The 132,381-nt window shown below is 46.1% G+C and overlaps 2 protein-coding genes and 1 pseudogene across 8 annotated transcripts; 1 reads left to right on the plus strand and 2 right to left on the minus strand.

Moving 5' to 3' along the window:
* The first annotated feature begins 738 nt into the window (after window positions 1-738).
* Window positions 739-20,250, plus strand: PLEKHB1 (pleckstrin homology domain containing B1). Of its 6 annotated transcripts, none has more exons than XM_062196692.1 (8): window positions 739-1,024; window positions 3,141-3,216; window positions 4,074-4,226; window positions 4,778-4,880; window positions 5,804-5,843; window positions 8,167-8,271; window positions 11,360-11,459; window positions 19,239-20,250. In XM_062196692.1, exons 1-8 carry the CDS (start codon window positions 1,007-1,009, stop codon window positions 19,343-19,345), a joined length of 702 nt encoding a protein of 233 aa, XP_062052676.1. In that variant the 5' UTR covers window positions 739-1,006; the 3' UTR covers window positions 19,346-20,250. The 6 variants fall into 6 exon arrangements, with proteins under 6 accessions (XP_062052676.1, XP_062052675.1, XP_062052677.1 ...); XM_062196691.1 differs by lacking the exon at window positions 19,239-20,250 and adding an exon at window positions 11,956-13,743; XM_062196693.1 differs by lacking the exons at window positions 8,167-8,271; window positions 19,239-20,250 and adding an exon at window positions 11,956-13,741.
* Window positions 20,251-30,875: 10,625 nt separating this feature from the next.
* RAB6A (RAB6A, member RAS oncogene family) lies at window positions 30,876-104,829 on the minus strand. 2 transcript variants are annotated; one of them, XM_062196695.1, is made up of 8 exons: window positions 104,338-104,829; window positions 63,644-63,702; window positions 54,215-54,268; window positions 52,719-52,824; window positions 50,728-50,839; window positions 37,966-38,059; window positions 33,697-33,763; window positions 30,876-32,869 (listed from the first exon to the last, which is right to left on the minus strand). In XM_062196695.1, the coding sequence occupies exons 1-8, from the start codon at window positions 104,405-104,407 to the stop codon at window positions 32,805-32,807; spliced, it is 627 nt and encodes a 208-aa protein (XP_062052679.1). In that variant the 5' UTR covers window positions 104,408-104,829; the 3' UTR covers window positions 30,876-32,804. The 2 variants fall into 2 exon arrangements, with proteins under 2 accessions (XP_062052679.1, XP_062052678.1); XM_062196694.1 differs by lacking the exon at window positions 52,719-52,824 and adding an exon at window positions 52,547-52,652 and having other exon boundaries at window positions 104,338-104,828.
* A 16,073-nt stretch (window positions 104,830-120,902) lies between these two features.
* LOC133764571 (small ribosomal subunit protein eS12-like) lies at window positions 120,903-121,379 on the minus strand (annotated as a pseudogene).
* Window positions 121,380-132,381: the final 11,002 nt, after the last annotated feature.

A 132,381-nucleotide genomic window follows, 5' to 3' on the forward strand; every position in this document is an offset into this window, starting at 1 on the left:
AGAAGTGGAGCAGCCGGGACTGGAACCAGCGCCTGTATAGGCTGTCCAGCGGGACTTTAGCGGCCGCTGTGGCCCGGACTCTGGGATCCTAACCGCCAGACCAATCGCCCGCCAGCTCTCCTCCTGTTCTTTGCGTGATGCCACTCTGTGGGACGATGCGGGCTGAGTCTTGTCCCCGAGTTTGCACTGCTGCTGGAGAACGTTCCCTCTGCGGCCGGTGGCGAAATCGGACGTGTAATCTAGGAACCGTCTGCCGGTTCCCCCTCGCCCGGACTCGGGCACTGGCGCTACTCCCGAGGCAGCCGCCTCGCCCTGGCCTTGCGCCGGGGCAGGAAATCCAGGCTGGCGGAGGCAGCGGTGGCACGCTGCAGGCACCAGACAGAGGGTTAAAGGCACAGAGATGAAAAACAGCGTGGTCCAGGAGAGCCGGTTCCTGAACCGGCTAAGAGGGGATGAGCTCAGGGGCTAATAGGATCGGCCATGGCGAACCCCCCAGCAGGGCACGCACAGCACGAAGGGCTGAGGCGCCGGGGTGCCTCGAGGTCAGGATTACAGGCACTCGGGGGCGAGCGAGGGAGGCTTAAGGCGCCAGGCTGCGCAGCCGGCCCTGGGGTGATGGGCGCCGTCCAGCGGGGCCGCAGGAGGAAGGCTTAGCCTCGCCCCCGCCCGAGAGAGGAGGCTGGCTCCGCCCCCTGACCGCCCGGCGACCCCAACCGCGACGCCCCCAGCCCCGCGATCGTCTGAGATGCCAGACCGAGACCCCAGCCGAGTCGCGGACGGCTGGGTCAGCGAGCTGAGGGTCGGCGCCAGCAGACCAGCGGGGAAGGTTGGGGAGGGGTCTGGAGAGAGAGCCCGGCGTCCCCCCAGGATCTGCGAGGCCCTCGCGCCTCCCCCCTCGGGCTCGCACTTGGTAGCACCTCCCTGATCCCCTTATCTCTAAGGCGCTCAGGGGACTGGCCCCGTGCCGCAGCCTTCTCGGAAATGCTGCCCTGGCCACCCGGGAACCATGAGCCCTGCGACCCCGGTAAGGCAGCGCGGGGCCGGGGGGCCGGGCGGGTGCCCTTGCCGGGCAGGGATCGGCGGGAGCCTTGGCGGCCCCGTCTGCCTGAGGTGGGGTCGGTGGGGCCGGGAGCGGTCCCGGAGGGGGAACCGAGGAGGTGGACGCACGAAAGCTCCGTTCCCGGCTGGGCGCCTCACAGAGACGTCTCCAGCCCCGCCGTGGCGCCGCCCGCCTCCTCCCCAAGCTCCGGCCACTACCGTGGCCGTCCGAGCTCCCGGCCCGCCTTCCACCGTCCGTGCGGACCCCGGCCTCCCGCCCCTGCGCTCTGCTTCCCAGACGCTCCCTGGGCACTGTTGAACTTCCCGATCCGCGGGAGTCGGGGCGCCCGGTGTACCTGGGGAAACCGCTGCTATCCTCCGGGCAGCCGGAACCCCTGGGCAGAGGCAGAGCCTCTTGGCCCGTAGCTGAGCCACAGCGTGTGCCCCGATTGTGCGCCAACGGGTCGTGTCCCCCGCCAAGACTGGAAACTGGGGAGTGGACGGGGCACGCCGCATCCGATCCGCCCTAAAGCCTGGCGCGGCGTCTGCCACCAAGCTGAGCGTCAAAAAGCTTGTAACTTTACTTTCTCCTGGAAAATGAGTTCACAGACTCTGAAGAAATAGCGTTTTAGGATAACCGGAGTGGACAAATGTCTTAATCGAAAAATAAAAACAAAATCGCGGACCGGTGCGCCGGGTCAGCGGGGCTGCCCCCCTGGAGACTGCCTCTGCACAGCTGTAGAGGTGTAGACTACAAGTCCCAGCATGCCTCAGCGCCACGGCTCTCCTCGCCACGCCCCCTCCCTGGGGTGGGCGGGGCCCAGGCGAAGGAAGGTTCCCCCCACTACCCTGGCACAGCTTGGGGAGTGAAACGCCCCAGGCTCTCTGGGGCGCGCAAAGCGCAGGCGCAGCGGGTTGGGTGGCAGCAGCGTCGAATAGCCGCCGGCCGTTTTGGCAGCAGCATCTGCAACAGGTGTAGACAGGTGGGTGCATCAAGGGGAAATGAAGAAGGAGTTTGCAAAAAACCTGGCCTGGCCCTTTTGTCAGACCTGTGTCAGAGCTCGGAAAGGGGAGGGAGCTGCAGGAGAAACAGAGACAGGCAGGGCCTTGTCTGGCAGCTGTGCCAGCTCCTGTTACGCAGCAACAGGTGTGAGCCGGTGGGGGAGGGGGAGGGACATCTGCTCACAAGCAAGTTGCCCTCAGAAACAGGGCATCTGGGTTCCAACCGAAGCACTGTCGCATACCTGGATGAGTCCTTTGCTGTCCCTCAGAGGCTCCTTGTTACCATGGGGACAAGGGGAGGTAGTCTAGACTGTGCAGGGGCTCCCAACCTGTGTAGCACCTTGGACTCACCCGAGGATCTCTATAGACTGGCAGTGCTCGCTAGGATGTGATCAGGAGTGCCTGGGACCGGCTGCTGTGATGGTTCGAAGCCGGCACTGCTGGCTGCCGGCCCCGGCTCCACTGCTTGCTAACCCATGATGAGGCCCCGGATTCCTCATCACTCACATGGGATGAAAAACATTGTCTACGTGAGGTGACAGAGTTTGCAAGCGCTGAGCAGCGCACCTGGCCGTCGCTGCTGATCCTCTGTTATTTTCCACACTGTAAGCGGCCTCCCCAGGGCCCCAGTGTGAGGTCCCAGTGTGCTTTTCTCACGAAGTCCCTGGTTCACTGCTGTGATTCTAATGTTCCATGCTGCTAGCATTGCAAAATTCCAGGGTTCCTAACATTTAAAGAGTTCTCTCCAGCCTTGACCTGTCTCATAGACACACTTTAAAAAAAAAAAAAAAAAAAAAAAGAAAAACTTTTAAAAACAAAAGTTTTGTTCCAAGCAGGAATAAAAACACACTGTCAGAGACCTAGAAACTGAGGGCAAGCAGAAGGGACTGGACCAAGGCTGTGCAGCTGAGACTGGAATGTGGGAGCGCCACCCCCACCCCATCACAAGGGTGGCTCCCCCTCCCCCCCCAGGACAGCGCTCCCTTTCTCTGCCTGGAGCAGAGGATGGGGAGGAGGCCAAGCCGGGCCCTTGGCGGCCCCCACCCTGGGAGCTGCTCCGGAGTGGCCGTTGAGGGCTGTTTCCTGGGCTCCTCTGACAGGTCCCGCCCGACTCCACCCTGGAAAATCGTTTGGAAGAAATGGCCCTGGTGAGGGGCGGCTGGCTGTGGAGACAGAGTGAGTGACCCTGGGGGGGGGGGGGATGGGACTTGTCAGGCGTGGAGCAGAGGCGAGGGAGCAGAGGCGAGGGAGCGGCTGCGGGGGTCCGCCCTGGTGAATCCTCCCAAGAGGCCAGGGCCCTTTGGTCCCCCCTGCCCCGCCTGCCTGGTAAACTACTCCTTCTGCGAGACCCAGCTCAGGGGGCCCTTCCTCCTGTAACCCCACCTGGGCACCGTACCCGTGGTCCCCTGCCTCCCCTACCCAACCCAGGCCCCAGACTGGGAACTCCTCCAGGGCAGGCACTGGGTGTGACCCACCGTGAGTCCACGGCAGCCCGGCACAGAGCACATGAAAAATGGCCCCATGCTTTGGAACCCATACAGCTCGGAGACGTTCTCTTCTCTCTCTGCCCCGTCCTCTTCCGATTGCCAGTTGCAGGGCATCTGAAGCTAGGTGTGAGGCTTCTAGACCCTTCTCTGGCAGGGGGTATGAGCTGAACAGGAGCACAAACACCAAGCACAGGTCTTCTGAATGCCAGCAGCTGGGTGGATGGGGGTGCACGCGAGGCAGGCACCACACACCTGTCACACGAGTCAGCGTTAGCAGTGAGGCGGAGGCCTGGGGTAGGGACAGGTCTTCGTCCTCAAAGAGACCTGGGACTTGGCCTTGGAAGCTCCCAAGCCACAGGCCTGGGCACTCATTCACCACGCTGAGCTCCTATGTGCCAGGCCCCAGGGGCAGACAGGACAGGAGAGGCCCCACCCTTGAGACAGGGGCTGGATGGGGGAGGGGACAACCCTGGGGCCTGGGGCTGAGGGGACCCTGGGAGCCTCGCCCTGGGGTCAGCCTGCCTGCCGGCCTGCAATGTGACACAGGCTCCATCCTCCGCCGCTGGAAGCGGAACTGGTTTGCCTTGTGGCTGGATGGGACCCTGGGCTACTACCACGATGAGACGGCGCAGGATGAAGAGGACCGCGTGTTCATCCACGCCAACGTCCGCGACATAAAGGTCGGCCAGGAGTGCCACGGTGAGCAGAAGCCCCGTCCTCCACCGGGGGCGGGGGGAGGGGTGGGGAGTTGTCCCACTGCATTTGGGGACACCTGGGATCGGAAGGTTCTCTTAGGCTTCCGCAAACATCGCTTCTGTGCCTTTGCCAACTCCAGGTTCATTAGGTGTGAGTTAAGAAATCCATCCTGTCTGGGGTTTCTCTCCGGGGCTGGGCCTGGACCTTATGCTGGGTCCAGGGGTGAATCAGACACAGTTCCTGCTCCCGAGGCACTACAGACTGGACAAACGGGAAATGAACCAAAGCGGCTCAGAGAAGTCAAGGGGCTGGCCCAGACCACACAGCAAAAATGCAAATTCCTGCCCCAAGGCCGTAGTTATGACAGGGCGACTGGGAGAAGCACAGGGAAGCCAGCAAGTGGAGAGGCTGAGCGTCTGAGGCTCAAGGAAGTGTGTGGGGTGATAAGAGGCTGTTGGCAGCCAGTAGGCAGGACCCTGAGAAGGCAGCCCCTCCCCGTGTTGCTGCTTTCCTGAGGGGACCCGGAAACCCAACAGAGGTGCGTCTGCTTCCAGATGTGCAGCCCCCAGAGGGCCGGAGCAGAGACGGGCTGCTGACCGTGAGCCTGCGGGAGGGCGGGCGCCTGCACCTGTGTGCTGAGACCCGGGACGATGCCATGTGAGTCGCTCCAGGACAGGGGCACGGTGGGATCCCGGGGGGTGAACCCAGACCCCTCTCACTGACCACGGGAAGAGGAAGAGGCCTATGAGCAGGCAGCCAGGCTGGCCCACCAAAGGCGGGGCAGAGTGGCTGGTGGTGGGCTCCTCGGACAGTGAGGGAGAGCTCTGTGCACCTGCCCCACCTGAGGGGCCCCTGGCTGTCAGAATCAACTACTTAGCAAACTTTGGGGTGAGCCCCCACCTGGGGGTGACCCACAGGAGCAGACAAACCCAGGGGCGCCCCCAAGAACCCTTCCTTCTCTCCCTTCTGCCTCGTGGAAGCTCTGGTCTGAAGGGTAGACCAGGACCTGTCTGTCGGAGGCAGCCCGCGGGCACCAGTGTCCGAGGCGGAGCTGTGCTGGGAGCTGGTGTGCCTACCTTGGGGGCTCGCCCTCTGCTCCCTCACATTCCTTCCCTTCCCACCCTCGGGCTGAGGGCCGTGTCCTTGGCCTGGAGGAGAGAGAGATGGGTGTGTGGGAGTGGGGGAAGCTGAGCTCGCTGGTGGCAGCACAGAGCAGCCTTGTCCACCCCAGCCGGGCTCCATGACAACCTACAAAGGCCCGATTGTGTGGTGTCCCTGGGCCCTGTCCTGGGCCCTGGGGTCAGAGGCTTTGGGTACTATGTCTGCAGGTGTTGGTTGTGGAGGGGCTGCAGCCGGGGCACGCCCAGGACCCCCCACAACACAGTGGTACACTGACTAGATGGGGAGGCCAGGAACTAAGGAGGAAGGAGCCTGGCCTGGGGCTCTACCCACACCAGGCAGGGAGGGGCCGCTTCTATCAAGAGGATCTCCCCCTTGTGGGGAGACTGGGGCTGGCGGCTGTGCTGGGTGGGGGGCAGTGTAGACTCCTTCCTCACGGTCTGACGAGGTTTGCTTTGCAGAGCCTGGAAGACGGCGCTGATGGAGGCAAACGCCACCCCGGTGAGCCCCCGCCCCTCCCCCGCCTCCCAGCCCGGTGTGCCATGGAATCAGCGGGCGCAGACTCGGTCTCCACCTGCCAGGAGTTCTCAGTCTAGTGTGGGCTCAGAGGTCCTGAGTGACACGTGGGAAAGGACAGGGGACGGCTCAGAGGAGGGGCAGGAAGAGGCTGGGGAGGGGGTAGGGAGTGAGCTAGGGAAAAGGAACCGCCTTTTATTGAGCAACTATTATGTGTCAGCGTGGTGTGGGGCTAATCCCACCTCCGCCTCACAGCAGTCCCGAGAGGTGGCGATTATTGCTGCCTGCCTGCAGGTGACAAGGCTGAGGTTCAGTCACCCACGCGACATTGACCACGTTCCCACCATGCACCAGGCACCAGCCAGGTGTCAAGATCAGAGGTGAACCAAGGAGACGTGGCCCTGCCCTTAGGGAGCCAAACACAAAGAGCTGATGACCTAGTTACTGACGTCAGGTCGCCGGTGTAACTGCTCTGCCAGACACGGGCAGCCTGTGCCCCATCTGTGGCCTGACCCAGCGGGGAGTCCAGTGGAGGCTTACACGGAGACCTGAAGGGTGGAAGGTATGAGGACTGAGAGAGACGAAGATGCCGGCATCGGGGGGACAGAAGGAAGGCTGGGCTGGCCGGAGCTGAGGGAGGCAGGGGGCGGGGCAGGAGGGTCGGCAACTCAAAGCAGAAAGACAGTGTGTTCAGATCAGGTTTACATTGTTGTTTTAGAGAGAGAGAGATTGGGGGAAGAGAGAGACCCTCTCTTCCATCTGCTTGCTGGTTCAAATGGCCTCAATGACCAGGGCTGGGCCAGGCTGAAGCCAGGAGCCAGCAGCTGTATCCAGGTCTCCCATGTGGGTGCAGGGGCCCAAACACTTGGGCCATCTTCCACTGCTTTCCCAGGTGCATTAGCAAGGAGCTGGATCAGAAGTGGAGTAGCCGGGGCTTGAACCGGTGTCCACATAGGATGCCAGCACTGCAGATGGCGGCTTAATCCGCTGTAGCACAGTGCCGACCCCAGGTGTGTTTTTAAGGACAGTATGGCTGGTAGGGAAGAAGCAGGTTGTAGGGGTAAGAGTGGATCCCGAGGTGGTGAGGAGGCTGGAGGCCGAGGCCAGAGACAGGCGATGAGGACACAGACTTGACAGAGCTGTGGGCTTGCAGGCGTGCCCTCGGCCCCGCCTGACCTTGACCCCAGCATCCTGGCTGCACAACCTGCATCTGCTCCTTTTGCTTGTGGCAATGGTGCCTTGTCTTCCCCAGGCGGAAAGTCCACTGGGAGGTGACGGGGAGCCTGCGGCGCAGTTGGAAACCCACTTGGGCAGCTCCCTGCTGAGTACCTGGCATTGGTTACATCATTTCGGCTCCTAACAACCCTGGCAGGTGGATGGGTGAAGGTGTTGGCATTTAATCCCATTTTACAGATAGGGAAGCTGAGGTACAGGGAAGAGGAGGGGCTTGTCCAAAGTCTCACATCTCAAGTCAGTAAAGGAACTTGGACCAGAACCTCTGCCAGTGAGATCCGGAGAGGGGGGTGTTACTTGCAGAAGTAACGTGTGCATGTGTGTGTGGGTCTAGCTGTCTGGAGGAGACGCACGGAGGGAATGAAAGGGAGAGATGACCCCTCAGGTCATCTGGGCCGGGTCACGAGGGGCCTCGAAGTCCAGTAGGGAGAGCGTGACTTCTCATGCTGGCCGTTGGCGCAGTGCGGGCATTAAGTGGGGCCAGACTCAGGCTCCCGGAGGAGCGCGGATGAAAGGGAGCTGGCAGCAAGGGGGCAGGGGCCTGGTCAGCAGGGCAGAGGGACCCAGGCTGGCCTAACCTGGCCGGCCCTGACTCCAAAGCGCTCGTTGTAAGCAGGGTGAAGCAAGAGGGAGGGAGGGCTGACCGCTCTGTGCTCCGTGACTCTATGAAGCCGCCTTGTCCCCCCTCCGCCCGCCGGCCACTCCCACGTCTGCCTGTCTGTGGGCCCCTCTCTGTCGCTGTGCCTGTGCCGGAGTGACCCCAGGTGCTGCAGGTTCCTCCCTCACTCAGCCCCTGATTCCAGCCAAGCTGGGCCAGGGGCGGGGGCACGGCCAGGGGCGAGGCTGGGGTGGGCTGCCCTGTGCCCACTGGGAGGAGCAGCCGTGTGGAACAGACGGGGGTGGGGCTGGTTCTGGAGAGACTGCCGCCCCTCTGTGTAACCGTGCCAGATACCACCCTGCTCCGAGCCCGTCCCCTGTGCCTGTGGGCAGAGGGAGCTCTGCTAGGAGCTCTAGGGCTCTCGGGGCACAGAGAGCCTCTGACATACCCCTCCTTGGGTTTCTGCGGCCTGAGCAGGCCCCGGCTGGAGCCACTGTCCTTCCCAGGAGCCGCCGGGTCTGCCCCAAGGTCAGGTGTGTGACCCGTTCGTGGAGCCCCTGTCAGGTTGAGAGGCGGATCTGGGTAAGTGCTGGCTCAACCCTCCCCCCTGCCTCCAGTCTGACCATCAGAACCAGCTTCCAGAACTTTCCCAGCCTCATGCCCTTCCCTGCTCACAACACGCTGGCCCGGCTCAGTCTCGGCTGCCACGTGCCCTCAGCCCTGGGCTCCAGCGCTCTGCTGCTCTCTCTGCCCCAGCCACACGACCCTTCCCTCCCTGCAGCCGCTGCCAATCTGGTGGCTGGGTGCCACGGCTGTAGATGTCCCCATTGCCAGGACAAAGGGGCGCTCGTCCTGGCAGGCCCGGTCCCAAGGCCGCCACTGCTCCGTGAGGCCCCCCCAGGCCCGCAATGCTGAATCCTGCCTGGCTTCAGCGGCACTAGATTCTGTCTAGCTCGTCCCCCTCGCCGGGCACCGAGGCAGGGAGCAGGTGTGGCTAGCGCTGCTCCCGTGGAGCCTGGCACGGAGCTGGATATACAGCAGGTGCTCAATGAGTGCTCAGTGAAGGGGCCAGTCTATCTAACTTTCCTGATGACTGGTGTGTGAGGATCCGGCACAAGCCGGCTTCGGGGGCTGCTCCTGAATGAGTGAAGGAAGGAGTGGGTGAGCGCTAAGCCTCTGTGTCCTGATTACTGCACACGCTGTCACTTAGTCTGGGTCTCTCCCGCCCGGAATGTTCCTTGAGAGCAGGGTTTGGGCCTGAGTCCTTTCTTCATCCCCAGTGCCCAGCACAGGGCCCACAGGGCTGGGGGGCAGCGGGGCTGGGTCAGCTCAAGATCTGCTTGCAGGGTGGTGTGTGGTGTGGCTGTACATTAGCACTCGTTAGGGACTTAAAAAAAAAAAACCAACCACAGATATTCACATCCTACTTCCTGATGCTCCAGTTCCATAGGTTTGGGGGTGGAGCCTAGGACATCTGGAGTTAGAAAATCGCACTGGGTGATTCTGATGTGCAGCCCGGGAGTGCCTGGCCTGGGACTCCCAGCATGCCCGAGGTTGCAGGTCTGTTTAAATGGGCAATGCCTGTAAACCTGAGCATGCTAGAGCTAGCCTGAGGGGAGTCATTTGCATGTGACGCCCTGATTGGCCAACATCCTCTGCACCTGCAGAAGGGGCTGGGCCTCCAGAGAGGGAGAGGATTGGAGATGCACCCTCAAGGTTCTGGCCTCTTGTCCCTGGGTGACACTGCCTGTTGCTGGGGGACCTATGTGAGTTTACTTCGGGAAGGTAGAAACAGGTGACCCAGAGGGACATGAGCTGGTGTTTTCCACTCTCTCCTGGGCCTCCCAAAGCCCTGGGCTCACTGTACAGCTGCCGCGCCGGTGACGGCTGTGGCCTTTAACTTCCTCACCAGTAGATTCAGACCTGTGTGCTTAGTTCCCTCCAGCCCGCTTTGGGCATGGAGCTCAGACGCTGGCCACCCCCATCAGAAGTCCTACTGGATCACCCCCAAGAGAGGCAGCAGCGGGGGAGAGCTCCTGGCCACGGAGGACCCCACAGCCGTGCTTGTCTGAGCCTTTGCCAATCCCCGGATTATATGTCCTCCTAACTTGAAACTGAACTTGGAGTTGGGCGACATCAGTCCCAGTCTGGCCCTGTTTGTGATTCACTTGTGGTTAGCTCCATCAACATTCGTCAGACTCTTGTCAGGTTCCAGTCACAGGGGCCTGTGAGTCTTCTGTGGCAGGGGAGCCCAGGACACCTGCTGTGGGGGGTGAGGGATGCTGAGCCTTAGGTGGTGAGTGGGGAAAGCTGCGAGGGGCATCCCTCCTGAGGGGAGATGGCCTGGGGACTTGAAGTCACAATGAGCTTGGGGGACACCCCCCCACACCGCGCAGCCCACTTCTTGAATGAGAGGCTGGGACGTGTTGGCCCCATCGCTCAGCGCTCACCTGCTCTGCAGCCCTCCCCCATCTGGCTTCTTCCCCCGCTGCACCTGCTCCTTTGAGAAGTGTTTTCTCAGGGTCACCCACAACTTCCCAGTTGCTGCAGCCAATGGCTGGTTCTCTCAGCACTGGCCAAGAGGATGGACAGAGAGAATATTTAGAAGATAAAATCATTCTAATCACCTGGCAGCTGAGGTGACGTGGAAAGCAGTGTGTGAAGGGGTGCCAACCTGACTCCAGCATGGGGGTGCAGAGGGAAACACCCACGGAACAGGAGGAGGTCTTGGGACAGAGATGTCGCAGTCCCCTTGGGATGAGTGGCACCTGAGGTACCTGGACGGTCGGGTGTGTCGGCCGGTCAGAAAGGGGGTGGGGTGCAAGGGGCTGGGAGGAAGGGGCCAGAAGAGAAGGAACCCTGCCGCCTCTCCCTGTCTGCTCCCCAGTAGGGAGGACGAGGGGTTTGGACCCGGAGCCCCTAACTCAGCCCACATCTATTGGTTCCTGCTCTGCACCAGCCCCTGCTGGTGACACCGGTGAACCAGGACCCCCGCCTGTAGGTGGCTCACCCAGGAGAAGGCTATCAACAAGAGGCACAAGCAGAGTCCACAGAGAATTTGAGAAACTTCTGAGACCAGGAGGGCTTCCTGGAGTCAGTGACATTTGCACAAGGCTGTGCAGGGCCTGTAAGAATCCCTGAGAAAACACGGAGCATTCTCTGAACCTCAGTCCTCAGCTGTGTAAGGTGGAGGAACTAGCGCCCGCCTCCAGGATTGAGGCAGTTCACCTGTGAACGTCTCTCTCGGGACCTGTACATAGTAGCTGCTCAATAACCGTGACCTGGTTTCTTCCCACCCGACCTTGCCTGTCCTACTTCTTCCCCGTTCCCTGTTTATGTCCTGGGCCTGGGGCTTGGCCATGTACCCTTCCCCGTGAGTAGAGAAACCACTGGGCTTCTCCAAGTTGGGCCACGGAGCAGTGCTAGCAGGAGGTGGGCTATGAGGAGAAGCAGGGAGCCAGGGAGAACTTGTGGAGCTGGGGTGAAGCCGAGGCAGAGGCATGGGGGCCACTGAGGGCTGGACAGCTCAGCTGTGGGGAGGCAGGGCCATCTCCAGGAGCTTGCTGGCGCCTGGGGGCCCGTTTCTAAACTTGGGGAGGAGGTGTGAGAGGAAAGGGACCAAAACCCGGCCCGGGAGCTCACGGACAGCTGACCAGGCCGGACTCCCCAGGTGCGTGTATACAGCCCATACCAGGACTACTACGAGGTGGTGCCCCCCAATGCGCACGAGGCCACCTACATCCGCAGCTACTACGGCCCGCCCTATGCAGGTAAGTCCCCGTGCGCGTGCATCAGTCAGGGCCAGGCCCCACCCTTCCCGTGGCAGGACCCTCCCAACACTTCCCTCCCGGAGGCTCAGCACGGCCCTGGGACCAGCCTCCCTCCCGGTTCCAGAGCTCACCTCACCTCTCCAGGTGCCCGGCAATGCCCGTCCCTGGGCTGGTGGCGACCTCTGGTGGCAAACGTGGGAATGGCTGCCTCATTCCCGCTCCGTGGCTTGGCGGCCGGGCCCGTCCTCTCTCAGGTGTAGGTGCTTAGAGATCCCGAGTTTCGCTCGCCGCTCTGCCCCAGCGCCACGGTCCCAGAACTCAGTGGCAAATCCAAGTCTTGGGAACGGAAGGGGGCGTGGGCAAGGCCGCAGTCGCCCCTACTGGAGGAGCTGGGAAGCGGCCTCAGCGCCGGGTTGGACTGGGGTCCCGCAGAAAAGGACCGGTGTCACCTTGCTGCCTCCTCGACGTCGCCCACCCTCCCGGGCTCTCTCCGCAGGCCCCGGCGTGACGCACGTGATAGTGCGGGAGGATCCGTGCTACAGCTCGGGCGCGCCGCTGGCCATGGGCATGCTCGCGGGCGCCGCCACGGGAGCCGCGCTCGGCTCGCTCATGTGGTCCCCTTGCTGGTTCTGAGCCCTGGGCTTTGCAGCGCCGGACCCTGCGCCTAGACTACCGGCCTCTCTTCCTCCTGGACCCCGCCCTGCGCCACCCGCTTTGGCCCTCTGCTCTCTGTCACTAGCTCCTTCTGGGCTTGGACCAACCCTCCTCTCCCTCTTCGCAAGTTACCATCCCAGGCGCAAAGAGCCCTGGGTACCCTCCCCTCTATTGCCAGACCCCCCATAAGCCCCCTCGTAGTCGCAGGTGCGTGGACTCCCTCCCAACACACCAGGGCCACAACAAACTCAACTGCCTTGGGCTCCTCGTGGCCCAGGCGCTGGAGGCGCGGCGCGAGGTCGGTGGGCTCTCTGCCTTCTCCTTGAGCTCCAGGCCTGATGGGGGCAGTGGGAGGACAGGCGTCGACAGACATTGAGAAAGCTGTGGAGTTATCAGCCCTTTGGCAAGGACGGGAGCCAGGCAGGTAGGCTGGGAGCCCTGCCCGGCTATGGTGCAGAGCCGCGAGCAGCCCCGCATGTCCCAGGAGGTCAGGGCAAGTTCGCTGGGGCTGGAAGGAGGCAGGGGCAGTGCAGCGCGGTGGATGAAGGGAGAGGTGCGCTTGCAGCCGAGGGGAGCTGAGTGACCTAGCTGCCGTGGACCTAGGGCCCATTTGTTCATACTGACTCACACACACCCACGCCCCAAACACTCCCTGAGTTTAGCCCCTTCCTTCCCACGAGCAGCCTCCTGGGTTCCCTGTGCCCTGGGATGACAACTGAGCTGACCCTAGGGACTCCTGGTTCGGGGGACAAGGTGAGCTCTGCTCGGGACCTCCAGCCCTAGGAAATTATCTCCATCAGGAAATGCCTTTGTGGTCCCAGGAGCTCAGCTGTCGGTCCGCAGCTGCGGCTGTCGCCATCTCAGGCTTTGTCTCTTCCTTTACTCCGGGGCCTGATCCACCTTTGTACCGGCCTGGGAAGCCCCACGTGTGCCTGCCTGCAGGTGGCCCAGCAGTCTCCACCCCCACCTTGGCCGCCTTCAGCCTCCCCCCTCTCCTGTCCCCATCACCGATAGAAGTGCTAACCTTTCTGCCCAGAGACTAATAAAGGCGTGGCTGGCTCTCGCCCTGGCTCCAGCTTGCTCTGTTCCCCAGAAGGTCCTGTGTCCTCGGGACATCTCCATGACCCAGCATCTGCTGGTGCCTCCTCTGGACCAGTAAGACCAGGAGGAACAGGTGTCGGCGCCTTAGCTGAGCAGCAGGGGGCAGGCCTTGCTTTCCCCAGCCATAGAAGGTTGTCCCTGAGGGTTGAGGCTGTGTCAGGGTCTCTTGTCATCTGATAGACAGACAATACAGCCCCGGCCATGCCTGTTTCCTGAGAGTCCCGTGGTGTAGGGGGCTTTTCCAGAAGGTTCCCCTCCAAGAGGCGAATCAGCGAATTGTTCTCACAGAGACCAGAGGCCTGGTGAGGAAACAATGGTCCTTCCAGGCTTCTGGAAGCTGCAATGACTCCCTGCTCAGACTGACTTAAGGCCACCCGACTGACAAGGCCAGAGTGTGGTGCAGGGATCCAGTGTCACTTAGACTTTGCTTTCTTTCTTTCTTTTTTTTTTTTTTTTAAGATTTATTTATTTGAAAGGCAGAATTTACAGAGAGAGAGAGAGAGAGAGAAGGAAAAACACAGAGAGAAAGAGAGAGGTCTTCCATTGGCTGGCTCACTCCCCCAGTGACTGCAATGGCAGGTGCTGGACCAGTCTGGAGCCAGGAGCTTCCTCCAGGTCTCCCAGTTGAGTGACTGGGCACTCTCTCTGTCCCTTCTGTTCTGGTGGATGCTCTATCCCCAATAAAACCTTATCACTTTGCAAAAAAAGGAGCAGCCAGGTCTCAAGCTGGCACCCTTATAGGATGCTGGCCCCACAGGTGGCAGCTTTACCTGCTACACGACAGCCCTGGCCCCTGCTTCCGTCTTTGCAGCCACTGCGTTGGCTCATTTGGATCTGCAGTGATGTTCTGCAGAGCCAGACTAACGCTCTCCCGGGTTCGAGTCCAGCCGGGATCTCTTCCCCTAAGAGGAAATGAAATTCCTGGACCTGAGGGACATCAGCCATCCCGGAATCAACCGGGGGTTATGGAAGAGGAGGGTCTCAGTGACAGAGCTCCCGGCAAGGCAGACAAGCAGGTGGCTGTACCCAGCAGTCTGATGAACAGAGAGCTGATGAGGAACCCACGCCGAGGCCAGACACATTCAGCAGTGGTGCGGGGAGGGAAGAGGGAGCATGGGACTGGGAGCTCATTGGAGGAGGCACCTGTCCCTGTCCGGCACTGCTTGTGCACTGTGGCCCCTGCATGGCTCAGCACCAGCAGGGAGGTCAGCCCAGCCGCACAGCACCTGCAGCTCTTGCCCGTCCTTTCCATGTTCGATTTCTGTGGACAGCCAGGGTTAGGTACTGGGCACTGGGACATGAACGAGTCTGGAGACTTACAAGGAGCTGGGGTGGGGGGGCTGGCACTGTGGCACAGTGGGTTAAGCTGTGGCTCGTGACATTGGCACCCCATGCGGGAGTGCCAGTTCCAGTCCTGGCTACTCTGCTGCTGACCCAGCTGTCTGCTAACGCACCTGGAAGGGCAGCTAAAGATGACCCCGGGACTTGGGCCTCTACATGTGAGACCACGTGGGCAACCAGGATGGAGTTCCTGGCTCCCGGCTTCGGCCTGGCTCAGACCTGGCCATTTGGGGAGTGGCCCAGCAGACAGAAAAATCTTTCTTAAAAAACAACAACAAGCTCTGTGTGTGTGTGTGTCTGTTTCAGACATGAACCCAGGCTCTAACAACCTGGTTTGAGGGCTGTGGCAAAGGCAAGCCCGAGGCCTTAGGGTGCAGAGCGAGCAGCCCTTCACCCAGCTGTGGGAGTAAGTGAAGCACAGAGGGCCGAGGGAGCGACAGTCTGAATCTGGTTTGCAAGGTCAGCACTCTTCCGGCCGTGGTCTGTAGGGTCGGTGACTTACGGGAGGAGAAAGGAGAACCAAAGGAGCACTCACGGAGCACCTGAGTGCCCGGGGAGGCCGGGGCTGCAGGGAGCTCAGGGTGGCAGAAGCGGTCGGCAGCCCGAGGCCACCACGGGCCTTGAACGCCCGGGAGCTTGAACTCCAGACACCCAGGGCCACGGGCAGCCTCGGAAAGATTGGAAGCCAAGGAAGGACACATAAACTCGGAAGTTGGAGTGACGACGACACGGTCTGAACTCAGGTGGAACAGCCTCTGCAAACCGTCTGGGTGCCGAGGTGCTGGCCGGCTGTGCTGCGCTCCAGGGCCGTTCCTGAGGCCACCCCGCCTCCAGCAGCCCCCTACTGTGGGGATTCTGTGCACACCGAGCCCTGTTGGGGTCTCACCCTCCTGTGGAGGGCACCTCAGCAAAACCGAGTAAGACCCCAGTCTCAGAGCCCCAGCCCCACATCCAGAACGCTGGACTACCAAGGACCCTGGGGGCCCTTCGAGACTGAGGCCGCCTGTGCAGATAGGGACCGGTCTGCCACCCGCAGGACCCAGGGGCTGGCTCACTTCTTCCCTTTCCTTCCCTGTGGGGAGAGCTCCTTCCTGGGCTGTGGCCGAGGGCTGCCTCCTGAGAGCTCCGAGGAATCGAGCACCAGCATTGGTTCTGGAACTCAGAACACAGTGACCCACTGTAGCCTGCAGACAGCTCCAGGCGTCCCCGGGGGGACCACTCTGTCAGAACCACATGCTCACGGGTCCATCTCTGAAGCTGAAGCATGGGGCCTTGAAGTCTGATCCTTTCTGGGCTGGTCACCAGCCTTGAGGGGCAGAGCAGGAGAGGTCTCCATTGAGGTCAGGGTGCACGAAGCCAGGGGAAGTGTGTTAAATGTAGCAAGAGTTCCAACCACAGAGCCACACTGCCAGCCTGTGTTCCTTGAGACATCACCTTGAAGGATGGAGCCCTGTCCCCTGGGCTGCCTGGACCCAGCGGTCACCACGGGGAACTCTTGGCAAGATCCTCTTAACTGGATGCCTGCTCTTGGGCACTGGGCACCAGAAAAGGATCGATGTAGGATGCTATTCCCTTACTGCCCCAGCTTCTCATTCCACACCACCGCCAGCCCTGCCTCTGAGACGGGTATGTGCCAGACTCTACAGAAATGGTGGGGTAACCAAAGGACAAAGGAGGAAATGACAAGACCACACTAAATGACTCCTCACGCCCCCTCAGGGAAAAGGTTTCCGGTCCACGGCAGAAGTCCCTGCTTCCTCCTCGTCCCCTGCCTGGTTTTCCCCCCAGAACATCTCTCCACACTTTTGCCAGGGTGCTTTCCGCTCGGTCCACCGAACAGAGCCGCGAGTGTGCAGACGGACACTCCAGCGGCAGTCTGCTCCCAAACTGCACCACTGGTAGGATTGCAACACGAATGCTTTGTTCTTCCAGCCGCCCAGCAGTTTTTAAATTATTCACCCACATGTGTGAGACAAACACAAGACCCCTTAGATCACACAATCTGAGGTGGGCTATGAACCACACATCTGGCCTACATCTCATTTCGCTTGGTCAGCACAGTATTTTTAGGTTTTGAATTAAAATGTTACAGCACTTACAGACCTACCTAAATGGCCAAAGGTAAAAAAAGACAACATCATCAATTACTGCTGTGAAACAACTGGAAATCTCAATTTTGCTGAGATAAGTGTAGCTTGGACATCTGCTTTGGAAACTAATTGGTAAAACCCAACATACACATGCCTTACAACCAATCCCATGCCATGGTACACCCAACAGAAATGTGTGCTAATGATCACCAAAAATTGGGGGGTGGTGGTGGTACTGTGGTGTAGCAGGTAAAGCTGCCACCTGCAGCACCAACAACCCATGTGGGCACCAGTTCAAGTCCCAGCTGTTCTACTTCCAATCCAGTTCCCTGTTAATGCGTCTGGGAAAGCAGTGGAAGATGGTCCCTGGAAAAGGCTCCTGGCCCAGCCCTTGCTGTTGTGGCCACTGGAGGAGTGACCCAGTAGATGAAAGATTCTCTCTCTTTCTCTCTCTCTCTCTCTCTGTAACTCTGCCTTTCAAGTAAATACGTGAATCCTTTAAAAAAAATTAGGCATGAAAGTGTTCACAAGTTGCACTAGAAACTCAAATCCTAGAGGGATGGATGATGTATTCATGAAATGGAATAAGATGCAACAATGAGAATTAATCATCCATAGGTATATGCAAATTGTGGATGGATCACAAAAAATAGGACAGGGAGGGGTGTGGGAACTAGAATCACAGTGCATTTTCAGAAGCAATATATATGATAAATCAAAGATGCACATTTGAAAAGTTACAGCAATCAATGAAAATACAATGGAAGAGATTAAGCTAAAAGGAAAAAAAAAAAAGGAGTTTAAAGCAGAGAAAACAAATATAAAACAAATGCCAAAAAGTCAGGCCTAATTTCAAACCTATTAATAATTATGTGTATATGGACTAAAAGCGCAGACTGAGACAGAGATGGGGCAGCTGTTTGTCCTAGCAGTTAGGATGCCCCTGTCCTATGTCAGCGTACCGGGGTCTGAGTCCTGGCTCCGGCGTCTGACTCCTTTCTGCTAATGTGGATGCTGGGAGGCAATGGAGTAGCTGGGTTCCTGCCACTCCCATGGGAGGTCTGGATTAAGTTCCCAGCCTCTGCTGTTGCAGGCTTTGGAGGGAGCTCTCTCCATCTCTCTCTGATTCCACCTCTCAAGTAAATAAGTTTTTAAAATGAGATTTTCAGAATGAACACAAGAGCAAGACTCAACAATATGTCGTGTACAAAAGACATACTTGTAAAAGTAATTCCTTTTTAGGCCGGCGCCGTGGCTTAACAGGCTAATCCTCCACCTTGCGGTGCCGGCACACCAGGTTCTAGTCCCGGTTGGGGCGCCGGATTCTATCCCGGTTGCCCCTCTTCCAGGCCAGCTCTCTGCTATGGTCCGGGAAGGCAGTGGAGGATGGCCCAAGTCCTTGGGCCCTGCACCCGCATGGGAGACCAGGAGAAGCACCTGGCTCCTGGCTTCGGATCAGCACAATGCGCCGGCCGCAGCGGCCATTGGAGGGTGAACCAACGGCAAAAAGGAAGACCTTTCTCTCTGTCTCTCTCTCTCACTATCCACTCTACCTGTCAAAAATAAAAATAAATAAATAAAAATAATTCCTTTTTAAAAATGTTTATTTTCATCTACTTGAAAGGCAGAGTGACAGAGGCAGAGAGAGAAGCAGCTTTCTTCTTCCAAATGCCCTCAGCAGACAGGCTAAAGCCAGGAGCCAGGAACTCCATCCAGTCTCCCACGTGGGTGGCAGGGGCCCAAAAACTTGAGCTATCATCTAATCCTTACTGTTAAGTATCAATTTAAACAACAACAAAAGGACACAGGGAAACTTAGGGAAGGGTAATGCTATTACTTGATTGTGACGGTGGTTTCACAGGTATACATGTATGTCAAAAGCTGTCAAGTTGGGGGCAAGCATCTGGCAGAGTGCTTGGGTACAACTCCCCACTGTGCCCCGGCAGCCCCACTTCCAATCCAGTTCCCTGCTGGTGCACCTGGGAAAGCAGCAGAGGATAGCCCAGGTGCTTGGGCCCCTGCACCTATGTGAGAGACCCGGGGGGAGGCTCCTGACTTCTGGTTTTGGACCGGCCTGGCTCTAGCCATTGCAGCCATTTGGGGAGTGAACCAGTGGATGGAAGACCTTGCTCTGTCTCCCCCTCTGTAACTCTGCCTTTCAAATAAACAAATCTTAAAAAAAAAAAAAAAAAACCACAAAACTTATTTATGTATTTGAGCAGAAAAAGAGAAGGGAAGAGAAAGACACAGACACACACATACACACACACACAGAAATGGGGCGGCGGGGGGGGGGGGGGGAGAATAAGATCTTCCATCTGCTGGTTCACTCCCTAAATGGTACAACAGCCAGGACTGGGCCAGGCCAAAGCCAGGAGCCTGGAATTCTATCTGGTCTCTCACTTGAATGGCAGGGGCCCAAGCACTTAGGCCATCTTCTGCTACCTTCCTGGTACATTAACAAGGAAGCTAGATCACAAGTGGAGCAGCCAGGACTCCAATACAGGAAGCTGGTGTCACAAGCAGCAACTTAACAACCACTGTGCCACTTTAACTGGCACCTACAAATTTATTTTATGTATTTATTTTAAAGGCAAAGCAACAGGGAGAGATCTTCTATCCCCTGGTTCATTCCTCAGATGCCCACAACAGCTGGGGCTGGGCCAGGCCAAAGCAGGAGCCAGGAACTCCATAGAGTGACGGTGGTCCAAGTACTTGGGTCATTATCTGCTGCCTCCTGGAGGGCCTATTAGCAGGAAGCTGCATCTGAAGTGGAGGCGAGACTTGAGGCCAAGCACTCTGACATGGAATGTGGATACCACAGCGCCCACCCCCTTCATGCACCTTTTCAAATTTTTTCCCTAAGTATTTTATCTTTTTCTTATGCTGATTTAAGGAACTGTTGTTCTTGTTTTTAATTTCAATTTCCATTTGTTTGTTGCTGGTATAGATATTCAATTAACTGAACTTGCTTAACTCATTGGTTAGAGTGGGGTCTTTAATTTCTTGGTATTTTTCACTTAAAACCATCATTTCCAAACCTTATGCTTCTTAGTTTTTTTTCTTGCCTCACTTTACCTCCAGTACAATGCTGAACAGAAGTGATGAAAGCACATATCCCTGCCATATTCTGTCTTAGGGAGAAACACCATTTTATCAGCAATCATGTATGAACTGTTTTTTCTCCTAACAGACTGAGATATAATTTATATAGCATATAATTCATACATCTAAAGTGTACAGTTTAATGATTTTTTACAATATGCATAGGGATATGCAACTATCACAATGTTAGGACGTTTTCATCAGCCCAAAAAGAAACCCTGTACCCATTAGCAGTCATTCCACATTTTTTTTCCATCCCATGCCAGTCTTACCCCTGGCCTTGGGCAATCACTTTCTGTCATAAATGAAGTCAAGTAAAAAATGCTGTTTTGTGATGGGCTTTCATTTAGGATAATGCTTTCAAGGTTCATTTTGCAGCATGCATAGTATTTCACTCCTTTTCAAGCTTACTTTCATTTTTGTTAATTATTTATTTGAAAGGCAAGACAGAGACAGAGATTTCCCATCTACTAGTTCACTTCCCAAAACCTGCCACAGCCAGAGCTGGACCAGGCAAAAGCCTGGATTGAGTTCCCACACGGGCAGCAAGGACCCAGGTCCTTGAGCTACTACCTCCTGCCTCCCAGAGTGTGTATCAGCAGGAAGCTGGAATGGGAGCAGAGCTGGGACAATACATACGGAACACAGACCTCCTACAGGTCGTCTGCGCAGTGTGCCACAGCCGGGCCCTCTCCATGTCCTTTTATGATACTTCTTTCCCCACTCTTCTTAGCGTCTCCCGCAACCCCAACAACCAGCAACTTGCTGTCATTTATGTGTACATATCCTAGAATTTTATTCGGATAGAAACATAAAACATGTCCTTTCTTTGGTCCAACATTTTCCACTGATAGTTATTTTGAGGTTTATCAATGTTGTGGGTCTTAACAGCTCAATCTGTTTTATTGCAGAGTAGTGTTCCACAGTGATTATAGTATGGCTTACTGGGCATTTGGGTAGTTCCAATTCTTGGCTAATCCAAGTAAAGCTGCTTCAGTGTACATCTCTCTATGGACACGCAGACATTATTTCTCGTGGGTACTTAGGCATGGAATGGCTGGGTTATGGATAAATGCTCATATAGCATTTAAGAAACTGCCACACTGTTTTTTCCAAAATTTCCTATCAGCAGTGTATGACAGTTCCAGTTACCATTTGGTTTAATCTTTTTAATTTTAGCTTTTCTAATGTGTGTGGTGGTATCTCATTGTGTGTGAGAGAGCGAAGAGTCTGCTTCTGTCTGCTGGTTCTCTCCCCAGATGCCCACCAATGCTTCAGAGCACAGCACTGGGAACTCAATCCAAGTCCCTTTGTAGGTGGCAGGGACCCTACTACTTGAGCCATCACTGCTGCCTCTCAGGGTCTGCACTGGCAGGAAGCCGGAATGGGCACCTGGAGCTGGGAACCAAACCCACATGCTCCAATATGGGTGGGCATTAATGGCACCGCAGAACACCTGCCCTCGTTGTGGTTTAATTTGCATTTCTCACTAATAAATATTGAACATCTTTTCAAGCCTTTTTTATTTTTTGCCATTTGTCTAGTTTGATGACTAAGTGTCTGGCCAAATCTCTGGTTTTTTTTCTTAACTGTTTTCTTAACAAACTTTATTGTAGAGTTCACACATTTTGACATTTGGCAAGTACTTTATTTTCTGCCTAGGGCTTTTCTGTTTCTTGTGAGCTGTTTTAGTAAAGTCCTCAGTTCTTCAATAGCTGCTGGCTGAAGGCTGCCCTCAGCTCCCTGCTACATGGATGTCTTCAAAAATAATTCACATGACAGGTTGTTTTAATAGAGAGGCAGAAGAGTTAGAAACGATGTGACTGCAGAAGTCACAGACTTTTATAATCTAACCTTTGAGTGACATTATCACTTTTGCTATACTCTATTTCTTTTATTTATTTATTGGCAGAGTAGACAGTGAGAGAGACAGAGAGAAAGGTCTTCCTTTTTGCCATTGGTTCACCCTCCAATGGCCGCTGCGGCCGGCGCATCTCGCTGATCCGAAGCCAGGAGCCAGGTGCTTCTCCTGGTCTCCCATGCGGGTGCAGGGCCCAAGCACTTGGGCCATCCTCCATTGCACTCCCGGGCCATAGCAGAGAGCTGGCCTGGAAGAGGGGCAACCGGGACAGAATCCGGTGCCCCGACCGGGACTAGAACCTGGTGTGCTGGCGCCGCAAGGCGGAGGATTAGCCTATTGAGCCGCGGCGCCGGCCACTATACTCTATTTCTTATAAGCAAGTCACTAGGTGCATCATCTAAGCAGGGAAGGGGATGAGAAGCCATTTCACAAGCCGCATTCAGAAGATAGGCAGATGTCTACCATATACACCATGTACAAAAGTTTTGGTTGGGGGCCAGTGCTATGGCAGTGGGTTAAAGCCCTGCCCTGAAGCACCAGCATCCCATATGGGCACCGGTTCTGGTCCCAGCTGCTCCTCTTCCAATCCAGCTCTCTGCTATGGCCTGGGAAAGCAGTGGAAGATGGCCCAAGTCCTTGGGCCCCTGCACCTGTGTGGGAGACCCAGAAGCTCCTGGCTCCTGGCTTTGGATCAGCGCAGCTCATGCTGTTGCAGCCATCTGGGGAGTGTACCATCAGATGGAAGACCGCTCTGTCTCTACCTCTTTCAAATGAAAAAATAAATCTTAAAAAAAAAAAAAGTTTCGTTTTCCATTAATGTTTCTCGAATTGATACTGATTGTTGCCACTGATGCTGTTACCCTCTTTTATCTTCTCTATTTCTCTGCTTTCTAGTGAATGAGTTACTCAACTTAAGGTTCCAACTCATTTAGTCAACTGTAGTGGAATGAGAAGGCCATGCCAAGGTGGCCATTGGCAAGCGAGCGTCAGTTAGTCAGGAATGGTTTTGAAACTGCCTAGCAACAGGCTGTGATTGGATGGATTTGAAACTGCCTGGCGACAGGCTGTGATTGGATGGCTCTGGAAACTGCCTGGCAACAGGCTGTGATTGGTTGGGGTATAGACCGCCCCTTGACCAGATTGGCTGGTCTTGGCTATATAAGCTGTTGTACCAACTGTAATAAACGAGTCTGCAGGCTGCTCAAGCCTGCTCTCACCCGACTCCCGGGGTCTGTGTGTTGACTCCGCGCCTCTTGCCCTCACCACGCTGCTCTTCTCAGAAACGAACCCACTGCAACATTGTAGAGAATTCAATGGCAACATCTGGCGCCCAACGTGGGGCCCACGACCCTGAGATTAAGAGTCTCATGCTCTACCGACTGAGCTAGCCGGGCGAACCGAAAGTAAAAGGAGGAGCCGAGAAGCGACGTACGCTTCAGGGCGGTGTGTGCTAACCTGGGGTCACTTAGACCGAGGACAAGGACAAGGAAAGGGGCGTAGGAGGGGGTTCTGTGCTCACCCTCACAGAACCGAACAGCACACAAAACACCGAGGGGCCTACTTGCCGAAATCCAGGGGGGACCTCGCCGAGTCCGACACGCTGTTTCTTTCTCAGTCACGTTGGCGCGCCAGATGTTGTTGTTGATTTCTCCACAATATAGGCTTCTACAGGATTTGAGAGCTATTAACAAAAATATAAAAAAGATGGGAACATTCCAGGCCGGCATTCCCCATCCAGGGGCCATTCCTAACGGATACCACATAGTTACCATTGATATCAAAGATTGCTTCTTTTCCATCCCCATTGCAGAGCAGGATAAGGCTTACTTTGCCTTTACAGTATGGGAGCCCAATTTCCAGCTCCCTGCAAAAAGATTCCAGTGGACAGTACTCCCACAAGGCATGAAAAATAGCCCTGCCATTTGTCAAAGATACGTTTCTCATGCGACCAGTACACTTAAAGATCAGTGCTTGGTCATACATTATATGGATGATATCTTACTTGCTCACAAGAATGCAGCAATTCTGAATGCCTGTCTAAGTGAGACAGTAAGAAATTTACAATTCCTGGGTTTGTCTATTGCCACAGAAAAAGTACAACATTTTCCTCCCTTTCAATTCTTGGGTTATCAAATCTCCTCCCATATATCTCCACTGGGCCCAAACCTGAAAGTCAAGCATAAATACTCACTTAATGAACTTCAGCAACTATGTGGCCAAATCAATTGGCTGAAGCCCTTCCTTCCCCTAACACCTGCAGAACTTAGACCGCTATACGATTTACTGACTAAAGGAAACAGCCCCTCCTCAAAAATCACATTGACACCAGCAGCCAAATCCACTATAGAAAAGATTAACATCCAGTTGTCAAATTTAAAAACCTGTAGATATGACCCTCAGGTGCCTCTATTTGCCATAACCATATCTACCTTCAAGGCCCCCTTAGGAGTTATTTGGCAACGACATGGACCACTTTTTTGGGTGCACATAGCCTGGAGCGATTGTCGTAAAATAGTAAACAAAGTAGATGCCATCCTTATGATGGGACTTAAATTAAGATATTATACCAATAAGATATTTAACGCAGAACCAGACATAATAGTCCTACCACTATCACAATTGGAACTGTCAACATTGATGCAGAACAGCATGCTCTTTCAAACTTTAATGATAAATTTTCCAGGACAGATTGACAATCACCTGCCAGCAGACAGGCTACTCCAGACACTAAAAACCTTAGAGATAGACTATCCAAAACATGCTTTCCCTGCTAATCAACCTATACCCATGGCACCATGTGCGTTTACGGATGCCAACAAGTCACTCTTTGGAATAGTGATCAAATCTTTAACTGAAAAAGATAAGATCCATGTAGAACCCCATGGGGGATCAGTACAGTTGGGAGAAATAAGAGCAATAGTCAAGGTTCTACTCCTTAGCCAAGATGGACCAGTAAATATATTTTCGGACAGCAAATACTCAGTACAGGTAGCAAAGACGATCCCTTTTGCAATCTTTAACCCGACCAGTAAACCAATTGACCAGATGTTCACAACACTTAAAGAGCTAACTGAGAACAGAAAATACCCATGGTATATCTCACACGTAAGATCACATACTGGGTTACCTGGCTTTATTTTCCAAGGCAACAGAAAGGTTGATCGTCTTATCTCCTGCAACACGGCTTCCATTGGACACTTAGAACAAGCCCGTATTTTACACCAAAAATTTCATATGTCAGCAAGCAACATAAAATTGCTTTTCCCAGAGCTAACAATGAGCCAATGCAAACACCTAGTGCACTCTTGCAAGAAATGTGCACCCCTCGCCCCATTAGGCCCACTGCAACAAGCAGGAGTGAACCCACGAGGCCTTGCTCCTAATAAACTATGGCAAGTGGACATCACCCACATTAATTCCTTTGGTAAACTTAAGTTTGTTCATGTGGTGGTAGATACTTATTCAAAGGCTGTATTTGCAACTGCCCAATCCGGAGAAAAGGCTAGTAATGTGATAAAGGCAGTTAAATCAGCCATGCTGGTCCTTGGTGTCCCCTGGACCATAAAGACTGATAATGGGCCAGCGTATACATCACAGGAATTTACTTCCTTCCTGAAATCTTGGAACATACAGTCTGCTACAGGTATCCCATACAACCCACAGGGACAGGCAATTATTGAAAGAACTCATAGGACGATTAAAGATCTCTTACAAAGGCAAAAAAATAATCATATACCCTCAGACCCACAGCTTGCTTTGACTGAGGTCCTTTTCACTATCAATTTTCTTACTTTTGATTCCCAAGGGATCAGCCCAGCTTATAAACACTGGGGATCCTTTCCATCCCAGACCCCAGCCCCTATGGTTAGATGGAAAGACCCCCTGACAGGAGAATGGAAAGGACCACACCCCCTGCTAACCAAAGGTCGAGGATATGCTTGTGTCTTTCCAGAGAATGCAGAACAGCCCATTTGGGTACCAGCCAGAAACATCAAGCCTGCAACTGACAGCCAACCAGAACCAGCTGAACAAGACCAAGACTCCACCTTGTTAGCAGACGCTCCTGCCCTATCATCCTACCCTGAGAAACTGCCCAAAGCCACATCTGTTACCATTGTGTACCCCACTAGCTCTGCTCAGCCACTCAAATGGCCCACAGCCTGTGTGTGGTCATGCCATTCCTGATAACCATTATTCCTCATTCCTACCCCTATCTGAGCAAGCAATCCTGTGGTCTCTCGATTTGAGCGCTGATTAGTCAATGACGGGTAAGATCCCCTGGGGGACAACCTAAGACAGGCACAGCTGCGTACGGAGACCACATGGAAACAGGGTCAACAATGGTATGGCCAAGAATCATGCCTCCCGTTGCTCAAAAATAAACGAAAAGGGGGAAATGTAGTGGAATGAGAAGGCCATGCCAAGGTGGCCACTGGCAAGCGAGCCTCAGTTAGTCAGGAATGGTTTTGAAACTGCCTAGCAACAGGCTGTGATTGGATGGCTCTGGAAACTGCCTGGCGACAGGCTGTGATTGGATGGATTTGAAACTGCCTGGCGACAGGCTGTGATTGGATGGCTCTGGAAACTGCCTGGCAACAGGCTGTGATTGGTTGGGGTATAGACCGCCCCTTGACCAGATTGGCTGGTCTTGGCTATATAAGCTGTTGTACCAACTGTAATAAACGAGTCTGCAGGCTGCTCGCCTCAAGCCTGCTCTCACCTGACTCCCGGGGTCTGTGTGTTGACTCCGCGCCTCTTGCCCCCACCACGCTGCTCTTCTCAGAAACGAACCCACTGCAACATTGTAGAGAATTCAATGGCAACAGTCAACGGAACCAATTCTGTCATTTATTCTAAGTGTTCCTTAATTCAGCTCAATTTTTAAAAAAGATTTATTTATAAATCAGAATTAGAGAGAGAGGGAAAGACAGAGATTATTGGTTGCCTCTCTGAAAGTCCTACTCAGAAAATATTTTTCCTTTTGAGGCAGTTTGCAGGTATACCACTACGTTGGCTTGTGAGTTCAAATCCCCTTGGGGGTACAGGTCATTAGTTTGGGGAGGAATACAGAGTAAGGGTCACTGACCACTGTCAAGTTAAGGAGCAGAGCAGACAAACCTTGGGGTGAAGAATTCCAGGAGCCAGAAGACTATGGAATTGCTCCCAGTGTTGTCTCCACAAGCCACATCTTATTTAAGAGTCTTACCTTCATTTTCACCAATTTCTCACATCAGTTCATTTTTTAGGATTTATATATTTGAAAGTCAGAATTACAAAGAAAGAAAATATCTTCCATCTGCTGGTTCACTCTTCAAATGGCTGCAACAGCCAGGGTTGGGCCGGGCTGAAGCCAGGAGCTTCATACAGGTCTCTTACATGGATTCAGGGGCCCAAGCACTGGGCCATCTCCTGCTGCTTCCCGAGGCACATTAGCAGGGAGCTGGGTTGGAAGTGGAGCAGCATCCTGGTACCCATATGGGATGCGGTGCTGCAGACCCAGGCTTAACCTGCTACACCACAGTGCTGGCCCAACTTATCAGGGTTTTTTCACTGGTCAAGAGTACTCAGTGGATTTACCCCTCACCAGTATTCTGGCTGTGGCCTTCATTTCTACAGTAAGGGAATGCTATGGCTTGGATATTGCTTTGGGTGTTTCCCAAAGATTCATGATCAATTAAGGGCTTGGTTCACAAGGTGGAACAACTAGCAGGTCAGGTGGAAATTCTGCACAGTGGAGCTTGGTGGAAGGCCTTAAAAGCATCAGGGGCATGCCCCCAGGAGGGACTGTGGGGCTTCTGTCTCTGGTTTCCTGTTTAGTGATAAAAATTCTTCCACACACCTGCTCCAGCCATGAAGTGCCGCCATCCGCTGCCATCATCAGAGGCCAAACCAATGCACCGTGGACTTTAAACCTCCAAACAAACAAAGCAACTTTTTCTAAAGTGAGCTGCCTCGTCTTATTTCTTTAGGGGGATAAAAAGCTAATAGAGGGGTGTCAGCAATGGTTTGACCCAAGGTGCGTTTTCCTTTTATTTTGCAAAGGCCCAGATAGTAAACTTTTTAGCTTTTCAGGACATAGATCTGTTGTAACTACTAAACTCTGCCTTTGTAATATGAAAACATAATTTTCATATTACAAATATGAAAAAAGTTTTCATATTACAAAAATTAATAAAACTTAATTTAAAAAATAGGAAGCAGCAAGCAGGCTGGATTTGGTGGGTCATAGTCTGCAGACCTCAACCCAAAGCAAAACTGTGATTAGGTAGAAATGAGGCAAAAGAACTTAAATTACTGTTCTTAGTAGCCACTCACCACTTAGTAATGGGGACAGATTTTCTCATTGTGGAACCATCATAGAGTGTACTTACACAAACCTAGAGGTATAGTCCACTACTACATTCTTACTATTCTTGGGACCATGCTGATTAAAACAGAAGCTTAAATCAAGCACAAAAGGGGCTGGTGCTGTGGCAAAGTGGGTAAAGCTTCTGCCTGTGGCGCCAGCATTCCATAGGGGCGTTGGTTCAAGTCTCAGCTGCTCCACTTCCAACCTAGCTCCCTGCTTATGTGCTGGGGAAAGCAGCTGAAGATGCTCAAGTCTTTGAGCCCCTGCACCCACATGGGAGACCCGGAAGCAGTTCCTGGTTCCTGGCTTCGGATTGGCCCAACTCTGGCCGTTACAGCCATTTGGGGTATGAACCAGTGAATGGAAGATCCCTCTCTGCCTCTTCCTCTCTCTGTTACTCTGCCTTTCAAATAAATAAATAAATCTTAAAAGAAATTCTATGTGCTCCTGAGTACTCCTTCCTATAAAAAAAAATCAGGCACAAGAGAAAATCAGATGGTAAGAAATGAGACGGATGAGGGTGCTGCTGGTGATACAACATACTGTTTTTGCAATAGACATTTTATTTTTAAGTAAAATAAAGATAAAAGTATAGGGGTGGGAGCTTGTTACAGCAGTTACAACTTATGGGGCACCTGCATCCTAAGAGTGCCTGGGTTTGAATCCTGGCTCTGCTCTGCTCCTGTTTCCAGCTGCCTGCTAATAAAATTTTGAGACACAGGCCGGCGCCATGGCTTAACAGGCTAATCCTCTGTCTTGTGGCGACGGCACACCGGGTTCTAGTCCCGGTTGGGGCACCGGATTCTATCCCGGTTGCCCCTCTTCCAGGCCAGCTCTCTGCTATGGCCTGGGAAGGCAGTGGAGGATGGCCCAAGTCCTTGGGCCCTGCGCCTGCACGGGAGACCAGGAGAAGCACCTGGCTCCTGATCAGCGAGATGTGCCGGCCGCAGCGGCCATTGGAGGGTGAACCAACGGCAAAAAGGAAGACCTTTCTCTCTGTCTATCTACTCTGCCTGTCAAAAAAAAAAAAAAAATTTGACACACAGTAGCAATAGATTTTTAAAAATTTATTTGAAAGGCATAGTTACAGAGAGATCGATTTTCCATCCACTGGCTCACTCCCCAAATGGCTTAAGCAGCTGGAGTTGGGTCGACATGAAGCCAGGAGCTTCTTTTGGTCTCCCATGAGGGTGCAGGGACCTAAGGACTTGGGCAATCTTCTATTGCTTTCCCAGGCCATAGCACAGAGTTGGATCGGATGTGGAACAGCTGGGTCTTGAACTGGCACCCACATGGGATGCTGGTACTGCAGGCGGCAGCTTTACTTGCTAGGCCACAGAGCCAGCCCCAGGCGACAGCTTTTGTATTTGGATCATTGACACACACATAGGAAGTCTGTAATGAGTTCTTAGATCCTGGGCATTTGGGGAGTTAACCAGTAACTGAGAGTTCTGTCTGAAAATCTTGCTTTCTGCCTCTCGAATGAATTTTAAAAATTTGGGGGGCTGGGATGTGGCATAATGGGCAAAGCTGCTGCCTGCAATGCCAGCATCCCATATGGGTCCTGGTTCATGACCCAGCTGCTCCACTTCTGATCAGCTCCTTGCTCATGTTCTGGGAGGGCAGCAGGGAATGGCCCAAGTGCTTGGGCCCCTGCACCCACACAGGAGACCTGGAAGAAGCTCCTGGCTCCTGGGTTCAGTCTGGCCCAGTCCTGGCCATTTCAGACCATTTGGGAAGTGAACCAGCAGAAGGAAGATCTCTCTGCAACTCTGACTATAAAAAACAAAAACAAAAACAACTTTTAAACTTTCTTTTTTGGTGAAGATTTTATTTATTTAAGAGGAAGAGTTACAGAGAGAAAGTCTTCCTTCTGCTGGTTCACTCCCCAAGTGGCCCCAACAGCTGAAGCTGGGCTGATCTGAAGCCAGGAGCCAGGAACTTCTTCTAGGTCTCCCATGCAGGTGCAGGGGAACAAGCACTCGGGTCATCTTCCATTGCTCTCCCAGGCCACAGCAGAGAGATGAATCAGAAGAAAAGCAGCCAGACTAGAACTGGTGCCCATATGGGATGCTGGTGCCACATGTAGAGTGCTGGCCCCAAAAAACTTTTTAAAAAGAATAGTAAATAAAGAATAAAACAGTAAGACAATTATTATAACTATGTATTAAGTATTATGTACTGACACAATTTTTTTGTGCTGTCAAAAAAATAAAACAAAACAGTGCAATGTTGTTTTATACCAACACCACTACAAACAAACGAGTGATACACTGAGTCATTTTACAATGTCTACAACATTACTAGGTAATAGGAAATTAGTGACTCACTATAATCACAGGGGGCCACCATCATACATGCAGCCCAGCTTTAACTAGAATGCTATTATATAATGCATACCTGCATATCCCATTAGTGCCTCTACCAGGGAGGGCCATGTCTCCCAAGCTTCAGTCACTCTGCCTCACCCCCAACGATAGAAAACAGTCTTCTGACTTCTCAGGGGTTTTTCACATTTGTTCTTATTTTGCTAAATTTTTCAGGCTTTACATTCCCTAGGCAGGGAATACTGTGTTCTACAGAAGAATCAAGAAGCATGTGCTAATTTACCACCTTGGCAGGAATGGGAAACCAAGTCAATTAGTGTTTTCTTTTGTGTTTTCTTTATATTATTTTTGGCAGCAAAATTGTGTTTATTAAAAAAAATCTAAACTATGAACACACTTTACTGTTTCAGTTGAAGAACCTCAAGCCAAATAAAAAGACCAATATTAAAAGTAGTATAACTGGTTACTTTCTTAGAGTTACATTAAAAAAAAAAAAAAAAAAAAACCCCAAATGCAACAGCATAGGAAGATAATTACCTCCTTGACAGAAATCACAACTTTTCCCAAATAAAGAATATGACCCATCTGCCATATTGAATTGATATTTATTTCAGGACATGCCATGTCAAAATAAAACAGAAGAGTCAATCCTTGCCTTTAACAATAATATTGTATTATAAAAGCACTTTACAACTCCATCCCATCTTTGAGTATAAGTTACGGGTAGGTGGGCTAATGATTATCTGAAAGCATTTCTCTGTTCAGATCCATAATCCAAGTGCTCTTTGAATATTACAAGGTGACAAGAAGTGAGGAGTGGAGGAGAAAGAGGAAAAAACAGGGAAATAAGGTTTCCCTGTTAAGGGTTTTGTTGCAATGAGGAGAGAAGGAATTATGAAGATATTCTTGTTGTCTTTTCATCTTTATACTGTGTTAAGTAATGCTTACAACATAAATTCAGCAGGCTTTTTCTGAGTTATAACTCAGAAATTTTCTTCCTGCAAACAATGTATTTACAAATATGTTTATTAACTTACACAGCAATCTCACAATAACTAGTAAAGATTAAAAGGGTGCACTCCTAATATATTTGTTTGCAGTGTTTTAAGGGAAATACATATTGCCATGGTGATGAAGCTCCAAACAGATCGAACAAAACATCTAAAATTGAAGGTTTAAAAAAAAGGCAAAGAAATAAATATCACCAAAGAAAAAGGATTAATTATAGCTTAAATATAAAACTAAATCACTAGTTAATTAATCAAACTATACAGATCTAATAAAAAGCAAACCAGCCTGAAAGACCCAACATTTAAAAAATGCTAAAAAATAAGGCATAAATCTGCATAATATTAAGTTTTATTTGCATTCTCTCCTTTCCCTCTTCAATCCTGTTTTCATCTTTAACTTGACCTCAAATGTCCTGAGCAAAATATTTGCTATTCGGTGAGGGTTCTTTTGTTGATACCGTTATTTCTACTTGTTATAGTAGTTTTGGTCACAGTGCCAATTTTAAATTCTTCCACTAGTTCTTCCAAAAGGAATTTGACTTTTACAGTACCTTGCCTGCATAGCATTTTTAAGAAAGAAAGAAATCCATGCAAAGTCTATTGCTCAAATATGTTGTCTTTTTTTTTTTTACCAGAGTAATACTACCTTGAGAATTTTAAAATCTTGAGAGAAATATTCATTAAATTTTATGATTTACTGTTTAGAATTAAATATTAAAAATCTGTTCTGAAGCACTTTGTTACTTTTCTCACCCAAAGTCTAAGAAAACACATGTGAGAGGGTTATTTGATTTTGGTAGGAAATATATTTTATGTTCTTCTACTTGTAAGTACTCAGTATGTTCATTAGGACTCATTTTGAAGATGCACCAGAACCTTCTCATATTCAAGCACTGCCTACTATGACAGATGAGTTGACTTTAAAGAAAGTCCAAGTAATTCGTATCAGTGCTTAAGAGTAATTTTGGACGTCTTGGCCCTTTGCCGAAAGCAAATGGTGTCTATAATTCCAATGAGCCTGATCAAGCTGCTGCTTTGCTACCTCCTGTCTGTTCTGAGGGAGGGGAGGAGTAAGACTCGGGAGTGAGGGTTAGGTGAAGGTGAGGAAAGCATGGAGAGATCAAGTAGGTTGGCCAAGTGCTGCGGTGAGCATATTGCTCCTTAACCAAGCCTCATTCACATTGCTGTTGAGATTTCCATCATTTTGAAGTACATTATCATAACATTAAAAAAGGAAAAAATGTTAAGAAAATGTTTCTAATTTTTAAAGTTATCAATGGAATATGCTGAATCTTTTGGCTTTCTGTAAAATATAAATAATGAAGACACTGACTTTTTTTGTGCTTGTGAAGCTAATAGATCATCTCCACGAGACAGGCAGCAATGATGAGTTGCAATACGTTATTACTGATGGGAAAAGGTTCAAGCCAATATTCACACTGCAGTCAATGAAAGAGTAACAGGGCCAAAGCAGTGAGCTTCTGAGGGCTGAAGATGTCATGGGGGATTAGCAGGAACAGCCTCCTTCACTGACTGGTTGCTCTTGAGGCTTTTCCAGTTTTATGTCAATCACTGAAACAAAAGTTAAGGAGGCATAAGTGGGAACGTACAATTCTAACACTGACACTTCTGGCAAGTTCCTATATTTTCCAAATAGATACTTCACCATACTATCCTAAAGAAATTACTCTACAGCAGCAAGAAACCGTATGAAGGTGATTTTCTTTATAGATTCATCTGTAACAAAAACCTGAAAATAGCCCACAAAAGTTACAACAATAGGGAAAAATGTAATAAATAATAGGACTTGAACTTAGAAGAACATATTATGTCATTATTAGGAATAAAGGCTTGGAAAACAGAAAACATTTGGAAGTGGGAAGAGCTGACTACAAAGGGCCTATGAACTCTAATACTTAATAAAAATGTATGTATGTGGAAAAACACAAGAAGGTAACATATAAAAGAGCAAATTCAAAATCCTTGGAAATAACCGGTATTACAGGTACTTCATTATGTCCTGTTTCTGGAAGGAACGACTGCAATAAAGCTCATCCTGAGTTATTTCTTTCTTGTGTCAAGTAGCTTAAATGTTAGGAAAAAAACAGGAACTAAGATATGCTACAGGGAAGAAGCAGGAGACTGGGACTCTATAGTTTCCTGCTCAGGCAAAGGCAAATAAAAACCCTTGCACTAATGAATTAGCATCAGCAGGAGGCTGCAAAGTGTGCACTTGGATCACCAGGCCCAGCGTGAGATAGAAAACCTGAGTTCCTGTGCTCCTAAACCATCAATTCGTGGCTGTAAAAGGCAATGGCACAATATTCTTTAGTCAACCAAGTGGAGCTGTAAAAGGCCAGTGTTAACAATTAAGGTTTCTGATGAAACAAAAAGGATACTGTCTTCTCTGCTTCTGTCCTGTGTGCTTTCCATTCCAGGCAAAGCTGCTGCTACACGTCGAAAGAGCTGTGGGAAAGAGAAATTTGACAACTGGAGGAAAAATTTAGCGAACAGTGATGGATTTCTGCTGGAAGATGACTAAAAGTATACATCTTTTGGGTTATTCCTCATGTAGTCTTTACTGCCAAGAAAGCATATTACAATGTCCATTCAATTCTATAAATCAATATATAAAAAGCTGTATACTAAATACAATGAGTGAATAAACACAGGATCTCTGCTTTCCAACTGAATAGCTTCAAAATAAACAGCAAAAATATCATCTGAGTCATAAAAATAAAGTTCTACAGAAAATCTGAACAAACAAACCACTCCTTTAATAGAACTGCATAGTGGCATTTCTATCTTTCATAAAGGGTTAGGTTCTAAATTAGTTTGTGAAAATCAGTCTATTCAAAACTATCCTCAATAATTCTTTGAGAAAGCACTAATATTAGAGACCAACACAAGACCTCTCAAATCCAACACAGCTGACTTTCCCTTCATGACTGGAATGAGTGCCAGAAAAAGTGGCTGGACCGTGTTTGAAGCACAATGCCATGCAAAGCATCTTCAACAGGAGATACACTAAAGTATATGGGAACAGACATGGACAGAACAACAACAGATTCTTCTTAAAAAATAGAGAATTACTTATTTGAAAGGCAGAGACATACAGGAAAAAGAGACAGAGAGGAAACAGAGACAGAAAGAGATCAACCACCTGCTGGTTTCACCTCCAAATGCCCACAACAGCAGGGCTTGGCCAGGCTGAAGCCAAGAGCCAGGAACTCAATCCACGTCTTTGGTGTGGGTACGAGAGAACAAATTACTTGAGCCCATCACTTGATGCCTCCCAGAGACTACATTAGCAGGAAGCAGAATCAGTGGAGCCAGGACTTAAACCCTGTTACTTCAACAGGGAATGCAAGCATCCCAAGGAGTCTTTACTGCTATGTCAAATGCCTGTCCCTTTACTTGGATATGTATGTAACCTGCTTACCTTGACATAATTTCTGATATGACAAAATTGTGCATGATCAGAGATATGAATTAGCAACATATCAAATCCATGTAACATTAATTGTATAAGGTAGGTCCACTTCCATTTACATATAGTACTCAGTTTCAAATATAGATAAACACTCAGGTAAGACTAAGTGCTGAAATACTTAATGTCTGTGAAAGGTAAGAAATGGATCAGAAGCAGATCAGCCGGAACTTGAACCGGTACCCATATGGAATGCTGGCACTGCCGGCAGCTGCTTTATCCTCTATGCCATAGTGTGGGCTCCACATGGGGCATCTTCAACCTGCTGCGACACAATGCTGGCTCTAAGATGGATAATTTCCTTTTTATTCATTTATTTATTTATTTGAAAGTCAGAGTTGCACAGACAGAGGAGAGGCAGGGAGAGAGGTCCTCCATCCGATGGTTCACTCCCCAGGTGTCGCAATGGCCGGAGCTGCGCCACTCTGAAGCCAGGAGCCAGGAGCCTTCCATGTGGGGGCAGGGGCCTAAGGGCCTGGGTCATTCTCTACTGCTCTCCCAGGCCACAGCAGAGAGCAGGATCAGAAGAGGAGCAGCCGGGACCAGAACTGGTGCCCATATGGGATGCCGGCACCCCAAGCCAGGGCGTTAACCCGCTGAGCCACAGCGCTAGCCCCAGGATAATTTCAATGTACTATATGCTACATTCAGTAACTAGATTCACAGAAGTGCAAGTCTGTGAAAACACAGGAAAGGCACTAATCACAGCCATGAAGCAGAATGGGAAATACTAGAAAAAGTGTTGCTGAAGAGCTGATTTCTACATTGGAGTTTAAAAAAAGGAGCTGGAATTAGCAAAGAAAAAAATGAGTAGTCTAAGCAAAGGGAACAATAGTACAAGCACAGATATAGAGCCATAAAATGTTACCAAGAAGGGGGCTGGCTCTGTGGCATTGATGGGTTAAGCTGCTGCCATGCAGCTCTGGCATCCCATATGAGCACCAGTTCAAGTCCCGGCTGCTTTGCCAATACACCTAGGAAAGCAGCAGAAGATGGCCCAAGTGGTGGGGCCCCTGCCACCATGTCAGAGACCTAGATGAAGCTCCTGGTTCCGGATTGGTCCAGCTCCTGCCGCTGTGGCCATCTGGGGAGTGAACCAGTGGATGGAAGACCTCTCCAGGTCTCTCCTTGTCTCTCTGTAACTGCCTTTCAAATAAATAAAACTTAAAAAAAGAAAAAAAAAAAAAAAAACTATGAGGAAGGAATTAGTAATTCAGTATTACACAATAGTGTAAGGCAAGATGGGAAATAAAGTGGCAAAAAGTGAATACAGGGTTTTCAGAAAATTCTGCTTATTTAAAGGGTTTTATTGGGGCCAGTGCTGTGGCGCAGTGGATTAACGCCCTGGCCTGAAATGCCAGCATCCCATATGGGCGCTGGTTCAAGACCCAGCTGCTCCATTTCCAATCCAGCTCTCTGCTGTGGGCCTGGGAAAGCAATGGAAGATGGCCCAAGCTCTTGGGCCCCTGCACCCGCGTTAGAGACCCGGAGGAAACTCCTGGCTTCAGATTGGCGCAGCTCCAGCTGTTGCATCCAATTGGGGAGTGAACCACTGGATGGAAGACCTCTCTCTCTCTCTCTCTCTGTGCCTCTCTTCTCTGTGTAACTCTGACTTTCAATAAATAAACTAAATCCTTAAAAAAAAAATAGAGGGTTTTGTTTTAACCCCCTGTTCATCATCTTCAATTTAAAAAAATAAATGTATTAGTGCATGCATTTGGTGCAATAGTTAAGAGGCCACTTGGGTTGCCCTCACCCATAGTGCAGCATCCTGGAACCACTTCCAATTCCAGCTTCCTGCTAATATGCACTCCGGTGGCAGCAGGTGATGGCTATGGCTCAAACACTGAGAGACCCGGATGAAATTCTAGGCTGTGGGCTTCGGACTGGCCCAGCCCCTGGCGTTGTAGCTATTTGAAGGGAGTGAACTAGTGGATGGGATCTCTCTCCATCTTTCCATTTCTCTCCTATCACTCTGCCTCTCAAATAAGTAAAACAAGGGCCAGCACTGTTGTACAGTAGGCTGGGCCTCTGCCTGCAGTGCTGCCATTGCATATAGGTGCCAGTTCATGTCCCACCTAATCTACTTCCGATTCACCTCTCTGCTATGTCCTGGGAAAGCAGCAGAAGATGGCCCAAATGCTTGGGTCCCTGCACCCACATAGGAGACCCAGAAGGTGCTCCTGGCTCCTGGGCTTCGGACTGGCTTAGCACTGGCTGTTGCAGCCATTTGGGGAGTTAATCAGTGGACGGAAGACCTTCCTCTCTTTTTCTCTCTACTTGTCTCTCTCTGTAAGTACCTCTCAAATAAATAAATCTTAACACAGTAAAATACATCTTTTTATAAAATACACATAAAGGACAGCCAACAGAGTAAGGATTATTATTTTGAAATCTACTGCCTGGTCCATGGTGTGTGTTCACCAAATGGCAGTTCCCATGGTGTAAGACCTAAGACAGACCTAGGACAGATCTTTTAACTTTTTAACCCATGCCTTTTTCAAATAATAATAATAAAATTATATCTCTATAAATCCTGTAAATCTGGGACCACTGCCCTATATTATGTAGCACTGAAGAATTAAGCAAATGGGGCTGGCATTGTGGCATAGCAGGTTAAGCCTCCACCTGCGATGCCGGCATCCCAACCTGCTGTGCTACAGCACTGGCCCCAGCAGGTGAGGTTCTAAGCTGTCCAATTTTGTAGAAAACAGCTTGATATAAAGTCTCCCTACACTCACATTTCCCTGAGCTATTAAACATTCCTGTTGTAAACACTGTTCAAATACCAGCAATTTATTAAGGATAAAGTAAACCAAGTATAATTCCACAACAAGCAAACACTATTATATCAGTCTTGCTACTAGATGCTGAAATAAGGAAAATTTACCTTAAAAATGTAGTAAGGGAAGTTTACAATTTGCCAATCATGAATTTTGCAACCATAATGAAATAGATGTCCTGTGCCCAATCTAAAAAATTTGGCAAATCTTTTCTCTTTTTCTAAAAACCATGCCCACTTGTATTTTTTCAATATTAGAAAATATGTTACTACTTCATGAGGCCTGCTATTGCTAACCAGAAGAAAGCCTTACACAAAAGAACTGAATATTCCCACAGTTATTCCATACGATTTTTTCAATCTGACAATCTCCACTAATACTCAAAGAACATTTACCTGTTTTACATTGTATCCTGCTTTTGCACTGGTTTCAATAAACATGACATTCAGCTCTTTGGCTTTCCTCTCTCCCTCCTCAATTGACACTTGCCTGTAGAAAAATAAAGAGATAAACAAATATTTACTTTGAAAGATGATATACAATTATAAACAAAGTTCTGAAAATAAGTTTTCTAGATATAGGTACTGATTGCATAGGTGAGACTAGTTTAAAAATTCATCCATCTGTAGCTCACTTAAAATTTGTATACTTTTTATGTATATGTTATACGCTTAATGTTTCTTTAAAGATTTATTTACTTATCTGAAAGGCAGAGTTAGAGAGAGATAGAGGCAGAGAGAGAGGTCTCCCATCCGCTTGCTCAATACCAAGATGGCCACAACAGTCCAAGCTGCTCCACTTCTGATCCAGCTCTCTGTTATGGCCTGGGAAAGCAGAAGATGGGCCCCAGCACCCACTTGGGACACCCAGAAGAAGCTCCTGGCTTCTGGCTTCGTGTCGGCACAGCTTCAGCTTTTGCAACCAACTGGGGTGTGAACCAAAGGATAGAAGACCTTTCTCTCTGTCTCTCTGCCTCTGCCTCTCTGTAATTCTGTCTTTCAAATAAAATAAAATAAAATCTTAAGCACTTTCCCATCCAGTTCTCTGCTAAGGGCCTGGGAAAAGCAGTGGAAGATAACTCAAGTCTTTGGTCCCCTGCACCCACACGGAGTAATTAAAGAAGCTCCTGGCAATGGCTTGGCCCAGCCCTGGCTGGAGTGAACCAGCAGGTGGAAGGAAGCTCTAACTCTCTGTCTCCTCTGTGTAACTCTTTTAAATAAATAAATAAATCCTAAAAAAAAAAAAAAAAAAAAACTTAACAGCTTCTTCCTTCCCTTAATAGTACATCATAAATATTTAGCCTCATAATTCTAAACTTCATATAACATAATTTTTTGGTTGTATAATTTGTCAATTTGCCACAATTTATGTAACCATTTTCAAATTGTTAGAAATGCTCATTGTTTCTAAAACTTATATTATAAAAATGCTATTCTTAATATCTTTGAGCTTAATATTTTGTAGATTTCTATAAGTGGAATAAGTAAGACAGGGCATGTACGGTAAAGCCTCTTGATATAAAATAAAATATCAAAACATTAACATTACTTTTACAAGATATTTTGCAATACATTAAAATTAGCAGTGGTCTCAAACAGTCCTTCTAATGTAAGATTATTTCATTTATCTTGGCATTTTTAGCATCCAGCTGATATATAAAAAATAAATATACAAATGTTCCAGTTAAATATATCTCAAATATCAGCCAACAAACCACGATTCTTAAATACAGAAAACGGAGCAATGGAAAGGTATTCCAACAAGCTGTCATCACATCTTTTATTAATCTGCCTATATGTATGTTCTTAAATTTGCCCTCTAGTCCTAATACTATAAACTCTCCTTACTAGAGTCCATTCCCTCCCTGTCTACAAGATACCCCTAATTTTTCACTAAGTACATGGACATCCTGTTATACAATACTCCAACAATTAGCATTTTTACTACACTTAGTTGTTTTCTCATCTTGTTCTTTCTCTGTACAAGGGTGCTTCAAAGAGTTTGTGAAGGCCGGCACTGTGGTGTAACCTGTAAAGCTGCTGCTTGTGGCGCTGGTATCCCATATGGGTACTGGTTCGAGTCCTTGCTGCTCCACTTCAGACCCAACTCCCTGCTAATGTGCCTGGAAAAGCAGTGGAAGATGGCCCAAGTGCTTGGGCCCCTGCACTCACATGGGAGACCCAGAGAAAGCTCCTGGCTTTGGAGTGGCACAGGTCTGGCCATTGCGGCCATTTGGGGAATGAACCAGTGGATGAAGATCTCTCTCTCTCTCTCTAGCCCTGCCTTTGAAATAAATCTTCCCCCCCCCCCCCAAAAAAAAAAAAAGTGGTGAAAATGAAATTAAAAGAAAGGTTTATTTTGGGGTGAAAATATTTAAGATCCAAGCACAGATTTTTCTTAATATGCATTTTCTATGAACTTTTTGGAAGATCCTTTGTATATACATGTGTATTAATTTTTTAAAGTATACATTTTTTCATAATAGCTCAAGAGTAAACTGCCAATCTACAGGCATTTAGGCCTTAATACTTCACTGCACTGAGTTTCCTAAAAACAAGAACACTGCCTTTATATAATTACAGTATACTTAACCTACAGACTTCATTCAAGTTTTGCCAATTATCCTAATGTTTCTTATAGCAAATAGAAAATTTAATTATTTATTTGAGAGGCAGAGAAACAGCAGGTGTGCACTCCCATCTGCTGGTTTGCTCTCCAAATAGTGTGATGACTGGGGCTTGGCCATGGCTGTAGCAGGAGTCAGGAACTCAATCGAGATCTCCCATGTGGCTGGCAGGAAGCCAAGCACTTGAGTCCTATCACTGTCTTCCATGTCCACAATAGTGGGAAGCTAAGAGTCAGGAACTAGAGGTAGGCATTGAACCTTGGCACTCTAACATGAGACATGAGAGTCTTAACTGCTGGGTCAAATGCCTGCTCCAGAACACTGCTTTAAAGAGAAACTTTCTCAACCATTCAGTTATCCTTAGAGAAGTGGGTGAGGAAGAGGGGTGGGAGGATAAATCCTCAAGTCAGTCTCTAGCATCTTCCAAACATGATCAATGAGTTTTATCGTAAATGTATCTTTATGATTCATAAATTTAAAAATTTTATAGTAATCATTCACTCTCAGATTTTCCTATCTTTGATCAGTGGAGTTTCTTTGAGTTGGCGTATAAGTCTGACATGACCCCAACAGTCTTTACAGTTCTCTTGGGAAGATATTGTCTGTCCATTTTTTCCTATATATTCTGCCCCAATCTTTTTATTTCTACAAGTAATCCTGATTCCTTTAAAGAGAAATGGTAATTAAGTTTGAGTCTGGGCTCATTTCTCCTGCTTCAGGTCTTTTTAGTAGATTGAAGTAGAAAATACTACAATTTTTTTCTTTTTGGACAGGCTGAGTGGACAGAGAGAGAGAGAGAGAGAGAGAGAGAAAGGTCTTCCTTTTCCATTGGTTCACCCCCAAAATGGCCGCTGCGGCCGGCGCACCGTGCTGATCCAAAGCCAAGAGCCAGGTACTTCTCCTGGTCTCCCATGCGGGTGCAGGGCCCTAAGCACTTGGGCCATCCTCCACTGCACTCCCGGGCCACAGCAGAGAGCTGGAATGGAAGAGGGGCAACCGGGATAGAATCCGGCGCCCCAACCGGGACTAGAACCTGGCGTGCCGGTGCCGCAAGGCGGAGGATTAGCCTGTTGAGGCACGGCACCAGCCTGAAAATACTACAATTTTTAAGGATTAAAAAAAGTCATGAATTCACATGGTTGCTATTTATACTCAGAACTACAAATTTTATTGATATTATATATATATATGTTTTAAAGATTTTATTTATTTATTTGAGAGGTAGAGTTACAGACAGAGAGGGAGAGACAGAGAGAAAGATCTTCCATCTGTTGGTTCATTCCCCAATGACCAGAGCTGAGCCGATCCAAAGCCAGGAGCCAGGAGCTTCTGGGTCTCCCAGAAGCTCTTCTGGGTCTCCCAGAAGCTCTTCTGGGTGCAGGGGCACTTGGGCCATGCTTTCCCAGGCCACAAGCAGAGAGCTAGATGGGAAGAGGAGTGGCTGGGACATGAACTATTGCCCATATGGGATGGTGGCACTGCAGACGAAGCCTGGCCCACTATGCCACAGTGCTGGCCCCTTTATATTATATTTCTCACATTCATTTTTTATGCAGAATACACACAATAGTTTTGAAATACCAAAACCTTACACTATCACCAACAATGTATTTACTGAAAACAGTTAGCATTTTTTTCAGTTTTTATTTTTAATCCTAGGATCTATTTCATCTTTGGACGTACAGTCAGGACACTGTGCTTTTAGGTTACTTTGAATAGTTATATTTTTAGGAATTGTTTTTAATGAAATATATATTTTTATTATATAATTCCAAAGTTATATCTACAAATTATTGTCAAAGAAGTCTAGTGTCTGCCATTCTTTCTTAATTCTTCTCTCACCAGAAATAACCACTCTCCAAACCTATTTGTGCTTCCATTTTGTTTTTAATAATATATATATTTCTCTTTTCCTTAAATAAACTGCAGCATATGTTACATACTACTTCAGTTTGCCTTTTCACTTAAGTCATATACGAATTCTTTACTTTTTAAAAAAATATTTATTTATTTATTAGAAAGGAAGAGTTGCAGAAAGGGAGAGAGAGTGGGAGAAGGGGAGAGAGAGAGAAAGAGTGTCAGTTTTCCAGGGGGCTGGTGCTGTGGTTTAGTGGGTAAAGCCACCACCTGCAGTGCCAGGATCCCATATGGGTGCCAGTTCGAGTCCTGGCTGCTCTACTACTGATCCAGCTCTCTGCTATGGCCTAGGAAAGCAGTAGAAGATGGCCCAGTTCCTTGGGCCCCTGCACCTGTGTGGGAGACCCAGAAAAAGCTCCTGGCTCCTGGCTTCGCATTGGCACAGCTCTGGCCATTGTGGCCAATTGGGGAGTGAACCAGAGGATGGAAGCGTGTGTGGGGACACACTCTCTCTCTCTGACTTTCAAATAAACAAACAAATCTTAAAAAAAAAAAAAAAAAAGAGTCTTCCATCTGCTAGTTCTGTCTCCTTCTGTCTATCGTTCTATCGGTCAGAGCTGGGACAATCTGAATCCAGGAGCCTGGAGCTTCTTCTGGGTCTCCCACATGGGTTCAGGGGCCCAAAGACTTGGGATATCTTCTATTGCTTTCTCAGGCCATAGCAGAGAGCTGTATGGGAAGTAGAGTAGCAGGGACTCGAACCAGTGCCCATATAGGATGCCAGCACTGTAGGGAGCGGCTTTACCTGCTTCGCCATAGCACCAGTCCCCCTTCATTTCTTTCCATATCTGCCTAGTACCCCTTTACAAAGATAGATGTAAGTTTATCAAATCACTTCCCTGCTGTGAACATTTGGGTGTTCATAGTCTTTAGACATTACAAATAGTGCTATTGTATGTAGCTTATAGAATTGAAATTGCTATGATAAAGGATAAATGTATAATTAGGTTTTTGCTAAAAATCAACCTTCTCTGGCCCATGGTGCTTATACCATTCCACATTGTCCAACAACTTATGAGGTTATCTGTTTTCCCAGGAGTCTTGCCAGTAGAGGAGTTAAAAAAAAATTTGGATTTTGGCAATCTGATACAGTCTTAATTTATATTTGTGTCAGGTAAGAGCAAGGCTGAGCTTCTTTTTAGATAGTTAAGACTGACATTACTTTCTCAACGAGCTGTCCACACCTCTAGTCAATTTCTCTATGTTTTTTTTCCCTCTCTGTTTTTGGAAGCTCTTTATTCATTGGGGATATTAATCATTTCTTTCTTTCTTTTTTTTTTTTGACAGGCAGAGTGGACAGTGAGAGAGAGACAGAGAAAGGTCTTCCTTTTGCCGTTGGTTCACCCTAAAATGGCCACCGCGGAAGCGCGCTGCGGCCGGCGCACCGCGCTGATCCGAAGCCAGAAGCCAGGTGCTTCTCCTGGTCTCCCATCCGGGTGCAGGGCCCAAGCACTTGGGCCATCCTCCACTGCACTCCCGGGCCATAGCAGAGCAGAAAGCTGGCCTGGAAGAGGGGCAACCGGGACAGAATCCGGCGCCTCGACCGGGACCAGAACCCGGTGTGCTGGCGCCGCAGGCGGAGGATTAGCCTATTGAGCCGCGGCGCCGGCCACCATACTGGTTTTTAATATTGTTGTTTTTAATTTATTTTCGAGGCAGAGAAACAGACCCTACCCCATCCTCTGGCCCACTCTTGAATGCCCACAATGGAATGGGCTGTGTCAAAGCCAGAAGCTGGGTACACATTCTTCTCATTAAAATGTTGAATATTTTCAAGAATTGACCATATATTGTCAGTAAACTTGCACAAACTGAAATCATAGCATGTATTTCTACAAAGGAATAAAACCAGAAATTAACAAGAACAATAGAAAATTTATAACTACATGGAAATTGAATATGTTCCCAAATGGGTTGAAGAAATTAGAAAGGAAACCAATGAAAATGAAAACGTATCAAGGGGACAGCACTGCACCGTAGGAGGATACGCCTCTGCCTGCAGCACCGGCATCCCATATAGGCACTGGTTAGAGTCGTGGCTGCTCTACCTCCAATCTAGCTCCCTGCTGATGGTCTGGGAAAACAGTGGAAGACGGTCCATCTGCTTGGGCTCGTATTTCCACATGAGAGACCTGGAAGAAGTTCCTGGCTCCGGATTGGCCCAGCTCTGGCTGTTGCAGCCATTTGAGGAGTGAGCCAGTAGATGAAGACCTTTCTCTCTGTTTCTCCTTCTGTCTATCATTCTATCGCTCAAATAAATAAATAAAATCTTTAAGAAAAAAAAAAGGTAAATTTTAGGGGCTGGCATTGTGGCAGTACAGGTTAAGCAATGCTGGCATCCCATTTTGTAGTGCTGGTTTGAGTCCCAGCTGCTCCGCTTCTGATCCAGTTCCCTGCTAACGTGCCTGGGAAGCCAGAGGAAAATGGCCATATGGGAAACCCAGATGGAGCTCCAGGATTCTGGCTTTGGCCTTGCCCATCCCTGGACTGGACCCTGCTGTTATCAGCCATTTGGGGAGTGAACCAGCTAGTAGCACATTTCTCTCTTTTTCAAATAAATAAATTTTTAGAAAAAAGCAGGAGGGTGCAGTAGTGTTTATAGCAGTAAGTGCTTACATTAAAAAAGTAGAAATATCTCAAATAAGCAATCTAATAATATATCTCAAAGACTTGGAAAAACAAGAACAAGCCAAAATTACCAAGAGGTGAGAAATAATAATCAGAGCAGAAATAAAGGAAATTCAAATAAATGAAATTAAATATAAAAAAGGAAACATTACAATTGATGCATCAGAAATACAAAGGATTGTAAGAAACTACGAAGAAAACCTGTATGTTAACATACTGGAAAATCATGAAGAAATGGATAAATTCTTAGATGCATATAACCTACCAAGATTATAAATCAAGGAGAAATAGAAAATCTAAGCAGACCCATAATAAGTAATAACACTAAGGCAATAATTAAGTCTCTCAACAGAGAAAAATCTTGGACATGATGGCTTTACAAGTGAATTCTACAAAACATTTAAAGAGGAACTAACTCAAATACTTCTCAAACCATTCCAAAACATTGAAAAGAATGAAGCTCTGGCAAACTCTTTTTATGAGGTCAGCATTATTCTGATACCAAAATCAAAGACAACAACACAAAAAGAAAACTACAAACCAATATCCATGATGAACATGGATGCAAAAATTTTCGATAAAATATTAGCAAACTGAATACAACGTTAAATCAAAAATATCACACACATCATGATCAAGTGGGATTTATCCCAGAGAATCAAGGGTGATTTAACATTTGTAAATGAGTAAATGTCACAAATCACACTAACAGAATGAAGACCAAAAATCATCTCAATGAATGCAGAGAAAGCATTTGGTAAGATTCAACATCCCATCATAATAAAAACTGAACAAATTAGGTATGGAAGGAACACACCTCAAAATGATAAAGGCTATGTATGATAAGCAATAGCCAATATCACACAGAAGCATTTCCCCTCAGATCTAGACCAAGATAATCATGGCCACTTTCACTTTTTTTAAATATAGTATTAGAAGTATGAGCAAGAACAATTAGGAAAGAGAAATAACGGGAACCAATACTGGAAAAGAGGAAATTAAAATATGCTTGCAGATGATGTGGTTTTATACATGGAAAAAAACCTAAATACTTAACCAAAAAGCTGTTGGAACTGAAAAATCAATTCAATAAAGTCACAGGAAATAAAATCAACATACAAAATTAGAATTTGTTTACATTAATAAAGATCTTGCTGAAAGAGAAATTAAGAAACAAATCTTATTGATGACAACTATCAAACAAATCAAATATTTAGAGATAAATTCAGCCAAAAAAGTGAAAAATCTCTAGAATGAAAATTATGAAACACTGATGAAAAAGCTCATTAAGGACACACACAAAAAAATGGAAAGATATTCCTTGCTTGTGGATTAGAATAATATGAAAATGTCCTCACTACCTAAAGCAATCTAAAGATTCAGTGTAATCCCTATCAAAATACCAAAGACATTCTTTACAGAATTAGGAAAAATAACCCCAGAATTCACATAGAACCACGAAAGACCCAGAATAGCCAAAGAGATCCTAAGCAAAAACAAACAAACAAATACACAAAAAACAAGCTGGAGGTATCACAACACCTGATTTAAAAGTATACTACAGGGGTCGCCAGTGATGCCAAAATCACCTTTGTGTGCTACTTTGTGTCCTGGACTGATCCACTTAGATCCAGCTCCCTGCTAATGGCTTGGGAAAACCAGAGAAAGATGGCCCAAGTACTGGGGCACCTGCTACCCACATAGGAGACCCAGATGAAGCTCCTGGCTCTTGGCTTCAGCCTGACCCAGTGCTGGCCATTGCAGCCATCAGGAGTGAACCAGCGGACGGAAGAGCCCTTTCTCTGTAATTCTTTGTTAAAATAAAGAAAAAAGGCCGGCGCCGCGGCTCAATAGGCTAATCCTCCGCCTTGTGGCACCGGCACACCGGGTTCTAGTCCCGGTTGCCCCTCTTCCAGGCCAGCTCTCTGCTGTGGCCAGGGAGTGCAGTGGAGGATGGCCCAAGTGCTTGGGCCCTGCACCCCATGGGAGACCAGGAGAAGCACCTGGCTCCTGCCATCGGATCAGCGCGGTGCGCCAGCTGCAGCGCGCCTACCGCGGCAGCCATTGGAGGGTAAACCAACGGCAAAAAGGAAGACCTTTCTATCTCTCTCTCTCTCACTGTCCACTCTGCCTGTCAAAAATTAAAAAAATTAAAATAAAATAAAATAAAGAAAAAAAGTATACTACAAAGCTACTGAAATTAAAACACAGATCAATGGGACAGAATAGAGCCCAGAAATTAATCCACATATATAAGCCAACTAGCTTTAGGCAAAGTTATTGAGCACACACACTGGATAAAGGACAGTCTTCAATAAGTGATGTTGGCAAAACTGTACATATATTATGTAAAAGAATGAAAACAGATTCCTACCTCTGGCTGAAAATGTCTATAATGTCAAGACTGAAAAATCCTGTTTTAAATACTGGGTGTGCCACAATGTTTGGACCTCTTTTCTTTCTGCTTCAATCACTTCTTTGGTGATCCCATGCAGTCTTATGGTTTAACATATGATCAAATGCTGATGACTCTCAAACTTATTCTAGCCTGGACTATTGCTCTGAACTCTAGATTCAGATTCACAAACTGTCTACCTCACATCTTCACTTATATCTAACAGCCATTCTAAACTTAACATGACCAAAACCAAAATCAGGTTGTTCCCTTCCAAATCAGCTTTTCTAGGCATTCTTCCCTCATCTCAGTGAATGAGTTACTCAGAAAAAAATCCAGGTATCATCCTCTTGATTGCTCCTTCTCTGATATATCACATTCCACCCATCAGCGTGTGTTCCATCCATTGCAGCAATATGTCAAGACAGCTCTACTCATATTTTCAAAATGTATCTAAATTTAACCACTTATCATATAAACTACTACTGTGCTAGTCTAAGTCATCATTTCTTGCTTAGAGTATAGCCTAGATTAGCCTCCTCACATGTACCCTTATACCACTTTGTTTTAAAAAAATTTATTTATTTGAAAAAGAGAGAGAGAGAGAAGGAGAGACAGAGACAGATCTTTTCCCTTTTGTTCACTCCCCAAATGGCTGCAATGTCAGGGGCTGGACCAGACCAAAGCCAGGAACCAGGAGCTTCATCTGGGTCTCCTATGTAGGTGGGTAGAGCCCAAGGATTTGGGCTATCTTCCACTGCGTTTCCCAGGCACATAAGCAGGGACCTGGATCCAAAGTGGAGTAACCAGGACTCGAATCTGCGCACATCTGGGATGATGGTGCTGCAGGTGGCAGCTTAACCTTCTGTGCCACAGCACCAGCTGTACTTTATTTTTATAGAACAAGCAATGATCCATGAAAAGTTACTCCTTTATTCAGATTGTCTATTTTCATTTAGAAAGAATGCTTACTTTCCCCTACATTATCTAGCCTTCATCATCCTTAAAACAAACACACACCTGATTGCCTACTGCTCTTTCCATCACATTCTTTACTCAGCTACACAGTCTCTTTGCTGTGGCTCAAATAAGCTAAATATATTCCTGACAGGGATTTTTGCATTTCCTCAGTCCTTTGCATAGAACCTTTTCCCTCAAGTCAGTTGTAAGAGTACGGTTAACTTCCCCCTCCACAAAGTTAACTCCCTTACTTCCTTACCTTAGTATTTTCATTCAGTCCCCTTCATAGATCTTCTGCCAACCTATTTAAAATGTCAAGCCTACCCTTGACATTTCATATTCTCTATACCTTTTTTATTTTTTTCCTCTTAGCAAGTACCTCTATTTAGGGGCTGGGGCTGTGGGGTAGCAGGTTAAGCTCCTGCATTCCATATGGGTGCTGGTTCCAGTCCTGGCTGCTCTACTTCCGATTCAGCTCCCTGCTGATGGCCTGGGAAACCTGGAAGTGCCCATCTGGGAGACCCAGAAGAAGCTCCTGGCTCCTGATTGGCCCAGCCCAGGCCGATGCAGACTGATGCAGACTTTGGGAGGCACTGTGATGACTCCAATGACTGAGTTCCTGCCACCCACACTGGAGACCTGGAATTGAGTTCTTGGCTCCATTTGCAGGCTTTTGGGGTGTGAACCAACGGATGTAATCTCTCTCCTCCTGCCCCCTTCTCTCAAAATTACTGTTTTAAACATTAAAAAACATAGATTCAGATGTGAGCGTTTAGGCTAGTGGTTAAGATTCCTGCATTTCACATCAGAATACAAGGGTTCAATATTCAGCTCTGGTTCCTGAGTCCAGCTTCCAATATGATTCTCAAATTCTTACACTGAAGGGCTGGAGCTGCGGCATAGTGGGTAAAGCCACATTGTGTGAGTGCCAGTTCGAGTCTTGGCTGCTCCATTTCCGATCCAGCTCCCTGCTTATTGCCTGGGAAAGCAGTAGATGGCCCAAATGCTTTGGCCTGTATACCTGCATGGGAGACCTGTTAGAAGCTCCTGGCTCTGGACTTCAGATTGGCCCAGCTCTAGATGTTGTGGCCATTTGGGGAATGAATAAGCAGAAGAAAGATCTCTGTCTCTCAAATAAATAAATCACACACAAAAATTGAGAGGTAGAGAGAGAGAGAAACAGAGACAGAGAGCAAGCTCTCATAGACTAGTTCACTCTCCAAATGCCCACATAGCTGGGGTTAGGCCAAGCTGAAGCCAGCAGCCAGATCTCAGTACGAGTCTCCCATGACGTTAGTAGGAACCGAATTACTTGAGCCATTACTGATATTTCCCAGGGTCTGCATTAGCAAGAAGTTGGAATCAGGAGCTGGAGCTGGGAAATGAACCCAGGTATTCCAATGTGGGAAGTGGGCATCTTAACCAATAAACATCTGAATTTACTTTTATTTTTTTTTTTCCAACTGTGCTACCAATTCTAATCCAGGTGTCATAGGCGCAAATTTAACAGTTCCACAACTCTTTGAAATGGATTTCAATGTAACACTTTAATTAACATAACAAGTTCCATTACCTGAATTTCAATATCTAACTCATGAATAAACAAACTATAAATAGTAAAAGCTCGAATTATTAAGTAGTTTGGTCAAGACTACTTAGAGAAGAAAGAATATGCAATAGATGGCTTAAGAATGCTGAAAGCATATATTCAAGCCATGGGTTCTACAGTGAATGTTAATACATTTTGCATCCTGTGACCTGAATATGGCTTTGCTCATTTGATTAAGGTGTCACAATCAAGCTATTCAGTTCAACTACACAGTCTGGCTCAACCATACAATTAAAAAAAAGCCCCCAAGAACAAAAAATGCACACCACTGAATTACAATGAATGTTTATAAGATTACTAAGAAAAGAGTATGCATTAACTATGAATTTTTAAAGATAAGACATTTCTGGCCGGCGCCACGGCTCAATAGGCTAATCCTCCGCCTTGCGGCGCTGGCATACGGGGTTCTAGTCCCAGTAGGGGCACCGGATTTTGTCCTGGTTGCCCCTCTTCCAGGCCAGCTCTCTGCTGTGGCCAGGGAGTGCAGTGGAGGATGGCCCAAGTGCTTGGGCCCTGCACCCCATGGGAGACCAGGAGAAGCATGTGGCTCCTGCCTTCGGATCAGTGCGGTGCGCCGGCCGCAGCACGCCAGCCGCGGCGGCCATTGGAGGGTGAACCAACGGCAAAGGAAGACCTTTCTCTCTGTCTCTCTCTCTCACTGCCCACTCTGCCTGTCAAAAAATAAAAATAAAAATAAAATAAAAAAAGATAAGACATTTCTGAAAATGGTTTGCTCTTTAACAAAACACTACCTTGTTTGTAAGGCCTTAAAAATGCAAAATGCTTACTGGCTTCACATGATTAAGAGTTACTTACACACAGGCTTAAACAAAACAAAACTTATTTTCCTTTACAGACTGGGTTTAATGCTTACATTTATATTTCAAATTCCTAAATAAAGAATGGAAGGTTATAAGCTTAAGGATTAGGTAATCTCTTCTCAAAATAAGTTTTCAGTGAGCAATATTATCAGGCTGCTTAACAGACACCAAGCATTCTGTATATACAAAATCACTTCATACCTCTTGTCAGCAAGATCTGTTTTATTTCCTACTAACATGATGATAACATCACTTCCTCTTTCTGTTCTGACATCATCAATCCATTTTGTAGTTTGCTGGAATGAGTTAACATCTGGTATAGGAGAATGGACAAAGAAATTAGTGTTAACTGAAAATACCTCTCCAACTGATGGATACCCACGTGCCCCCAAAAGCCCTGGAGGTTGGAAGGGGGCGGGCACATTAAGAACCCACTTCTAATGTGCCTGCAACATAACTCCATTTTATCTGATTACAACTGTCAGTGATTTAAGCAAATCTGAGGAATAAAATTCTCAGGACTGTTTTCAGAGTAGCTTAAAAGTTTTTGACAATAACCAAATGAATGTGATCTATATGCAATTAAAAAAAAACTTTCTGAAATGTAAAGACAGCCAAGGCAGATAATATGGTGTCATATTGCCACAGTGCTTTTCTGATCACTTACACATACCAAACATGACAAAGAAAGCATTTCCCAAAGTACATCAGCAAGTACCAACACATCCAGAAAATTTGTAAAGCCTTTACATAGCTTTCAATATCTGTTTTGCATTGCTTATTCAGTTTTTGTTCACTTTAACCTTTAAGTTTATTAATTTAATGCACCAGAATCACTTATTAAAAATTATCTTTTCTAGTATTGAATTCTGAGTACTTCAATACATTTACAGTAACTAAAGAAAACAATTTATTAATAATTTAACCACACTTGTGAAATTTTAAAAGAAAATATACCAGGTTTCACTTGCTTTGGTTAAAGTGAGCACAAACATTTTCAAGCTACAAAACTTGTCAATGCACAATAACCAACATACATCTATTTAAAACAAGTAGCAACCCAAAATAAAGCTGCAAGAGAAGGACTGCATACAGCCCCTAGCCATAAGAAGTCCCTGATGGAATCATAATTTCTAGTTTCGTCATTATAATTATTACTCAGTAGATATGACTTCTGACTAAGCAGATAGGAAAAGATGTTTACTAACATTATTACTGGTTCAAATCAAGTTTCTTTGTTTATATGTTTTTAAAGAAGTCCAAGATACTGTTTAACCCTATAAATTATAAACTACTATATGCAATGATGTTTAATATTGCCTTAATGTATGTCATAAACCAATTTACAAAGACAATTTCAAGCAGAGAACATTTTCCTTCCATCACCAATGCCCCAAGGAACATTCACAGTCACTTAAAAGGCCAAGGGCATTATTCACTTTTGGGGGAAAAGAAAAAACCATCACTTGTTTTATCTCCTACTGTAACTTATCAATTAAGTAAAGTCCATCATAGAATGTAGATATGATCCAAATAAAAATGATAAACAGAAAGTTGTATATTACATTTTCTCTGTCTTCCTCTATAGAGAATGGCTGGAAGGGGAAAGCAGAGAAAAGCTGGCCAACAGAAGTTTTAACAGCCTTAACAGAAACCTTGGAGGATTTGGAAAAGGCTTTAATGTAGATTATTCCATTTTAGAGAAATCTGAGATTAATTTTAATGAAAAGAGAGAGATTCTTTCAACTATAATTATGGTATGGCTTAGGGATAAGAGGATAGTAAGAAAGTTTTGAGGAGTATAATTGGACAAGAAAGAAAATTTCTGGGGTGAACAACCTAGGACTGTAAAAATAAAGCATACTGGTACAAACACCAAAGCAAATATTTCTGACCTGGTCAGTCTGTGATAAAACTTATTTTTACATGCCAATAGGAAAACAAGCACAAGACAAGAACATGCATGCAGCTAAGCTAAAGGTTGAAAGAAGATTAGAAATGCATAATTCCCCCCACTCACTTGTGATATCATAAACAACAACTGCCACAGTGGAGTCACGAATGTAGCTAGGAATCAAGCTCCTGAACCGCTCTTGACCTGCTGTGTCCCATAATTGCAATCGTACCTAACAACAAAATCAGTCAAACAAGCAAGAAAAATAAGAAAGGTCAACCCATTGCAATATACCTACTTGTAATATCGTAAACTACTACGGCTGCAGCAGAATCACGGATGTAACTGGGAATGAGGCTACGGAAACGTTCCTGACCCGCAGTATCCCACAGCTGCAGCCTGATCTGTGGGATGGGAAAAAATAAATAAAAACAAAACAAAAAAGAAAAACAAAAAAAACCCTAATACTAAAAAGAAAACTTTTTTTAAGGGGAAAGAAGAGTGAGAAGGGAACAGAAAGGAGATTCATGCAAGAGGTTGCAGAAGAATGAGAAATGAAATGACAAAACTCCTTCAGAAGGCACTAACACTAAATACTTGCTTGCTTTGAAGGTATGCAGACTGAAAAATGCCACTGTGAAAGATTTATATAATCAGAAATATGGCTTCGCACTTTGCCCTTCCTAAAACTTCTTTGAATACCTCTGCCTTTCAGTTTACAAAAAGTAGGCTGTTAACATTTAAACTGAACATAAAAAAGACAAAAACTAGGTAAATACCAATGAGTGGCCCCAGTCCATCAGAGTAAAAGAATTAATGCTTCTTTGAAAGCCTCTCTGAAGCTAAAATGTCTCTCTCTTTTTACTGGGTCCAATGAAGTTGTTTGAAATTGGATCTTTAACACTGTGCTCATATTTCTCCCATACATTTCTCCCCAGAACACTGCACATGACACAATAAAAAGGAAAAATGTCTTTTAGCAATCTTACATAAGATTTTTACTTACTTTCTCACATTTACATTGTAGGAAGAAAAGCCTGAAAACAAGCATTAAGTTTTCTTACCATTATAAAGTAGTTCCAGGCTTTCAAATTTTAAGAAATAGCATGCTATATATGAAAATATAAAAGAGGAAATCCCAAAGAAAAAACTCACACACTTACAAGAAATAACATTAGAGATAAATTAATATTTTGGGGTGCAGGTCCCACAATATTGCATTTCAGATATTCACTGTTTAGGTGACAGGAATCTCTTTAATGTAGTAGGCTAGAATATACTATTTACATTGTATTTAAAGAGAACACTCCAAAGAATGGTCTATAAAAATAGAACAAATAAATGACTATTACTTCTTTCCATTTGGTCACTTTGGTACATGTTCTGTTCTGACAAAGAAAACCTTAATATTCACAAATTGTGTGATACTCAAATGAAATCTTCCTGAATGCCTTAGGAATGGCACTCAAAATGTCTTTAGCAGTTCTAATTTTTTTCCAGCAAATTCTTTTAATTCTTTCTTAAAGCTATGTTATTTTTCCAAAGTAAAAAACAAACAAACTTTGTTTAACAAACCAAAGACTTCAGAATTTTTAGCTTTCTCTCTTCCTTTGGATCAGAAGTCAGAATACTAACTATCATTCACTCAGTGATATAGTTTATCTTAAGGCCTATACACAAACTTTAGTAACTTTGTTGAGTATTTCCTACGTTGTCAATAATTGATTATACACTTGATCATAGTATTCCAACCTGCAGTGTTGCAAAAAACTGCACACTGAAAAAATTACTCACTGTTCGATCCTCCAAGTACATTGTTTTAGATAAAAAGTCAATGCCAATTGTTGCCTGAAAAACAAACAAAAAACAAAGACATTAACAAATAACAATAGTTTAAAGGTGGCCAGGAGTTTAGGATTCAAATGGGACGTATGACTGCAGAAGAAATAATGAACAAACACATCAGTCAAGTAACAAACACAATTTCAGTGATGGCTTTCACATATTAAGCACTTGCTTTGAATAATGGATTATTTTAGGTTTTTTACATGATCATCTCTAACTCCCATGCATTCTTGCACGTAGCTTATTCTCAACTATCTTTTTATTTTATTGATAACAAAACTAGGAGAACTTCATTTTGACTACCTGTATTTGAACCTAGATTTGAGTATCTGAATAACCGACATAGGACGGCACTAGTTGATCCAACAGCAATTTTATTAAATACTGCTGCTGTAAAGTTCGTGACTACCTACTTAGTGGCTTGTCAACTATGCCAGAGACCCAAACATGATTTTCCAAAAGGGATTTATTTCCAGTGTAAAAGAACAGTAATTAGGTAATGGAAACAGGTTTCCTTCTGTATCAAGCAAGGAAAATAAGCTTGAATTTGAAGACCAAACCTACGTAAAGTTCCATTGCCTATCATTTACCAAAAAAATGCAGAAATAATGAGCGGAAAAAAAGGCAAAGGCTTGAATAAAGAAAAAAGTGACTAAATTAAATTAAATATGAAATAAAGAATGAGAAAAAGCAAAACACATCAGAAAGAAGATATTCTGGTATAGAAGATTAATCATCTCATAAATAAATGTTTATATGTTCATGTGTATTTGTATACACACACGTATGTTTTCCTCACAAACATCTTTTGTTTATCTCATTCAGCACAGAAATTAGGTAAAACTTGTAGATTCTTAAAAATGAGTTACTAAGAATTAAAGAATAAAAACTAGGAAATTGGAGCTGGTGTTGTACAACAGAGGTGAGCTGCTGCCTACAAGGCCCGCATCCCAGAAGGGTGATAAGTTCGAGTCCTGGCTGCTTCTACTCCACTTTCTAACAAGCTCCTGGCGCCTGGGAAACCAGTAGATAATGTCTCAGGAGCTAGGGCCTGTCACCTACTTGGGGAGAGAGATGGAGTTCTAGGTTTCTAGCTTCTGCCTGGCCAGGCCCGGCTACTGGGGCCATTTGGAGAGTTAAGTAACATATGGAAGATCTCTCTCTCTCCCTCCCACCCTTTCTATATATAATGCTGCCTTTGAAATAAATTAAAAAAAAAAAAAAATCAAACACTGGATCAGAAAATGGTCCATCCAGTTGAAGATTCCTATTGGCAGAAAACTAGAACTTTAGGTAGAACAATCTATAGTTTTAATGTGGGTGCAGGGGCCCAAGCACTTGGGCCATCCTCCACTTCCCTCCCGGGCCACAGCAGAGAGCTGGACTGGAAGAAGAGCAACCGGGACTAGAACCCGGCGACCATATGGGATGCCGGCACTGCAGGCAAAGGATTAGCCAGGTGAGCCATGGCGCCAGCCCCATTAATTAATCTTAAAAAAAGAAAGAAAGAAAATCACAGATTTCTTAAAAAAAAAAAAAAAAAAGCCTCTTGTGGAATGAAACCTCACTTACCTATATATCACACATATATTGCACATAACACACATACGCACATATATTACATATACATAAACACAGACATATATATTATACATGGCTCATGCAAGCGCACAAATAAATTTCCAGGAATGAGATGAGCACTCTATTTACACATTTCTGAAGTTCCTGTGTTGTGTGTGCGGTGGGGGTGGAGGTAGGGAAACTTCAGATAATTTGCTGAAGAATTTTTTTTGCCCGATTATATACGTTGGCAGCTAATCACACAGTTGATTCTTCACAAAAACAACACTTGATATGCTTTCAAGCCAATTTTCTTAAGTAAGGTTGTAGGGTGCATTTTTGGCTAGGACTAACTAAACTTAAATGTTTACAAAATGTGTTAAGTCACACTAGAAACCAGCCTCTACTACTGATGCCAAGATTTTGGGGCTGCAGTTGTGGTGCAATGGGTTAAGCCACTACCTGTGAAGCCAGCATCCCATATTGGAGAAATGATGAGTCCTGGGTGCTCTTCTTAGGACCCAGCTTCCTAATATACCTAGGAAACCAGCAGAAGATGGCCCAAGTACTTGGGCCTGGCCAGCCACATAAGATACGGGGATGAAGCTCCTGCTCCTGATTCCCGGCTTCTGTCTGGCCCAGACCTGGCTATTGCAGACATTTGCAGAGTGAACCATATACGGAAGATCCTTTCTCTGTCTCACCCTCTCTCTGTAACTCTGCCTTTCAAGTATATAAATACATTTGTTAAAAAATGTTAGGTTTTGGAGTCTAAGTCTCCCTTTAAGTCCTTTAATGTTGTCTTTGTTCAACTACCAACTTTGTTATTTTTAATAAAACAAGATCCACAAATTGTAGTTATCTATTTTTCAATTAGAATCTTTTAATTGTGAACTATATACTGACCTACTTTTCCCCATGTAAATGACTTGAACAGATAGGTCAACTGTTCTATACAGTGATCCACATTCTGAAATTGTCTTCTTTTTGTTATTTTTAAAGATTTATTTATTTATTTGAAAGGCAAAGAGGAAGAGAGGCAGAGAGAGAAAGAAAGAGAGAAAGGGAGAGAGAAAGTGTGTGAGTGAATGAGTCAGTCTTCCATCTACTGCTTTACTCCCCAGATGGCTGCAATGGCCAGAGCTGCGCCAGTCCAAAGCCAGGAGCCAGCAGTTTCCCCAGGGTCTCCAACGTGGGTGCAAATGTCTGCAACAGCCAGGTCTGGGCCAGACAGACTTGGGCCATCTTTCACTACTTTCCCAGGCCATAGCAGACAGGAGGATCGCAATGGAGCAGCAGGACTCGAACTGGCACCCATATTAGATACTGGCACTGCAGGTGGTGGCTCTACCCATTATGCCACCGTGCTGACCCCTGAAACTGTCTTCTTACTTCCTTGTGGTGTCTGTTTTTTCTTCAAGAATGTGTATTTTTTTAAAAAAGATTTATGTATTTATTTGAAAGGCAGAGAAAGAGAGAGAGAGGTGTTCCATCTGCTGATCCATTCCCCAAATAGCTGCACCAGCGGGAGCTGGGCGGATCTGAAGCCAGGAGAGAGGAACTTCTTCCAGGTCTTCCATGTGGGTGCGGGGACCCAAGGACTTGGGCCATTTTCTACTGCTTTCCTAGGCCATTGCAGAGAGGTGGATCAGAAGTGGAGCAGCTGGGACTCAAATTGGCACCCATATGGGATGCCAGCACTGGAGGTGGTGGCTTTACCCACTAACCCACAGCCCCGGACCCTCATTTGTATTTTTTATAGTTACTTATAAGGCTTGGTAAGATTTAGACTGAACATACTCTAGGTTTAGAGGTAGTGCTGGGTATTTCATACTGTATCACGTTAATAGCCAACCAACTTCCACTATTAGTGTGACCTACACTCATCAGTGAGTTTGGTCAATGATAGTATGATTCTTCTATTGTAATGTTCTGTTTTTCACTGATTATCTAAGGGAAAATTAATGCCTTGGGATCCAGCAAATTCCCAATTTCTCATTCACTTTTCATCTGATTGGCTTAACATGCACTGATAATAGTTATCTGAATTATTTCATTACAGTTACAAAACGGTAATTTTCTATCTCTATCATTCTTGCTGCAATTACTAGATGGCATTCTTCTATACAGAAAATACTAAACAAAGTTCTTTGTTACCCTAAAGTACAATTTGCACAGGAATAGGCAGGATAGATACTTCTTTTATTTCCCCAATTTTAGGGTAAGGAGTTGATAATACTAGCAATCATCAATAGTGAAAATGAGTTTCTCATTTGTGGCCTTCTCTTTTTGATGATTTTTCAAAATTCATATACTGTTTTTATTTTCATAAGAGTCCTTTAAAAGTACTCAAATTTTATTAAATTTGTAATTTTAATTTTCTTTTACGAAACTTATGTTGTGATGGGAGAGAAATTTTTCCTAACGCAAGATCATGAAGACTGTTTCCTAAAAGCTTTCTAAACATTCACAGCTTTAACGCTGACATTCAGGATTACCTACTTTGAGTTAATATATAGCACAAGGTAAAGATAAAATTAATATGTTCACATGTGGGTGTGAATTGTTCTAGCATCATTTGTGGAAAGCACTATCCTTTCCTGATTGAATCGCCTTGGTGCTTCTGTCCAAACTAGTTGTACATAATTATTAAGATTTTATTTTAGGGCTGGCGCCGCAGCTCACTTGGCTAATCCTCCACCTGCGGCGCTGGCACCCCGGGTTCTAGTCCCGGTTGGGGCGCCGGATTCTGTCCTGGTTGCTCCTCTTCCAGTCCAGCTCTCTCTCTGCTGTGGCCCGGGAAGGCAGTGGAGGATGGCCCAAGCAAGTGCTTGGGTCCTGCACCTACATGGGAGACCTGGGGGAAGCACCTGGCTCCTGGCTTCGGATCAGTGAAATGCGCTGGCCGTAGCAGCCATTTGGGGGGTGAACCAATGGAAAGGAAGACCTTTCTCTCTGTCTCTCTCTCTCTCACTGTCCACTCTGCCTGTCCAAAAAAAAAAGAAAGAAAGAAAGGAAAGAAAAGGAAAAATATTCACAGCATGATAATGTTTGTTGCGCTACAGTATTGACAGGTCATAATTTGTTTTTGTTTTTGTTTTAGAGATTTATTTATTTGAGAGGCAGCATTACAGAGAGAGGGAGACAGGGAGAGAGAGAGGTTTTCCATCCACTGGTTCACTTCCCCAAATGGCTGTAATGGATGGAGCTGTACTGATCCAAAGGCGGGATCAATATCCCACGCAGGTGCAAGGGTCCAAACACTTGGGCCCTTCTCTGCTCCTTTCCCAGGTGCATTAGCAAGGAGCTAGAATGGAAGTGGAGGAACTAGGACTTGAACTGGCACCCATATGGGATGCAGGCACTGCAAGCAGGCAGCAGTTTTACCTGCTACACTACAACACTGGCCTCAGTAGTTTGCTCTTTTTAAAGGAAGAAAAGGGAGAAGTTACTCTCCTTCACTATCAGGTATCATAAAGTTTACTTTAGTAAACTCTCTCTCTCTCTCTCTTCCCCCCCGCCTCTCTGTGTAACTCTGCCTTTCAAAATAAAAGGCAGAGTTACACAGAGAGGTGGGAGGCAGAGAGAGAGAGGTCTTCCATCCAATGGTTCATTCCCCAATTGACCGCACCAGCCGGCTGGAACTGTGCTGAAAAAACTCTGCCAGGAGCCAGGAGCTTCCTCAGGGTCTCCCACGTAGGTGCAGGGGCCCGAGGACTTGGGCCATCTTCCACTGTTTTCTCAGGCCACAGCAGAGACCTGGATCAGAAGTGGAGTAGCCGGGTCTCGAACCGGCGCCCATATGGGATGCCAGCGTTTCAGGCCAGGGCATTAACTCCCTGTGCCACAGCACTGGCCCTAATAGGTAAATCTTTAAAAATAAAAAGTTAGTAAAGGAGGCTAGTTGATCTTCTTTGTGAATATTACAGTTGCCTGAAGTGCTTTAGATTAGAATAAAGAGGAATATTATGAAACCACACTATGAAACAGTGGTAAAATCTTCAAAGAAAAAAATCAGTTTTAATAAATGGTAAATAATGATAATAATCAAAGGAATAGATCTCTTTTTCCAGAAGGTCAGGAGTCACTATACATAGGGATTATAGTTTTTACTTCACAGATATAAAAATATAGGCTGGGGGCTAGTGCTGTGGTGTACTGGCTAAGCCTCTGACTACAGTTCTGGCATCCTATACAGGTGCATGCTCAACTCCCGGCTGCTCCACTTCCAATCCAGCTCCCTGCTAACAGCCTGGGAAAGCAATGGAAGATGGCCCAAGTGCTTGGGCCTCTGTACCTGAGTGGAAGACCTGGAAGAAGCTGCTGGCTCCTGGCTTCAGATCAGCTCAGCTCTGACAGTTGTAGCCATTTGGTGAGTGAACCAGCAAATGCAAGACTTCTGTCTCTCTCCCTCTCTAAGTCTGCCTCTTCAACAAATAAATAAAACCTTTATTAAAAACATAGGCTGAAGGCCGGCGCCGTGGCTCAATAGGCTAATCCTCCGCCTTGTGGCGCCGGCACACCGGATTCTAGTCCCGGTCAGGGCGCCAGATTCTGTCCCGGTTGCCCCTCTTTCAGTCAAGCTCTCTGCTGTGGCCCGGGAGTGCAGAGGAGGATGGCCCAAATCCTTGGGCCCTGCACCCGCATGCGAGACCAGGAAAAGCACTTGGCTCCTGCCTTTGGATCAGCGCGGTGCGCTGGCAGCAGCACGCCGGTCGCAGTGGCCACTGGGGGGTGAACCAACAGAAGGAAGACCTTTCTCTCTGTCTCTCTCTCTCACTGTCCACTCTGCCTGTCAAAAATAAAAGGCTGAAAAGATAACTGGTCAAACTACCCAATTACTAAAGGGTATAACTAAGATGTAAATAAGGGTCTTTTCAACTCTCATTATACAAATGTTCTAGAGAGGCCGGCGCTGTGGCATAGCAGGTAAAGCTGCCGCCTGTGGCACCGGCATCCCATATGGGCGCCGGTTCTAGTCCCAGCTGCTCCTCTTCCAATCCAGCTCTCTGCTATGGCCTGGGAAAGCAGTAGAAGATAGCCAAAGTCTTGGGCCCCTGCGACCATGTGGGAGACCCGAAGAAGCTCCTGGCTTCTGATCTCAGCACACCTCTGGCCACTGCGGCCAACTGGAGAGTGAACCAGCAAATGGAAGACCTCTCTCTCTCTCTCCTCTTTCTGTACAACTCTGACTTCCAAATAAACAAATCTTAAAAAAAAAAAAGTCTAAAAAAAAAAAAAAAAAAAAACAAAAAACAAGTGTCCTAGAAAGGAAATCCACAAATTTTTAGTTTTTCAAGCAGAAAAATTCCATTCAAAAGGCATATTCCTAGGGTGAACATTTATTTGACTAGGGTGATCAAGATGCCGCTGGGGAATCTCCTCATCTCATACAGAAGCACAAATCTTGCTCTACTCCCAATCCCAGCTTCCTGCGAATGCCCACCCTGGAAGGTAGCAGGTGACAATACTTCTGTCTCTGCTATCTACACTGAAGACCTGGATTGAGTTCTGGGTACCTGGCTTCGGTCTGACCTAGCCCCATTTGTTGTTGGAATTTGGGGAATGGAACTTGTGGATAGAAGCGGATTTGTGCACTGTGTGCTTGCCTTTCAAATAAGAGAGAAGAGAAAAAAAAAAAGAAAAGGAGAGGGGAGGAGAGGGGAGCGGAGGGGAGGGGAAGGAAGTTATATTCTTTAAATAAAACACATTTCCAAACATGGAAAAATACATACTTAATAAGTGATTCACGGGGCCGGCGCTGTGGCGTAGTGGGTAAAGCCACTGCCTTGGGTGCCAGCATCCCATATGGGTGCCAGTTCAAGACCCAGCTGCTCCACTTCCTATCCAGCTCTCTACTTTGTCCTGGGAGGCTAGTGGAAGATGGCCCAAGCCCTTGTGCTCCTGCACCCACATGGGAAGACCTGGGGGAGGCTCTCAGTTTCTGGCTTTGGAATGGCTCAGCTCCAGCCATTGCAGCCAATTTGGGGAGTGAACCAGCGTGGAAGACCTCTCTCTCCTATCTCTCCCTCTCTCTCGGCCTCTCCTTCTCTCCCTGTGTAACTCTGACTTTCAAATAAATACATAATTTTTTTTTAAAAAAAGTGATTCAGGGGGCTGGTGCTGCGGCATAGCGCAGTAAAGCTACCACCTGCAACACTGGCATCCCATATGAGCACCAGTTCGAGTCCCGGCTGCTCCACTTCTGATCCCGCTCTCTGTTATGGCCTGGGAAAGCAGTAGAAGATGGTCCAAGTCCTTGGGCTCCTGTGCCTGAATGGAAGATCCAGACGAAGCTCCTGGCTTCAGATTGGCCCAGCTCCAGCCGTATGGCCTTTTGGGGAGTGAATCAGTGGGCGGAAGACCTCTCTCTCTCACACTCTGCCTTTCAAATAAATAAGTCTTTTTAAAAAATACATTATTAAAAAAAAAGTGATTCAGGGCTGGCACCGTGGTATATCAGGTAAAGCTGCCGCCGGCAACACTGGAATCCCACGTGGGCACTGCTTTGTTTCCTGGCTGTTCCACTTCCTATTCAGATCCCTGCTAATGCTCCTGAGGAAGCAACAGAGGATACGGCCCAAATACTTGAGATCCTGCATCTATGTGGGAGCCTGGAAGAAGCTCCTCACTTCTGACTTCAGTCTGGTCCAGCCCTGACCACTGCAGCCATTTGGGGAATGATCCAGCAAATAGAAGACTCTCTCTCTGCCTCTGCCTCTAATTTTTTTTAAAAAGGTATTTCTCTGTCTGTCTCTCTCTCTCTCAGTAATTCCGCCTTTTTTTTTTTTTTTTTTTTTTTTTTTTTTTTTTTTGACAGGCAGAGTGGACAGTGAGAGAGAGACAGAGAGAAAGGTCTTCCTTTTGCCGTTGGTTCACCCTCCAATGGCTGCCGTGGTAGCACGCTGCGGCCAGCGCACCGTGCTGTTCCGATGGCAGGAGCCAGGTGCTTCTCCTGGTCTCCCATGGGGTGCAGAGCCCAAGCACTTGGGCCATCCTCCACTGCACTCCCTGGCCACAGCAGAGAGCTGGCCTGGAAGAGGGGCAACCGGGACAGGATCGGTGCCCCGACCGGGACTAGAACCCAGTGTGCCGGCGCCGCAAGGCGGAGGATTAGCCTGTTGTGCCACAGCGCCAGCCCCACATCAGCTTTTAATTCAGCTACCTACTAATGTACCTGGGAGGGAATAGCTGAAGGCCCAAGTACTTGGATTCCAAGTCCCACATCAGCTTTTAATTCAGCTACCTACTAATGTACCTGGGAGGGAATAGCTGAAGGCCCAAGTACTTGGGTTCCTGCCACCCATGTGGGAGACCCAGATGGAATTCTTGGCTCCTGGCTTTGTCCTATCCCAGCCCTGACTGTTGCAGGCATCTGGAGAGTGAACTAGCAGGTACATCCCACCCCCAGCCCCAACCCCTACCTCTCTCCTCCCTTCCTCCCTCCCTCCCTCTCTCTTCTGCCTTTCAAATAAAATAGTTTTTTTTAGCAATTGGTCATACAGATTCAATTAAAAAAATTCCTACCAGCCCATTAATGACCCTCTCTGAATACTCCCATGAACAACCTTCCAATTATAATCACGCACATTTGGCATCAAATGTATTACACAGTCATTTCTAATGCCTAGGCTGTATGATCTTGAGCCTGAAATAATGTCACTTCCATCTACTGGTTTGTTTATATATCATTTTAAAAATTATAAAAAGTACTTTTTATATCATGACTGCATATAAATGAATGAATTTTTTAAAAATACCTTCAATATTACTTGTAATACAAAATAGGTAACTAATATATTGACAAAAACAAAATACCTGATAGGTGTTGTCAAAACTGTCATACATGAATCTGGTGATCAAGGATGTCTTTCCAACTGAAATGAAAAAAAAAAATTTGTTCAGTGAACACATTATATAGGGTTCTCAGAAAATTCTACAAAGAATGGAAAATATCTGTAACAGTTCTACTACTAATAATTAAAAACCATATAGCCCCAAAGTTTGTCAATATGACCTCCTATGACAACAGACAACTTCTCCAAACTAAAAAATAAAAACAAAAAAACAACAAACAGCTAAAGAGCATGAAAAGTTGAGAAAAAGAAGAAAAGAGGATGAAGGACAATGACCTTAACATTCCTAATTGGGCCAGCACTGTGGCATAGCAGATAAAGCTGCAGCCTGCAATGCCAGCATCCTATATGGGCGCCGGCTGTTCCACTTCCAATCCAGCTCTCTGCTATGGCCTGGGAAAGCAGTAGAAGATGGCCAAAGTACCCATGTGGGAGACCTGGAAGAAGCTCCTGGCTCCTGGCTTCGGATCGGCACAGCTCCAGCCATTGTGGCCAATCAGAGAGTGAACCAGCAGATTAAAGACCTCTCTCTCTCTCTCTCTCTGCCTCTCCTCTCTCTGTGTAACTCTGACTTTCAAGTAAATAATAATTTTTTTTAATTTCATAATTTACAACAGGCCAAGCAGGTATATACTTGCACCCTAACAAAAAGAACTGGAGGTTCAAGTCCACTTCATTTAATGAATCAACATACTAACACTGAAAGTAGACAGACAAAAGAGTCCCAAGACAAATATGAGTGCTCAAGAGCGAGAAAGAGGGGACGGCGCTGTGGCACAGCGGGTTAACGCCCTGGCCTGAAGCGCCGGCATCCCACATGGGCGCCAGTTCGAGATCAGGCTGCTCCACTTCTGATCCAGCTCTCTGCTATGGCCTGGGAAAGCAGTAGAAGATGGCCCAAGTCCTTAGGCCCCTGCACCCGCGTGGGAGACCTGGAAGAAGCTCCTGGCTCCTGATCAGCGCATCTCTGGCCATTGAGGCCAATTGGGGAGTGAACCAGTGGATGGAAGACCTCTCTCTCTCTCTCTTCTCTCTGCCTCTCCTCTCTGTGTAACTCTGACTTTCAAATAAATAAATAAACCTTTAAAAACAAAAAGAGAAAGATGTGACATGAAAAGCTGTTTTGAAACTTGGAGAGGGAGAAGGAGAACGTTCCATCTACTGGTTCACTTCCTAAATGGCCACAACAGCAGGAGCTGAGCCAGTCCAAAGCCATGTGGGTGGCAGGGGCCCAAGGACTTGGGCCATCCTCTGCTGCTTTCCCACGTGCATTAGCAGAGAGCTGGATCAGAAGTGGAACAGCCAGGGCTCATAAACCATATAGGATCCCAAGTGCTTTTGCATCCACATGGGAGATCCAGAAGAAACTCCTGGCTCCGAGCTTCGGATAGACCCAGCTCCAGCCACTGCAACCATTTGGGGAGTGAACCAATAGATCTCTCTCTCTCACTCATTCTCTCTCTCTCTCACATCACCATCTGTAACTCTGCCTTTCAAATAAGTATTTTTTAAAAAAGAAAAAAGGGGGGGAGATGCCAGCACTGATGGCTGAAGGCCATGACTTAACCTCTTAACCTGCTGTGTCACAGCACTGACCCCTTAAAATTCTTTTAAAGACATTTATTTCAAAGTCAGAGTTAATATACAGAGGGAAAAAGAGATCTTCCATCTGCTGGGTTCACCCACCAAATAGCAGCAACAGTCAGGATTGGGTTAAGCCAAAGCCAGGATCTCCTATGTGGTGGCAAGGTCCAGGCATTTGGGCAGTGGTCTGCTGCATTCCAGATTTTTTCTTTTTCTTTTAGGCAGAGAGAAGCCAGGAGGGGCTAGCCTTGGGGCAAAGCAGGTTAAGCCAAAGCCTGCACTCACAAATAGGAGGGTGGGTTCAGGTCCCAGCTGCTCTGCTTTCAAACCAGCTCCCTGCTAATGAGCCTGGAAAAGCAGCAGCAGAAGACGGCCTAGTACTTGGGTCCCAGACAGCCATGTGGGAAACTGATGGAGTCCCTGGCTCCTGGCTTCAGCATGGCCCAGCCCCAACCCTGCTGGCCAGTTGGAGAATGAACCAAAAGGCACCATAAGCAATGTCTTAACTGCTGTGCCAAACACCTGCCCCTGGATTAACATTTTTAATGACATTTCTCAGAATAAAGAAGCTTTTTAATCCCAAAATACTTTCTCCCATGAAATTATCTTTCAAAAGTAAAGGTTAAATAAAAATTCTTGCAGTTAAACAAAAATGAGAATTCCTTGTCAGGAGACTATACTACACAAAAACTTAAAGTCCTTCTTATGGCTAAGGCAACCGACATCATATAGTGACCATAAATGGTAAATAAAGATCATATTTCTTCTAATTTAAGACACACAACTGTGTTGAAGTAAAACAGTAATGTTACGAAGTTTATAATACAGATGTAATAAATCACAACTATAATACAAAGGATAGGGAGAGATGTATATAACTACACTAGGTCAAGGTTTCTATAATTCATATGAATAGAACAGTAGGAATTTGAGGTTAATGAGGCATATTGTAAGCCCTAGTATAATCATTAAAAAATGCAAAAAAAAAAATCTTAAAAGTCAACAAAGGGGAGTAGGTGTTACATACAGTGATTCAAAAGAGGAACAGCTGGGACTCTAACAGGTGCCCATATGGGATGCCAACATTGTAGGCAGCATCACTATGCCACGATGCTGGCCTCAGAGCCACGGTGGTTAAGATCTGCTTGAGACAGGGGACGCTGTAGCTGGTAAAGCTGCTGCCTGCAGTGCCAGCATCCCATAGGGATGCCAGTTAGAGTCCTGGCTGCTCCACTTCCAATCCCGCTCCCTGCTCATTGCCTGGGAAAGCAACAGAAGAAAGCCCAAGTCCTTGGGCACCTGCACCCACATGGGAAACCCAAAAGAAGCTCCTGGCTCCGTTTCGGCCAACTGGGGAGTGAACCAGTGGATGGAAGACACCTCTCTCTCTCTGCCTCTCCTTCTCTCTTTGTGACTCTGACTTCCAAATAAATAAATAAGTCTTTAAAAAAAAAAGACATCCATATCCCGTATCAGAGTGCCTGGGTTTGAGTTCCCACTCCACTCTGAATCCAGCTTTCTGCTAATGCATATTAGCTAAGGCAGCAGGTGATGCCTCAAGCAGTTGGGTCCCTATCACCTATGCGTGAAATTCATTTCAAATTCCCAGTTTTTGGCTTTGGCCTGGAACAGCCCTGGCTATTTTAGGCATTTGTGGAGTGAACTAATCAATGGAAAACCTCTCTCTGCCTCTCTCCCTCTTCTCTTGTTACTCTGCCTTTCAAATAAATTTAGAATTATTAATTTATCTTAAAAAGTCAATAGAGGAATCAAAATGAAGAACAAAAACTAAATGAGACAAAACTAATTGACAAAATGAGATACTAAAACCTGCCATATTAATTTGTGGAAATACATAAAAAAGAGGACTTAAAATCCCAATTAAATGATCGAGATGGACTGAATGAAGAAATAAGACACAATTATTTGCTGTCTTAAGAACACACTTTAAGCCAGCGCCGCGGCTCAATAGGCTAATCCTCCGCCTTGCGGCGCCGGCACACCGGGTTCTAGTCCCAGTCGGGGCACCGGATTCTGTCCCGGTTGCCCCTCTTCCAAGCCAGCTCTCTGCTGTGGCCTGGCAGTGCAGTGGAGGATGGCCCAAGTACTTGGGCCCTGCACCCCATGGGAGACCAGGAGAAGCACCTGGCTCCTGCCATTGGATCAGCGCGGTGCGCCGGCCGCGGCAGCCATTGGAGGGTGAACCAACGGCAAAGGAAGACCTTTCTCTCTCTCTCTCTCTCTCACTGTCCACTCTGCCTGTAAAAAAAAAAAAAAAAAGAACACACTTTAAGGGCCAGCATTGTGGCGTACCAGGTAAAGCAGCCGCCTGCAATGCCAGCGTCCCATGAGCACCGGTTCAAGTCCCAGCCACTCCACTTTTGATCCAGCTCCCTGCTAATGGCCTGGGAAAAGCAGTGGAAGATGATGGACCAAGTGCCTGGACCCCTGCTACCCATATGGGAGACTTGGAAGAAGCTCCTGGCTTTGGCCTGACCCAGGCCTGCCCATTGTGGCCATCTGGGAAGTGAACCAGAGGATGAAAGATTCTGTCTCTCCTTCTCTCTATAACTCTTTCAAATAAATAAGTAAATCTTAAAAAAAAAAAAAAAAAAAAAAAAATTTTAAAAACCCCACACTCTAGGGTTGGCACTGTGGCACAGCAGGTTAAGCTGCTCATCAGCATCCCATATGAGCACTGGTTCAAGTCCCTGCTGCTGCATTCCAATTAAAATCCCTGCTACTACACCTGTGAAAAGCAGCAGCAAACAGTTCAAGTACTTGCGCCTCTGTTATCCATCTGAGAGTCCCAGATGGAGTTCCAGGCTCCTGGCTTCAGCCTGGCCCAAAATCAACCATTGCAACCATTTGGAGAGTGAACCAGCAGATTAAAAACCTCTCTCTCTGGGTATGGTGGGTAAGGCCGCTTCCTGCAGTGCCAGCATCCCATATGGAGTCCCAGCTGCTCCACTTCTGATCCAGCTCTCTGCTATGGCCCAGGAAAGCAGAAGATGGCCCAAGTCCTTGGGCCCCTGTGCTTGTGTGAGAGACCTGGAAAAAGCTCCTGGCTCCTGGCTTTGGATCAGCCCAGCTCCAGCTGTTGTGGCCATTTTGGGGAGTGAATCAGCAGATGGACAACCTCTCCCTACCTCTGCTTGTCTGTAACTCTGCCTTTCAAATAAATAAATCTTTAAAAAATTTAAAAAAGATGAGAATGGCCTAATTCAAAATCATTTAATATACGTAATCTACTAAACATCATAGATTAGCAATATCAGTTGTTCACTGCCTGGGAGTTGTGGCCTGCTGCTGCCCAGCACAGTGAGAGTATGTTACCACCTATCATTAGCCCAGGAAAAGATTAAAAGTCAAAATTCAAAATATGGCTTCTACAGAGTACTATCACATCCATACCAGTGTAATGTCAAAAAACCAGTACATAGAACCACTGTAAATTGTTGATTATCAGAGGGATAAAAGGCTAGTTTAACCATATAAAAATCAAGCAATTGACATAATCCAGATAACTATTTAGCAAAATTCAACATAAAATCATGATGAAAATTCTGAGCTAACTAGCAGGCCAAAACAGAAGAAAACTTGATCAATTTGGTAAAGGGTATCTACTTTGAACCTACAGCTAACATCAAACCCTTAGAGTGAAACACCAAACGCTTTTTTCCTAAGGGAAAAAGGCAAGGATGGTCAATATTGCCACTTCTATTCAGCATTGTTGTCTCAGCACAATGTTGATAAGAGAAAAAAAAAAAAAAAGGCACACAAAATGACACTGTTTTCACTTATAGATGACACACTTGCTTATGTAAAAGAAACCTAAGAAAATTAAAAATCTACTAGAACCTATTATTCGTGTTTTAGTATACAAGGTCGATATACAAAAATCAATGAAATTTCTAAATACTTAAAGCAATACTAAATACAAGAAAAAAATCTTTTGAATTATTTATTTATTTGAAAGGCAGAGCGACAAACAAAGGAGAAACAAATAAAAAGAAATCTTCTATCTACTGGTTCATTCCCCAAATGGCTAAAACAGCCAGCTACAGGACAGGTTTTGGCCTGGAACCAGGAACTCCCTCCCAGTCTCCCCCATGTGGGTGGCAGGGGCCCAAGTATTTTGATCCATCTTCCAATGCTTTCCCTGGCAAATTAACAGGATGCTGGATGGGAAACAGAGCAGCAGGGACTTGAACCAGCACACCAACAGGCCTGGCATCAAAACAAGCAGATTAACCAGCTGAAACCATACCAGTTCCAATAAAAAAACAAATTTAAACTCTGTAAGAATATTAAAATACATAAAATATGGGATGCAAGCATCTTAGTTACTCAGATAAATGCCTGTTCCTCAGTAACTTTTCTTAAAATAAGAGATTGAAATGGCTGGTGTTGTGATGTAGTGGTTAAGCCACCACCTGCCATGCTGGAATCTTATCTGGGTACCGGTTCAAGTCCTGGTTGTTCAACTTCCAATCTGGCTCCCTGCTAATGTGCCTGGGAAAGCAGCGCAGGATGGCCCAAGTGCGTGGATCCTTCCCACCCACATGAGAGACCCAGAAAAAGCTCTTGGTTCCTGGCTTCAGCCTGGTCCAGACCCAACCAGTTGCAGTTGGGGAGTGAACTAGTGGATGGAAGCTCTCGTGTACGCTCGCTCTCACTCAATTTCTCTCGCTGTAACTCTGACTTCCAAATAAATAAAGAAATCTAAAAAAAATAAATAAATGAAACAAGAGATTGACAAACTGAGTCCAAAGTTTATATGGAGGAAGACCCCTGTCAAAGTCCCAGTTCTAGTCACTGCTGCTCCACTTCATTCCAATTCCCTGTTAACACACCTGGGGAAAGCAGAAGATGGCTGAAGTGTTTGGGCCCCTATCACCCACATGGAAGACCCAGAAGTTGTTCAAATTCCTGATTTCAGCCTGAACTAGCTAAAGGCCATTGCAGCCATTTAGGGAACAAATATGGATAGAAGATCATTTCTCTCTCTTTCTAATACTCTACTTTTCATATAAATAAATAAATAAATCTTATTTTAAAGATTTATTCCAGGGGCTTGCGCTATGGTGTAGCAGGTGAGCCAGCATCCCATATGGGTGCCAGTCTGAGTTCCAGCTACTCAACTTCCGATCCAGCTGTCTGGATTTTTTTTTTTTTTTTTTTTTTTGTAGTGGAAAGTAAAATAGCAAGGTTTATTAGAGTAGGGACATCCATAAGAACAGATGGGCACCTCTCCAGACAGAACCTCAGAGGAAGTGCCCAGTCGCTCAGACTGGGGGAGAGTGAGGTTACATGGTAGAGTGGAGAATACACCTGACCAGGCCAGGCAGGCAGCTCAGCACAGAGGCAGAGGGCTGAGCGTGCAGTCCGGTTGAGGCTGGGGGTTTTTAAGGGGATGGGCCTTGCCCTCCCGCCTCTGCTCCTCTTGGAACAAAGGACTTTTTGGGTGTAAATAGAAAAACTCCTGAGTTTAATCCCTGAAGTTATCAGACTGAGAAGTCTGGCTGGCACCACCCCCCAAGTCCCCCATTAGAGGAAGGGCAGGGAGGGCATTTGAAATGCAGATACTGGGCTGCAGCTGGGAGGTTATCAGGCAGAAGGGGCGGGGACCCCCACCTGGCAGGTTATCAGGTAGGAGGGGGCAGGGCAGGATGCAAACACTGGGCTGCCCCTGAAATGTTATCGGGATGACTTTGAGATGCATATGCTGGACATAGATGTCTTTTCTTTAGGCTTTTGTCACACACACATAAGCTCATATCTGACTTCCTCCGTAACATTCCCCCCTCAAGAGGGAATACCCAAAATTCTTCTTTGGGATTATAGATGGAGTTCTGTTTTCTGTAGCTTCTTCTAAGCTGGCATATGGGCATCAAGGAGGATCTGGGTATTTCCTCTTGCTATCTGTCTTATGGTGTGCAACAGTGGCCTTGGAAAGACTGTCCTGCTTGGTCCAAAGGGCTGCTCAGGTCATCCAACAGAATGGACTGGGAAAGCAGTAGAGGATGGCCCATGTCCTTGGGTCTCTGCACCTGCATGGGAGACCAGGAAGAGGCTCCTGGCTCCAGATCAGCACAGCGCTGGCCATAGTGGCCATTTGGGAAGTGAACCAACGGAAGTAAGACCTTTCTCTCTGTCTCTCTCTCTCTCTCACTGTAACTCTACCTGTCAAATAAATAAATAAATGAAAATCTTTAAAGGAAAAAAAAAAAAAAAAGGAAGTGGAATAGCCATGATATAGAACCAGCACCAATATGGGATGCTGGTGCTGTACGTGGCAGCTTAACGCAGTGCACCACAGAACCAGCCCCAATAAAGAAATCTTTAAAAAAAAAAAAAAAAAAAGTTTATGGCTGGCGCCGTGGCTTAACAGGCTAATCCTCTGCCTTGCGGCGCCGGCACACCAGGTTCTAGTCCTGGTTGGGGCGCTGGATTCTATCCTGGTTGCTCCTCTTCCAGGTCAGCTCTCTGCTATGGCCCGGGAAGGCAGTGGAGGATGGCCCAAGTCCTTGGGTCCTGCACCTGCATGGGAGACCAGGAGAAGCACCTGGCTCCTGGCTTCGGATCAGCGAGATGCGCCATCTGCAGCGGCCATTGGAGGGTGAACCAACGGCAAAAAGGAAGACTTTTCTCTCTGTCTCTCTCTCTCACTATCCACTCTGCCTGTCAAAAAAAAAAAAAAAAAAAGTTTATATGGAATGCAAAGAACCTACAAGTCAAATATATTTGAAAATAACAAACAAATCTTCAAAACCTCAAAACTGATCATAAACTACGGGAATACAGACAGTGAGGCCACTGGCTTATAGACAGATCAGTGAAACAGAATGGAGCCCAGAAATAGATAAAAATCACTAGGTCTATCCCTCTGAGATAGATAAAAATCTCTATCCCTGAAACCAGAATTCAATTTCCTTACCTCATCCCCTTCCAAAAGGGACAGAGAACAGTTTTATTTTCTTCCACATTAGCACCTCAAGGATATTGTAAGAAAATTTTAAAACATTTGTAGCTAAATAATTTTGTCAAAATGAGATTATGACAGTTTATTCCTAAACATCTCTGAATACTGTGGTAAATACAGAAGTTTTTGGCAATATATACTTCCATACTAATCCTTAACCTTTCCAAAAACTGGTGAGGTAGAAATTTGGGGCCAGCACAATGGTACAATAGCTTAATCCTCCACCTGCGGCACCAGCATCCCATATGGGCATCGGTTCTGGTCCCAGCTGCTCCTCTTCCCATCCACCTCACTGCTATGGCCTGGGAAAACAGAATATGACCCAAGTTCTTGGGCTCCTGCACCTGCGTGGGAGACCCAGAAGAAGTTCCTGGCTCCTGGCTTCAGATTGGCGTAGCTCCAGCCATTGCAGCCATTTGTGGAGTAAACCAACAGATGGAAGACCTTTCTCTCTGTCTCCCTCTCACTGTCCAACTCCACCTCTCAAATAAATAAATAAAATCTTTGAAGAAATCTTATTCTTCTCTGTTTAGGAAGTACTTTTACTTTGGTAGGGAAAAAAAAAGTATCACCAGGATGAGTTTCATGCTTCACATTTAATCTGAACAATGGCAATTTTCTCACTGATATCATAGGAAAAGATGATTTCAGAGAAATCTATCAGCTCTATTTTCTTATTGCCCCAACATTTCTTTTTTTATTTTTAAAAAGATTTTATTTATCTATTTGAGAGGTAGATTTACAGACAGTGAGAGGGAGAGGCAGACAGAAGGGTCTTCCACCTACTGGTTCACTACCCAAATAGCTACAACAGCCGGAGCTGTGCAGATCCAAAGCCAGGTGCTTCTTCCAGGTCTCCCACACAGGTGCAGGGGCCCAAGCATCTTTTACTGCTTTCCCAGGCTACAGCAAAGAGGTGGATTGGAAGAGGAGCCGCCGGGACTAGAACCGGTGCCCATATGGGATGCCAGCACCGCATCTGGAGGATTAACCTACTATGCCACAGTGCCCAAACCTACTGCCTTGCCCCAACCTTTTAAAATATGCTCTTCACTGATCAAAGAAAATCTAAAATTATAGGTCATACCCTCCTTAACTGTAGGAGTTTGTCACTAAGATCCAAGACCCATGTTAATGTATTTTATGGAAATACTTAAAAACAGCTTACTAAGGCGTACTGTGGCACAATGTGTAAAGTCTGAACCCAGGAGCCTCTGGATCTCCCAAGTGGGTATAGACTTGGGCTATCTTCTGCTGCTTTCCCAGGAGGGCTGGATCAGAAGAGGAGCAGCCAGGACATGAATCTCTGGCAGTGGAAGATGGCCCAAGTGGGAAGATTTCTACCTCTGTCTCTCCCTCTTTTAACTGTCGTTCAAATAAATCAATCTTAAAAAAAAAAAGTTACAGATCCACTGACAATATTTTACTTATTTTTAATTTTGAAAAAGTTTATTTTTATTTGAAAGGCAGAGAGACGGATAGAAATCCCCCATCTATTGGTTACTCAACAAATGCTTACAATAGCCAAGGCTGCAGGAATTCTATCTGTACTCCCATGTGGGATCAGTGACCCAAATACCTGGGCTCTCACCTGCTGCTTCCCAGAGTACACATTTAGCAGGAAGGAAAGCAGAGGCGGGACTCAACACCAGTCACCCCAATATAGGATGCAGGCATCCCAAGTAATGGTTTAATCTGTTGCACCACGATGCCTGCCCTGGTGTACTGTTTACCAGGCTCATTTCCTTTGTGATATATATCAGTGCTTCATTCCTTTTCATTGCTAAATAATATTCCATCACATGGATTTATCACATTTTATTGGATGGAATTCTGGGTTCCTGGCTTCAGCCTGGCCCAGCGCTGGTTGTTGCAGGCATTTGGGGAGTACACAATCAGGGAAGATCTCTCTTGCTTTGTCTGTCTCTCTGTTGCTTTGCCTTTCAAATAAATAAAAACAAAGTTTAAAAAAAGTTTAAAAAGAAAACACCAAGTCAAAGTAGTCACAAAGACCACATGTTATACAATCCTAGTTATATGATATGTCCAACATAGAGAAATACACAGAACAAAAAGAGGAGTGGTTACATAGGCCTGGAGGAGAATGAGGCAATTGGGGGATGATGATTGAAGGACTTGGATTCTTTTGGAGGCTAAAGAACTCTGAATATTAAAAATCACTGAATTACTGACTTTATGGGTAAACTGGATGGTATATAAATTATATCTCAATAAAGCTTTATAGAAACATATGAAACGGATGGCAATGTGGCATAGCCAGTTAAGACCACTGTTGGCATCACTGGCATCCCATATGTGTGCCGGTTTAAGTCCCAGATGTTCCACTTCAGATCTGCTAATTATTTAGCTCCCTGCTAATACTCCTGGGAAACTAGCAGGTGATGGCCCAAGTGCTTGGACCCATGAACTCACCCAAGAGGCATGGAAGAAGATTCTGGCTGCAGTCTGGCCAGGTCTGATCTAGTGCTGGTCACTGCAACCATTTGGGGAATGAACCAGTGGATCAAAGATCTCTATCTCTCTCACCCTGTCCCTCCCTTTCTCTGTAAAACTATGACTTTCAAATTAATACTTGAGAGGCAGAGTTACAGATAAAGAGAAAGGTCTTCCATCAGCTAGTTCACTTTCCAAATGGCCACAACGGTCAGGGCTGGGCCGAACTGAAGCCCTCTGGGTCTCCTACATGGGTGCAGTGGCCCAAATACTCAGGCTATCTTCTATTGCTTTCCCAGGCCACAAGTAGGGACTAGATTGGAAGGGCAACAGCTGGAACTCAAACTGGTGCCTATACGAGATGCCAGCACTGCAAATGGATGCTTAACCTACTATGCCATAGTGCCGGCCCATAAAATAAATCTTTAAAAAAACATATATGGGAGTGATGAATATTTTAACAATCCAAGATTTCACTGGAAGAGTAAAGATAATTCTAGATGAAGGTAGTTGTACAACAAAAATATACTTAATGCCACAGAAGCATACACTCAGAATGCCTAAAATGGTAAATTCTGTATAGTTTATAATTTTATTTTTATAATTAAAAATAAAAAAACTTTTTTGTTTTTATTTTCCTTTTATTTAAAAGACACAGAAAGACAGAAAGAGATAGAGAAAGATCTTGCATTTGCTGGTCCCCTCTCCAAATGTCCACAATAGCCATACCAAGCTAAGCTGAGGAGCCAGGAACTCAATTTGGGTCTCCCTTGTGGGTGGCAGGGACTGAAGTACTTGAGCACTTGGGCCATCTTCTGCTGCTTTCCCAGGTGCATTAACAGCGAATTGGAACAGGGAACAGAAGTGGAGTATCTGGGACTCAAACCAGTGTCCCAGGTAGGGCTTAACCCCTAACATTCCCTCCCCTGCAGGCCCAAATCTAATATGGGAACAAAAGGTAATTAATTAAATGAAAAACTTTTTTAAAGAAGTGTTTATTACAAGTTAGAAAAATTAATTTTGGGGATGCTAGAAAATGGAAGGATATTAATTTAGGAGATTAATTTCTACAAGTGATAAAGTAATTCTTAATTAGTATCTCTTCAAGAATACTTACATTCAAATAATGTAAGATTAGTGACTTGCAAAAAAGGAAAAGCCTCGGAGTAGGCAGATGGTGTAGCAGGTTAAGCTGCCTCTTGGAATGCCTGCATCCCACATTGGAGGGCCTGGTCAGAGTATAGGCTGCTCTGCTTCTGATCCAGCCTCCTGCTAGTACATCTGGGAGGCAGCAAGTACTTGGGTACCTAACACCCATGTGGGAAACCAGAATAGAGTTCTTGGTTCCTGGCTTCAAAGTGGTCCAGCCCTGATTGTTGGAGACATTTGTGGAATGAAACACTGGATGTTTTTTGACAGGCAGAGTGGATAGTGAGAGAGAGACAGAGAGAAAGGTCTTCCTTTTTGCCGTTGGTTCACCCTCCAATGGCCGCTGCGGCCAGCGCATCTGGCTGACCCGAAGCCAGGAGCCAGGTGCTTCTCCTGGTCTCCCATGCGGGTGCAGGGCCCAAACACTTGGGCCATCCTCCACTGCCTTCCCGGGCCATAGCAGAGAACTGGCCTGGAAGAGAGGCCACCGGGATAGAATCCAGTGCCCCAACCAGGACTAGAACCTGGTGTGCATTCCCGGGCCATAGCAGAGAGCTGGCCTGGAAGAGGGGCAACTGGGATAGAATCCGGTGGCCCAACCGGAACTAGAACCCGGTGTGCCGGCGCTGCAAGGTAGAGGATTAGCCTATTAAGCCACGGCGCCGGCCACCTTTCAAATAAATAAAATGAATCTTACACAGTTGCTTTATTCATAATTGCCAAAACTCAGAAGTAATCAATATGTCCTTCAATGGGGACTAGCTAAATAAACCAGATCAATGATATATTGGGATAATGAAATGTTATTCAGCACTAAATATGAGTAAGTTATCAAACCATGGAAGACGTGCAGGAAGACTTAAACGCACACTATAAAATAGGTCAGCCTGAAAAGTCTATACCCCACATATTATATGATTCCAACTACAGAACATTCTGGAAAAGGCAAAACTAAGAAGATAGTTAAAAAAGAAAATAGTTGCCAGAGACTGACACAGAGGATGTTTAGGGCAGTGACAATATTCTATATGATACTATAGTGGACACACAAAACTATACAACTGTCCAAATCCATATAACGTACAATACCAAAAATTAGGCCCTAATATAAAGGATGGACTCAGGGTAATATATCAATGGCTCACCAACTGTAATAAATGTACCATTCTAATGGCAAGTGTCACTATGCAAAATCTCTTTCCCTTTAATTGTGCTGTGAACCTAAAGCAGACCTTAAAAAAATTTAAATTTAAAAAACAATTTACCTACATAAAAGTTGAAAATAAGAAAGATACTTGTCTAAAAGATCTACTGACTAATCTTCTCAAAGCTATATAAAATGGGGGCTGGCGCTGAGGTGCAGCGGGTTAAAGCCCTGGTCTGAAGTGCCAGCATCCCTTGTGGGCGCCAGTTCTAGTCCCGGCTGCTCCTCTTCCAATCCAGCTCTCTGCTATGGCCTGGGATAGCAGTGGAAGATGGTCCAAGTCCTTGGGACCCTGCACCCACGTGGGAGACCCGGAAGAGGCTCCTGGCTCCTGATCAGCACAGCCCCAACCAATGTAGCCATCTGGAGAGTGAACCAGCAGTTGGAAGACCTCTCTACCTCTACCTCTCTTTGTAACTCTTTCAAATAAAATAAAATAAATCTTTTAAAAAAAAGATACATAAAATGTAAAGAAACATTTTAATGCTTATTTCCTTCCCACTTCATTCTAAAACTATGACATGCCAGCGAATAGAGTGGTTTGAGGAATGAGAATGTATTATTATAATCAAGTATGTGTAAAGTCCTGACCTAAAAGGAGTTTACAATCCACTGAGAGGAACAATCATGTATATGTACAGGAAAGTGATCTAGAGAATGAAGTGTGTAGGTGTTTAGCCTCATCACTGGGACACTCATACCACACTGGAACACCTGGGTTCAATATCCAGCACTGCTTCACTCCTCCAGCTTTCTGTGGCTAGAAACACTGGAAGGCAGGAGTGATGGCTACGGTAGCTGGGTTCCTAGGGACCGACACTTTGGCATAGTGGATTAAGTGGCCACCTGGGATGCCAGCATCCCAAACTGTAGTGGTGAGTCCTGGTTGCTCCACTTCTAGTGGAGCTTCCTAAGGAACCTGGCAAAGCAGCGGATGATGATGGTCCAAGTGCTTAGCTGCCTGCCACTTACATGAGAGACCCAGATCAAGTTCTGGGCTCCTGGCTTCAGACCAGTGTGGCCATTTGGCAGGTAAACCAGCTGGAACATCTCTGTCTCTTTTGTCCTCTGTTTCCATCACTCTGCCTTTCAAATAAATAAATAAGCAATTCTTTTTTTTTTTTTTTTTTGACAGGCAGAGTGGATAGTGAGAGAGAGAGAGACAGAGAGGAAGGTCTTCCTTTTGCCGTTGGTTCACCCTCCAATGGCCGCTGCGGCCGGCGCATCTTGCTGATCCGAAAGCAGGAGCCAGGTGCTTCTCCTGGTCTCCCATGCAGGTACAGGGCCCAAGGACTTGGTCCATCCTCCACTGCACTCCCTGGCCATAGCAGAGAGCTGGCCTGGAAGAGGGGCAACTGGGACAGAATCCGGCACCCCAACCGGGACTAGAGCCCGGTGTGCCGGTGCCACAAGGCGGAGGATTAGCCTGTTAAGCCACAGCGCCGGCTAAATAAGCAATTCTTAAAAAAAAAAAAAGTTGGGATTCTGCCACTCGTATGGGAGACCTGGATTAAGTTCCCAATTCATGGCACCTAGTCTGGGGGCAATATGAGACTAGGTCCACAGATAGCTATATCTGTTTCTGCCTCTCAAATCAATGAACAGGAAAAAAAAATGCTGGAGCCGGTGCTTTGGCATAGTGGGTAAAGCTGTCGCCTATAGTGCCAGCATCACATATGGGCACCAGTTTGAGTTCTGGCTGCTCCACTTCTGATCCAATTCTCTGCTACAGCCTGGAAAAGCAGTAGAAGATGGCCCAAAGTCCTTTGGCCTCTGTACCCATATGGGAGACTCAGGAGCTCCTGCCTCCTGGTTTCACATCGGTGCAGTTCCAGCTGTTGCAGCCATTTGAGGAGTGAACCAGTGGATGGAAGACCTCTCTCTCTCTCTCTCTCTGTATGTATGTATCTACCTCTGCATTTCAAATAATCTTTAAAAAAAAAAAATGCTTTAAAAAGGAAGAGAAAAAAAAAGCAGCAGCAACACATACTATCCACCCTCCACACTGCCAGAGGTATCTTCCTCGATTAATAAAATATACTAGGGCTCCACAGCATAAATAAAGTTAGGAATCACTAGCAGGTACTCAAGGACCTTTATAATCAAGTGTGAGCCTAGCCTCTAGTCTTATCTCCCACCCTTAACAAACTTTGTCTGCCAATCACAGAAGCCTATTACTTATTCTCCAAGCATATCATGTACTTTGGAGACTTTGAGCTTTTGTTCATGTAACCCAATTTTGTGGAATTTTTCTTTCCTGGTTATATTATGAGCTTACGACCTGGGTACCAGATATGGTTCTGCCTGAAGGAAAGAAAAACTAAATTACCTTTCAAAATTACATCCAGCCTAAGACTGTATCTCTGTAAGAATTTTAGATGGCAGCAGGGCTTTTCTTTTATTCATTCAACAAAGCCAACATTTTTATGAATGTATGATAAGGATAAAAAGATTCAAAATAATCTGCATCCAAAGAGAATAGCTCAATGCAAAGCTCAAAACTAGTACTAAGACTGATTTGAGCAGCATTACTTTATTTAAAAACTTCCATGCATAAATGCAGAATTACAAAGCAAAGCATGACCCACTTTTTCTTACCGAGAAAAAAAGAAAAACTGGCAATAAAAGAAATACTTAACACTATTTCAAATTATCTTTTTTTTTGGACAGGCAGAGTGGATAGTGAGAGAGACAGAGAGAAAGGTCTTCCTTTTTGCCACTGGTTCACCCTCCAATGGCCGCTGCGGCCGGCACATCTCGCTGATCCGAAGGCAGGAGCCAGGTGCTTCTCCTGGTCTCCCACGCGGGTGCAGGGCCCAAGGACTTGGGCCATCCTCCACTGCCTTCCCGGGCCATAGCAGAGAGCTGGCCTGGAAGAGGGGCAACCGGGATAGAATCCGGCGCCACAACCGGGACTAGAACCTGGTGTGCCGGCGCCGCAAGGCGGAGGATTAGCCTGTTAAGCCACAGCGCCGGCCTCAAATTATCTTGTTCATACATTTAATTACTAGTTTATCTCTACTGAATATAAACAGTAAGATTAAAAAAAAAAAGAAACTATTTATCTTGTTCACATCTGTAATTATATCCAATCCATCCATGCAGATAGCATTTACTACCTCAGGCAGTTAGCATGGCACACAGCCTAGCCTACATCAGGCTGGTATGCTTAGAAAAGTGGAAATGGATATGGTACACAGGAACATACTTACAAAATTAAGCTCAAGAAACTAAAGTGTTGGGGTGGGCATTGTGGCACAATGGATTATGTCACTCAGGACATCTTTATTTCATATCAGTAGGAGTCCTGGCTCCTCTACTTCTGATCCAACTGCCTGCTAGTGCAGCTGGGAAGAAGCACATAATGAACAAAGTGCTTGGGTTTCTACCACCTATGGGGGAGACCTGGATGGAGTTCCTGCTCCTGGCTTCTGTCTAGCCCAGCCCCAGTTGTTGCAGGCACTGGGGAGTGAAACAGCAGACAGAATATCCTTCAAAAACCTGAGTCCCACCACCTATATGAGAAATGCAGACTGAGTTCCAAGCTCCTAGCTTTGGCCTGCTCCAAGCCTGGCTGTCACAAGCATTTGGGGAGAGAATCAGTGAATGGAAGATCTCTCTCTGTCACTCCACCACCTTTAAAGCAAAAAAATAATCTCTTTTAAAAACTGAAGACTAGTACATTTATATTTAATACAGCTACTCATTTGTAAAATCTGTAACCTGCTGTACCACAACACCCGCCCTATTACTCTAATTTTTTTAAAAAGATTTATTTATTTGAAAGTCAGAGTTACAGAAAGAGAGAGATGGTCCATCCACTGGCTCACTCCCCACATGACTGCAATGGCCAGGGCAAGGCCAAAGCAAGGGGCCTTGAATTCTATTCAGGTCTCCCACTTACGTGGCAGAGGCCCAGGTATTTGGGCCATCTTCTGCTGCTTTCCCAGGCACGTTAGCAGGCAGGTGGATCAGAAGTAGAACAGCTGGGACTTGAACCAGTGCCCATAAAGGATGGCACCATACCACAACACTAGAACCCTGATGCTCAAATTTTTAGATTTATCACACTGGACTAACATAAAGCCTAATTAGATGCTGTTTACTAAATCATATCCAAAACTTAAGAATTAAATTAAAAGGTTCAAACTAGGGGCCGATGCTGTGGCACAGCAGGTTAAAGTCCTGGCCTGCAGCGCTGGCATCCTATTTGGGTGTTGTTTTGAGTCCCAGCTGCTCCATTTCTGATCCATTTCTCTCTTTCAAATAAATAAAATAAATCTTTAAAAAAAAAAAAAGTTGAAACTAAAAAGACAGAAAAACAGGAGGCAGGGAGGGAAAGGAATATCATTATGTTCTCAGAATGGTATCTACAAACCATATTAAATCTGTTTAAAACTAAAAATTGTTTAAAAATAATTTTTAATTTAAAAATCTGCTATGAAAACATTAGCCAAAAGAAAGATGATATACCTACATTATATGAAAGCAAACTTTAGGGCAACAACATTGCCAAAAATAAAGAGTACCACCTGATGAAAAAAAAGATTCAATTCCTCAAGAACTTCTAAGAATTTTAAACTTCTATATACTTAATGGTAAAGTCTCAAAGCACATAAATTGAAAATAGCAAAAATAGGATAAACATACACAGTGGGACATTTTAACATACTCTCCTAGTAACAAAGACTCAATAAGGACACAAAAGATTTGAACCAAATGATTAACAAAACGTAGTGATCCTAGGCAGAATTCTACACCTAACAGCTGCAAAATATACATTCTTTTCCGACAAATATGAAATATTTTAATATGGGCCATAAAGTCTGAAGAACACTAACACTGAAATACTGTTTAACTACATACAGTACAACTGATGTAGAAATCAGAAATGAAAGCCGGCGCCGCGGCTCAATGGGCTAATCCTCCGCCTTGCGGCGCTAGCACACCGGGTTCTAATCCCGGTCGGGGCACCGATCCTGTCCCGGTTGCCCCTCTTCGAGGCCAGCTCTCTGCTGTGGCCAGGGAGTGCAGTGGAGGATGGCCCAAGTGCTTGAGCCCTGCACCCCATGGGAGACCAGGAGAAGCACCTGGCTCCTGCCATCGGATCAGTGCGGTGCGCCGGCAGCAGCACCCCTACCGCGGCGGCCATTGGAGGGTGAACCAACGGCAAAAAGGAAGACCTTTCTCTCTGTCTCTCTCTCTCTCACTGTCCACTCTGCCTGTCAAAAAAAAAAAAAAATTTTTAAAGAAATCAGAAATGAAAAAAAAAATCTAAAAATTCCCAAGTGTTTGGTTTAAAAAAATCATCTAAACCAGCCAGCGCTGTGGCTTAACAGGCTAATCCTCTGCCTTTTGGCGTCGGCACACCGGGTTCTAGTCCCGGTTGGGGCGCCGGATTCTATCCCGGTTGCCCCTCTTCCAGGCCAGCTCTCTGCTATGGCCCCGGAGTGCAGTGGAGGATGGCCCCAGTCCTTGGGCCCTGCACCCGCATGGGAGACCAGGAGAAGCACCTGGCTCCTGGCTTTGGATCAGCACGATGCGCCGGCCGCAGCGGCCATTGGAGGGTGAACCAACGGCAAAAGGAAGACCTTCCTCTCTGTCTCTCTCTCTCACTATCCACTCTGCCTGTCAAAAAAAAAAAAAAAAAAATTCATCTAAACCACCAAGGAGCTAAAGGGAAAAACACAACAGAAATCAGAAAGCATTTTGAACTAAATATTAAAAATACAGCATAGCAAATTTCCAAAATACAACTATGACAATACTTGAAATATATACAATTATATATACTTCTACATAGCATACATTCATTTTGGGGGAGAAAAGTTACAAAACTAATGAGCTACCTCTTTCAAGAAGTTGGAGGGGCTGGCACTGTGGCGCAGTAGGCTAAGCCTCTGCTTGTGGAACCAGCATCTCATACAAGTACCTGTTCCTATTCCAGCTGCTCCACTTCCAATCCAGCTCTCTGCTTATGGCCTGGCAAAGTAGTGGAGGTTGGCTCACATGCTTATACCCCTTGTACCCACGTGGGAGACCCAGAAGCTCCTGGCTCCAGATTGGCTCAGCTCCAGCCCTTGTGGCCATTTGGGGAGTAAACCAGCAGATGGTTCACTGCCTCTGCCTTTCAAATAAATAATATTAAAAAAAAAAAAAAAAAAAAAAGAATGTCTGAACAACAGCTGTTAAAACATCTAATCTGGGGGCCAGCGCTGTGGCATAGCACAGCACAGCAGGTGAAGCTGCTGCCTGCAGTGCTGGCATCCCATATGGGTGCCGGTTCAAGTACTGGCTGCTCCACTTCTGATCCATCTCTCTGCTATGGCCTAAGTGCTTGGACCCCTGCACGTGTGTGGGAGACTCAGAAGCAGCTCCTGGTTCCTGGCTCCGGATGGGTGCAGCTCTGGCCATTGTGGCTAATTGTGGAGTAAAACAGCAGAAGGAAAACCTCTCTCTCTGCCTCTCTTTTTCTCTCTGTGTAACTCTGGCTTTGAAATAAATAAATATTAAAAAAAAAAAAATCTAATCTGGGGGCCAGCACTGCAGCATAGTAGGCTAAGCCTTCGCCTGTGGCACCGGCATCACATATATTTGTGTCCTGGCTGCTCTACTTCCAATCCAGCTCTCTGCTTATGGCCTGGGAAAGTAGTGAAGGATGGCCCAAGTGCTTGGTCCCCTGTACCCACATGGGAAACCCGGAAGAAGCTTCTGGCTCCTGGCTCCAGATCGGATCAGCTCCAACTGCTGCTGCCATTTGGGGAGTAAACCAACAGATGAAGACCTCTCTCTACCTCTCAAATAAACAAAATCTTTTAAAAAGAGAAAAAAAAGAAAAGAAAAGTTGGAAAAGACCAGCAAACCCAAACCCAAAGAAAGATAGGAATCTGGCGTGCCTGTTTGATGCCTCTGGGGACATTCAATGTCAATATCAATCAGAGTGCCTGGATTCAAGTTTTGATTCTGCTTCCAATTCCAGCTTCCTAATAATATACACCTTGGGAGACAGGGGTGATGATTCAACAGGTTCCTGCCTCCCACAGGGAGACCTGGGTTGATTTCTGGGCTCCTGGCTTTGGCCTGGCAGAGCTCAAGCTATTGTAGGCATTTGGGGAGTAAACAAGGAGGTACAAGTTCTGTCTCTATCTCTCTGCCTTTTGAATAAATGAAATTTTTAAAAATAAATAAACCCGGCCGGTGCCACAACTCACTAGGCTAATCCTCCACCTGCAGCGCTGGCACCCCGGATTCTAGTCCCGGTTGCTCCTCTTGCGAGGGTGAACCAACGGAAGGAAGACCTTTCTCTCTCTCTCTCTAACTCTGTCCTGTCAAAAAAACAAACAAACAAACAAACCCGGACGCCAGGTTCTAGTCCCAGTTGCTCCTCTTCCAGTCCAGCTCTGCTGTGGCCCGGGATAGCAGTGGAGGATGGCCCAAGTGTTTGGACGCCTGCACCCGCATGGAAGACCAGGAAGAAGCTCCTGGCTTTGGACAGGCACAGCGCTGGCCATAGCGGCCATTTGGGGAGTGAACCAATGGAAAGAAGACCTTTCTCCCCCTCTCTCTCACTGTCTATAACTCTATCTGTCAAATAAAAATAAACAAATAAATAAATAAACCCAAAGAAACAAGAAAATAAAGAATAAAAATTAATGAAGATCGGCCAGCGCCGTGGCTCAAGAGGCTAATCCTCTGCCTAGCAGCGCTAGCACAATGGGTTCTAGTCCCGGTTGGGGTGCCGGATTCTGTCCCGGTTGCCCCTCTTCCAGGCCAGCTCTCTGCTGTGGCCCTGGAGTGCAGTGGAGGATGGCCCAAGTGCTGGGGCCCTGCACCCCATGGGAGACCAGGAGAAGCACCTGGCTCCTGCCTTCGGATCAGCGCGGTGCACCGGCCAGAGCGCGCCGGCCGCGGCGGCCATTGGAGGGTGAACCAACTGCAAAGGAAGACCTTTCTTTTTTTTTTTTTTTTTTTGACAGGCAGAGTGGATAGTGAGAGAGAGAGAGAGAGAAAGGTCTTCCTTTTTGCCGTTGGTTCACCCTCCAATGGCTGCTGCGGCTGGCGTATCATGCTGATCCGAAGCCAGGAGCCAGGCGCTTCTCCTGGTCTCCCATGCGGGTGCAGGGCCCAAGCACTTGGGCCATCCTCCACTGCCTTCCCGGGCCATAGCAGAGAGCTGGCCTGGAAGAGGGGCAACCGGGATAGAATCCGGCGCCCCAACCGGGACTAGAACCCGGTGTGCCGGCGCCGCAAGGCGGAGGATTAGCCTGTTAAGCCACGGCGCCGGCCAGGAAGACCTTTCTCTCTGTCTCTCTCTCTCTCACTGTCCACTCTGCCTGTCAAAAAAAAAAAAAAAAATTAATGAAGATCAAGAAAGCAAATCAACAGTTCCTAGAAAAAGCATTAAATTGATAAACCTCTAGAAAATCTGATCAAGAAGAAAAAAGAATTCACAAGTGACCAGTATTTCAAATTAATGGGAGAATGATCACAGATTCTGCAGCATAAGAACAAAAACTGAGGGGCAGGTGTTTGGTCCACCTACATCCCATATTAGACAGAGTTTTTGGGTTCTACTGCCAGCTTTGGTTCCCAACTCCAGTTTTTTGCCAGTGCAGACTCTGGGAGGCAGCATGTGATGGCTCAAGTGGTTGGGTTCTTATCATCCATACTGAGTTCCCAGTCCCTGGCTTTGCCCTAGTCCAGTTCTGGAAGTTGTAGGCATTTGGGAAATGAACCAACAGATGGGAGCATTCTCACTTGTTTTCTTTCTTTTTTTTTTCTTTTTTTTTTTTTTTAAGGGGAAGAGTTTATTAGGGGAAACCCAACAGACTGGAGAGAAGGGACAAAGAAGAAAAACAGGCAGAAGGAGAGTATAAAAGAGAGACAGAGTCAGGAGATGGAGAGGAAGAGAGAGAGCGAGCAAGAGGAGTGGAGAGGGAATGAGCGAGAGAGCGCCACTTGTTCAGGAACAAGTCCTTTTAAAACTTTCCCAGGGGGCAGGCAGTGAAGTAGGAGCAGTGAATCCCATTAGGATGGCTTCCAGCAATGACAGCAGCGGAGGCTAGAGCCTAGGATGGTGTCAGGATGTAGATCACACCATAGATAAGAATGCGCCATTTTCCTAACATTCCCCACTTTTGTTTTTTTTTATAAAGCAGAAGTTGTAAGGGATTACATTAGCCCCAAAAGTTCAGGAGGGGTAGAAGGACAATGATCTGTCTTTAGAGCTACTTCTTGCTGACATGGGGTGATGAGGTACTCTTCGCTGGCATGGGGCAATGTCTCAAGCTGCTGTCTTCTGGGTGGGGAGCCAAGTACATCCCTGTAGCAGCATTTGGATGACCACCTGGTTGCTGAAGGCCTTGGTTTGTTCTATTATAACCTCCTGTAAACACTCAGAATTTGGAAGGCTGATGTGTGGATGAAGATCACAGAGCATTCGGTGGTGTGGAAGCAGTTCCGGGGGTATGTTTTGTGACTGGCAGAAATCCAGGACCTCAGAGCAGCTCAGAGATCCCCAAAGGGAGAGCAAAGTCACTGGGGGAGCCTGGATCTGAGTCACGGCACCAATGTAAGGCCGCCACAAAACACACCAAACACCGGAGTAGAGGAAAAGAGTTTACTGGGGAAAACCCGACAGACTGGAGGGAAGGGGCGAAGAAGGAAAAGAGGCAGAAGGAGAGTGTGTGAGAGAGACAGAGAAAGAGAGAAAAAGAAAGAAATAGAGAGAGAGAGAGAGAGGGAGGGAGGTCAGGAGATGGAGAGGAAAAGAGAGACAGAAAGAAAGAGAGAGAGAGAGAGGGAAGGAGGGAGGGAGGAATGGAGGGAGAGGGAAGGAGAGGGAGGGAGGGGAGAGAAGAGCAAGAGAGCTCACTTGTTTTCTTTGCTTCTTGAATCCCCCATGGTTTCAAAAGGTCAAGGACTGGGAGACCAGGATGAAATTCCTGGCTCCTGGCTTTGGCTCGGCCCAGATCAGGCTATTGCAGCCAACTAGGGGGTGAACCAGCAGATGGATGAATCTTGAAATCTATGTATCTATCTCTATCTTTCTAACTCCCTCCCTCCCCCTCCTCCCTTTCTCTCTGTTGTGTCCTTTGATGAATACAAAAAAAAAAAGCCAAGGACTTTCAAGGCCTCCTGAATAGAAATACAGTGGCAGGTTTTGCTCTCTGGGAAATCAGCAATTTTTATACAAAGTTATAGTGAGTAAGGCAGTCTGTTCTTGTTTTAAGGGTAGACAAACTAATTAGCAGAATAGAAATCTCAGTAACAGAACAATGAATTTACATACAGTTGATTATTACTAAGCTGACATGTTAGAGCAGTGAAGAAATGCATCACCATTTAAATACATGATATGGGGATAATTACATCTCCATACTGGAAAAAACAAAACAAAACAAAACCTGACATCACACACATTAAAATCAACTTCAGGTACACTGTAAATTAATGTGAAAGGTAAAGCAAAACGAAAATTAAATGAACCCTCTAAAGTATATATATACTACAGGAGATTATCTTCACTAAGGTTATAGAAGAGCTTATTAAAATAGAACATACAAGTCACTAACCAAAGAGAAAAGACTAATTTATTTACATTCAATTTCAACATTTTCTGCTAGTTAAAAATTTGCCACTGACAGTGAAAAAGTTAAACAAGCTTAGGCTGCTCTGTTCAGGAAAAAAGCCTTCACACTTCACACAAATTCTGGAGCAGGATGAAGCAACAGTGTATAGGACTCAACCACACAGTGCCTGCATCAAGACTAAAACTGCAATCTCTTACGTGTACATTCACTTTTCTCCTCATGGTACACTTGAATCAAGTAATTTTTTACTGTGAAAAACACTACTTAATATTTCAATAATGAAGTGATCAAAATCTAAAACCCAAGAAAAAAAAAGTTTGACAATATTACCCATCCAACAACAAATTTTATAGCATACCAACTTTTTTAAGAAAAAAGATTTATTGGGGCCAGCACTGTGGCAAAGCAGTAAAACTGCTGCCAGCATCCAACATGAGCGCAGGTTCGGGTCCTGGCTGCTCCACTTCCGATCCAGCTCTCTGCTATGGCCTGGTAAAGCAACAGAAGATGGCTCAAGTCCTTGGGCCCCTGCATCCACGTTGTAAGACCTGAAGGAAGCTCCTGGCTCCTGACTTCGATTCGGCACAGCTCCGGCCACTGCGGCCAATTGGGGAGTGAACCAGCGGATGCCTCTCATCTCTCTGTGTAACTCTTTCAAATAAATAAATAAATCTTTAAAAAAGAAAAAGATTTATTTATTTATTTATTTGAAAGGCAGAGTTATAGAGAGGCAGAGGCAAAGAGAGATCTTCTTGCAGCCATTTGGTTCACTCCCCAAATGGCTACAACAGCCAGAGCTGGGCCAATCCAAAGCCAGGAGCTTCTTCCAGGTCTCTCATGTGGAAATACGAGCCCAAGCAGATGGACCTCCTCTCTGTCTCTCCCTCCATCTCTAACTCTGCCTCTCAAAGAAATCTTTAAAAAAAAAGTTCAGGCCGGCGCCGTGGCTTAACAGGCTAATCCTCCGCCTTGCGGCGCCGGCACACCAGGTTCTAGTCCCGGTCGGGGCACCGATCCTGTCCCGGTTGCCCCTCTTCCAGGCCAGCTCTCTGCTGTGGCCCGGGAGTGCAGTGGAGGATGGCCCAAGTGCTTGGGCCCTGCACCCCATGGGAGACCAGGAGAAGCACCTAGCTCCTGCCATCGGATCAGCGCGGTGCGCCGGCCGGAGCGCGCCTACCGCGGCGGCCATTGGAGGGTGAACCAACGGCAAAAAGGAAGACCTTTCTCTCTGTCTCTCTCTCTCACTATCCACTCTGCCTGTCAAAAAAAATTAAAAAAAAAAAAAAAAGTTCAAAAATCACTGTATCCAGAATATATATCATGTTGAGAATGAAGTGACTATGTAGACTGCTATAACTATTGAAATCTCAGAACTTCAAACGATATTTTAGAGAGAAAAATAAGTCCAATTAAACAACTCTGAATGAGTACAAAAGGAAGACTGGATGTATTCAATTTTTTTGAAGAGGAACTTCTTTCAATTTTTGTAAGCTTAGTGAACATTAAGTAGGTAATGAATATAGGAGAGTGCTGAAAGTAAATCCTGGGGTGGAACCTACAGAGGCCACTTCTGCAGGCCATGCTATATGGAAGAAAAAATTTTTCTTGGAACTGGTGCTATGGCACAATGGATTCACTGGCATCCCGTATCACGGTGCCAGTTTCAGTCCAAGCTGCTATAGTCCCAATCCTGCTAATGAACCCAAGGAAGGCAGTGGAAGACAGACCAAGCACTTGGAACCCTGCCGCCTATATGAGAGATACCTGTGTGGGAGTGTATGTGTGACTCTGTCTTTCAAATAAGAAACAAATCTTTTTAAAAAGAGATCGCAGCAAGAAGGTTAAAAAGAATTCTTCATTTTTTAAGTTATTTATTTATTTACTTGAGATTCAGAGAGAGAAAAAGATCTCCTATCTACTGGTCTGTTCCCCAAGTGTCCACAATGACCAGGAGTGGGCAGGGTCCAAAGCCAAGAGTCAGGAACTCAATCCACATCTTCCACATAGATGGGAGAACTCCAACTACTTGACATTATCAGGAAGTTGGAATCAGGAACCAGAGCTGGGAATTGAACCCAAGTATTCTGATAAAGAACATGGGTGTCTCAACAAGCATCTTAACCAACAGGCCAAACACTTGACCTTAAGTGACTTTTTTAAAAAAAGATTTAATTAATTTATTTATTTGAAAGAGTTATACAGAGAGAGGAGAGGCAGAGAGAGCAAGAGAGAGAGAGAGGTCTTCCATCTGATTGTTCACTCCCCAACTGGTCGCATCGGCCAGAGCTGCACTGATCCGAGGCCAGGAGCCAAGAGCTTCTTCCGGGTCTCCCACGTGGGTGCAGGGGCATAAGGACTTGGGCCATCTTCTACTGCTTTCCCAGGCCATAGCAGAGAGCTGTATTGGAAGTCGAGCAGCTGGGACTAGAACCAGCACCCATATGGGACGCTGGCGCTTCAGGCCAGGGTGTTAACCTACTGCACCAGAGCGCCGGCCCCTTAAGTGACTTCTTTAAGAGCACATAATTTCTAAGTTTACAGAGCAAAGACCAGGATTCAGTTTTCCTAACTTCTCCTCCAGGGAAAGAAATGTTCTAAGTTGAACAACCTGACAAGTAAATATAAAAGGTTTACAAGTGAATTTATAATTACCTCGGTAATCATCTAGCTTTTTCCTACTTACTTAATGGCAATATGATGCCTGTCACTTTCTTAAAGATATATTCTCTTAGCTCCCTAGTAACTGGACAGAGTATTTTATGGTTGCCTAGAAGACCACTATGCCAGGCGCCAGCACTGTGGCGCAGTGGGTTAAAGCCCCAGCCTGAAGTGCCAGCATCCCATGTGGGCACCAGTTCAAGTCCTAGCTACTCCACTCGCGATCCAGCTTTCTGCTATGGCCTGGGAAAGCAGAAGATAGCTCAAGTCTTTGGGCCCCTGCACCCATGTGAGAGACCCAGAAGAAGTTCTTGTCCCCCTAGCTTCAGGTCAGCTCAGCTCATTGCGGCTATTTGCAAAGTGAACAAACAAGCAGATGGAAGACCTCTCTTTCTCTCTCTCTTTGGCTCTACCTCTCTCTGTAACTCTGTATTTCAAATAAATAAAACAAATCCTTTTTTTTTATTTGACAGTTAGACAGTGAGAGAGAGACAGAGAGAAATGTGTTCCTTCTTTTGGTTCACCTCCTGAATGACCACTACAGCAGGAGCTACACCAATCTGAAGCCAGGAGCCAGGTGCTTCCTCCTGGTCTCCCATGCGGGTGGAGGGGCCCAAGCACTTGGGTCATCCTCCGTGCCTTCCCGGGCCACAGCAGAGAGCTGCACTGGAAGAGGAGCAACCAAGACTAGAACCCGGTGCCCATTTGGGATGCCGGCGCCACAGGCAGAGGATTAACCAAGTGAGCCATGGCGCCGGCCCCTAAATAAAATAAATCTTAAGGCCGGCACCGTGGCTTAACAGGCTAATCCTCCGCCTTGCGGCGCCGGCACACCAGGTTCTAGTCCCAGTCAGGGCGCCGGATTCTATCCCGGTTGCCCCTCTTCCAGGCCAGCTCTCTGCTATGGCCCAGGAAGGCAGTGGAGGATGGCCCAAGTCCTTGGGCCCTGCACCCGCATGGGAGACCAGGAGAAGCCTGGCTCCTGGCTTCGGATCAGCATGATGCGCCGGCCGCAGCAGCCATTGGAGGGTGAACCAACGGCAAAAAGGAAGACCTTTCTCTCTGTCTCTCTCTCACTATCCACTCTGCCTGTCCAAATAAATAAATAAATAAATAAATCTTAAAAAAACAACCATTATTCTAGACACACAGAGATCTAAAAGGCTTAAAATTCATTTTTATAACTTTAAATGATTACAGATCAAAATATTTAGTTAACATGTGGCCTAAAATCTGTCTAAATCTGAGTCCTCACGTTTCCAATTTCCTTATTATAGTCAATTTTAATTCATCATGATTTTATGTAGCTAATTTACAGTGAACATGTACAAATTTCCCAAGGAGTATTCTTCAGTTTTAAGAGAAGGGTTAAGGCCAGAACAAGGGTTAATTGGGCACAAGAGGCTACCAAAATTAAAATTAAAAATCAGTTCCCCGGAGGTGAACTTTTGGCACAAGTTAAAACGCCACTTAGGATGCCCACATCCCATGTTAGAGTGCCTGGGTTTGATTCCCAGCTCCAGCTCCCATTTCTACCTTTCTACTAATGCAGACCCTGGAAGGCAGCAAGTGAAGGCTCAAGCAGTTGTGTCTTTGCCATCCCCACAGAAGATCGGGATTGAGTTCCTGCTTCAGCCTGGCCCAGTCCCAGCAAAAATAATAGATACCTAAGCTACTCTGAGGAAGTAAGGGCTTCTTTGCTCTATGTCAATTTTTTAATATTTAAAAAATTATTCACTTATTTATTTGAGAGGCAGAGACAGACAGACATGAAACAGAGAGGTCCCATTCAGCAGCTCACTCCCTATAAATACCTGCAATGGAATGTGAGGTGGTGTAGGGGGTTGCCTGGGAGCCAAGAACTCAATCCAGGTCCCCAACATGGGTGTCAGAACCCAACTATCTGACCCATCACTGCTGCCTTCCAGGATCCACAATAGTAGGAAGCTGAAAATTATAGCTGGAATCAATTTAGTTACTCCAGATATAAGACACAGGATCTCTAACCCTAGGGCAAACGCCCACCCCAAAAGTCTTCTTTGAAGGGATTTGAAACTGGAAAAAAAACAAGCTGAATTTAACCAAGCAAAGGGAAACAGTAAATATTAAACAAGGAGGAGATCAATGAGGAGTTCCAATAATTGAGAAAAAAAAATCAGTAAGGCTGAAAAGAGAAAAGATTGGAAAAGGGACCAATGGAGAAGAGCCAGATAATGAAGTGTGAGAGAGCCACAAAGATCATTTGGAAACAATTCTGAATTTCATTTTAAGAGTGATGATAAAAGAAGTAAAAACTATAAAGCACTTTTAAGTTAAAAAATGTTTTTAATTTGTTTGTGGTAAACTATATACAAAATTCTGGCCAGCGCCGTGGCTCAACAGGCTAATCCTCCACCTTGCGGCGCCGGCACACCGGGTTCTAGTCCCGGTAGGGGCACTGGATTCTGTCCCGGTTGCCCCTCTTCCAGGACAGCTCTCTGCTGTGGCCCGGGAGTGCAGTGGAGGATGGCCCAAGTACTTGGGCCCTGCACCCGCATGGGAGACCAGGAGAAGCACCTGGCTCCTTCCTTTGGATCAGCACAGTGCGCCGGCCGCAACGCACAGGCCGTGGCAGCCATTGGAGGGTGAACCAATGGCAAAAAGACCTTTCTCTCTCTCTCTCACACTGTCCACTCTGCCTGTCCAAAAAAAAAAAAAAAAAAAAACTATATTCTAACCATTTTTAGGTACACAATTCAGTAGCATTAGGTACATTCACAATGTCTGTCTTAAAGGTAAGGAAGTTACTCTGGTTTTCATTTTTATAAAGTTTACTCTGATAACAATGCGGAAGAATGAATTGAAGAGAATGGCCAACAACAGAGATTTGAAAGCACGAAGCAAATGTGAAAGATTTAAATCTACCTTTTAACTCCCTGTGAGACTATAAGGAAGAAGGCAGACACTATAACTACTTGTTAGCAACTATATTCCCCAGGACCTAGAACTGTGCCTTGCAAACAAAACAGTGAGTAACTATTATATGGATAAATGACTTAGAAGGTTCTATGATTTGGGGCCGGTGTTATGTCATAGCAGGTTATTCTGCCACTTGTGACGCTGGCATCCAACATCAGAGTGCTCATTTGAGTCTGATCCAGCTTCCTGCTAACATGCCTGGGAAAGCAGTGGAAGACGGCCAAAGTCCTTGGGCCTCTGTACCGTGTGGGAGATAGGACAGAGTTCCTGGCTCCTGGCCCAGACCTGGCTATTACAACCACTTGGGAAGTGAACCAGTAGATGGAGGATACTTTCTCTCACTCTCTCTCTGCTAAATCTATTTTTAAAATGATGGCACAAATAAAAAGTTTGGAAGAAAGTTGAGAAAATTTTCTAAGAATTAAACAGAAAAGTAAAATAAAACTAGAACATCAATCCAGCAGATCATACTAGTAAGTCAAGAAAATTTCATGAAACTAACAAACATGAGTTCCCAGTTTGAAAGGATTTAAACCTACTACTCAGTATATAAAGTAAAAATAGACATATCACTGTGTTCAAAATAGCAATACTGGAATCCACAAGCTAAATGTTAATTACTTCAAACTTCTGAAGGAAGAATACAAGCAGTCTCCCCTTATCTATGGTTTTGATTTTCATGGTTTCAGTTACCTACAGCCAACAATAAGCACACCAAAAAAATTTTAAAATTTTTATTATTTATTTGAATTGCAGACTGACAGAGAGAAAGAAAAAGACAAAGAGAACGAGATCTTCCATCCTCTGGTTCACTCTCCAAAGGGCCCGAACGGCTAGGAGATGGTCCAGGCCAAAGTCAGCAGTCCAGAACTCCACCTAAGTCTCCCACATGCGGGGAGGAGCACAAGTACTTAGGCCATTCTTCTGTTGCTTTCCCAGCTGCATTAGCAGGAAGCTGGATCAGAAACGGAGCAGCCAGGACTTGAACTGGCACTCTAATGTGGGATGTGTCTTAGACAGCAGCTTAACCCACCATGCCACAATGGTGGCTCCAGTACAGTAACTGTTTTTTTTTTTTTTTTTAATTTACTTATTTACTTGAAAGGCAGAGTTAGAGAGAGAGAGAGAAACAAAAAGAAAGCTCTTCCTTCTGCTGGTTCACTCCCTAAATGTTCACAACAGCCAGGGCTGGGCCAGACTGAAGCCAGGAGCTTCATCTGGTCTCTCACATGCATGGCAAGAGCCAAAGAACTTGGGCCATTTTCTGCTGCTTTCCCAGGTGCATTAGCAGGGAGCTAGATGGGAAGTGAAGCAGCCAGGACTTGGCACATGGCATCACAGGTAGTACTTAACTTGCTATGCCACAATGCTGGCCCCTAGTGAGTCAATATTACCAAGAGTGATTTGCAATCGTTAAGAGCAAGGCAAGGGAACTGGCCCACCAGTACAGTAAAATTTCTGAGAGATCACATTCATTAACTTTTATTACAGTACATTGTTATGATTACTTTATTTTTATTAGTTTTTACTGTTAATCTCTCACTATGTCTAATCTATAAATTAAACTTCATCACAGGTAGGACATTTAGGAAGAAACAGTACATGCGGAATTTGTTACCATCTCTGGTTTCAAGCATCCACAGGGGATCTTGGGACATAGCCCCCAAAGATGAGGCGCAATACTGCACATTTAACCTACAATTCTAAACTCCATCAAACTTATTAAGTATAAAAGTTACATGAATACATTTTCAGACATACAACGTTCCCCCAAATTTCCTTCTATATTCTCTTTATTACGAAGCTACTGACTGTTCAATATAATGAGGAAATAAACTAATAGAGAACATTTGGTACAGAGGTGAAGACACCACTAGGGATGCTCACATCCCATTTTAGAGTGTGTGAGTTTGAGTCCTGGCTCTGCTTCCAATTACAGCTTCTTGCTAATGGGCACCCTGGGAGGCAGCAGGTGATGGCTCAAGTAATTGGGTCCCTGCCTCTCATGTGGGATATCTGGATTGATTTTCTAGCCCCCAGGCATTTGGGAAGTGAAACAGTCAAAGGGAGCTATCTCTGCCTGTTTCTAGCTATTTTTCTTAGTATCTCTGCCTCTCAAATACTTAAAAAGCAAAAAGAATTTCAGAACAAGGAAATTTGATGTTAAAAATCATAATCTGTTTTCCTGGAAATTTTAAATAGGGTGCAATTAATTAAGAGTGGTCCATTTAACTGTTAAAGCCAAGAAAACCCTAATGTGACAATGGGGCCAGCACCGTGACACAGCAGGTTAATCCTCCACCTGCGGTGCTGGCATCCCATACGGATGCTGGTTCTAGTCCCAGCTGCTCCTCTTCCAATCCAGCTCTCTGCTATGGCCTGGGAAAGCAGTAAAAGATGGCCCAAGTGCTTGGGCCCCTGCACCCACATGGGAGACCAAGAAGAAGCAGCTGGCTCCTGGCTTCAGATCGGCACGGCTAAAACCGTTGTGGCCATTTAGGGGGTGAACCAGCAGAAGGAAGACGTTTCTCTGTCTCTCCCTCTCACTGTCTGTAACTCTACCTCTCAAAAAATAAATAAAATTGGCCGGCACCACAGCTCAATAGGCTAATCCTCCACCTGCGGCGCCGGCACACCAGGTTCTAGTCCCGGTCGGGGCACCGGGTTCTGTCCCGGTTACTCCTCTTCTAGTCCAGCTCTCTGCTGTGGCCCAGGAGTGCAGTGGAGGCTGGCTCAAGTCCCTGGGCCCTGCACCCCATGGGAGACCAGGAGAAGCACCTGGCTCCTGGCTTCGGATCAGTGCGGTGCGCCGGTCGCAGCGCGCTGACCACAGCAGCCATTGGGGGATGAACCAACGGAAAACAGGAAGACCTTTCTCTCTGTCTCTCCCTCTCACTGTCTGTAACTCTACCTGTCAAATAAATAAATAAAAAATATTTTTTAAAAATCTCTAAGATAAACTGTTAAGTGAAAAAAATACATTATAAAGTGATACATTTTATATAGTTGGAAGTAGGAAAGAAATTATATTCATATTTCATTATCTGCCTAAAGAAATCCTGGAATATATACAAGAAACAAATATATCATTTATTCCTCTAATTGCTAAAAGAAAGAGCGGAATGGGGTCACAGGAACAGAGGTGGGAGTAAATTTTCTCCTAGTATGCCTTTTCATATAATTTTGATTTGTAAAATATGACTGTATTATCTATTATAAAGATAAAAGTTGAGGGGCCAGCGCTGTGGTAAAGCTGCTGCCTGCAGTGCCAGCATCCCATATGGGCCCCAGTTCGAGTCCTGGCTGCTCTGCTTCTGATCCAGCTCTCTGCTACTGCCTGGGAAAGCAGAAGATGGCCCAAGTCCTAGGGCCCCTGCACCCACATGGGAGACCTGAAAGAAGCTCCTGGCTTCGGATTGGCCCAGCTCAAGCCGTTGTGACCATCTGGGGAGTTAACTAGCAGATAAAAGATCTCTCTCTCTCTCTCTCTTTCTCTCTCTCTGCCTCTGCCTTTCTGTAACTCTGCTTTTCAAATAAATAAATAAGTCTTCAAAAAAAATAAAATAAAATAAAAGTTGAGACCAGCACCGTGGCGCAACGGTGCATCCGCAGCGCCTGCATCCCACGTGGGCAACGGTTCAAGTCCCAGCTGCTCCACTGATTCAGCTCCCTGCTAATGCATCTGGGAAAGCAGCAAAGGATGGCCCAAGTCTTTGGGCCGCTGCACTCATAAGGGAGACCCAGAAGAAGCTCCTGGCTTTGGCTTGGCACAGCCCCAGTCATTTCCACCATTTGGGGAGTGAACCAGTGGGATGGAAGATCTCTGTCTCTACATCTCTATATAAAGATAAAAATTAAAATGGTCACTAAAACAGATTAGATGAACTCTCAAAGTCACCTTCAAGTTTAGAATCCTATAATCCACAAGGACTTCAAATAAAAGATGCTTAAACTATTAATTATATTTACAATGTGTCTTCCATGAAATTACTCTTTATGTAGCTTTTAGTTGTACTTTTAAAAGCAGCTATATACATCACAGTATGTTGTTTTTAGGTACTATGCAATTCTTCTTGGATAAAAAATAAATTCCTTAAAGAGTAGGCTCTACCAAATCACTTAATATTTGTTAACAAAATAGTATATTTTCGAGCATTTTTTTTTCTTTTAAGGTTGATCTATTTGAAAGGCAGAGTGGTAAGAGACAGAGAGACAGATCTCCCATTGCTGGTTCACTCCCCAAATGGATACAAGAAACCGGTCTGGGGCATGCTGAAGTCACGAGTTTCATCTGGGTCTCCTATGAGAATAGCAAGGCCCCAAGCACCTGAGCCATCTCCTGCTGCTTTCCCAGGCACATGAGCAAGGAGTTGGGTCAGAAGCAGAACAGCTGGGACTCAAACTGGCACTTATATGGGATGCTGCCATTGCAGGCGATGGCTTAACCTGCTGCACTACAACACTGGCCCCTCTACTGAGCATTTCTCATGGACCAGGCACTCAAACACTTTATTTGTTAACTAATCTTCATAATAACTCTGCATGGCAGGCCCTATTATATTTGCTTTATAGATAAAGAAAAATGAAGCATGGAGATGTTGGGGTGATTTGTCAAAGGTCAGTGTCTAGTGCTAAAATAAAAAACCCAGACTCTATGCTTTTAAATCAGGAGCTCTACTGTTGAGTTTGAATGCTTCATTACAAGATATAGAAAACATTCCCTGGCCGGCGCGGTGGCTTAACAGGCTAATCCTCCACCTTGTGACACCGGCACACTAGGTTCTAGTCCCGGTTGGGGCGCCGGATTCTATCCCGGTTGCCCCTCTTCCAGGCCAGCTCTCTGCTGTGGCCCGGGAAGGCAGAGGAGGATGGCCCAAGTCCTTGGGCCCTGCACCCGCATGGGAGACCAGGAGAAGCACCTGGCTCCTGGCTTTGGATCAGCGAGATGCGCCGGCCACAGCGGCCATTGGAGGGTGAACCAACGGCAAAAAGGAAGACCTTTCTCTCTGTCTCTCTCTCTCACTATCCATTCTGCCTGTCAAAAAAAAAAAAAAAGAAAACATTCCCTTAGTATCCTAGCTTGCAATACGAAGCTGCAATTTGTATATAAATTTGTATATGTGTATAAACATATACACAGCGTGATATTACCTAAGCCAGTAGTTCTCAAAAGTGGAATCCACTGCCCCCTAACCTAAGGACCTCCAAAGACTCTTTAGGGGTATCCAAACTATTATCATAATATTAAGATATTAGTTAGCTCTTTCACTTTCATTCTCTCAAGAGTTTATAGTGGGGGCCGGCACTGTGGCACAGTGGGTTAATGCCCTGGCCTGAAGTGCTGACATGCCTTATGGGCACAGGTTCTAGTACTGGCTGCTCCTCTTCTGATCCAGCTCTCTGCTATGGCCTGGGATAGCAGTGGAAGATGGCCCAAGTCCTTGGGCCCCTGCACCAGCATGGGAGAACTGGAAGAGGCTCCTGGCTTCGTATCGGCGCAGCTCCAGCCGTTGGGGCCATCTGGGGAGTGAACCAGCGGAAGGAAGACCTCTCTCTCTCTCTGTCTCTACCTCTCTCTCTGTAACTCTGTCTTTCAAATAAATAAAATAAATCTTTAAAAAAAAAAGTTTATAGTGGAATTTCCCAGAACTTACATGATGTGTTATATTAGAATAAACGAAATGCAGAAGCAGCTTTGAGAATCCAACTGCTTCCTAGTTAGTCTGACATTAAAGATGTATACAAATATGTAAGACAATGCCACTCACACCAAATTTTTGTTTGGAAAATAGTTCTTCATAAAAAATTATCATGTTGGGGGGCTGGTGCTGTGGCACAGTGGGTTAAAGCCCCAGCCTACAGTGCAAGCATTCCATATGGGCATGGGTTTGAGTCCAGCTGCTACTCTTCTGATCCAGCTCTCTGCTATGGCCTGGTAAAGTAGATGATGACTCAAGTCCTTGGGCCCCTGCACCTACGTGGGAGACCTGGAAAAAGCTCCTGGCTCCTTGCTTCAGATCAGCTCAGCTTTGGCTGTTGTGATCATTTGGGGAATGAACCAGCAGACGGAAGACCTTTCTCTCTCTCTAGGTCTATATCTCTCTGAAACTCTGTCTTTCAAATAAATAAAAACAAAGCCTTAAAAATTTGATTAAAAAAAGACCATGTTGAACACAGAATTGATTAACTACTTTTAGCTTTAAATGTGCTACATATTTTTTAACTTTCTCAGTTAACTTTCAGTACACAAACAGAACTCTTTAGGGTCTTCAATAATTTGTAAGATCATAAAAGAGTCTTGAGAAGAAAAAGTATAAGAAGCACTGATCTAGCCAATATACATCGTTCAGTACTGCTAGTCTGTACCTGGAAAACTTTCCCCCTACCCAGAATACAACATTCAAAAGGGTAGAAATAAAAAGTGCAATGTAAAGTAGAAAAAAGGAATACTAGATCAAGTTGTGCTTCTTCCTGCCATTACATTTCCTAATTTAAAATCAGTAGCATTTGTGTATATGTATACAGTGTGTGTGTGTGTATATATATATGTATATATTTTTTTGTGTGTGTATATATATATTTATTTTTGACAGGCAGAGTGGACAGTGAGAGAGAGACAGAAAGAAAGGTCTTCCTTGCTGATCCGAAGGCAGGAGCCAGGTGCTTCTCCTGGTCTCCCATGCGGGTGCAGGGCCCAAGCACTTGGGCCATCCTCCACTGCACTCCAGGGCCACAGCAGAGAGCTGGCCTGGAAGAGGGGCAACTGGGACAGAACCCGGTGCCCCAACCAGGACTAGAACCCGGTGTGCTGGCGCTGCAAGGCGGAGGACTAGCCTATTGAGCCGCGGCGCTGGCCGCATTTGTATATATTAAAATATTCTTCTGTAAAACACTGAATGACATTCCTAAAAATGCCCCTGCATTTCAAGACAATGATCAGAGGTAGAAAAAGAAATTCCTGAGAGTAGGCACTGTAGCATAGCAGATTAAGATGCATGTTTGGAGGCATGAGACCTCTGCTTCTTATCCAGCTTCCTGCTAATGCACCTTGGAGGCAGCAGATGATGGGCCAAGAATATGGGTTTCTGTGACCCAAGCCGGAAACTTGGACAGAGGCTCCTGACTTCAGCCTGGCCCAGATTCAGCTGAGAACCAGTGAATGGAAATATCTGACATTCTTTCAAATAAAGCTTATAAACAAAAATCTTGATATTTAAAAAAAGATATTCCTGAGGCAGGCGCAGTGGCTCAATAGGCTAATCCTCCGCCTTGTGGCGCCGGCACACTGGGTTCTAGTCCCGGTTGCCCCTCTTCCAGGCCAGCTCTCTGCTATGGCCCGGGAAGGCAGAGGAGGATGGCCCAAGTCCTTGGGCCCTGTACCTGCATGGGAGACCAGGAGAAGCACCTGGCTCCTGCCTTCGGATCAGCGCGGTGCGCCGGCCGCAGCGGCCATTGAAGAGTGAACCAACGGCAAAAAGGAAGACCTTTCTCTCCCTCTCTCTCCCACTATCCACTCTGCCTGTCAAAAAAAAAAAAAAAAAAAAAAGCTGGCACCGTGGCTCAATAGGCTAATCCTCCGCCTTGTGGCGCCGGCACACCGGGTTCTAGTCCCGGTCAGGGTGCCAGATTCTGTCCCGGTTGCCCCTCTTCCAGGCCAGCTCTCTGCTGTGGGCCGGGAGTGCAGTGGAGGATGGCCAAGTGCTTGGGCCCTGCACCCCATGGGAGATCCTTCGGATCAGCGCGGTGCACCAGCCGCAGCACGCTGGCTGCGGAGGCTATTGGAGGGTGAACCAACGGCAAAAAGGAAGACCTTTCTATCTCTCTCTCTCTCACTGTCCACTCTGCCTGTCAAATAAAAAAAAAAAAAAAAAAAAGATATTCCTGAAGGAAACTTTAGGAACTGTGTATTCCAACATTCCAGATATACTACTGAATTCTAGAGAAACCACAGAAAGTTTATACCAGCGGCCAGCATTGTGGCCTGGTGGGTAAAGCCACTGCCTGCGATGCCAGCATCCCATATGGGTGACCGTTTTCATCCTGGCTACTCCACTTCTGATCCAACTCTTCTGATCCTAGGAAAAGCAGGGAAAGATGACCCAAGTATTTAGGCCCCTGCCACTTGAGGGAGGCATGCATGAAGCTCCTGGCTTCGGCCTGGTCCAGTACTGGTCATTGCAGTCATCTGGGAAGTGAACAAAATGGAAAACTTCCCCCCTCTCTGCTCTCTTACCCCTCCCTCAACTCTTTCAAAATAAATAAATTAAAAAAACAAACAGTTAACTTCACCATAGCAGAAAAATAGCACAGGCTACAACCTTTGGTTACTGCTAGATTCAACCACTATTTTATCAAATATTTCTGAGCACTCAATGGGGAACACAATGAACAAAAAACAATAACGGGACTTGCATATTGCTGTGGGAAACAGACAAAAACAACACACAAAAACAACAACAACAAAAAATAAGATAATTATAAATGAGGTAAATGCTACTAAGGAAACAAACAAGGCTTTGCCATAGAGTACAGGCTTTGAGAGCTGAATTGTGGAATTCTAACAGATCCAAAAATAAATAATTCATGAAGAATTACATCAAGATGACAGATTCTACAGACCTCGGCTAATGCATAAGAAAACTAGACACTGACCACAGAAAGTGAGATCAATCTTTCATTGTCAAAGCTATTTGGTAATATTACTTAGCAGTACAGTAGCCTTCAAAAGATAATTAACCTCACAATTCAGAGAAAAAAGCATGTAAACACAATCCTGAAAACCGTCTAAGTGGAGCCTATAGAGGCATGACAACTAACCATAATGTGGTATCCTGAATTGAGTGTTGAAACAGAAAAGAACATAAGTTAAAAACTAAGGAAATCTAAATTATGGACTTTAGCTAATAACATCTCAATACTGGCTCACTGTTAATAAACATATCGTACTAATGTAAGATGTTAGTAATAGGGGAAACCAGCTGCAAGAATATATGGATACCCTCCACACTATCATCTCAATGCTTCTGCAAATCTGAAGCTGTTCTAAAAAATGAAGCCCATTTTCTTTTTTTAATCTCACAAGGCTTCAAGAATTATAGGAGTAAAGAATTAATAAAACAGCTAACAAAAGTAAACAAATGAGAAGTCATAAAACTCTGTAATGTAATTTAAAACATAAACACCTAAGAAATTCAAAAGGATCCTGCAGACTAAAGATCTCTATTTATGCGGAAGTATTCCCAGGCACAAAGATTAATGCCTTTCTCATGCAAACTAAATGGCTCTGCAACACAACATAAGGCAGGCAATAACATCCCTAAAGTGCACAATAAGCCCATTAGGGTCTATTTATCAATAATGACCAATAAACTGTATTTTATGCATGGCACTTTCTTGAAACTGCCATATAATAATGGCTGAACCAGATCCATGGGTTCTAACAATTCGCTCACCTAAAGGAACATGTTCATACTTCAGGAAAATCCACATGCAAAGAGAGGGAGATCGTTTCCTTTCTCTGGTTAAGGGAAGATAATCCATGTATGAAAGCAAACAAGTTATTTTCTAGGTCCAAATGGAGGCAATTTTGCAACAAGTATTAACCTACTATATTGTCATACAAATTAGTATAAATAGTTCAAGGTAATAGTAACAGCTATGAATTTATATCATTGATATGCCTTCCAGTCAAAGCAAATAACTAGTGGTTTCTATAACCTCACCTAAGATAACTAGATTTCCAAAACTTGATGATTTGGTACTAGTCTCTCCATATCTGAAATTAAAGATGGTCCTGAAAAATGTGAGAAAAACAAAGCACGGTGACTCTCTCAATTACTGTCAAGTTTGTATTATATAGCATAAAACTATCATTACCATAAGAAGTACTCTTAGAGACAGCCATTACAAAATTAAGATGTTGTATCTAATACAAAATACATCAACAATCCTGACCAGGTAAATGACATAACAATTTCACTCATCAGATACCATGAAACATTAAGCATTAAAAAAAAATTAGCCCAAATGGCATTTAAATCTAATTTAGGTAACCAGATGATGAATCTATTCCTACTCTACTCCATTACCCAAAGGAAATCTTACAAAAGATGTTCATCCTAAGCCTTCTCGCACATAAATCATATATATATATATGTGTATATATATATATATTTAAATTGGAAAACAAGAAGAAATGAATAATTAACATTTCCCAGTAATTCCTGTGTGCACCACCATGAGGAGAATCAGACACTGCTTCTTGATGAAAAAAGGGGAGGTGAGATGTTGAAAAATTCCAAGTAAAATGATCATGACATAGCATCTGGCAGAGATCGAAAAAGCATCAACAATGCCCAAAGAATTGTCGGCGATGAAAGTCAAGAGAAAAAATAAGGTTTTGCCGACAAGCCACAGCCCAATCCATGGGGTAAAAAAAAATCGCCACTGCCGACGCCACCGCGCTCACCCCCGACCACCCCACTCTCAAATCGCCCCCAATTTTGAAATATTTCCTCTACAGCCAGACCAATTCCCCACCCAGGTGAAAACCTGCCGCTTTTTTTTTTTTCTCCTACGCCCACCACTCCTCCCCTCCCAGGAGCTCAGCACTTCCAAGGGCCAAGCCTCTGGGGAAAACAACGCCCAGCTCCCACCCGCCGTGCCCAAGGTTGAAGAGGGGCCCGTCCCCAGGAGCGGGGGCTTCCCGGGGTGGGCCTCACCTCGCCCACGAGCTGAGGACAGAGCGGGGGACAAGGGTGGGGCTCAGGAAAGCAGACAGGGTCGAGAGGACGCCGGGGCCCGGAGGAAGAAAGGGATGGACAAGGCGGCTGGGGCTGGGCGGGGTGAGGACGGGCCGGGCTGCGGGGACCCCGGCAGCAGGCAGGCTCGGGACTCGGGGCCGGCGGAAAAATGAAAAATCCCGACCCACCGAGCCGGGCCAGGAGGGGCCGGGGCGGAGCGGAGCGCGGACGCGAGGTCGGCAGGGAGCCTCCGCGGACGGAAGGGCCGCACCGGGGGCGGTGCGGGGAAGCCGCGGCCGGCTGCCAGGAGTGGGGGAGCCGCGCACTCACCGCTCTGCTCCCCCAGGAACACCAGCTTGAATTTCCTCAGCGGATTCCCGAAGTCTCCGCCCGCGGACATGATGGAGCCGGAGGAGCTGCTGCCGCCTCAGCCCAGAGACCGCCCGGACCGACGCTGCTCCAACCGGCTGCCGATAAGGGCGAGCGGAAAGGCGAGCGCCCAGCTCTCTCGGCCCCTGCAGGGCCCGGCGGAGCAGCGAGGCCGGAGGACAGCGGGACTCGCCACAGACGAGCAGCAGCAGCCGCCGCCTCCCCACAGAGTCGCCGAACACCGAGCGAGGCCCGCGGCTGGGAGGCGAGGGAGGGCGGTGTCGAAACCTGAGGGCTGTGCTCAGGGCTCCTAAGGCTAGCACCGCTCCCTTCCTCAGCGCCCAGCACGGAGACTGGGGTGGGAGAGGCGGAAGGTGGCGGAGCGGTAGCCGCAGACGTGTCTGGGACCTCTCACACCCAGCTCCTCAGCTGCTGCCGCCGCCGCCGCCGCCGCCGCCGCCGCAGCCCAACCTGCTGAGTGCGCGAGCCTCTGGCGCGGCGCAGGGCGAGCCCGGGCGCGAGCCTGCCGCCCCTCCGGCAGCCGGCGTGCGGGCGTGCGTGCGGGCGTGCGTGCGCGTGCGCGCCTCCGCCAGCGCCTTCCTGGTTCAGCCAGCTGTCCTCGCTGAGGCAGGGAGAACCGAGGGGGGGGCGGGGCGGAGCAAGGGGCGGTATGTGGTTGGGGCGGGGGGAGAGAGGAAAAATGGAACGCTTACGTCACTTACGGGGTGGGCCAATGGGAAGAGGCCGAGGGCGGGCAGGGAACGGAGCGAGGTGGAGGAGCGAGAGCGCGCGCGGCCGTGGAGGAGTGGAAAGCGGAGCGCTGCGGCGGCCATGCCGAGCGTGGCGGGGCGCAGCGTGGGGGCGGGAGGTGGAGAAGAGGAGGGAAAGGAAGATGGAGCCGGCGGAGGAGGGGCCGGCACGGAGGCGGAATGACCCCGGCGGTGTGCGTTTGGGACCGGAGCCCCTCGAGGTGTGAGATAGGTGCCTCTTGCCCCAGCTTTCAGTATTGCCTCACAGTCCTCGGGGCCGCCCTTCTCGCGTGTGCCCACCCCACCGTCATCTTCATCTTCATTCTTCTCACGGCGTCTTAGGCTCGGTTGCTCCAAGGGTTTTTTAGCTGCCAGAATCGGGGCCTCCTTATTCTGCACAGGAGGGAACAAACCCGGAGGGAGGAAATGACTTGCAAAATCCACAAGTTGTGAGGTGGAGCCCAGGTTCATTTGCCACCTGAACCTCTGCGACCCCTTTATTGGTAAACCCATCCAGTTCCCTCACCTAAACTGGTTTGCGTGCTCCTTTGGCATTGCTAACTCTAGAGTGTAGATGGTGCCCACCTTGCCAGAAAAGGGTTTACAGATCAGTTACACTCAGCCCCTTTTCACAGATAATGCAGCTGAAGTCCACGTAAGAAATTTCTTTCTGGAAGGCTACAAATTAGAAAGCCTGAGCGTCAAAGGCCCCACCTGTGGCGCCGGCATCCCATATGGGCGCTGGTTCGAGTCCCGGATGCTCCACTTCCGATCCCGCTCTCTGCTATGACCTAAGTAGAAGATGGCCTAAGTCTTGGCTTTGGATCGGCCCAGCTCCTGCCATTGCAGCCATTTGGGGAGTGAACCAGTGGATGGTGGACCTTTCCCTCTCTCTCTCTCTCTCCGCCTGTCTCTCTGTAACTCTACCTTTCAAATAAATAAATCTTAAAAAAAAAAAAAATTACCCTTGCTGCTTGAAGCGGGGATTCTGCTACCAGTGAAGGTTCCTTAAACCCTGTGAAGCAGGTGCATTTTTCTGTGGAGAGGACCCATAGTTTTCATCCCATTTTCAGCCTGCTTCATTATCCGAAAAAGCAAAGGTTGGGGTGGGTGTTCTGGCACGCTGCTTGGGACACCCACAGCCTCTACTAGATTGCCTGGAATAGTGTCCTGGCTGTCCTTCCCATCCGGCTTCCTGCTAAAGTGCCTGGGGGGCAGAAGATGATGGCCAAAGTGCTTGGGTTCCTGCCACCCATGTAGAAGAACCAGATGGGGTTCTTGGTTCCTGGGCTTTGGCCTGACCCAATCTCAGCTATTGCACGCATTTGGAGAGTGAACAAGCCAGTGGAAGATTTCTGCCTCGCTCTCGCTCTCTCTCGCTCTCGCTCTCTCACTCTCTCACTCTCTCTATCCCTCTATCCCTCTTTAGGTCACTCTTGTCTTTCAAATGAAGAAACTTGAAAAAGAAGGTTAATGGCACAACCAAAAAGAATCTAAGGATTACTTAGTATAGTATGGAAAACTAGGGGCCCACACTGAGGTGTAGCGGATTAAGCTACTGCCTGCAACACTGGTATATCACATATTTTTTTGTTTAAAGAAAAATAATGTAAAACTAACACGACATGCTAACTAATATGACACTAACAAAACAACTAAATGTAAGATTTTAAAAATTTTTATTTATTTGAAAGGCAGAGTGACAGAGATGGAGACAAAGACAGAGATCTTCCATCCAAATGCCCACACCAGCTGGTGCTGGGCCAGGCTAAAGCTGGGAACCAGAAACTCCACCCAGGTCTGCCACATGGACAGCAGGAAGCCAACTATTTGAGCTATCACCACCATCTCCCAGGGTGAGCATTAGGAGGAAGCTGAAATCAGGAGTGGAGCCTGGACTCAAACCCAGGGATGAGGTTTCCCAGGTGGCATCTTAACTGCTAGGCCAAATGTCTTCCCTAAAGAAGCTATTTTTAAAAAATGCTTACAAACAAAAGTGAATGGCTATTTTTTTCTTTCTGATGAATACCAGGGTTTCCCCCCCCCCCCAACAGGCAGAGTGGACAGTGAGAGAGAGAGAGAGAGAGAAAGGTCTTCCTTTGCCATTGGTTCACCCTCCAATGGCCACCATGGCCAGCGCGCTGCAGCCAGCGCACCGCGCTGATCCGAAGGCAGGAGCCAGGTGCTTCTGGTCTCCCATGCAGGTACAGGGCCCAAGCACTTGGGCCATCCTCCACTGCACTCCCGGGCCACAGCAGAGAGCTGGCCTGGAAGAGGGGCAACTGGGACAGAATCCGGCGCCCCAACCGGGACTAGAACCCGGTGTGCCGGTGCTGCAAGGCGGAGGATTAGCCTATTGAGCCACGGCGCCGGCCAACCAGGTTTTTCTTTATGTTTTCTGAAGTAGCTTTTCAGGTAACATCTGAGATTGGAACTGTAATGATTTTGTATTTCTCCAGAACTCTGTGAATCAACTCTACCCTGATGCTTTGGTCTCTGTGGTCACCTAGTCAGCTAGTGTTATTCTCTGTTATTTTGAAGAGAGGTGTGCCAAAGTCCATCTCTCACCTCATAGGTTGGGCGTTAATCACTGATATTTATCAAGTACTCTACGTAAGTCAAATGTTTGAAATTTTATGGTTTGGATGGGCATTTGGTCTAGCCATTAAGATGCCAGTTTAGATGATGGTGTCCCATATTGGACAGATTACCTGGTTTCAATCCCAGTTCTGGCTCCTGACTCGAGCTTCCTGCTAATGCAGATTCTTGGAGGCAATGGTGATGGCTCAAGTAATTGGGTTCCTGCCACCTATATGGGAGACCTAGATTTGAGTTTCCATCTCCTGGCACTGGCCCCTAGAACTTGTGGGTATTTAGGGAATGAACAAGTAGATGGTAACTCTCTCTGTGTGTGTCTGTCTGTCTCTCTGCCCCTTTAATTTTAAAAAGTGTATGGTCTAAAATTTGTATGTCAAGTAATATGGGGCTCAGTAAACAGAAAATTATCTGGAAGAAGGAGGAATTAGACCATTTTTGAAGGCCCTTTTATCAACATTTCACCTGCTTAATTTTCTGCACACACTCTTTATCTTGAACATTTTCCTCTCCATCTTCTCAGTTATACTTATCCTTCAGTTCTCACTTCAAGAAGCTGTCTTTGTCCATTTCACCTGCCTTAACAGGATACCATGGGCTAGGTGGCTCTGGGTGGCTTGAACAACAACATTTCTCAGTTCTGGAGACTAGAAAGTCCAAGATCAAAGCGTTGAATCTTCTGGGGCCCGCTTTCCTGAACAGCCAGCTTCTCACTGTGTCCTCACATGAAAAACAGTAAGAGAGAGCCCTTGGGGCCCTTTTACAAGGGTGCTAATCCCACTCATGAGGGTGCCACCCTTATGATCTAAAGCCCCACTTCCTCACACCATCACATGAGGAATTAGGGTTTCCATGTATGAATCTGGGTGGACACTAACTTTTAGTTGGCTGCAGAAGTCTTCAAGAAGGCTTCCATGTCTGTCTGCTCCCATCCCCTCAACGATGTTTTAAGTACCCTTGCCTGTCCTCCCACTGTACCCTGTTCTGCTCCATCTCTTAATTGTTATTGTTAATTGTCAGCCTTCCCTACCTAACCATAAGCTCCATGCGAGCAGAGCTCATATCTATCTTCCCCACCTCTTGAAGAATGCTTGCTACCTAGTTAGCATGCCATGGATATTTGACGAATAAATGGGAGGAAGTATTTTTCACTGTCTTCAAAGGATGAATGGGATTTGGACATGCATAGAAAGAAAAGAGCATTTTGGAGAAAGAATATCACTGAAAAACACATCATATAAATTGATGCTTCATCTCTAAACATTACTTCGGGAAAACATGCACAGAGCAGATCTGGCAACTAAAAATTAAGAATAATGAGAAACCACGGGCTTGGCAGCTCCAAATTCAAAGTAACTAGACCAGTTCTCTTTGATCAGTTTAAAGGAGATCTTTAATTTGAAGCCCATGAGTGTGTCCAGGAATCTACCACACAGAAACTGTAATACAATTATAGGTTGTCTTCTGCCCTGAAAGAAATACATTGAGGGAAGGCTGAGATTTCATATCCTTTTTGGTGGTAGACAGTATTGGCTGCCTGTCCAACAGTAATACACACACACATCTCCATAATATTCACTTGAAATGGCAGGTACTTTCCCAGCTCACCTTCAGCAAAGGTATAGGCACATGATTCTATCCGAGCCAGTGAGATATGAAAGAAATGTTCTAGAGGCTTCTGAGATGAATTTTCTTCTTTGATGAAAAGGGACAGATGAGGGAAAACTGCCACTTTGCTGCCATGGGATGCGGTTGTGCAAGGACATAATATTCTGAGTTAATCCAGCTCTCGGAAAAGGAAAAAACAAAAACACGTGGACAGTGGCTAAGCAGAAAACTGAAAGGAATCATTGAGACCTCACACCAACCCTGGCATTGGCCTTTCTCTGCATTTCTTTTAGAAAACCAATAGATGGCTTTATATCTAAAAATGTTCTGATAATATAAATGTCTTTGTGTTTCTTCACTATTGTTACTTACAACTGAAAGCAGCTGACAATCCCTCTTTAGATCCCTAAAAACACCACAGTTCCTTGAACAGTAGGCACTCGATATTATGTGTGTATGTGTGTGTGTGTATAATATAGTAGTAGTATCAAATTGAAACTGCCTTTTTTCTGTTTACTACTCCCTAAAAAGGATTTATTACTCTTGGAGAAGCAGGAAATCAATAGAAGGAGAAAAACTGTCCAGGTAAAAGGACTGAAATCATATCGCTCATATTTGAACAAATAAGAGTTCTGGCAGAAATTCAAATTCCTTCAAATACAAAGCCCTTCTAACCCACTCTGCAGGTTATTATAATCACTGCTACTATAAATAATAGTGGGTCAATATACAAAGCATAAAAATGACAAGTGCTCAATAATTCAAGGTAACCAATTACAAGAGCACAATTAACACAAGGTATGTTTGAGTAAGTCTCTTTTTAAAAGGACAAGAATAAACGTGTGGGACCTCATGTTAAAATCTGAGTTCCAAATACCTTGACCCATAAGGATGTATCATGGGAAAGAATAAAGGTTATTCAATCAAAGTAGAGGGTAGTAGAACTTTAAAATGATGGTCTTTCTTGTGCAGCTAGCCAATTCACAGCTAAATCAGAAGGATTTTTTTTTTTTTTGCTACAGATTGATCTACAGAATCTATTTTTGATCATTTCATTTTGTTCCGTTCATGTGAATCATGGTCCCTATTATGAATAATGTGGTTTTTCAGAGCCTTATAAATGGGATGTTACTTCCAGGCTTTGAAATTGCAGTGGGAGAAGTTGCTTCTTTTTATGCTAACCCAAGATGTGTAATACCTGACACATTGCTGGAGCTCTCCTCCCCACACTCTATCCCCCACAAATCATAAAAGCTTCTCTAAGATGTACAGGAGAATGAATCACTCCACCTGCCCCTGAGAGAGAACAACTGCTTCTCGTGCTGTTTATATAAAGAATAGAGCATCTTAGGACAGAAAAATGAGACCAACACTGTTTGCACTGAAATACCAACAGACTGTACAGCCAAATTATATCTTGTCTAAAAGGAGCCAAGAGAAAAATACCTTTCTATGAATACTTCTTCAGATTTCTTAATAACACAAAGTGACTATGGCTTTACTTTACAGAAAAATCAAAAGTTGGGGAGGGGTTTAGTCCAGTGGTTATGATGCAGCTTGGATGGTCACATCCCATGTCAGACCAGGGTTCAAGTCCTGGCTCCACTTCCAATTCCAACTTCCTGCTACTGCATACCCTGATAGGAGTGGTGAAGACTCAAGTAATTGGCTCCTGCCACCCACTGGGAGACTTGGATTGAATTCCAGCCATCTAACCTCAGTCTGGTCCAGCCCTAGCCCGAGTGGTTGCATGTGTTTGGGGATTAAACTGCAGATGGAAGATCTCTCACTCACTCTTTCAAATAAATAAAAAAATTAAATCAAAAGAGGGACAAGCATTTGGCCTAGTGATTAGGACATCACTTGGAACATCTGCAGCCCATAGCAGAGTGTTTGGGTTTGACAGACACTCTGATGCAGAAACAACTCTGTTTCTGATTCTAGCTTCTTGCTTTTGCACACCTGGGAGGCAGCAGAGATGGCTCAAGCACTTTGGTCCCTGTCAGCCAAGTGGGTCATCTAGATTGAATTCCTGGCTTCTGGCTTTGGCCTGGCCTAGCCCTGGTTTTCATGGCATATGGGGAGTGAATCAAAAGATGGAAGATCTCAGTGCATTTCTCTGCCTTTCAAATAAATAAAATATTTTTTTAATTGGCAAAGGTCTTGAATAGGCATTTCTCCAGATATTTTATATATATGTATGTGTGTGTATATATATAAATAAATAGTCATATATATATAGTCAACAAGTATCAACAAACACCGTCAATCACTAGAGAAATGCAAATCAAAACCACAATGAACAGTGGGCATTTGGCACAGTGGTCCATCATCCCCTATTAATGCACACTCAGAGGCAGCAGATGATCCAAGCAGTTGGGTTCCTGCCATGCATGTAGGAGACCTAGGTTGTGTTCTCGGTTCCTAGTTTCAGTCTGGCCCAGCTACAGCTGTTGCGGACATTTAAGAAGTGAATCAGCAGATGAAGATACCTCTCCCCTGCCTCCCGCTTTTCAAATAAAATAAAGGAAAAAAATTAAAAAGATCACTTCATATACAATAGGATGGCTACTATTACAAAAAAAAAAAAAAAACAGAAAATAACAAGTGTGGGTAATGTGGAATATTTGGAATTCTTATGTACTGTTGGTGTAAATGTACTCTCAAAGTGGTGCAACCGCTATGGAAAACTGGAGTTTTCTCAATAATTTAAGTGGAACTATGGAACTACAAAATGATTCAGCAATCCCACTTCTGGATGTATGTCTAAAAGAATTCAAAACAGGGTCTCAAAGAAAGAATCTGCACACCCATATTCACAATATCCTGCAGGTGGAAACAACCCAAATTTACATTGTTGGGGGAATGCATAAACCAAATTGTAGTACAAACATACAATGAAATATTATTCGGTCTTCAAAAGGAAGGAAATCCTATCTCAGGCTTCAACGTGGATGGAACTTGAACAAACATTATACTAAGTGAAATGAGCTATTCACAAAAAGGATTCCATTTATGACTTAACTAAAGCAGACAAACTCACTGAAACAGAAGGTAGAACGGTAGTTTCCGGGAGCTGGAGGAAAGAGGAGAAGAAGAGCTGTTTAGTGGTACAGATGTGTGTATTTGCAAGAAGAAATCGTTCTGAAGATCTGTTTCACTACAATGTGAACACAACATAACTGAATTATATACTTAAAAATGGTTAAGATGGTAAATTTTGTTATGTGTTTTTACCACAATTTGAAAAATGTACACTAAAAATTATGTGTTTAGGGGCTGGCATTGTGGCACAGTGGGTTAAGCCACTGCTTGTGACACCACCATCCAAAATGGGAGCCAGTTCAAGTTTCCAGCTGCTCCATTTTCTGATCCAGCTCGCTGCTACTGCACCTGGAAAGGCAGCAGAAGATGGCACAAAGGCTTGGATGCCTGCCACCTACAAGGAAGACCCATAAGAATCTCTTGGCTCCTGGCTTTGGCCTGACACAACACCAGCAGTTGAGGCTGACTGGGTAGTGAATCAGATGGAAAATCTCTTTCTGTCTGTCCCTCTGCCTTCCAAATAAATAAAATAATTTTCTTTAAAAATTATGTTTATTTAACAATTTAGTAAATTGACAATTTATTACCCAATACATGAGGCACTTATGCAGTGATACCTTGACATTTATTCTGCACATGAGGAGCTTACAATCTAGCTGAAGCAAAAATACATGAAAAGATAAGTAATATTTAAACAGCACTTCAAGATACTAAACAGATAGCTCAAAAGTATTGCATGATCAATTGCAGAGTAAAGTACAAAGGCCTCTATAAGAGATTAGAGCAGAGAGCGGTTATGACAAAGGTGAAATCTTAGTTGCATATTGGCACACGGTCAGAATTTGCAGAGAAGGGGAGGAAAAAAAAGATAAATGGACTGTAACTCGTATGAAAACAGTGTAATTGCAGCACAGAACTTGTGTCAATATATAGCTCAGTCCTCCTGACTCTCCCCTTAGGATAAAAATTCCAGCAGTGGGAGTCCAGTTGAAGATTCACAGTATTTTTATCAAGAAATCAAGAAATTTTCATATCACTGATCCTACCATCTGTCTCCCTGACTTCACCTTACATGCTGTTATTTCTGTTGTCCTGATTTGTGACTATCAAGGTCTGTGAGCAGTTTTTCTAAAGGAGGCTGCGAGAACATCTACACTGCACCTGAAGTTCAACACAGGCAACAGAGTTGACATATGCCCCATGTGCCCTTTGTCCACAGTCTGCTGTCTTCCAATGAGGAAAAAGACACAGCTTGTTTCCTATATGATCCATACGCTAACACTATCAGTTAAGAACACTTCAACTAGAAAAAACAGAAAACCCAAGTCTAAATAGTTTAAACAATAGAGTAGGGGCCGGCTCTGTGGTACAGTGGGTTAACACCCTGGCCTGAAGTGCCAGCATCCCATATGGGTGCCGGTTCAAGTTCCAGCTGCTCCACTTCTGATCCAGCTCTCTGCTATAGCCTGGGAAAGCAGTAGAAGATGGCCCAAGCCCTTATGCTCCTGTACCCATGTGGGAAACCTGGAGGAAGCTCCTGGCTCCTGGTTTTGGATCAGCGCAGCTCCAGCCATTGCGGCCAATTGGGGAGGAAACCATCAGATGGAAGACTTCTCTCTCTCTCTCTTTCTCTCTCTCTGCTTCTCCTCTCTCTGTGTTACTCTGACTTTCAAATAAATAAATAAATCTTAAAAAAAAAAAAATAGAGTAAATCACATACAGAAGTCCTAAGCTAAGACAGCCCCAGGGCTGGTTAATTCCCACAGCCACTGACTCCAAGGACCAGATACTTCTATCTTTCTGCTCTGCCTCCCTCAGTATATATTTTTTTTAATTTTTATTTATTTATTTTGACAGGCAGAGTGGACAGTGAGAGAGAGAGAGAGACAGAGAGAAGGGTCTTCCTTGTCTATTGGTCCCCCCCCCCCCCACATTGGCCGCTGCGGCCAGCGCGCTGCGGCCGGCGCACCGTGCTGATCCAAAGCCAGGAGCCAGTATATTGACTTTGCTGTTAGATGTAGCTTCCCCAGTAATCATAAGAAGGCTGCCATAGTTCAAGTTGATGTATCTAGACACCGTCAAGTCAGAGAAAGATGCTTCTACCTATCTTTGTAAATGATAAAACATTTCCCAGAATCCCCCAGCAAGCTCCTCATTGCATTTCATTGGGCAGAATTGCTTCACGTGCTGATCCTAAATCTGTCACAGCAAGAGAAATGGGATTACCATGACTGAAGAGAGAGATATATGGTCGTGTGGAGGAAGATGGATTATTGCAATCCAAGTATAAGATGGAAAATGACATTTGGGAGGTCAACACCAATGTTCACCACACTAAATTCAGCAACTCGGTTTAGAGTGTACTCTGTCCTGAAATACTCATTCATTCACTTATTCATTCTACAAACATTTCAGACTGCTGATACCAGGCATTTTGCTTTCACTGGAAGTACAAAGAAGAATGAGATTTGGCCCTTGTTTTTTAGATAACACCAACCTACTGGTAAGATAAATGAGCACAAAAATAAAATTCAAGTCACAATACAGTGAGTAACAGAAGCGCAGCTATATTATAACACTATTTAACTTACTAGATCTTCTGAAAATATATTATGGTCTGTAGATGGCAGAGATCATGCATATATTTCATATTTCATCTTCAACTTTGAAAATTTATTTTTTTTATTTTTATTTTATTTTTTATTTTATTTTATTTTTTTGACAGGCAGAGTGGACAGTGAGAGAGAGATAGAGAGAAAGGTCTTCCTTTTGCCGTTGGTTCACCCTCCAATGGCCGCCGCGGTAGGTGCGCTGCAGCCAGTGCACCACACTGATCCGATGGCAGGAGCCAGGTGCTTCTCCTGGTCTCCCATGCAGGCGCAGGGCCCAAGCACTTGGGCCATCCTCCACTGCACTCCCTGGCCACAGCAGAGAGCTGGCCTGGAAGAGGGGCAACCAGGACAGAATCCGACGCCCCAACCGGGACTAGAACCCGGTGTGCCGGTGCCGCAAGGCAGAGGATTAGCCTGTTGAGCTGTGGCGCCAGCCCAACTTTGAAAATTTAAACATATGGATGAATCTTATTCCCTCCTTCAAGAATAACAGAAATTTATCTCCTAATTTTATAAATCTTCTGTTTGTATTTTATTATATACAAAGCCCAAGAGAAGAGCCTTTTTTTATAATAACTATTTCTTATTACTGCTGCATATCGGTCTGGGCTCAGGGCTAAGTCTGAGCTGTAGATAGAGATTTTGGAATCATCAGCTCATGGGTGACAGTTGTAGCAAGGATGAATGTGATCACCTACTTAGGGTGAAGGCTGAGAAAGGACAAAATACTTAGAGTCAGGTGATGGACAGGCAATTGGCCTATTGGTTAAGAGACTTGTTAAGATACCTGCATCTCTACCAGGTTCAAGTCCCGGCTCTGGCTTCTGATTCCAGTTTCCTATTAACGCACACCCTGGCAGGCAGGCATTAGTGATGTCTTGAGCAGTTGGCTGCCTGCCACCCACACAGAAGCCCTGGACTGAGTTCTCAGTTGCTGGTTTTGACCTGGCCTAGCCCCAGAACTGGCAGTTATTTGAGGAGTGAACCAGCAGATGGGAATTCTCTCTGTCTCTCTGTTTCTCTCTTTGCCTCTCGAACAAACAAATCAAAGTTTAAACTCAGGAAGGGAAAATAATCGCTGACAAAATGCCAAACAAGAGGAAAATCAGGAGAGGTAGTGGTGACAAGGAAGGCAAGAGAAGGGAAAGTTTCAGAAGCAAAGATGAGGTCACCCATCTTATTGCTTTCCCAGGTACATTAACAGGGCACTGCATTAAAAGTGGAGCAGTCAGGACTTGAACCAGTGCTCATAGGGGATTCTCATATTGCAAAGACTGTGGATTCACCTGCTGTGCCATGACACTAGCCCCAGAAAGGAAATTTACAATAAAAAAAAGAGGGACTGGCATCATGGCGCTGTGGGTGAAGTATCCAAGCCTGTTTATAAACTTTATATTGAATTAAGTCAGGATTCTTATTGTTTCATTACCAAAGCAACAACTGGGAGTAGATATTTGGTGCAGCAGTGATGGCTCAAATACTTGGGTCCCTGCCATCCTTGTGAACAGGTTGACTTCCAGGCTCCTGGCTCAGGCCCCACTGTGCTCCCTGTTGAGCATTTAGGGAGTGAACCAGAGGGTGGAAGACCTCTCTATCTCTGCCTTTCAAATAAACAAATAAGACAGCACATTCATTTGCTTAATACTGATCCAAAAATTATTCAGTCAGCATATTTACTGTCACAAATTTAACCATATAAACAAACCTCCATATTCTGAGAGCAAAGTTGTTCTGAAGGGTTTTTTTTTTTTTAAGATTTATTTTATTTATTTGAAAGGCAGCATTACAGAGAGAAAGGAGGGAGAGACAGAGAGAGAAAGAGGTCCTCCATCTGCTGATTCACTCCCCAGATGGCCACAATGGCCACGGCTGGGTCAGGCTAAAGCCAGGGGCTTCTTTCAAGTCTCCCAGGTGGGTTGCCAGGACTCAGGGATTTGAGTCATTTTCCAGCGCTTTTTCCCAGGCCATTAGCAGAGAGCTGCATCGGAAGTGGAGCAGCCGGGACTTGAGACAGTACCCGGCATCGCAGAGAGCAGCTTTACTCCTCCCTAGGCCACAATGTCGATCCATGCTTTTTTTCATTTTTTAATCATACTGTTTATTGTTGCAAATACAACTCCACTAAATGATTTTCTTTAAAAAAAAAAAAAAAAAGCTGTTAGTAACTTTCAGTGACCTTGAGCCCTCAGGCCCCTCCCCTACAGACTTCAATCTCCACATCTGTAAAATGAGATGAACGACCTTGGATTTGGCAATGGATCCTTAAATATGACACCATAAGCACAGGAAACTGAAGAATAGATAAATTGGACTTCACCCAAATTAAAAACTTTTGTCCATCAAAGGACACCATCGAGAGAGTATAAAGACAATAACAGAAGAAAATGTTTCCTAATCAGATATCTGATAGGGATTTCATTCCCAGAATATATAGGGGCAATTCAGAAAGCTCGTGGAAAAATGGAATGAAAAGAGGTTTATTTTGGGCAAAACATTTTCAAATCTATACATACATACTTTGAAATCATGACAAATATATATTAAGAAAAAATTATGGGCCGGCGCCGCGGCTCACTTGGCTAATCCTCCACCTGTGGCACCGGCACCCCAGGTTCTAGTCCCGGTTGGGGTGCTGGATTCTGTCCTGGTTGCTCCTCTTCCAGTCCACCTCTCTACTGTGGCTCGGGGAAGGCAGTAGAGGATGGCCCAAGTGCTTGGGCCCTGCGCCTGCATGGGAGACCAGGAGGAAGCATCTGGCTTCTGGCTTTGGATTGGCGCAGCGCGCCGGCTGTAGCGGCCATTGAGGGGTGAACCAATGGAAAAAGGAAGACCTTTCTCTCTGTCTCTCTCTCTCACTGTCTAACTGCCTGTCCAAAAAAAAAAAAAAAATTTATGGGGCCAGTTGTGTGGCACAGCGGGTTAAGCCACCATCTTGAAGTGCCAGCATCCCATATGGGTGATGGGTAGAGTCCCGGCTTCTTCCTTCTTTCCTTCCTTCCTTCCTTCTTTCCTTTCTTTTACAGGTAGAGTTTACAGACAGTGACAGAGAGAAAGACAGAGTGAAAGGTCTTCCTTCCGTTGGTTCACTCTCCAAATGGCTGCAATGGCTGGAACTATGCCGATCTGAAGCCAGGAGACAGGAGTCTCTTCTTGCTCTCCCATGTGGTTGCAGGGCCCCAAGGACTTGGGCCATCCTTCACTGCTATCCCAGGTCACAACAGAGAGCTGGAGTGGAAGAGGAGCAACCGGGACTAGAACCGGCATCCATATGGGATGCCGGCACCGCAGGCAAAGGATTAACTAGTGCACCAAGGTGCCAGCCCTCTGTTCCACTTCTGATCCAGCTCCCTGCTAATGTGCCTGGGAAAGAAGAGGAGGATGGCCCAAGTCCTTGGGCCCCTGCACCCACATGGGAGACCAGGAAGAGACTCCTGGCTCCTGACTCCTGGCTTCAGTTTAACCCAGCCCTGGCCGTTGCAGCCATTTGGGGAGTGAACCAGTGCCTAGAAAATCTCTGTCTCTCTTCTCTGTAACTCTTTCAAGTAAATAAATCTTTTTTAAAAAAGAAAAAATATGCATGTATTTCAAAAGATTTTTGCACCAAAATTAATTTTTCATTCCATTTTCTGTGAACTTTTTGAAATACTCATGGATATCTATTTGTACATGTGTCGCCTCCAACTCAACAACAAAGGCAAAGAACCCAGTTCAAAATGGGCAAAAAACTTGAATAGGCATTTCTTTCTTTGTTTCTTTCTGACTTTTTAAAATATTTCTTTCTTTATTTGAAAGGCAGAGTTACAGAGAGAGAGGGAGAGACACAGAGGGAATCTTCCACCTGCTGGTTCACTCCCCAAATGGCCACTAACATATGGCCAGGCCAACGCAAGGATCCAGGAGCTTTTACTGGGGCTCCCACATGGGTGCAGAGACTCAAGCACTTGGGCCATCTTCTGCTGCTTCCCTAGGCACATTAGCAAGGAGCTGGATCAGAAATTGAGCAGCTGGGACTTGAGCCAGTGCCCACATGGGATGCTGGCACTGCAGACAACTGCTTAACCTGCTGTGCCACAGCACCAAGCCAAACCAATAAACATTTTTAAAAATTTATTTATTTATTTAAAAGGCAGAGAGAGAGAGAGAGAGAAAGAGAGAGATATTCATCTGCTGGCTTACTCCCTGCATGACAGCAATGGGCTGAAACCAGGAGCCAGGAACTCCATCAGGGACTCTTTTTTTTTTTTTTTTGACAGGCAGAGTGGACAGTGAGATAGAGAGACAGAGAGAAAGGTCTTCCTTTTGCCGTTGGTTCACCCTCCAATGGCCACTGCGGCCAGCACATCTCGCTGATCCGAAGCCAGGAGCCAGGTGCTTCTCCTGGTCTCCCATGGGGTGCAGGGCCCTAGGACTTTGGGCCATCCTCCACTGCCTTCCCGGGCCACAGCAGAGAGCTGGCCTGGAAGAGGGGCAACCAGGACAGGATCAGTGCCCCACCGGGACTAGAACCCGGTGTGCCGGCGCTGCAAGGCGAAGGATTAGCCAAGTGAGCCACGGCGCCGGCCCATCAGGGACTCTTACATGAGTGGCAGGGGCCCAAGTACTTGAAACATCTTCCACTGCTTTCCCAGGCACATTAGCAGGGAGCTAGATTGCAAGCGGAGCAGTAGGATACTGCTCATATGGGATGCAAGCATCCCAAGTGGTGGCTTAACTTGCTGCACCACAATGCTAACCCCTTGAATAGATATTTCTCCAGGGAAGACATACAAATGTCCAATAAGCCCATGAAAAGATAATTGACATCATGAGCTATGGAAAAATAAAAACCAAAACCACAAAAGATAGCATTTCAAGACCACTAGGATAGTCTCAAAGGATTAAAAAAAAAAAAAAAAAAGCGTTGACAAGGATGTGAAGAAATTATGTCCTAAACAAAAACTCACAGGCAAGTGTTCCTAACAGTGTTATTCACAACAGCTAACAGGTAGAAACAAGTCCACCTCCATTAGTGGATGAATGGATAAACAAAGTGATATTCTGATACAAAGGACTATTTTTTTAGTTATGAAATTTAAATGAAGTATTGATATATGGGGCCGGTGCTGTGGCATAGCAGGTAAAGCTGCCACCTGCAGTGCCAGCATCCCTTATGGGCGCTGGTTCGAGACCTGGCTGTTCTACTTCTGATCCAGCTCTCTGCTATGGCCTGAGAAAGCAGTAGAAGATGGCCCAAGTCCTTGGGCCCCTGCACCCATGTTCCCACGGAAGACCAGGAAGAAGCTCCTGGCTCCTGGCTTCAGATCAGCGCAGCTCTGGCCATTGCAGCCAATTGTGGGGTAAACCAGTGGGTGGAAGACCTCTTTTTCTCTCTGCCTCTCCTTCTCTCTCTGTGTAACTCTATCAAATAAATAAATCTTTAAAAAAGTATTGATATATACTACAACATGGATGAACCTTGAAAACATTATGCTGCCAGCGCCGTGGCTTAACAGGCTAATCCTCCGCCTTGCGGCGCCGGCACACCAGGTTCTAGTCCCGGTTGGGGCGCCGCATTCTATCCCGGTTGCCCCTCTTCCAGGCCAGCTCTCTGCTATGGCCCGGGAAGGCAGTAGAGGATGGCCCAAATGCTTGGGCCCTGCACCCGCATGGTAGACAAGGAGAAGCACCTGGCTCCTGGTTTCGGTTCAGCGCAATGAGCTGGCCGCAGCGGCCATTGGAGGGTGAACCAATGGCAAAAAGGAAGACCTTTCTCTCTCTCTCACTATCCACTCTGCCTGTCCAAAAAAAAAAAAAAAAAAAAAAATTATGTTAAATGAAATAAACAAGATAGAAAAGAACAAATATTGCTTGATTCTACTTACTTGAAATATCTACAGTAGGCAAATTTCTTTTCTTTATAAGCCAAAATTTTATTTGTTCATTTCTTGCATTTGAAGTATTCTTCGACAACATCCTTGGCCTGAGATTCTTTGCCATAGTCCTTAACCATTATGCAACTGGCAACCAACCACTTTACAGAGTTTCCCTTCTCGGTCAGTTTCACATAGGTCTACCCATTCCCCAAGTTTCTTGTTGTCATCCACCTTAATGAGGTTGATCTGGTAGCACAAAGGGCCTCCACCAGCTTGACATACGTAAGCTTATGGCAGTTAGATGCAAGCACACAAAAATGGGCTTGGCGCTTGTCTAAGGCTTTGGCAGCTTCACGAATTCCACGTGCTAGGCCATCATGGATGAGGGCGGTCTTCAGCAAGTCTTGTAAAGCAGTATTCACGTCCATTACTCCTCCAGCAGCAATGCCTTCCTCGGCCATGGCGGTGGGTTACGGGTGAAGCCGAATCTTGAACGCACCCAGGCCTCCGCCTCCGCGCGACGGCAGGGAAAGAGAGTAGGCAAATTTCTAGCGACAGAAAGTAGAGTGTGGATTTTAGAGCTGATATGAGGAGTTAATGGGGAATTATTGCTTAATGGGTACAGAAGGTCTGTTTGAGATCATGAAAAATTCTGAAAATAGATCATGGTGATGGTTGCACAGCACTGTGAGTATAATTCACATCACGGAATTGTGCACTTAAAGTGGTTAAAATGAGGGCAGGAGCTTGGCTCAGTAGTTAAAATGCCTGCGTCCCATACATCACTTCAGTGCCTGGGATTTGAGTCCTGGCTCCACTCCTAATTCCAGTTTCCTGCTAAGGCACATCCCAGGAGGCAGCAGGTGATAGGTCGAGCAGTGGGCCCCTGCCACTCACCTGAGACATTGAGGACTGAGTTCCAGGCTCCTGCCTGGCCCACACTCAGCTGTTGCAGGCACTGGGGAATGAATCACGGACGGGGCATGTTTCCCTTTCACAATAGCATACATCCATCCATACATAATTGTAAGAGTTCTTTTTACGAAACAGTTAAAATGGAAAAAAAAATATTTTATATTTTACCAAAGCTAAAAAATAAAGGGCGAAGCCTAGGACCTGGTGATCCCTAAGTAGGTTGGTTATAAATTCCAAAACGGTCGCGCTGATCGTATTTATTAATAGTATCCCCTCATGCTCTCAAAGCCGTCTCAGTTTGAACAATAAATTACGTGGTCACCTAAGCTTTAAGGAGCTCTCATGCTGAGTGGTTCTGCAGGCATAACCTCGGGCATTAGGACCTGGAAAGGTTTTGTGATGACATCATCTCTGGAAAACTAAAAAACCCCAGGCCTCCAGGGAATTTGAAAAGTGCAGGAGACATGTGCATCTCGTATAGACGCCCAGCTTCCAAGCAAGGATCATTTCAGCGGCAAACCACCTTTGCCTTCAGGTTCTCGGAGCCGGCGACTAAGGAAAGACAGCGGCAGAGCACGCGGGACGCAACCCGCCCCACCCTCCTCTGCCGCGCCACACTCAGCATGGCCGCCCGCGTCCCGGCGCAGGGCGCAGAGCCCCTCCCCTCGTGGGCCCCCCGGAGGGGCGGGCCCTGGGACAGAAACGAGCTTCAGCGGACCAATGGGGAGAGGGAGGGGCGGGGCCAGCCCGTCCTCGGGCCCCGGGCGGTGGGCTTGGCTTGTCCCGGCGGGCCGTGATGGCGTGGAGCGCCTGCCACGTTACCCCCGGCTTCTGCGGCCGGATTTTGCCCGGTGGTGTGCCACCGTCAGCGCTTCCGGGTTGAACCCCTGCTGAGCGGAGGCCCCACCCTTGCGCCTCCTCTTCCCGCTGGCCCTCCGTCTCCTTTGAGATGACTCATCTCCCTTGTCCCAGCGCAGACACTGGCGGTGCCGAGTGGGGCCCGACACGTTTAAAGTAAAAACATTTTTTCTGATAAATACGTGCACGTCTTGGGAAATTAAGAGAGCTTAGTGGAAATAAAAATGATTCATTATCCCACTAAACAGAAACGACCATGATTAACCTTTGCCATTTCTTTTTGTATGCACTATCTAAGTTGAATCAATTGGGACAGTGTAAGTTATGTGCTGTTCCTTGCATGCTAAGTGGGCTTCTTTGTCATTTTAATTGAATGCCTAAGATAAACTATTCCGAAGATGAGTATGCCCTGGAAATTTTCGTATTTTCCCAGTGAGCGTTTAAACACTGAACTTGGAATACCTAGCTAGCCAGTTGGAGGCGGAGCAAGGAGTAAGAAGGAAGAACTGGCTATTCCGCAGTTACCTGCCCTTTGTAAAGTTGTTCCACAGTAATTACAAGATCTTAAAGCCTATGAGATTTTACAGCGTTAGGGCTCTACAGCCGTAAAATTTTGAGAATCATGACGTCTTGGACTGGGAAGAATCTTTAAAGAAACAAGCCAAAGGTTCTCCAAAAATAGGAAAACCAACAGCCTGAGCCTTGCCAAAGTCCTTGACATAAACAATGTCACCTCTAACTAGCTGTACTCATTCTCCCTCGTCAAAACAGCTCTAACCAGTCCTTACAATCTTGGAGTGCCCAATCCATCTCCCACATTTAATAGCTCTGAATAAATTGTGTAGACCTAAGAAGAGAGGTAGCTTGTTTGCTCCAGGTCACTGAGTGGTGGAGCTGGAATTTGAATGCAGATTTCTTGAACCTCAGTATGGTGTTCTTTCCTTGGATACAAACTTCTTCCTAAAAATTAGCAGAAATAAAAGTATCAAGATTGGCATAAAATAATTTGGGACAGGATATTAGCAGGTAATCCACCAAGAAGTCATGATTGGACAAGAAAGCATAGAAGCAGATATGGCAAAAGGCTAGTGGTTCAATTATACTAACTATAAGCAATTAAAATGAAAAAAAAAACTCACAAATTAAAATTTCTGTTCATTCTGTTTGAAAGGTGGTAAGACAAAGACCATGGAAAGTTTATTTTAAAATTAATTTTCTTTGAAGGCATAGAAACAGAAAGAGATAGCCAGAAAGTTTCCATTTGCTGGTTCACTCCCCAAATGCCTACAACAGGCAGTGCAGGGTCAGGTTGAAACCAGCAGCTGGGAACTCAAAGTAGCTTTCCTGCATGGGCTGCAGAAACTCAATTATTTGAGCCAGCTCTGCTGCTTCCCAGGGGTGCATCAGCAGAAAGCAGGGATAAGAAGAGAAGGGACTCAGACTCAGGCACTTTGATACCGGATGCAGGCAATCCAACTGAAATGTTAACTTTTAAGACAAATACTCACCTTATGAAGTTTTTTTTTTTTTTTTTTTTAAAGATTTCTGTATTTATTTGAAAGGCAGAGTTACAGAGAGAGGCAGAGGCAGAGAGAGAGAGAGAGAGGTCTTCCATCTGCTGGTTCACTCCCCAGTTGACTGCAGTAGCCAGAGCTGAGCCTATCCAAAGCCAGGAGCCAGGAGCTTCTTCTGGGTCTCCCTGGTGGGTGCAGGGACCCAAGCACTTGGGACATCTTCCATTGCTTTCCCAGGCCATAGCAGAGAACTGGATCAGAAGTGGAGCAGCTGGGACTCGAACCAGTGTCCATATGGGATGCCGGCACTGCAGACAGTGACTTTACCCACCATGCCGGCCCCTTATGAAGTTTTTTGATGTACAATTTTAAATATGTTACTATACAATGCTCAGGAAGGCATGGAAAGACAGGAAATACAGAGAAATAAAGATATGGCAAGCATATTAAAAGCTTCAAAATGAAACCATCTAAGATTCTACTTCTTATGATAAATATCATAAGAAAGTAATAGTTAATATAAAATTTTAGCATAATCTCTAATATCAAAAGCAAGCCCTCTAGAGCTCAGTGACTTTTTTTTATAATTTTTTATAAGATATATTTATTTTACTTGTAAGTCACAGTTAAAGAGGAGAGGCAGAGAGAGAGAGAGGTATTCCATTATACTAACTTTCACTCCCCAGATGGCCACAATGGCTGGAGCTGCACTAATCTGAAGCCAGGAGCCAGGAGCTTCTTCCGGGTCTCCTACACGGGTGCAGGGGCCCAAGGACTTGGACCATCTTCTACTGCTTTCCCAGGCCATAGCAGATAGCTGGATCGGAAGTGGAGCAGCCAGGACTCGAACTGGTGCCCATATGGGATGCTTGTACCGCAGGTGGTGGCTTTACCTACTACACCACAGCGCCGGCCCCCAGTGACATATTTTTATAAAAGTATATTATAGGAAAAAAATGTTTAAAAAGGCATATATTATACAGGGGCTGGCGCTGTGGCGTAGCGGGAAACCAGTAGACGGCCCAAGTGCTTGGGCCCCTGCACCCACCTGGGAGACCTAGAAGAAGCTCCTTGCTTCATATCGGCCTAGCTCTGGCCACTGTGGCCATCTGGGGAGTGAACCAGCAGATGGAAGACCTTTCTGTCTGTCTCTCCCACTCATTGTCTGTAGCTCTTCCTCTCAAATAAATAAACAAAATCTTTTAAAAAAAGAAAAAGTATATTATACAGGGGCCAGTGCTGTGGCGAAGCAGGTAAAGCCCCTGCCTGCAGTGCCAGCACCCATATGGGCGCCGGTTCTAGTCCCAGCTCCTCCACTTCTGATCCAGCTCTCTGCTATGGCCTGGGAAAGCAGTAGAAGATGGCCCAAGTGTTTGGGCCCCTGCACCCACGTGGGAGACCCAGAAGAAGCTCCTGGCTCCTGGCTTCGGATTGGTGCAGCTCCAGCTGTTGTGGCCATCTGGGGAGTGAACCATTGGGTGGAAGGCTTCTCTCTCTCTCTGCCTCTGCCTCTCTGTATCTCTGCCATTCAAATAAATAAATAAATAAATAAATCTTTTTTTAAAAAAAGAATATATTATACAGCCATGCAATGACATTTGCAATGTTTTTAATTAAATATATAACTATAGTTAAAGAGTATTATGATACTATTCTCCAGTAAGAATAATTCAGTAATAGGGGAAAACGTTGTGGAACAAATGGTTAAGTTACTGTTTGAGATGCCTACATCCCACATCTGAGTGCTCATCAGAGTCCCAGCCACTCTGCTTTCCACAGGAAGCAGTGGATGATGGTCCAAGCACTTGAGCACCTGTCGCCCATATGGGATACCTGGATGGAGCTCCAGACTGGCCCGATCCAAGGCCAGGAGACAGGAGCCTCTTCTGGGTCTCCCAGGTTGGTGCAGGGGCCCAAGCACTTGGGGGCCATCTGGTACTACTTTCCCAGGCTATAGCAGAGAGCTGGATTGGAAGTGGAGTAGCTGGGACCTGAACTGGGGCCCATATGGGATGCTGGCACTGCAGGTGGTGGCTTTACCCACTATGCCACAGCGCCGGCCCCCTCTCTCCTTCTTATGGGCTCCTATGAACTTACTAAGCACTTGCATTTCCCTCTTGCAGCCTCTTTCGTCATCCTTTCACCCTCTCTTGGGGTTAGGTAATCCCCACCCACTCAGCCCAGCCCTGCCACAGTAGAAAGCTCCAGGTGAAGCACATGGTGGGGAGTCAGCGCCACCTCTTTCTGGCTTTTCCTAGGTAGCCAGTCCTTCTGCTCCTCTGCCAGGTTATGTGCTTTTTCCTTTTAAGTGTGACTTTTTAAATACCCAAACCACACCAAAATATAGAAGCAGAAATGTCCTACTGAATCTAAAATACTTTTCAGTTTGAGGGAGATTCATTTATACATTTTCACTTTAGTTATAAATTAGAACCTTTTGACACTACTTGGAAACTTTTTATAATAGGTGACCATAGAATTATTCCTTTAAAGGAAGTTCAGCTTGAGATCAAACACAGACTTCTAAAGGGCCTCCCTTTATTCTCTTGTTCCCTTGGCATTTCTCTGATGTGGTTGTACAGAGGGCTGGAACAGTTTCTTTCCTTCCTTCTTTCTTTCTTTTTTTCAAAAAGGCTTTTAAAGAAGGTTAGATTGTAAAAATAAATCCAGAAAGGCAAGGTACCTCCATGCTTTTTTGGGAGATGCAAGATCCTGGAAAAACCTAAATCCACAGTTACATCTAGGAACTTAAAAAAAAAAAAAAAGATTTATTTATGTGAAAGGCAGAGTTAGAGAGTTGAGAGAGAGAGAGAGTGAGAGAATCTTACATCTACTGGTTCACTCCCCAAATGGCCACCTGGGCCAGGCCAAAGCCAGGAGCCAGGAGCTTCATCCAGGTCTCCTGTGTGTGTGGCAAGAACCCAAGAACTTGGATCATCTGCTGCTGGTTTCCCAGGTGCATTATCAGGGAGCTGGATTAAAAGTGGAACAGTTGGAACTCAAACAGGTACTTACATGGGATTCTGGCATGGCAGGCAGCGGCCCAATCAGCAAATTATTTTTTTTCATATTTGAGAGGCAGAGAGACAGACAAACACAAACACATACATAGACATATTGAGTGCTCCCATCTGCTGGCTCACTTTCCAACTGCCCACATCAGGTAGCACTGGAGGAGATGGAAACCCAATACAGGTCTTCCTACACACAGCAGAACCCAACCCCTTGAGCCAGCACCTGCTGCCTCCCTGAATCTGCATTGGCAGGAACCTGGAATTGGGTGCCAGAGCAAGGAATCAAACCCAGGCACTTCAATATGACATCCTAACCATCCACTAGGCCAATTCCTGCCCTATAGGGACTTTTTAATATTTATTACTCCATTCAACATTTGAGGAAGCCCTATCATGTTCCATGATCTGTGGCAATGCTAAAGATACAAAGAAAATGGGCCGGCGCCGTGGCTCAACAGGCTAATCCTCCGCCTTGCGGCGCCGGCACACCGGGTTCTAGTCCCGGTCGGGGCACCGATCCTGTCCCGGTTGCCCCTCTTCCAGGCCAGCTCTCTGCTGTGGCCAGGGAGTGCAGTGGAGGATGGCCCAAGTGTTTGGGCTCTGCACCCCATGGGAGACCAGGATAAGCACCTGGCTCCTGCCATCGGAACAGCGCGGTGCGCCGGCCGCAGCGCGCTACCGCGGCGGCCATTGGAGGGTGAATCAACGGCAAAAGGAAGACCTTTCTCTCTGTCTCTCTCTCACTGTCCACTCTGCCTGTCAAAAAAAAAAAAAAAAGATACAAAGAAAATGAAGAATTTACTCTACAAGAACTCCCAATCTAATAGAAAATATATACATGTGAACAAATAGTTATAGTACACTGTGCTGAGGGCATGAAAAATGGGATATGGAGATATAGAGAAGGGACCCCAACATTCCTGTGAAGTGATTGGAAAAAACTACATAGGGAAGGTAACATTTGGCTTATATCTTGAAAGAGGAGTGAGATTTTCCTCAGTGAATGAGTAAAGAAAGTTCATCTTAGCAGAAAAACTTGCAGGTGTAAAAGCAAGGAGGTGAGATATGTGATATTATAACTGGAGAATGATACGGTTTTATTTTGGCTGTAGGTAAGATTTGTTTTGAGAAGGGTAGGAAATGAGGCTAGACAGGTAGGCAGGAGCTGGAGAGTAGAGAATTTGGTATATTCTCTTTAGGGGTTTGGACTTAATCCTATAGGCCCCAAAAGGCAGCCACTACCTACAGTGGTTATTTACATTTAAATTAGTTTAAATTAAATTAAAATCCAGTTCCTAAGTCACACTAGTCACGTTTCTTTTTAAGAATTACTTATTTGAGAGGCAGAGGTACAGAGTGAGAGCGCGCCCATACCCTGGTTCACTCCCCAGATATCTCCAACAGATACGACTGGACTGGACCAAAGCTGGAGCTGTGAAATCAATCCAGGTCTCCCATGTGGATGGCAGGGACCCAACTACTTGAGCCATCACTGTGCCACAATGCCAGAAAACTGGTCCACTCAGCAAGCCAATCACTGACACTGGAGTGGTAGAAGAAAGTAGTTTATTTTGCAACAGGCAGAGCAAGGAGTCAGGCAGCTGTTGCACAATCCCCTGACTCCATGAGGGATTAAGAGTGGTGAGTCTTACAAAGCTGGGGCTGAACAGAGTGTGATCAGCTCCTGTGCAGGTCTCTGGTTGGGCCACAGTGCTTGTGACCTTTCTGTGATTGGTCAGTGATAAAAGGCCAGTGTGTTTCTTTCGTAGTAGTAAAGTGGGCTCTGGATTGAGTTCTAAGGTAAATGGGGGATTGTTTTGTGTAATCAGGCCCTGAGAGTTCCTGTGAAGCTCTCAGAATACAGTCTAGCATTGGTATGTTAACTATAGAGGTGATAATTGAATTATTTTTATTTCAATGCTTAGTTATTTGTTTTCATCTACTTGAAAGGGAGAATGAAAGTGAGAGCAAGATCCTCCATCTGCTGGTTCACTCCCCAGATGCCTGCAACATCCAGGGCTGGTCCAGGCCAAAGCCAGGATCCAAGAACTCCCATGTGGGTGGCAGGGACACTTCCCGTTCCCTGTTGAACTGCAGTGATTTCCCCAAGGTGGGGGTCTTAATTTTTTTTTAGGGATTTATTTATTCATCTGAAAGTCAGAGTTACACAGAGAGAGAGAGGCAGAAAGAAAGAGAGAGAGAGGTCTTCCATCTGCTGGTTCACTCCCCAGTTGGCCACAACAGCTGGAGCTGCACCAGTCCAAAGCCAAGAGCCAGGAGCTTCTTCTGGGTCTCCCACATGGGTGCAGAGGCCCAAGGACTTGGGCCATCTTCTACTGCTTTCCCAGGCCATAGCAGAGAGCTGGATGGAAGAGGAGCAGCCAGGACTAGAACCGGTGCCCATATATGCCGGCACTTCGGGCCAGGGCTTTAACCTGCTGCGCCACAGCTCTGGCTCCGTTAATAGCTTTTTTTTTTTTAACTTAAAAATTCACTTATAAAATCCCAGTAGCTTTTATTGGGCAATAGCCAACCATTCTATTGAAGGAGCTATGACTTGTCTGTCATTTTTCCAAGAAGAATTAATTGCCATTTCTGTGTGTCATTCCAACACTTCACACAATTCTACTATTTCACCTGTAATATTGTAATTGTTACTATCTCTTCTTCATATTTGATTGAGTTCCTCAAGGGTTGAGATCCTGTCTGATTAATTCATTCCAGCATCTAACCCAACATGTGGAGATATGACTTCTAATCTCGACTTAAGAGCTGATTGATTCTGTGTGAACCTTTATGACGTTAAGTTGCCTCATAATTTAAAAAACTGCCTTTTACTGAGTGACCACTATGTGTAATACATATATGCTTGGCTTTATGCTTGGGAACTGTGAACTTGTCTCTTTTTTAAAAGAAAAAGATTTTGCCAGCGCCGTGGCTCAGTAGGCTAATCCTCCGCCTTGCGGCGCCGGCACACCAGGTTCTAGTCCCGGTCGGGGCACCGATCCTGTCCCGGTTGCCCCTCTTCCAGGCCAGCTCTCTGCTGTGGCCAGGGAGTGCAGTGGAGGATGGCCCAAGTGCTTGGGCCCTGCACCCCATGGGAGACCAGGATAAGCACCTGGCTCCTGCCATCGGAACAGCGCGGTGCGCCGGCTGCAGTGCGCCTACCGCGGCGGCCATTGGAGGGTGAACCAACGGCAAAAAGGAAGACCTTTCTCTCTGTCTCCCTCTACTGTCCACTCTGCCTGTCAAAAATAATAATAAAAAAAAAAGAAAAAAAAAGAAAAAGATTTTTATTTTATTTGAGAGGTAGAGTTACAGACAGTGAGAGGGAGAGACAGAGAGAAAGATCTTCCTTTTGTTGGTTCACTCCCCAAATGGCTGCAACGGCTGGAGGAGCTGCACCAATCTGAAGCCAGGAGCCAGGAGCTTCTTCCCATTCCCCCACGTGAGTGCAGAGGTCCAACGACTTGGGCCATCTTCTACTGCTCTTCCAGGCCACAGCAGAGAGCTGGATTGGAAGAGGGGCAGTCGGGACTAGAACCGGCGCCCATATAGGATGCAGGTGCACCAGGCGGAGGATTAGCCTATTGCGCCATGGCACTTGTTTCTTTAGATAGGGTTCTCCAGGGAACCAGAACCACTAGGATGGGGCATGTGGGGAGAGAAACAGATGGTAAAAAAAATGGCTAATGTGAAGTCCCCATATCTGCAGTGTGAATCAGCAAGCCGGAGGCTGAGAACAGCTAACGGTGTAGTTCCAGTCTCAGTCCAAAGGTCTGAGAGCCATGAGGACTGACAGCATAGTCCCATTGTAAAGACTGATCGGCTAGAAACCCATGAAACACTGATGTTTGAGTTCAAATTAGAAGGCAGGGAAATACCGATGTTTTCTGTTCAAAAGCAGTCAGGCAAAAAGAATCCCCCATTTTTTTTTTTAAATGTATTTTTATTTATTTGAAAGGCAGAGTGACAGATTGAAGTGTGGGGGGAGATATCTTCCATCCTCTGGTTCACTCACAGATGACCTTAATAACTGGGACTGGTCCAGGCTGAAGCCATATACTTGGCATTCCATCTATGTCTTTGGAAGGAGAGCAGCTAGGACAAGAACCTGTGCTCCGATATGGGATACCAGCATTGTAGGTGGCAGCTTACAGTGCCAGCCACAAGAATTCTCTCTTGACTTGGGGACTGCAGCTTTTTTTTTATTCTAGTTAGGGCTTCAGCTGATTGGAAGAGGACCACCACATTAGGGCAGGCAATCTGTTTCACTCAGATTACTGACTGTGTGTTAATCTCACCCCCAAAATATCCTCATAGAAACATCTAGAATAATGTTTGACCTAGTATCTGGCCATCCTTTTGCCTAGTGAAATTGACACCTAACATTAACCATCATTATTTTCCTAGTAACTCTGCCCCAGAGGGGAGAAGGGCTATCTTTGGGGTGGGGTGTGGTGAATAGATTTTTTTCTGCTTAGTTCTTGGTAACTCTTCGGAATCTCATAGGAAGGATTGATAACACATCAAGATAGGGAACTTGGGAGGAATTCTGACAAACCAAAGTCTTTATTATTGAGGTCTCATTCATATTTACCAGTTTTCCTTGTCAATAATAACAGTAGCAGAAACAATAACTGCATATTTGTAATTTGATGCTGATTTTATGTGCGCATGTGCTTCCTTTATACCAGAGTTTATGCATATCTATCTCTAGCTTGAATTCCTTGTTGCTTTATAATGACTTGCTTATAACCTGGCCTCCCCCACTAATACCCAGGTGCCTCTCAAGGGCAAGGACCATCTCTATATTCACAAGGTTTTACCAAAGGACTGGCACAAAGGACTGGCTAAGTAAATGGTTGATGTATGCAGAGCAAGTAAATGGACGAGTGCAGGGAAGGCTCATGTGAGCGGGGATGTGTCAGGGTGAAAACACGTGGCATAAACAAGATCGACTTTGAAACTCAGTTCTGCCTCATTTGATTGATCCCAGACAAATCTCTTAACTCCCGGGCGAGTTCCTTAACCACGTCATTCCTCCGTATCTGTATCTGTAAAGTCAAGTAATCATATCTCCCTAACAGGCTTGCTGTGGGGGAATAAATAGATTCACTGAGCATATGCATTGCACATAGTGATCACTGGCAGTTATTCTCAGTTATTTTGAGGCTACCAAAAGTCAGAAAGGTTCATTTATGCTCAATCAGCTCTTAAATCGAGGTTATACGTTAGATCCT

Source organism: Lepus europaeus, chromosome 7, assembly GCF_033115175.1.
Source record: "Lepus europaeus isolate LE1 chromosome 7, mLepTim1.pri, whole genome shotgun sequence".
Classification (NCBI taxonomy): domain Eukaryota; kingdom Metazoa; phylum Chordata; class Mammalia; order Lagomorpha; family Leporidae; genus Lepus; species Lepus europaeus.

Coding starts and splice junctions, on each gene's coding strand:
- PLEKHB1 (XM_062196688.1), top strand. Junction 4,881..5,803: donor GAGACCCGGGACGATGCCAT/GTGAGTCGCTCC, acceptor TTTGCTTTGCAG/AGCCTGGAAGACGGCGCTGA. Junction 8,272..11,359: donor AGGTTGAGAGGCGGATCTGG/GTAAGTGCTGGC, acceptor CGGACTCCCCAG/GTGCGTGTATACAGCCCATA.
- RAB6A (XM_062196695.1), bottom strand. CDS start 104,407: ATGTCCGCGGGCGGAGACTTCGGGAATCCGCTGAGGAAATTCAAGCTG. Junction 63,703..104,337: donor GTTCCTGGGGGAGCAGAGCG/GTGAGTGCGCGG, acceptor TTTTCATTTCAG/TTGGAAAGACATCCTTGATC. Junction 38,060..50,727: donor ACAGATCTTGCTGACAAGAG/GTATGAAGTGAT, acceptor ATTTTTCTACAG/GCAAGTGTCAATTGAGGAGG.